General features: G+C 50.8%; 5 protein-coding genes across 8 annotated transcripts; 3 read left to right on the top strand and 2 right to left on the bottom strand.

The window, feature by feature from the left end:
* The first annotated feature begins 2,088 nt into the window (after positions 1–2,088).
* SLC25A51 (solute carrier family 25 member 51) lies at positions 2,089–6,658 on the top strand. The gene is made up of 2 exons (XM_078862914.1): positions 2,089–2,564; positions 3,989–6,658. Exon 2 carries the CDS (start codon positions 4,056–4,058, stop codon positions 4,962–4,964), a length of 909 nt encoding a protein of 302 aa, XP_078719040.1. The 5' UTR covers positions 2,089–2,564; positions 3,989–4,055; the 3' UTR covers positions 4,965–6,658.
* Positions 6,659–7,545: 887 nt separating this feature from the next.
* DDB2 (damage specific DNA binding protein 2) lies at positions 7,546–26,724 on the bottom strand. Its single transcript, XM_078862911.1, has 11 exons — positions 26,174–26,724; positions 22,005–22,119; positions 21,340–21,446; positions 20,410–20,601; positions 19,482–19,657; positions 18,710–18,809; positions 17,509–17,686; positions 16,596–16,741; positions 13,686–13,850; positions 11,894–11,939; positions 7,546–9,433 (listed from the first exon to the last, which is right to left on the bottom strand). Exons 2-11 carry the CDS (start codon positions 22,117–22,119, stop codon positions 9,150–9,152), a joined length of 1,509 nt encoding a protein of 502 aa, XP_078719037.1. The 5' UTR covers positions 26,174–26,724; the 3' UTR covers positions 7,546–9,149.
* Positions 26,725–26,881: 157 nt separating this feature from the next.
* Positions 26,882–45,010, top strand: SCLY (selenocysteine lyase). The gene is made up of 13 exons (XM_078862913.1): positions 26,882–26,986; positions 30,063–30,155; positions 30,299–30,408; positions 34,288–34,388; positions 35,330–35,516; positions 36,488–36,615; positions 37,567–37,731; positions 38,857–38,963; positions 39,314–39,350; positions 39,891–39,974; positions 40,119–40,221; positions 41,741–41,816; positions 42,694–45,010. Exons 2-13 carry the CDS (start codon positions 30,124–30,126, stop codon positions 42,974–42,976), a joined length of 1,413 nt encoding a protein of 470 aa, XP_078719039.1. The 5' UTR covers positions 26,882–26,986; positions 30,063–30,123; the 3' UTR covers positions 42,977–45,010.
* Positions 45,011–52,097: 7,087 nt separating this feature from the next.
* DNAI2 (dynein axonemal intermediate chain 2) lies at positions 52,098–71,101 on the top strand. 3 transcript variants are annotated; one of them, XM_078862910.1, is made up of 14 exons: positions 52,098–52,286; positions 53,718–53,973; positions 54,529–54,690; positions 55,196–55,314; positions 55,541–55,683; positions 57,434–57,547; positions 62,609–62,748; positions 64,070–64,192; positions 66,014–66,237; positions 66,604–66,739; positions 68,036–68,182; positions 68,614–68,850; positions 69,834–69,875; positions 70,474–71,101. In XM_078862910.1, exons 2-14 carry the CDS (start codon positions 53,791–53,793, stop codon positions 70,477–70,479), a joined length of 1,776 nt encoding a protein of 591 aa, XP_078719036.1. In that variant the 5' UTR covers positions 52,098–52,286; positions 53,718–53,790; the 3' UTR covers positions 70,480–71,101. The 3 variants fall into 3 exon arrangements, with proteins under 3 accessions (XP_078719036.1, XP_078719034.1, XP_078719035.1); XM_078862908.1 differs by having other exon boundaries at positions 66,604–66,742; XM_078862909.1 differs by having other exon boundaries at positions 52,098–52,289; positions 66,604–66,742.
* Positions 71,102–74,024: 2,923 nt separating this feature from the next.
* Positions 74,025–130,232, bottom strand: LOC144936080 (endothelin-converting enzyme 1-like). Of its 2 annotated transcripts, none has more exons than XM_078862907.1 (19): positions 129,236–130,232; positions 108,231–108,417; positions 103,102–103,196; positions 102,537–102,660; positions 100,281–100,405; positions 98,080–98,220; positions 97,170–97,238; positions 96,354–96,530; positions 95,470–95,609; positions 90,915–91,029; positions 90,229–90,342; positions 87,829–87,927; positions 86,568–86,645; positions 85,786–85,886; positions 84,180–84,299; positions 83,391–83,458; positions 82,724–82,914; positions 81,105–81,200; positions 74,025–78,356 (listed from the first exon to the last, which is right to left on the bottom strand). In XM_078862907.1, exons 1-19 carry the CDS (start codon positions 129,365–129,367, stop codon positions 78,180–78,182), a joined length of 2,349 nt encoding a protein of 782 aa, XP_078719033.1. In that variant the 5' UTR covers positions 129,368–130,232; the 3' UTR covers positions 74,025–78,179. The 2 variants fall into 2 exon arrangements, with proteins under 2 accessions (XP_078719033.1, XP_078719032.1); XM_078862906.1 differs by having other exon boundaries at positions 129,215–130,230.
* Between the last annotated feature and the right edge of the window lie 8,932 nt (positions 130,233–139,164).

Genomic DNA, 139,164 nt, shown 5'->3' with positions numbered 1-139,164 from the left:
GAGGTAGTGGTGGAGGTGGGGGGGGGTGGTGGTGGTGGAGGTGGTGGAGGAGGTGGTGGTGGAGGTGGTGGTGGTGGAGGTGGTGGTGGTGGTGGAGGTGGTGGTGGTGGAGGTGGTGGAGGTGGTGGTGGAGGTGGTGGTGGAAGTGGTTGTGGTGGTGGTTGTGACTCCGACCTCGGCTGCTCCTGCCGACCCTGCAGCTGTTGCTGTACAGTGCAGATTGTTCAGGCAACAGGAACAGCAGATTAGTTTTTTTAAGCGGCTGCTGGGCACAGGACAAAATGCCCCAAACTTCGAGCGGCGAGCAACAGGCAGCGCAATAAACGTTACAGGTTGAAGGCAACACGATCTGTTTATTTTTAATTGAGCAAGGTCATTGTAAAGGACTCGGTGGGGGGGGGGGATAAAACGATAGGAGCGAATTCCAGAGTGAAGCGGTGCAAAGAAAGGGGAGAAGGAGAGCGATGGGCGAGGCGAGCTGCAGAGTGGTGGTGGTGGTGGTAGTGGTGGTTGTGGTGGTGGTGGGGCACCGGGGAGTGATCACAGTGAGTGGAGGAATCGAGGAATGAAGTTGACGGGAACAGAGATGGCCGTGCCACGGTGACCACAGCAGAGGGATACAGAGATGCCCGACTGCGACCGAGTGACCGTCGTGAGTGAATGGATGAGGACCCGATCTCCAATTAGAGCCGGACTCATTCACTCTGAATTATATCCGATGCGAGGCAAGGGGACAGCAGCAGGAATCCAACCTCGGCAGATTGTGTAGAGCAGCAGCAGCAGCAGCGATGATTATTCGGAGATAAATTGTCTTTGGCGCGGAACAGAAAGCCAATCTTTTCCGACGACTCCTCAGCCCGATTAGTAACACAGCCGTTCCGTGACATGTGGGATGAGATTGTTGTGCCAATGAGATTAACGTGGCTACTTTAGATGACATTTCGCTACGACGTGGGTGGGTGTCACCTCACGCTGCCTGCCCGGCGTTTGGATTAAGTTACTCCCGCTACAGGTGATGGGATTCCGTGGCCGCGAGGAGACATTTGTGATGGTTTGGAAGCTTTAATCTAAAACCAGAAACCCTCACTGAGTCTGAAGACATTATCATGCTTTCGATTGTTGGCGAACCTCTTGAGAGTATTTCAGAGTTCCTGGAGGAAACCCGTGCCTAACAAGGAGATAAATGTGTACAGGTCAGAAACACACTTTCTGCTCATCGCACAGATCGACGCCAGCCCGACATGACACCCAGTGCCCTGCAACGAGGGTGTTACGGACGCTGGGTTGCATCACTGTGAGCCACTGTCTCACCAGTGGACTTCATGGCAAGGACGCAGTTTATGATGGTGGTGAAAAGTCTACACTTGACGTCCAATTACATCGCCCCCGTGACCGCTACAAATCAGCGTTTTAAATACTGCACTGACGCGGGCATGGTAAGATAACTGCAGGCTCATTCCAAGAGTGCATATTTGAGCCGACATTCAACAATAACCTGTTACAGTTGGCGAGTTTTTTTTTTAAGCACTTGGCAACTCATCGCACAGATCGACATCAGCCCTCTGTGAATGCTTGAAAAATACATAAAGACGCGCTGGTACAGCTGCGGATATCCGTGGATCCCCACAGATCCACAGCAGGGTGGAGGATAGAACGGAGGTTGGATGAGAACATCCTACCATCGCTCCTGGGAACATGGTGGAAGTTCTGGAGCGTGCGTTTTAAGCCCAATTCCTGGTATATACCGTGGGCACCACAAACTGTACAGGTACTGTAGTGATCTTCGAAAATACCAGACGTACATGATGCACTGTAAATCTTAGCTGTGTCTAAGAACTTTGCGGATGTTTACGTACGAATGGTGGCCGGTAGGTGGACCACAAATCGCATTGTAATTTCGACAGGGATAATGATTTGTATTTGATGTAACAACTTTTTTACGCCAGCGCTTTTCCGAGCACCTTTACATCAAAATCTCATCTCAACAATTTGAAAGGGCATCTCCCAACGGCGGCTGTCCCTGTGGGCACAATGAAAACTGACCTGCAAATGAGCATATGTCTGCTAGTAGGTGGAGGGGGGGGAAGGGGGTTGATTGCCGAGTGTAATCCCAATTGAGTAACCTACGGATAGTTTTTTTTTACTTGGAAAATGTGGGCCCCTGACACTGACACGCAATGGCCTTCTCGTTTAAAATGATGTCAGGGAAAATGTTTTACTACTCACTGTGCAAGCGGACACGGTATTAACCAGGGTGGCTGCCGGTGTCGAACCGTGAACTGGCGCACTAAGCGGTGAACCTCCTACCACTGGGCCATGTCCGTTGACCGCATCTGTCACTTGGTATCGCTAAGAAACAGACTGTGCGCCTTTTGCTTAGCGATGTAAACCCCAGGCCACGTCTCATTTGAGTTACGTAAACAAGCCGCAGAGGGTGGACTTGCGCAATGCTTCTCCTTTTGTGGTCTCGCGCTAAGCCGCGTGCTGTTCGCTCTCCGCAGGCCGCCGGGCTCCGGCATCGTGTAGACGCTGCTGAAGAGCCGCCAGCAGAGACTACCGGCCCCGTGAGTACGCACAGCTACTGCGTCATAGGCGAGATGCACGTACGGAGTCGTCGCTGCTGCCGTGGTTACCGTGAGCGTCGCTCATGGCTTCCTCCAGCCATGTTCAGCACCACTCGGCCTACCGGACTGACTGTTCCGTCTCATCCATACCGTTCCACCACCGCACAGCAGTTCTCCACAGCACCAACTCATTCACTCGCCAACTCATTCACTTGCCAACTCATTCACTCGCCAACTCAATCACTCACAAACTCATTCACTCACCAACTCATTAACTCACCAACTCATTCACTCGCCAGATAGCCCTGACAGTGCTGGAGGGGCAAGTGCTGTTATTAGTGAATAAGCAACAGCACCGGTGAAGGCCAGGACTGTGGCACACGAGGGGGTGGGTGACCAGCAAAACCACGCCCGGCCGCCTTTGTCTCCCCCTGTGGCACACTCGCCCACCCACTCACCCACCCACTCACCCACCCACTCACCCACCCACTCACCACACTGCAACTCACAACAATTTCTGCTTCTTTCCCCGCACTGCTCCAATTTGGAATTCCCACCACCGTCTCTCTCCGAAGCACTTATAACCTTGCTCAACTTAAGCATGTTTGAAAGTGCTGTTTGCTGCTTGATGCTTGACGTAATGGGTGTTTGTGTAAAAAGTACATGTCGGTCTTTAGCCTTAGTCACATTGTATCGTCACGTTATACCGGCACTGCTGCTGCTGCTGCTCATAGACTTCATAGCTTGTGCACCACGCAACCTCTAAACTTTGTGACAATTGCAACTGTGACATCACACAACACGTTACATTTTTTTTATACTGTGACTATAATTACGCAGTGTGGATTGTAAATTATCAACCGAACCTGAAAGTGCCCTAATCAGGGTTTTTGTTACCTGGTTAGTGCGAAGACGAGAGGCTTTACACCGGGTGCTGCAGACATTGACTGTGATGAACACAGAAGACAACCGTACAGCAATGGACATTTGAATATCTGTCTGTGCAGAGCGCCGTGTGTTTACCCAGAGTGTGTTTGATTTCTGGGTACTCGGGTGTCCTCCCTCGAGACGCATTCATGAATAGAATTGGCCAGAAACGTCAATGCAAGGACCCTTCCGAGAAAGTCTTGAGACTCCATGTGGCTATCCTGGATGTGTAAAAAACAAGTTCGATTTATATTTTATTTCTTGAACAATATCAGTTGTATACAAATGCTTGATCAGATGCTGTTTGTACAAAAAAAATCCGTTAACTTTTGGCAAGAAGGACTTCAAATCTGGGTGCCAATATTAACGTTGGCTTCGGCTAGTTGACCGACGACGTTACGGATGAGTGGAGTGTATTTGTATTTTAATAAGGAGGACGGGTTTGTGAGAATACGCTGATGACGGCTGTCCGCACGTTTCGAATTGCGCCCCTCCAGGTGGTGGGGCGGACGCGCGTTTGAGACGTGGAGATGGAGCGGGAGGCGACGTGGCTCCCCTGACAGCATGAGACACTTGGTGGAGCCCGAGGTGAGGGAAGCGGGGAAAGGCCGGGCCGTCCTTCCTCACCCCGAGTTCCCTCACCACTCGGCGCGCGCCGACTCGAGCAAGTACTACGTCGCGGGCTACGCGGCGGCCTTCCTCAACATCATCGTCACCTTCCCCGTCAACAAGCTCATGTTCCGCCAGCAGCTGCACGGCTCGCTGGCGCGCGACGCCCTGCAGCAGCTGCGCACGGAAGGCGTCCGCCGCCTCTACCGCGGCCTGCTCCCGCCGCTCGCGCAGAAGACCACGACGCTGGCGCTCATGTTCGGCCTCTACGAAGACTTCTCGGCGGCGCTCCTCGGCTCGTGCCCGAGCGGCGTGCCCGAGGCGCTGCCGCGCGCCCTGGCTGCCGTGCTGGCCGGCTCGGCCGAGGCGGCGCTGGCGCCGTTCGAGCGCGTGCAGACGCTGCTGCAGGACGCGCGCCACCAGACGACGTTCCGCAACACGGCGCACGCGTTCCGCGCGCTGCGGGCCCACGGTGTCCGCGAGTATTACCGCGGACTCGTGCCCATCCTGCTCCGCAACGGTCCCAGCAACGCCATCTTCTTCGGCCTGCGCGGCCCCGTCAAGGAGGCCCTGCCGCGGGCCCGCACGCCCGCCTCGCACGTCGCCAACGACTTTGTGTGCGGCGGGTTGCTGGGCGCGCTGCTCAGCACGCTCTTCTACCCGCTCAACGTCGTCAAGGTGCACATGCAGTCGCGCGTCGGCGGGGATTTCCTGGGCTTCACGCAGGCCCTGGCGATCGTGTGGCAGGAGCGTGATCGCAGGGTGTCGCGCCTGTTCCGCGGCGTGCACGTCAACTACCAGCGCTCGATCCTCTCCTGGGGAATCATCAACGCCACCTACGAGTTGGTGCTCAAGTTCCTGTAGTTGTTCGTCGTCCACCCCAACTTGCCCTGGCAAATGAGGTTCCCATATTGCCCTGAACCGTTCAGCGTCGGGCGATTTACCCCCTCCTCCCACGGCTGGGAGGTTGCGTGTTGGCCATGCCCCCCCCCCTCACTGGGGGTGTTTTGAAGGCACGGGGCACAACAAGCGCTCAATTAGCCGGATGGTCTGTCCTACCAACATCACATGTCGCTAAAATGTAAAGAATTGTACTTTACTGGAGTACTTGCAAGGGAAGGCTGATGTAAGTGCACAGCCGTTTTGTCGACCCGCTACCGGATGAGGGACGCCACACACCGTGCGGGTTCTGGCGGTTATTTGACCATACTTCACCTTGCTGGCAAGCGCGGGTTGGTGAAGGCGGAGGGCAAAGGTGGGTGGAGCATAGTACAATACAGAAATGGTATTTGACGTGGACCTCGTCCCCGCTGTTCCGTTGGAGCAAAACGCTTAAACATTTCACGACGTTGTGAAGACGAGAATAAATGCCTTAACACAAACAATTGAGGGATGTTCAGGGAGGCTCGCATTTCTAAAAGGATTTTGCCAACGCGATTATATTTTATACTTCCAGCATTTGCAATCCTTTGGACACAGCTGTTTAAAATGTGGTCAGCCGAGTTAACTTTTTGTAAATTCAGAACCGCCCCACCGGTTCATCCGGTGAATTTGCACCAGCAGCCGGCTGCAGCGAGGGCTGCGGCTGGTCTGGATAGCGAATGGTCTCCCCCGACGGGCAGGCCAGGGTGCCGAGTTGTCACCTTATGCCCACTGAGAAGAGCAGCCACTGGTGGGGTCCCCTTTTGAACATGTTGCGATCAGACGCCCCGTCGTGTCGGGCGCAATAACAAAAAACAATCCCTCTTGTTCTTATTGTCGAGGCCACTACGAACAATGCTTCAATGTTGTGACCGTGTTGGTGGTGCCAGTTTACATTTCTTTGCGTTGACACTTGCCCCAGTTTCGTGGCTTCTGCTGTTAGCGCAGGACTCGTTCCTGCTCACGGCAGTCGTGAACATGGCAGTGACCCTATTTTGCAAAATGTTCTAGTCGCTCAACGTGTCGGATATTTTTTCTTTAAATCATCCATCGAGATGCAGCCAGCGTCTCTTTTTGCCAAATTCTTCTGTCACACGCTGCCAAGAGTAACGACGCCGTTGTGCGGCTGTTGCGACGTGCGGGGTCGACGTGATGGAGCAGTGTCTTGTACTCACGTGCTTGTAGTACGAAATGCTCTGCAGCATCGTTCCGGTGAATTCCCGTTGAATATTTCACCTCTGTAAGAGGTTTACTTGGGAACAGACCCTGCCGTTTGTGGCGTGAACCTACTTCATGGCACGTTCTTCTGCGAACACGCGCCACCATTGTCAGTTGTTCGGAAACGTAAAACTTCTGGACTCAATGTTGTTTTTTGTCAATCATAAATATGCAATCGGTCAACACTAAGTGGCGCGTGTTTTGTGTGTTGACGCACCGACTTACGAGCGCGCTGGTCCTGCTGCCGCGGCGGTCCCCGCGCTCTTTCCGTGCGGGCTGCTTGGACGTGTGCTTGCTGGGATTGCCAGGTGGATATGAAATGTCGCTCAAAGTATCGAGTGCTTTTGTCGATGGTGATTGTTGTGCGTCGTTATTCTGTTGAATGAATCGTCAACCATAAAATTCACTCGCTGTCAAAATGACTTGTGTACGTCGGTAACACTGTGGTCGGTCACTTCGTGCTGACCTCGTTTGAAGGCTCTTGGCCAGACACACTCACTCAGACATCGTGGCTATGTTGTTACCTTCACACAGCTCTCACCAGGGCGGAAACCCAGTTCAGCGGTCACGTGTTTGCTGCTTGTTGCAGAGGTTCACGTTTCCATTCCGGCGACCGTGCTGATTAACACTCCTAGGCGCCGTCTCCTTCGCAGAGACCGTTAAAGATTCCAGACGACATTTTCAAGAGGAGGCCATCGTGTGCTGGCATCAGGGTCCAAATTTTAAAAAATATCTAATTGCGATTATGCGTAGCCATCGTCGCCACCTACTGGCAGACTAATGCCGGTTGGCATGCCACGTGCCGAGTCACCTTTTGCCCACAAGGATGGCTGCCACCCAGAGAGCCCATGGACATGTGCTGTGTTCCAAGACGCCCCGGCTCATTGGGCAGTCAGAAACAACAAATAGTTCTCATTTCAGTTTGCGGTGAACGCCCACCCTCCACCAGACTCCCCACGTGAGCCAATCCCTGCACCCTCCCGCACGTGCTCCACACCCCCTCCCCTCATTCACCTACCTTCCCTGCTCCTCCTCAACTGCTCCTCTGTGCTCTACAGCCAATCGCGATGTTGCCAATGGGTTTAGATTAACCACAGAGATTGCTTATCCACGCCAATTGATGCAGTAATCGAGCCTACTGAATCTACCGAGTTAATGATTTGTTCTCTGGCATTTCAATGAGTTTCTCTTCTCAAGTCCCCAAAAGTAATAAGAGGGCAACTCGAGTCCGTCAGCCCTCCTCAGTGGACACGGCTCTGCCGGCGCGCGACGTCATGCGGAACGGGCAGAGCAGCAGTCGCGCAAGTCACGTACAATCTGCTTTATTTAAAAAACACAAACCTTGTTGGATACCACTGTAAAAGATAACAAAGCATCTTAATTAAAAAATACAAATCTTTAATGTTGTTAGTAAACCGGCGAGTAACACATCCACGTTCCCATTAACATTTGGTCACTTGCGTGTCCAGCACTCCTGTAAATGTAAAACTCGAGCCAACAATGGAATTTACAGAATCCAACAGTTTTCATGTTGGGTGGCTCTGGTTTTAAAGAAAGGGTACAAGAGTTACGAGAACCCACACATCTCAAAAGCCTTGAAAAGGTAACGATGTAGAATGTTAGAATACCTGTATAGTTCTCAAACAACATATGCCAATTCTAATTTAGTTTAACACGTAGGATTTCGTAACCAATATCCATGAGGCGATTTTGGGTAAGGTCATGTAAATGTGTCGTTAAACCCGCCACAAATCCGCCTGTCGCCTAATGTTGTGGGTTTACTCTCCAACACCGGTGTGCTGCGCTAGTAACCAATTGGCATGCCGTGTTTACGTTAAGAGCCTTACTAGTTGGTTGTGTCAGGTGGTGGCGGGTTAAACAACACGTGTGTCTACACAATCTAACCCAAAAAAAAACTCATGCATCTAAATTAGTTGCTTAATAAAAGGACTGTCACGTGACCGTGAATCAGACTGTGGCTTAATTCCTACAGTCATGTGGTGGTGAATGCCTCCACACCCGCGCACGTGGATAAAAGACAGCTCAGGTAGCTCATGTCATCCTCCCAATGCCTTTCTACAACACAGGGTGATGCACTGCTTTCTCTGAGAGTACTGAATAAAAATGGTTTAAATTTCGATTTAAAGCTTTCGTGACTGCAGGGATTCATCTTCTTGGTTCTTTCGGTAAAGTCACGTAGAATGGAAATAATAAAATAATAAAAATAAAACACAATAAAGTAATTCTCACAACGTTTCGGCCACAACGCAAGCAGCCGTCCTCAGGTGAAGAACAGGTCTGTCGAGCGCTGGCGAGCGCTGTCGAGCGCTGTCGAGCGCTGGCGAGCGCTGGCGAGCGCTGGCGAGCGCTGGCGAGCGCTGGCGAGCGCTGGCGAGCGCTGGCGAGCGCTGGCGAGCGCTGGCGAGCGCTGGCGAGCGCTGGCGAGCGCTGGCGAGCGCTGGCGAGCGCTGGCGAGCGCTGGCGAGCGGAGAAGACAGTCAGACGCTGTCTTCCCGACAGACCTGTTCTTCACCTGAGGACGGCTGCTTGCGTTGTGGCCGAAACGTCGTGAGAATGATTTTATTATGTTTTATTATTTTATTATTTCCATTCTACGTGACTTTACCGAAAGAACCAAGAAGAAACATGGTTTAGTCTCAGTCATAAATGGCAAATTTATATTTTTAATGCCCCCTATAGCTGCGTAAAATTAAGGACGATGTCATTCCAGTCGTGGTTGCGACCCCCGCTTTGCAGCGTGACGCTCGATGGTAGCGAATGCCAAATATACGCAAGCGAGCTGCCCACCACACTCGGACACGTACGTACGTTGAACTTCTTTCGCACCGTATGTAGCCAACCGTGATAATCGGGGGTAGACGGCCCTATCTGCTCGGCTCCGGCACGGCGCTATTCATCTTTCTCGTCAGGCCGCTGCCGCCGCGTCGAGCGCTGGCGAGCGGACACTGTGGCGCCGTCTTCCCCCGTCTCCGCCTCCAGCAGCTGCTTCTTGAGCGCTGCGGCGTCGCGCTCCAAGGCCCGCGCGGCGCGCTCCGAGGCCCGCGCGGCACGGCCTCCACCGGCGCTCGCGGCGCCGCGTCCGCCGCCAGCGCGGCCCAGATGCCCTCGGAGCTCCGAGAGCAGCCGCTGCTGAACGTCGAGCTGGGCTTCACCCCACACCAAGGCGTGGTGTCCTGGCAGCACACAAAGATCACCATCCCCCACATACAACTTAAGACTGTTGGGGCAAGTGTTGTTATCCATCCACACCCGGCCACCTTTGTCTCCCCCAGTGCTGATCTTTACAATCGGCACCATGGACTCATTTAAGACCGAGTTTAACTTGGGGAATCATCTTTACTTGGATCGGAAGAATCCGATGAGCTATTAAGCTCTTTTTCACAGAAGTCCAGTGTGGGCAGGTCAGCAAGTAATAACATAATCCAACTCGGGTCACCAAGATTGTCGCAGGGCAGTGCCTTAACCACTGCACTACCGCTCCCCAATGCAACACACGCACACAGCACACTGGTCCTCCCCTAGTCGACTTCGGGGAGACCCGGGACCGGTTCAGATTAATTGTCATTGGTGTTGGCCATGAACGGGAACCGAACTTGGGTCGCCGGGTTCGTAGCACAGCGTACTAACCACTGCGCCATACACGCGCACACCTGCGTGCCCACACACGTTTGTCTAAGCGTGCCTACCCGCACACTTGTCTCCGAGGTGGCATCACCACGGCTCACACTGCAGTTGGGATGTGGTCTTTGTAAAATGTAATTAGGCCACATTAAGTGGAGGCAACCTTTGTAAATGAAGGCTCTCTACTGACAAATTATTATTCTGCTTATTTACCCAGGAAAACCACACCGAGTCTCAGGACTTATTAAGGAGGGTCCTGCCAAGCTTTCACAGTCAGGGGCGATGTGTGCATTCCCAGTTGAGTAATTAGCAGGTAACCTATTATTTAGCATGAAGGTGTGTGTCCTATACCAGTTACATGTGTGATTTTTGTTTTAAGAAATTCTCTTATAGACCCTGGCTGAAGCTGAGTGGTGGGATTGTTATACTCCTAGTTCTTTCGGCAAAAGTCACGTAGGTAAAAAATGAAATTAAAATTAATAAAAATAAAACAATAAAAATCACGACGTTTCGGAGGCAACACAAGTCTCCGTCATCAGGTGGGACCGTCGCAGCCAGATTAGCTGCATCAAGTGAAGGAGGGGTTCAGGATGTAAGCTCTTAAGTGCCAGTTAAGGGGGGAGGGAGGGGAGGGGCTTATCAGAATGTGGTAGCCAATGAATGGAACGAATCGGGAGAGGGGGGGCGGGGCTAACAGAGGGACGAGGTACTCGTGGTCGTGGTCAACGATGTGTTGTGCGCAAGTCACTGTGGATGTACATAATAGAAAAGGAAAACGAAAATGCCTATGTTTATACCAATGTTGGCTGACAATAAAGCGAGTACTGTTAAACGTTAGGGATGTAAATACTCGGTAAAGTAAAATAGTGCCTGTCACATAAGATGGTCCAAAAATGTGTAATTAAATATTTTTTGCATGGTTGATAACATATTTCCAATGATTACTAAGTTTGTACCCATCATCACTGTTGAAATTATGTCTGTGTTTGTATATCTGAATGGCTTCGTGTACAAGCCTTTGATGGTAGCCAGAGGGTTTGCAGAGCACCTTAGTCTCGGAGAAAAGCTCTAATGAGATTGTTTTCTCCGAGACTAAGGTGCTCTGCAAACCCTCTGGCTACCATCAAAGGCTTGTACACGAAGCCATTCAGATATACAAACACAGACATAATTTCAACCGTGATGATGGGTACAAACTTAGTAATCATTGGAAAGATGTTATCAACCATGCAAAAAATATTTAATTAAACATTGTTGGACCATCTTATCTGACAGGCACTATTTTACTTCACCGAGTATTTACATCCCTAACGTTTAACAGTACTCTCTTTATTGTCAGCCAACACTGGTATAAACATAGGCATTATCGTTTTCCTTTTCTATTATGTACATCCACAGTGACTTGCGCACAAACACATCGTTGACCACGACCACGAGTACCTCATCCCTCTGTTAGCCCCGCCCCCCCCTCCCGATTCGTTCCATTCATTGGCTACCACATTCTGATAAGCCCCTCCCCCCTTAACTGGTACTTAAGAGCTTACATCCTGAACCCCTCCTTCACTTGATGCAGCAAATCTGGCTGCGACGGTCCCACCTGATGACGGAGACTTGTGTTGCCTCCGAAACGTCGTGATTTTTATTGTTTTATTTTTATTAATTTTACCTATGTGACTTTACCGAAAGAACTAAGAGTATGAATCCTTGCAGTCACGAAAGCTTCAAATCTGGTGGGATTGTGCCAACCAATATTTCTCTGCCCGTAAATACGTTCGTGCGTTATTCCACAAAACGTCAGCTTACGAACGACGGTGTCTGCGATCGTGGTCAAGACTGCACTTTTTCTGAACTTTAGCAGAACTTCAAACGCCCAAAACCGAGCGAAAATTGCTGCTGGTGACAGTGGTGGGTGCCGGCATCCTCACCTGCCACCACCCGCCACTCACCCGCCACTCACCCGCCACTCACCCGCCACTCACCCGCAACTCACCCGCAACTCACCCACTACTCACCCATGCCTGAGGCGAGAAGCTCCCCACTTGGGTTGAAGTGATTCACCTGCACAGAACCAGGCATACACATTACAGCGTCACGCACAACAACCTCCATTCCCCACTAAGTGGCGGTGACGTCACCACGACACTTGTGCCAGGCTATGTGCACTTTAAGGCCACGTGAAATGTCAAATACCTGCTGGCAGGAGGTCACGGAACAGACCCAAGTGCCATGGGTTGACTGAGATGCCTGGCCGATGCACCACCTGTGCCCCCTACTGTGCCAACGTGCTATGTTTTAGCCGCCCGGCTTTCCACTCGTTCTTGTGAGCGTTGCTCTTCTGCCCTTCGTTGTGGCTGGAGGGCGACTGCCTCCAACTGCCCAGTAGCGTCCTTCACACGCCTCCTGCACAGAGGCCGATCTTGACACCGTTGGTACCAGTTATTGGCAAGTCCAATGAGCTCCATATCCTCGGACACCACATAATTCCATCTCTTCTCTCGCCTGTGCCGTGTCCACTGAGCCCTCTCTGGGCATGCGGGATACTTCACCCAGCCATTGTAGCCTTGCCTGCCTTAGGAGCTCACCGATGGGACTGTCCAGATCTTTCAAAGATTTGTGAGCTCTTCACACAATCCAGCCTGGTTAAACCCAGGATGGATCGTAGGCAGGCCAGCCTGAATGTTTCGAACCGATGAAGATGTTCCATTAGGGGGTTCACATTTTGCAAGCGTGGAGAAAGAAGGGCATGGCAGTGACCGATAAAACCCAAAGCTTCGTGTAGAGCGACGGATCAGGTCGCTTCTACACAGCGTTACGCAGCCGATGAAAAGATAATGCCGGTCGACTGATTCGAAGTGAGACCTCTGCTATCAAACCAGAGCTGGTTATAAGCACACTGCTCCGGTATGGAATCCTTTTCACTCTCTCAACAACTACCCCACCAATGGGGAGTTAAGGGGGTGGAGTGTTTGATGACACAAAATACCCAGGCAGGTGCTTCGTTTTGGAGGGGCTGAGGGAAAGGCCCCACTTCTTAGTGGCACACTCCAGGTTCAGCAGCAGCACCTCCAACTCCTTTTCCGAGTGAGCAGCAATCACCAGATCATCAGCATACATAACATGGTTGACCAATAAGGGAGCCATCCCTCGACCGCACCCGAGCATTGATCAGCCTCCCGTTAAATCTGTACTAGATGGACATTCCTCCGGTACAGCCATGGAAATCTTCTCGAACTACGTGATCGAAAATTTTGTTAAATAATGTGGGAGCCAGAGGACGCCCACGCACCGCGAGGCTGCTCCCCATCGGACGTCGCAGTCGCCCACTGTGCTCCGCCAGCCCCTCCGAGGAATTGTGCACCACGGGTGGATTCCGCGTGTGGAAGGCACGTGCCGAGTTTGCCTGCGGGAACCGGGGCCCCGACACGACGTTCGGACGGCCGATGACGGGGAACACCCATGGCATGGTAATGGTAGCGCTCGCTGTGGCAGTGGACGCCTGGCTTGCCATGATAGTGCGCTCGGGAAAGCTGTCAAAAAGCCTGCGTGTTAAACCTACGCGTAAATGGTCGTTGCGATTATTACTCTCGTTATGGTCGTACTTTGCTCTGTACGGTACCTTACTGTGTACTCACGCACACTCGCGTACTGACGCCTACTCACGCGTACACTCGCGTACTCACGCGTACACTCGCCTACTCACGCGTACACTCGCCTACTCACGCGAACACTCGCATACTCACGCACTCACGCGTACACTCGCGTACTCACGCACTCACGCGTACTCACGCACACACGCGTACTCACGCTCGCAATGCCGGGGGAGAGGGGATCCTCGAGCCGGCACAGCAGCGCCCCGCTGTCGGTGTCGAACAGGTCGATGGAGCGGCTCTGCTCGACGGACGTCCCCGGCCGAACCAGATCCGGGTATCGGCCAATCACGGCCAGGTCGTACCTCGGGTGCCACGTCGCCTGCACGCCGCGCCGCACCAAACCGTTACACCGGCGACCGCTCCGGCAGCTGTGCCATCGCTCCGGTGTCGTGTGTGCCCGTGTCACCGACTCGGAGAGGTGAGGAGGAGGAGCTACAGACGAGCACGTGGTGTTCTGGCACTATCAACAACTGCCCAAGCTCTACCGCCCTCTACATATTAAGATGTTTTCAGTCAATTTGTGTTTATATGCGAGGGAGAAAACCGGAGCAGCCGGAGAAAACCCATACATTGTGAGGGGCAACTTTATCCCATATACAGTGAGGGAAAAAAGTATTTGATCCCCTGCTGATTTTGTACGTTTGCCCACTGAAAAAGAAATGATCAGTCTATAATCTTAATGGTAGGTTTATTTGAACAGTGAGAGACAGAATAACAACAACAAAATCCAGTAAACGCATGTCAAAAATGTTATAAATTGATTTGCATTTTAATGAGGTAAATAAGTATTTGACCCCTCTGCAAAACATGACTTAGTACTTGGTGGCAAAACCCTTGTTGACAATCACAGAGGTCAGACGATTCTTGTAGTTGGCCACCAGGTTTGCACACATCTCCGGAGGGATTTTGTCCCACTCCTCTTTGCAGATCTTCTCCAAGTAATTAAGGTTTTGAGGCTGACGTTTGGCAACTCGAACCTTCAGCTCGCTCCACAGATTTTCTATGGGATTAAGGTCTGGAGACTGGCTAGGCCACTCCAGGACATTAATGTGCTTCTTCTTGAGCCACTCCTTTGTTGCCTTGGCCGTGTGTTTTGGGTCATTGTCATGCTGGAATACCCATCCACGACCCATTTCAATGCCCTGGCTGAGGGAAGGAGGTTCTCACCTAAGATTTGACGGTACATGGCCCCGTCCATCGTCCCTTTGATGCGGTGAAGTTGTCCTGTCCCCTTAGCAGAAAAACACCCCCAAAGCATAATGTTTCCACCTCCATGTTTGACAGTGGGGATGGTGTTCTTGGGGTCATAGGCAGCATTCCTCCTCCAAACACGGCGATTTGAGTTGATGCCAAATAGCTCCATTTTGGTCTCATCTGACCACAACACTTTCACCCAGTTTGTCCTCTGAATCATTCAGATGTTCATTGTCAAACTTCAGACGGGCATGTATATGTGCTTTCTTGAGCAGGGGGACCTTGCGGGCGCTGCAGGATTTCAGTCCTTCACGGCGTAGTGTGTTACCAACTGTTTTCTTGGTGACTATGGTCCCAGCTGTCTTGAAATCATTGACAAGATCCTCCCGTGTAGTTCTGGGCTGATTCCTCACCGTTCTCATGATCATTGCAACTCCACGAGGTGAGATCTTGCATGGAGCCCCAGGCCAAGGGAGATTGACAGTTATTTTGTGTTTCTTCCATTTGCAAATAATCGCACCAACTGTTGTCACCTTCGCACCAAGCTGCTTGGCGACGGTCTTGTAGCCCATTCCAGCCTTGCGTAGGTCTACAATCTTGTCCCTGACATCCTTGGAGAGCTCTTTGGTCTTGGCCATGGTGGAGAGTTTGGAATCTGATTGATTGATTGCTTCTGTGAACTGGTGTCTTTAATACAGGTAACAAGCTGAGATTAGGAGCACTCCCTTTAAGAGTGTGCTCCTAATCTCAGCTCGTTACCTGTATAAAAGACACCTGGGAGCCAGAAATCTTTATGATTGAGAGGGGGTCAAATACTTATTTCCCTCATTAAATGCAAATCAATTTATAACATTTTTTACATGCGTTTTTCTGGATTTTTTTTGCTATTCTGTCTCTCACTGTTCAAATAAACCTACCATTAAAATTATAGACTGATCATTTCTTTGTCAGTGGGCAAACGTACAAAATCAACAGGGGATCAAATACTTTTTTCCCTCACTATAGATGGAAACAGATGGGAGATTAATGCACTTGGTGTATTGCCATCTCCTGGCTAGCCAAGATAAGGCGACCCAACCGCCACGCCTGCGAGCACGGGCCACGGGCGTAGCGCGCATGTGTACTGCGCGTGTGTGCCGCGTATGTGTGCCGCGCATGTATGCCGCGTGTGTGCCGCGTGTGTGCCGCGCGTGTGCCGCGCGTGTGCCGCGCGTGTGCCGCGTGTGTGTGCTGCGTGTGTGCCGCGTGTGTGTGCCGCGCGTGTGCCGCGCGTGTGCCGCGCGTGTGCCGCGCGTGTGCCGCGCGTGTGCCGCGCGTGTGCCGCGCGTGTGCCGCGTGTGTGTGCCGCGCGTGTGTGCCGCGCGTGTGTGCCGCGCGTGTGTGCCGCGCGTGTGTGCCGCGCGTATGTGCCGCGTGTGTGCCGCGTGTGTGCCGCGTGTGTGCCGCGTGTGTGCAGCGTGTGTGCAGCGTGTGTGCCGCGTGTGTGCCGCGTGTGTGCCGCGTGTGTGCAGCGTGTGTGCCGCGTGTGCCGCGTGTGTGCCGCGTGTGTGCAGCGTGTGTGCCGCGTGTGTGCCGCGCGTGTGTGCCGCGTGTATGCCTCGCGTGTGCCGCGCGTGTGCAGCGTGTGTGTGCCGCGTGTGTGTGCCGCGTGTGTGTGCCGCGTGTATGCCGCGTGTGTGCCGCGCATGTATGCCGCGCATGTGTGCCGCGCATGTATGCCGCGCATGTGTGCCGCGTGTGTGCCGCGTGTGTGTGCCGCGTGTGTGCCGCGTGTGTGCCGCGCATGTATGTCGCGTGTATGCCGCGTGTGTGCCGCGTGTGTGCAGCGTGTGTGCCGCGTGTGTGCCGCGTGTGTGCCACGCCCGCTCACCTTGATCGGCGTCAGGTGCTGGAACTGGCGGTGAGGGTGAACGATGGTGCGCAGTGGCGTGCTCCAGTCAGAGCAGCCGTACACGCGGATCTGGTCGTACTGGTCGGTGGTGAGCAGCCTGGCGCCGTCCACAGGGCTGAAGTACGCTGCGCACGGCACAGGCCAACGGCGGCGGCGGCACCCGGCCGGCAGCGTCACGTGGCGAGATCAACGCGAGGCAGCATTACACCACCAATCACTCGAAACTAAACTAACTCAAAACTACTTTTATTGAACCAGGTAAGGCCCACTGAGCTATGTAGCTCTTTTTCAGAAGCGACCTGGCCACAAATGATAGCTCAACAAAGCGGCTTAGTGTGTGGACATTTATCGCAGCCAAATTACTCCAACACGCATGTTGATTCTAAGTGTGGAGAAAAGAACCGGAGGACCAGAGAAAAATCCACGTGACCACGAGGAGAACAAATATACAGGCATCAGGGTCGGGATCGAAACCACAAACTCCTGCATACCAGGCGAGGTAGTTAACATCTTGCTGCCGTGGTGCCACCAAGTGGCGGTGATATTATCACGGTGCTTATGCCAGGCTAGGTGCGTGCGTGAGCGTGTGCCCCAAATCCGACGAACCGAGTTTCATTCCCGCTCACGGCCAACACCAGTGAAGATTATCTGAACCGGTCCTGGGCCTTCTCCCCTAGGTCGACTCAGCCTCAAATGAGTACCTGGTGCGGCATGTAAACATCGCCACTGGGGATACAAAGGCGGTCGGGCGTGGTGTTGGCCACCCACCCCCTCGTGTGCCGTGCCAGCCTTCATAGGTGCTACTCGCTAACAGCACTTGCCCCAACAGTCTGTTAAGGCTATACGGGGAATGTTTGTCTTCACGTGTAAGTGTGCGAGTGTGTGCGCCCACCGGAGTTGACGGGCTTGTCGTGAGGCAGCGTGTACAGGCAGCTCTTGTCGTCCGTGATGGCACGGAGGTCCCATAGCTTCACGCTCTGGTCCACGGAGGCGCTGGCCAGCAGCCACTCGCAGTGCGGGTGGAACTCCACGTGGGTCACCTTCTTCTTGTGGAGTCTCAGCCTCCAAATCTTAAAGCAAATTATTATTATTAACAGTGCACCGAGTCTCAAGACTCGAAAGGTCCTGCAAAGTCTTTGCCAAAAGCCTAAAATAATATGAAAAGCCTACGTGTTAAACCCAAATGGGCTCACGTTGGTGCTGCTGTGTGTAATCCCAATTGAGTAAGTTGCAAGTACATTTTCAACATTGAGATGTTTGGCCAATACCGGTTTCAATGCTTCATTATTTTTAACTAAGGGCGGATACTGGAGATCCCAGAAGAGACCCACGCAGAACAGGGGGGGAAACGTAAACCCCCTCCACGTAGAAAAGTGCCCGAGTCGGGAATTGAAAACCCAGGCGCTTCTTGAATTGAGGCACGAGTGTTACCACTGCACCGCCACGCTGCCGCCATAAATAATAACATTGCACACGAGGACGCGACACGCGTTCATGTGGGCTGCACCCATATTAAGTCAGGCACACAAGCGACACAAGTAAAATATTGCACCCCGTTTATATCGAACCCCTGAAGTGCTGAGTAACATCGTCCTGTATTCACACACATCACACGTACACTTCTCACTTCAAACTACTTATTTTTACCGACCCCAGGAGGAAGGAAGCTTGGGTTGCTGGAGCCGTGACGTGGCTACCGGACGGGGCTATGGGGCTGCGCGGAGGCGCATGGCTAGAGAGATGGGCGGGCGGGACTGCGTGTGATGTGGGAGATGGTGGTGGCGAGCGGTGGCGCAGTGGTTAGCGTGCTGCATTATGAACCCGGCAAACAGAATTCCATTTCCACTCACGACCAACACCAGCGATGATTTTCTCAAGCGGTCCTGGGCCTCCCCTAGGTTGACATGAGTACCTGGTGTGGTGTGTAAACATCTGCACTGGGAAACAAAGACGGCCGGGCGTGGTGCTTGCCACCAACTCCCTCGTGTGCCATATCGGCCTTAGCACTTGCTCCAACAGTCTGTTAAGGCTACAGGGGGGGGCAGACTTTGTCTTTGCATTGACAGCGCCAAAAAAAACCATGTGGAGCTCACCGGAGTGCCCTCGAGGCCACACATCTCCAGGTGACCGAGGTTGTCTCCGATAGCCAGGGCCTGACGTGGCACGGACACATCCACGCTGCAGTACCAGCAGCTGCGGCAGCGAGAGGCGCAGGACGGCAGCGGCGTTAGCGCGCTGCGCACGAGCAAGAACCAACGCATGGAGGACTCGCCGCGTCGGGCAGTAGCGCGACGCCCGTCGTAGTGGGAGACCTCGCTCTACCAGAAGGTGCCCAGGCGTGTCCTGTGAGGGTTACTGTGCATCTTATATATTACAGTTATACCAGGGTGTCGAGTAATGCGTCAGCCGCAGAGCCAGGACAGGGTGCGACGATGCTGATGTGGAGTCCTGCTAAGACGAGGGTATACATAAAGAAAGAGATCACCAAGGTGATCATTCTCCAACCGTAGTGATTTCATTTCCGGACGTTACGACAACCAATCCTCGGGTTCACCGCTCGAGATTCAGAGTTACGGCAGTTCCAACTGCAACAATGAACGATTTCAAGACGCAGGCGTGGACTGCGAGCCCAGCGCGGGTGCGCGCGAGACGCTGCGCCCTGCCGAGGCACGGCGCGTCACCGCGAGGTGTGTGCGCAGAGCCGTGCGGTGGCGCCGAGTTGATGCCCCGGGTTGAGTGACTGTGCCAGGACACGCCGCCGCGTAGACAGCGAACACCGAGGCACGGGCTGGCGTCTCGCCACACCCCGACCGCGCCGCGTCGCGCCGGGCACCCCACCCCCGACCGTCGCGTTGGGCGTCGTACCTGTAGTCGTGGTGCCGGTGCACGCACTGCGGCGCGTTGACGACGACGTGGCCCCGTGGCCCTGCGCGCCCCTCCACGTCGCGCAGCAGCAGCGAGCCGTCCCCAGACACCACGAACACGCGGGCCGCATCGCGCGGGTCGAACAGCATACCGCCCACCGCGTCTTCTGGTCCGTTCTGCGGTGTGACACATGCACAAAGATCCCCCGTGTAGCCATAACAGACCTTTGGGGCAAGTACTGTTATCGTGTAGCGCCTATGAAGACAAGGAGATGGGTAGCCAGCACCATGCCCGACCGCCTTTGTCTCCCCAGTGGTAATGTTTACACACCGCACCAGGTACTTATTTGAAGCTGAGTTGACCTCGGGGAGGCCCAGGACCGGTTCAGATAATTGCCACTGGTATTGGCCGTGAGTGGGAATCGAACTCGGGTCGCTGGGTTCGGAGCGTATCACAGACACTTGGCACCTTGGTCACACAGCACCGTAGCAAGGCACCCATCTCCTCCACGTGGGCTGAATAATTACTTTATTAGTATTGCACTTGTTATCCCAGCAAAGCCTCTCTGGGGGGTCCTTCCACATTTTCTCAGGAGTGGGCGATGTTGCTGCTGCTGCTGCTACACTGTGTTATCCCAATTGAGTAATTTGCAGATCCTTTTTCAGCATTGGGATGTTTGGCTCATAGCATTTGGATCGAGTGGGAGGAAACCGGTGAACCCAGAGGAAGCCCATGCACAGCAGGGGAGAACATACAAACTCCACACAGAAAGGCGCCCCGAGTCGGGAAATGAACCCAGGCTCTCTCTCCTTGCCGTGAGGCACGCCGAGCGTCACCGCTTCGTAGCCACCCGGCCATGACAAACACGCCTGTGAAGTGCATCGGCGAACCGCGCTCCGCTGGCGGATCGCGGGCGTGCGGAACGCACCCCGAGGAGGAGCGAGAGGGGCTCCAGAGCACGGTGGTCCCACAGAAGGACATCGCCGCCCTTGGAGGCCACAGCGAGCGTGCCGGGCCGCGACGGGTGCCACGCCAGGCAGGTGACGCGCCGGTCAAACGGGCTGACCTTCCGCATCACGCCATAGCGCGCCACCGAGCACGCGGACTGTCGCTTCAGGATCTGGTCGCACGACGACACGGGTGGCACGGAGAGAGGGGAGAGAGGGGAGTCGGGAAAGAGCGAGGAGAGTGGGGGCGGTCGCCCGTGCTGGGGGTGGCGCACGAGCGAGCATGCAATTGCAGGGCTGCACCTTTATCTCTTACCCTCGGTTATGTGTCATTATCGTCATGGCTACGAGGTGTTATTTTAAGGTGTAATGGGATAAGAACACCTCCGATCCATTGCTGCCACTGTGGTGGTGGAGCACGTCCATACGTAGGGATATCAAACCGGAAATCAACTTCAATATTTATGAACCGATGATGAAGAAAATAACAGGGTTACCCTTTCCGGCAAGAATACAGGTGTAATGATGTTCAAACACCACACGTGATTGTGGTAAAACATGCAAACTTGCATGTATAGCCTTAAACGTTTGTTTGCATGTTTTACCACAAAGCATGTGTGGTTAATGCAGACTTGATGCCTTGTGATGGGTGCCTATTTGTTGTTTGAAAATCTTAACACCTCCTGTTTTCTTGCCAGAAAGGGTAAAGCCTATTCTTTTTTCATCATCTTGATACTGGCTACAAAAGTGTCCCATAGATTATTTATGAACCGGCCTCACCACCCCCAATCATGCCGTGCTCACGCACCACGGAACTCCCTCGTAGAATATCCGTGCCACCGGTCAAACACGATCGTCGTCAGCGCAACAAATCAAATGAGCTCAAGAATGGAACCCCGTGCATGTCGCACCTGCTGCAGTCGGCTCGGGCCCCACAGGCCGAGCGGCCCTTGGCTCGCCAGCTGCACGACGCCGCGGCACGCCCAGGCCGCGGCGGCCTTGTGCCCTCCGAGCGGCACTGAGCCGGCCGGAAAAACACACAAACACGCATCAACAACAACAAGCGCCATTCCCAACTCAGTGCCGGTGACGTCACCACACACACACAAAAGACAAAGATCCCCCAGTATAGCCTTAACAGACTGTTGAGGTAAGTGCTGTTAGCGAGCACCTATGAAGGCCGGAACGGCAAATGAGGGGGTGGGTGGTCAGCACCACGCCCGCCCACCTCCGTCTCACTCGTGGTAATGTTTTCCCATATCACACTCGGTACTCAATTGAGGCCCAAGACCAGGTTCAGATAATCGTCACTGTGTTGGCCGCGAGCGGGAAGCGAACTTGTGTCGCTGGATTCCTCGTGCTAACCGTTCCACTACCGCTCCTCAAACACACAGTCCTGGACTACAGGCCACGAGCGCAGCCACCACCGCACGGCTGGTCACTGACATTGCCCGACTGCGATGCGAACGATCGCTCTGCGTTGAGTAACATGTGGGGGACGATTACATCACAAACGCGACACCCACGAGATTTGTGGCGGGGCGATGGAATGCAGCGGGGGAGAGGGGACGCTCACCACAGGCGCCCTCCCCGGCTCCACCCTGCGGCGCCGTCCGCTTTCCCTTCCTCCTGCCTCCACTCCGTGTGCGTCGAGACTCCCGCTCCCGATCCACTCTGGGCCCCGGCGCCATCTGCAGGGCAGCAAAACGGCAGCGCCGACACACGTTGACCACAAAACTTAATTCCTAAAGAACAGCAATCCCTTGCCAACCACGGACTTGACAACCGCGGAATTCATGTACACACGGTTTATCTATGAACCAATTTACCAAACGCAGCCTGGAAATTCTGAGTATCCACGGGAAAGCACGGATCCTCAACACGCAGTTACGAATTTGGCGGGGCCGCGGTTCTCCTCCGCGCCACTGCGTAGCTCATAATGTAGACCATCCTCACTTTTTCAAAAGAACCAGCACCACCGATCCAGCCAGCAGCGCCATTGTTCCTGCCTCCTCACCTGCCCACTCACCTGCCCACTCGCCTGCCATTGATGACCCGGAGGAAGAGTGGAGTGTGGGCTGAGCCCGTCCTCCTTCTCACCACCCCTTCCCCCATCATCTCATCGTCAACATCGTCCTAATCATGGACTTCGACCATACTGTATATATTAAAAGGTAAGTAATGTTAATTTAATCCATAATATAGGTTTTTTTTGGGTTGGTTCGCGTAAATATAAATGTGTCGTTAAATCCGCCACCACCCCACACAGCCAATTAGTAAGGTTTGTCACGTAAACACAACATGCCAATTCGTTACTAGTGCAGCACACCGGTGTGTTGGAGAGAAAATCCACAACATGTACAACCGTGGATTTGCCTACCACAGCCTTTCCCATTACTTTACTGCATTGCTACTATGACGCTTGCTTACCCAGGAAAGCCTCGCTGAGATGTGGCGAGATGTTAACTACCTCGCCTGGTATACAGGAGATCGTGGGTTTGATCCAGACCCTGACGCCTGCTGTATATTTGGAGTTTGCGTGTCTAACTCCCCGTAGTGGTGTTGATTTTTCTCTGGGTCGTCCGGTTTTCCCCTCCACATGTAGAATCAAAATGCATGTAGAGTATTTGGCTGCTATAGATTTTCACGTAAGCCAATTTGTTGAGCTATCACTTGTGGCCAGGTCGCTTCTGAAAAAGAGCAGTATAGCTCAGTGGGCCTTAACTGTTAAAATTAACAATAGTTTAGTTTTACTCTTTTATTCAGAGGGCCATGCCCAAGTTTTCTCTGGCCCAGGACACGCTGCTGGCAGGGCCATGTCGCTCAGCTGGCCTGGGAATGCCTGGGAATTCCCCAGGAAGAGCTAGAGTCTGTGTATAGTAGTGTATAGTGTAGTGTATAGTAGTGTATAATGTAGTGTAGTGTATAGTGTAGTGTATAGTGTAGTGTATAGTAATGTATAGTAATGTATAGTAGTGTATAGTGTAGTGTATAGTAGTGTATAGTAATGTATAGTAGTGTATAGTGTTGTATAGTAGTGTATAGTGTAGTGTATAGTAGTGTATAGTAATGTATAGTGTAGTGTATAGTAGTGTATAGTTATGTATAGTAGTATAGTGTATACACCATTGGAACCTCATTTGCCAGTAAAAATATGATCATTGGTTTTTTACCCTTCTATCTGGCAACAAAACTGACACCTTTTTTTTACAAGGAGTCATGCCAAAAGGCCTTTTTGCGTCATCTGGTCCAACCCATGTGAGACTAGGCTCTAAGGAAAGCTGTCTCGGGTGTGGACCAATCAACTTCAAGGAAGTGCACATTATCAGAGTTATGTTTTTTGTTTGCATTATGACTGCAGGTATTGTGGTCTTTGTAAACATGACTCCTTGTAAAAAAAAGGTGTCAGTTTTGTTGCCAGATAGAAGGTTAAAAAACCAATTATCATAGTATAGTGTAGTGTATAGTGTAGTAGTGTAAATTGTAGTGTATAGTAGTGTATAGTGTAGTAGTGTAATAGTGTATAGTATAGTAGTGTATAGTGTAGTAGTGTATAGTGTAGTAGTGTATAGTGTAGTAGTGTATAGTGTAGTAGTGTATAGTGCAGTGTATAGTGTAGTAGTGTATAGTGCAGTGTATAGTGTAGTGTATAGTAGTGTATAGTAGTGTATAGCAGAGGTGGGACAAAGTCATTGTTATGCAAGTCCAAGTCGAGTCGCAAGTCATCAAATTCATGACTCGAGTCTGACTCGAGTCCAAGTCACATGACTCGAGTCCACATCTCATAGGTGGGACAAAGTCATTGTTATGCAAGTCCAAGTCGAGTCGCAAGTCATCAAATTCATGACTCGAGTCTGACTCGAGTCCAAGTCACATGACTCGAGTCCACACCTCTGGTGTATAGTGTAGTAGTGTATAGTAGTGTAGTGTGTAGTGTAGTGTATAGTGTAGTGTATAGTAGTGTTTAGTAGTGTATAGTAGTGTAGTGTATAGTAGTGTAGTGTATAGTGTAGTGTATAGTAGTGATTAGTAGTGTAGTGTATAGTAATGTAGTGTATAGTGTAGTGTATAGTGTATAGTGGTGTATAGTGGTGTATAGTAGTGATTAGTAGTGTAGTGTATAGTAGTGTATAGTGTAGTGTATAGTGTAGTGTATAGTAGTGTATAGTGTAGTGTATAGTATAGTGTAGTGTATAGTGTAGTGTATAGTGTAGTAGTGTATAGTGTAGTAGTGTATAGTGTAGTGTATAGTAGTGTAGTGTAGTAGTGTAGTGTATAGTAGTGTAGTGTATAGTGGTGTATAGGAGTGTCATGTATAGTAGTGTAGTGTATAGTAGTGTAGTGTATAGTAGTGTAGTGTATAGTAGTGTAGTGTATAGTGGTGTAGTGTATAGTAGTGTAGTGTATAGTAGTGTAGTGTATAGTGTAGTAGTGTATAGTGTAGTGTATAGTGTAGTGTATAGTGTAGTAGTGTATAGTAGTGTATAGTGTAGTGTATAGTAGTGTATAGTATAGTAGTGTATAGTAGTGTATAGTGTAGTGCAGGGGTCGGCAACCAAAATAACAAGAAGAGCCATTTCTTTCCAATTCGGTACAAAATTCAGTATTTCAAGAGCCGCAATGCATCTGAGTACATACTGTACATACGTACATATCGTCAAGAAGCAGCCCGTAAAGAGCCGCATGCGGCTCCGGAGCCGTAGGTTGCCGACCCCTGGTGTAGTGTATAGTGGTGTATAGTGGTGTATAGTAGTGTATAGTAGTGTATAGTAGTGTAGTGTATAGTAGTGTAGTGTATAGTAGTGTAGTGTATAGTGTAGTGTATAGTGTAGTGTATAGTGGTGTATAGTAGTGTATAGTAGTGTAGTGTATAGTAGTGTAGTGTATAGTGTAGTAGTGTATAATGAAGTGTTGCTGGAGTGTGTGGCCAGGGAGAGGGAGGTGTGGACCGCCACTACTCAACACGCCGCCGCCGCCGCGACCCTCACCGGGACAAGCGGACTGAGAGACGAACTAACGAACGACCCCCCAATCGTTGCACGTTAAAACTTCCTTCGCACCGTACATTGCCAACCGTGCTTGATAGACACCAAAGCCGTGAGGAAAAGTGAGAGTGGGTCTTGGGCAGGCCGCGTTATACGGGGACACCGAGGGTCGAGACTAACAACGGAGTGGCGTTGCAAGTGCCCGATTATCGTAGTAGCAAAAGTAGCTGCTACACGTGTAGTAGCTACACGTGTAACTACTACACGTGTAGTGGCTACACAAGTAACTACTGTACACGTGTAGTGTGGCTACACAAGTAGCCACTGTACACGTGTAGTGGCTACACAAGTAGCCACTGTACACGTGTAGTGTGGCTACACAAGTAGCCACTGTACACGTGTAGTGGCTACACAAGTAGCCACTGTACACGTGTAGTGGCTACACAAGTAGCCACTACACGTGTGTAGTGGCTACAAATGCTACGGGCCCCGCCCTAAATGCTTTCAAGCTATCAATTGCGGTTCAGTGATTCTGCACTTGCTCTATTACTATAGTACTATACCGCCTTCAACTTTTATGAACGACTGGGTGTTTAAGGTTAGCGATTTGTCGTATTATCCGGCTGTATAGCAAAATAAATGATACACTTACTTTACTGTACAAGTTTAAAACATTGTTTTAATATTTACGTGTTTTTTTATTATTAATTTAGGGCCCCTTTATAACATGGCAAGGCAGCGGGGAGGCCCCGTCGTGTACCTGTTTGCCGAACTTCTTTCGCACCGCACGTCGCCCAGCGTGCACGTCGGAGGTGTGGGGGGTGATGACAAACTAAACAAACAGCGGCGTCTTCATCCAGCGGCGGAGTGATCAAGGCGGGTGGCGGTGACGGCAGGCGGAGAGAGTCGCGTGAGAGAGAGGCAGCAGACTTCACCTCCTCCTCCTGCTCCTCGCTGGCGGTGCCCCGCGTGGCGGCAGCGAAGGCTGTGGGCTGGCAGCCCGTAGCGCTCCCCACTCGCACAGAGCCCCCCACTCGCACAGAGCCCCCCACTCGCACAGAGCCCCCCACTCGAGGCAGCGCGGCTCCTCCTCGCGTTACACACAAGCACCGTGGACTTACACGACAACAACAACCACCACACACGGTGAGCACGTGGCCGTCCACCACCACAACAACAATCACGCACGTGGCCGTCCACCACAGCGGGCTGTGGGAGTGAACTTGATGACGTCGACGATGTTAATGACGATGACGTTGACGATGTTCATGACGATGATGTTGACGACGATGATGACATTGTCGATGTTAATGACGATGACGTGGACGATGTTGATGACATTGACGATATTAATGACGTTGGCGATGTTAATGACGATGAGGTAGCGATGTTAATGATGATGACAATGACAGTGTTAATGACGATGACGCACGATGTTGATGACGATGCATCCGGCGAGTGACGTCATCACCGAGACACACTGCCCGGATTCGCACGCGGGGACTGCCACCGGGTCTCGGAGCCGAGCTGGCGATCCACTGCGGGATGGACTTTGTGGGCCCCTCGCCACGCGGTGAGTGGAAGGCGCCGCTCCCCCCCCTCCTGGCCCCGTGCCCTGCCCCTGCACGTGAAACAGTCGCGGGTTTGTTTCACACTTCACGTCAGACACGCGGCCTTCGTTGAGTGCAGAGCTTCAGCCAAGGCCGTAATTATAATTCATATTGGGGGACACACATCACCCCCAATATTCAAATATACTCAAAATGTCCCCCCCCCCCAAATATATTGCTATAAAATAATTGCTATGCTATGTAAATTAAAACAATTTGCTAAAAAATTGCCCACAATATCTGGACTTGTCTTCATATAAATCAATGCATAGATTTGTGCTCATATGATTGTAGTTATGGTTGTACTTTATTAATCTCTAATCTCTGCCATTACATACAATGAAACAAGAAAAGGTTAAAAAAAAGTAAAAACAGAGCAATGTAATACAATACACTATTAGACATTATTGTAAAAAAATTAATAAAAAGCCCATCCTCTGTGTTAGTGATTTTTTTAATATTTTAGGCAGGAAATTCGTTTCCAAATTTTGATATTTTTCTGGGTTGGGACCCCCAGACCCCCTGAAAGATTTGGTACCCCCCAATGTTGACCCCATGGCTACGGCCTTGGCTTCAGCGTTACTGTAATACAAATCAATGCCGGGTGAGCTGACCCAGCCTGTCTGTTCTCTATGCGTCCTGAGCTAGTTCCTGTCTGCAATCTTAACGCTGCCCCCTGAGTGAGTGGCTGGGTTAAGTTCGGAAGGCCAAGTTCAGCCAAAAGCCATTGTGCATCCATCTCTCCAGCAAGAGAGGGCCCTCCCGTGCTCAGCCCGGTGCCCCACGGGGCAGCGGTAGCAGACAGCAAACGCCGCCTTGGCCGAGGCCGAAAGAGGGCTCGCTGCTGCTGCTGTTGTTTAACTTCCCTCTGGTGGGATGGCCACGTTTTCTCAGCTGTTTGAGTCGATTGTTTAAGCCAGTGGCATCTCAAGCTTTGTTTGGCGACGGTACCCACTTTGTTGAATTTTAGTTTTCAACTGAGTTACCTTACCTGCCACCCACTGCCACCCTCCATTTGCTTGACCCAAAATAGTTCTGAGAAATAAATGTGATGGATAATGAACATCAGTATTGTAACCAATGGTCCATTTTGAAGTATCCTAACTAGCGAGTAGCTCTTGCAAGCGAATAAAATTAAATCCACGTGTTCGCGCTCGCTGGGTTACTCTTGAAAACAGTATTGTTCACGATCAATGAGTTTAGGAAGGTGTTTTATATCGTCGTAGGTTACCATGTAGATTTAAATTCTATTGTTATTTTATATTGGCAGATTCATACGTGATTATTCACCCACGACTCTAATGTATGATGTAATTTCACTCGTTTATAAATCACCTCGCGTACCCCCCAGAGCTCCGTGTACCGCCGGTTGAGAACCACCGGTCTAATGGACAGAATGACCACACGTTAGTTCTTTTGGAGATGGTGGTCTGGATAATGCTGAGAGCCATTGTGCATGCAATCTGTGTGCGTTGTTAAAAGCCACTTGGTAGGCTCAGAAGCATCTCGGAAGTGGCTGGGCATGACATCGGTGACTTGTGTGTGTTGAAGACTGATCGTCTGACAGCCGCGTAGTTGATTGGAGAGCACATTGTGCATGTTTACCGGGGAAACCCTCGCTGAGGCTCAAGACTCTTTCTCAGGAGGGTCCTGGCAAGTTTGTCGCAGTAGGAGGTTGATGTTGCTGCTGTGTGTAATCCAAATTCAGTCATTTGCATGTAATTGTTCAGCATTGGGATGTGGTTTGATCAATACTGGTTACACTGTGTGTGTTTAGCTATAGCAGGAAATCAGAAAACCCAGAGAACATACAAACTCCACACACTCGCATACTCGGACCATGCAGAAAATGGGGAGTAAATACAAACTCCGAGTATGGAATCGAACCCAGGGACGTCTTGCTATGAGGCACAAGTGTAACCACTGCGCCACCCTGTTAAGTTGGACACGTCTTCAGTTGGCACCGCTGCAACTTGTCTGGGCCGTGTCTGGGCCCACACCACTGTGAACCTGGCGAGGAACAGATTGAGCAGCCGGCTTGCTGCCCTTACGATCGGATCCTCGGACCCCGGTACAGGGTACCGCGGAAAGGATTGCGACAAGGAACAACAGTGGCGTGGAAAGCCCAGCCATTCGCAGCACTCGCCTGCTTAATTGGTGCCAATGCACTGACAATCTCCGAACAGCTCTTGTAAGAGTGAACACGTTATGTTGTCATTGTGTATTAGCAACATATTTATCAGATAATGCAATATTATACACCCTCTGAATACATACATATTTAAAAGATTGCATACATAATGTTCTAACAACTTACAGAATTCACTCTTTAGTTCTTTCGGTAAAGTCACATAAAAAGAAAATAAATTAAATAATAGAATACGACGTTTCGATTGCAACACAAGCAACCGTCATTAGGTAGAACTAAATTTGAGAAAGAGACAAAACACAGACACGGAGACACACAGACACATACTCTAGAAGAGAGAGACAACACAGAGACACACAGAGAGAGACACACAACATAGACACACAACATAGACACACAGAGACCCAATGCCTCTGTGTCTAGGCCTTAAATAGAGAGGGAGGGGGGTGGTGGGGCAGAGAGAGAGGTGGGTCTGCTGTAGCAGAGACATTAGCATGTCACTGAAATACCCAACAGGACTGGTACATTTTAGAGAGAGTTGTGTGGAAATCCACCCCGAAGCAACCAAGGGAGAGAGAGTGAATGGACCTATGAGAGCCTGGTACATTTTAGAGAGAGAAATAGGCAGTTTGAGAAAAAAAAGTGGCAATTTTTTTGGAAATGTAATGTAATGCAACACAGAGAGTCGGCTAACACACAGCGCATAGCCTGGTTGATCGTGTATTGCTGGTAGGCTAGTGTTTTTATTTTGGTTTGAATAAAGTTTGTTTTCGCTCTTTCCTTTAACGTCCAGGCAAGTTTGTTTTGTATTAATATTTGATCGAATTCAACACCAGTTTTAAATGTGTCCGCGTTTTGATGGTCAATGAACATCGGCGTTCTCATTGCAGAGGCCGGTGCGAGGTGAACCGTGAAGAACCGTCACGAGCTGTGAATTCCTACTGCTGAGATATGGCCACAACGGAAACGAACTCCACAGAGAGGTTTGTGTAACAATTCACGACATACCCAGTGTGTGCAGGGAACCACGACCGTCAGTGACTCTGTTCTGCGATGAGTGTGCACGGAGTTGATGAGCGAGCGAGAGGTGGACGTGGATTACAGCGTGAGCGAGCGGTGTGCTCAGGGTCTACATGGACTACAACGCCACCACACCATTGGCCCCGGAGGTGGTGGAGGACATCAGCCGGGCCCTCACGGAGGCCTGGGGCAACCCGAGTAGCTCCTACGGGCCAGGTGAGTACCAACTCGCCCGCAGCAGCGCTTTGAGGGGCTCACACTGGCTTCTTGGAAAATACGAAAATCACGCTCTCACCACCCCACCCATCACTCTCTCACCACCCTCTCCACCACCCCTCCAACCACCCCTCTCACCACCCCTCTCACCACCCCTCCCATCACTCTCTCACCACCTCTCCAACCACCCCTCTCACCACCCCACCCATCACTCTCTCACCACCCTCTCATCACCCCTCCGACCACCCCTCTCACCACCTCTCCCGTAACTCTCTCACCACCCTCTGACCATCCTTCCAATGACCCTCTCACCACCCCTCTCACCACCCCTCCCATAACTCTCTCACCACCCTCTCACCACCCCTCCAACCACCCCTCTCACCACCTCTCCCATAACTCTCTCACCACCCTCTCACCACCCCTACCATCACCCTCTTACCACCCTCTCACCACCTTCTCACCATCCCTCTCACCATCCTTCCAATGACCCTCTCACCACCCCTCCAACCACCCCTTTCACCACCCCTCTCACCACCCCTCCCATAACTCTCTCACCACCCTCTCCACCACCCCTCCAACCACCCCTCTCACCACCCCTCCTATAACACTCTCACCACCCCTCCCATCACTCTCTCACCACCCCTCCTATGACCTCTCGCAACCCCTCCCAATCACCCTCTCACCAAGCAAATTCATATGACTAGCTCTGACAGGACACCACTCGCGTGATCTCACCAGGTCACTGCACAACGTAAGCACGCTGTCTGTTGCACACCATCACCTGGGACCCCGTAGCAGTCGTACGCAGCGGTGTGCACGCGTCCCCCATGAATGACGCACACGGCAGGTGAATTCAACCGTGAAGGCCGATCGTGCGTTACATCCAAACGCTCTTTGTCTCGTTTCCTACCATTTTGAGGTGTTATGCCTTATGCAGTGAGACGGAAACTCCTCACTGTGGGTTGGCAATATCAGAAGCCCCACTTACAAGCGGCCGAGGAGCAAGCTGGGTTTATGCATTAATAGCGCAGCGTGCCATGAACATAACTACACAAAGTGACAAGAAGTTCAGGTACAGCGTATAAAATGCATAACGATTGGTCTCGTTTGGGCTGCAGGTCCGTTGGCTGGGACGGTTAATCGTAAGGCTCTATCAATAAATTCTGTCTCTCGCTCAATCAGTCTTCTTGAAATTTCTTCCGCCTTTGACACTTGTTCACCCCACTCTTCTTTCCACTGTCTCTGACGTTCGCATCTCTGGCACTCCCCTCTCCTGGCTCCCCAGTCTCCTCCGACCACTCCGTGTCCTCCCCTTCCCCTCTCAGTGTTGGCCTTCTCCAGGGTTCGGATCTGGGTTCCTCGCTATTCTCTCTCGATATTTCACCTCTTGAATCTATTACTTCCTCTTTCTGCTTTCCTCATCATTTATTTGCTGACAACGACAACCCAAGTATTTCTTCTCCGTTCCCTCTCTCACCTCTGATCTGTCCTCTTGTATCTCCTCCTGTATGCCATACAGTCCTGGATGGCACTTCACTCTCAATATTTCCAAAACATCGATCATTTTCTTTCCAGCCTCTCGCTCTCTTCCACCCGTACCCACCATCTCCTCCCCTCCTCTCTCTCTGTCCTGCTTCCGCTGCCCTCAACCTTGGTGTCACCTTTCACTCTTGCCTCACTTTATCCACCAAAGTCTCCACTACTACTCACGTCTCACGCCTTCATCTGTTCAACATCAGGGAAATCTTCCCTCTCATTTCACATTCTGCCCCCAAACTCCTGGTTCATTCTCTGATCTTGACCTGTCTGGAGTAATGTAATTCTTTTCTTCTTGGCCTCCCTGCTTCTGCCCTCACTCCCCTGCAATAAATTAAAAATATCTCTGCATGGGTTATTTTCAATCTCCCCTTTAACTCTCACACTCTGCCTCTCCTCCTTCAACTCCACTGGCTTCCCATTCACTCCACCACCGTCTTTTCAGATACCTGACGCTCATCTTTAAATCTCTTCATGGCCTTGCCCCACCTTATCTTGCATCTAATCTTCTTCCAAGCCCCCTCTCATCCTCTTCGTTCCCAATCTTCTCCATCTCTCTCTGTCGCTCCTTCTCCCAGTGCCCAATCAAGTCTTCGGCCCTCCCTCCTTGCACCCCTACACTGGAATCAACTCCACTGTACATGAAGCAGTCCCCCTCCTTAACCTACTTCCATTCCTCAATCAAAGCCTCGCCTCTTCTCTGTTACCCATTCTCGTCCCTCCCCTTGCCCCTCCACTTCCTCCCTTTTGTGATCACTAAGTACCCCTCTATCACCGTCACTTTGTCTTCAATCCTTGCACACCCCTGTCACCTTGTTTAACTATGTCAAGCACCTAGAGTGAAGAAGGTGCTCTGTACATGTAAATTAGATTAGATTTATAGAAGCAGAAGTAACTTTAATCCAGAATACAAAACTAGAGAAAGCCCCTTGGGAATGATGGCCAAATGGTGCGTGGTATTTTTATGATTATTATACCTGCAGTATTAATCAGGGCGGCCGCTGACATAGAACCGCGGACGTCCGAAACAAGCAGCCAACGCGCTGCCGCTGTGCCGCATCACTGAAGCGCTTTCTACCGAGGATTTCCCTCGCGTAGAGACGCTTTTAGAGCGAGGATTTCCCTCGCATGGAGACGCTTTAGAGCAACGAGGATTTCCCTCACGTGGAGACGCTTTAGAGCAGCGAGGATTTCCCTCACGTGGAGACGCTTTAGAGCAGCGAGGATTTCCCTCGCGTGGAGACGCTTTAGAGCAGCGAGGATTTCCCTCGCGTGGAGACGCTTTAGAGCAGCGAGGATTTCCCTCGCGTGGAGACGCTTTTAGAGCGAGGATTTCCCTCGCGTGGAGACGCTTTAGAGCAGCGAGGATTTCCCTCGCGTAGAGACGCTTTTAGAGCGAGGATTTCCCTCGCATGGAGACGCTTTAGAGCAACGAGGATTTCCCTCACGTGGAGACGCTTTAGAGCAGCGAGGATTTCCCTCACGTGGAGACGCTTTAGAGCAGCGAGGATTTCCCTCGCGTGGAGACGCTTTAGAGCAGCGAGGATTTCCCTCGCGTGGAGACGCTTTAGAGCAGCGAGGATTTCCCTCGCGTGGAGACGCTTTAGAGCAGCGAGGATTTCCCTCGCGTGGAGACGCTTTAGAGCAGCGAGGATTTCCCTCGCGTGGAGACGCTTTAGAGCAGCGAGGATTTCCCTCGCGTGGAGACGCTTTAGAGCAGCGAGGATTTCCCTCGCGTGGGGACGCTTAAGAGCAGCAAGGATTTCCCTCGCGTGGAGACGCTTTAGAGCAGCGAGGATTTCCCTCGCGTGGAGACGCTTTAGAGCAGCGAGGATTTCCCTCGCGTGGAGACGCTTTAGAGCAGCGAGGATTTCCCTCGCGTGGAGACGCTTTAGAGCAGCGAGGATTTCCCTCGCGTGGAGACGCTTTAGAGCAGCGAGGATTTCCCTCGCGTGGAGACGCTTTAGAGCAGCGAGGATTTCCCTCGCGTGGAGACGCTTTAGAGCAGCGAGGATTTCCCTCGCGTGGAGACGCTTTAGAGCAGCGAGGATTTCCCTCGCGTGGAGACGCTTTAGAGCAGCGAGGATTTCCCTCGCGTGGAGACGCTTGCGGGGCGGGCATCGGAGAGCACGCCGGACCCCTGCAGTTCTGTCTCCCACGTGTGCTGCGTCGTTGGCATTGTAACCTCAATCGCCTCGTCACCAAGCCAATTAGCATCCTCTGGGTTGTTTTTCATGGAAATAAGTATGGACGTTCCTGTCAGGCCTCGCTCTAGCTGATTGAGTTGCGTGGCTGGGTCTGCGGTGTTCTGCGTGGCTTGGCTCTCTGTCGGTTACCTTGCAGGTCAGAAGGCAAAGGCACTTATTGGCCGGGCGAGAGAGAGCATTGCCTCCATGGTGGGAGGGTGCCCAGAAGACATCATCTTCACGTCCGGAGGAACCGAGGTATCACTGGCCCACTGAGGCCGCCGATGGCTGCCCAGGTCCTCGGGTAGTACGCTAGCGGTCATCACCCCCCACCCCCACCCTGCTTGCCCACGTGCAGCAGCCGCGTGTCTTGAACAGAACAGGGTGGCGGCCTCATGACAATAAGGGGGCCTGGGTTAGATTCCCGACCCGAGCAGCTTGCTGTGTGGAGTGTGTGTGATGTTCTCCCCCTGCTCTGCATGGGTTTCCTGCAAGTTCTCCGGTTTCCTCCCATAGCTAAAAAACCCCCAATACACAGGAGCCAGTATTGGCCAAAACCTCCCATGCTGAAGAATGATCTGCAAATGACTCAGATGGGATCGCACAAGCGTAGCAGTAGTAATGAATGTGCCAACATGTATTGCAGCATGCACGTATCCTGTAAAGCGCAAAACCTGGCAAGGAGCGTTTGCTCGCTCTGTGGATTCTTGAGGGAGGCCTTAGACCCCTTGGCCTGCTTTAGGCTGCAGGTGCCACCCTTTTTACGCATCTTAAGTTGTAGAACAAAGGGAAATAAACTAAATTAGCCTTAATGTTTACATGCCGCTTGAAATATACAAGTCACACTGTGTTTAAAATATTATGAACATTGCTACGCAATTAAACCCAAATAGAACATCCGGCCCCAATCTTCCACGCGGTGTGAGTCTACACGGCAGCCTCTTTAATGCCTCGACTTAGGAGCACGCAGATGGTGGACATGGATGTCTACATGATTTCAGGTGGTTAATCTCAGGTGGTTAAGGGACTGGATCGAAATGAACAATGGAATCATTGTTGCAGAAGTAAAAAAGCAGCATAAAAAATATATTTCACCTGGAAAATCGCGTAAGACGAAACACGTGCCGTTTGCAATGTGTTCATAGCCGCCGATGGACGGGTTACCGGGGTTAACTCGCTCCCGTGTTCTGCTGTGCCAGGCAAACAACTTGGTGCTGCACACGGCTGTGAAGCACTTCTGGAAGACGCGGAGCGCCGGCGGGCGAGAGGACGGGGTGCCAGCCGCGGGGAGCCGAGGGGCGGCGCTGCCGCACATCGTCGTGTCCTGCCTGGAGCATGACTCGGTGCGCCTGGCGGTGGACAGCCTGGTGGCGGAGGGCCGGGCAGGTACAGGCAGAGCCCCGTGTCACCACGGGCCTCCGCGCTTTGACACCGGCACCACCTCGACGACCAGACGCGTGGCGCGGTGCTGCAGGTGGCGGCCAAGCGGCAGAGCGAGCGGCTCGCGATCGGAAGGTGGCGAGGGTTCACATTTTGGCTGGGGGTTGACTCGGTACATCATCGCTCGGGTTGATAAAATAGGTACCACTGGCAAGTAAGTCAGCAGTGATTGTCGCTGTAGGAATGTGGATTTTTCTCTCACTGGCTCAGGGTTGTAAATGGGAGATCAGCGCCGCCTCAAGCTCATTTGAGCCGGAACCACCTGGACTCGATCTCCCGGTCACCACATTCTGGGATTGCTCTCTCTCCATCGCGATGCTCCTCATACATGGGGCAGGGCAGCATCGCTTGTGCGTTTTCCAAGCAATAATTTATTCAACGTAAAAATGTACAGCGCACTGCAAGGACACAACAGGAGAAATATAACTAAACTTTTTTTATTTTACCAGGTAAGGCCTACTGGACTATTTAGTTCGTTTTCAGAAGTGGCCTTGCCACAAATGATAGTTCAATGAAGTGGCTTACGTGGATTTATAGCAGCCAAAAACCGGAAGACCCGGAGAAAAATCCATGCGACCACAGGGAGAACATGCAAACTCGAAATATACAGTTTTCACTGCCGACGTCAGTGATATCATTTGTTCATCTGGAAAAACCTCATCGAGGCTAAATAAATGGGAAGTATCCTAAAAAACTGCAAATGTGAGGAGGTGTAACTCGCAGATGCTCAGCCGAGGCTGCGGAAACCTCAAATCTAAGTTGATGCCCACTTTCCATCCATCCCATCGCCTGGCCATGTTTCCACAGCTGGCGTCTTGCGTGCCTCATCGACCCTCCGTATGAAACTGTCATCGTATTCTCGGTCACAACGTAGACACGCAAACTAACAAAACGCCGCTCCCCCTCATCTGGTGCAGACTTTACGGCAGTGCCAGCCTCGTGGGTGACGGGGCGCGTGGAGGTGGACCAGGTCCTGGCTGCCATCCGCCCGACCACCTGCATCGTGTCCATCATGCTGGCCAACAATGAGACCGGCATCATCATGGTGAGGCGCACGGGACTTGCGCAAGGCTAGAACTGGGGTGGAGCCAAGTCTAGCAGTAGGGATAAGCCTGAGCTGGAGCTAAGCCCTGGGTTAGGGAAGGAGACTTAACAGCACACGAAGGTGTGCTGCTCACGCACACACCAGGAAGGCACACTCCCACCGTGCTATGCATGTGTAAACGCACGTGGTAACTCTTATCTATTACAATTTTAGTCGTCGTGCGTTTTGGTGTTTTGGGCCTGTGGTCAGCAACTGTTAATAGTAAAACATGTTTGTGATGCATGTCATAGTGCACATTGCCTGCCCAGTGCTCCCAGTTGAAGGCGACGCGCTGCCAATGGGGATGGCCGCATCTTCAACTGTCTTTGAGCCGATGGGCTAGCCCAGGGGTCGGCAACCAAAATAACAAGAAGAGCTATTTTTTTTCGAATTCGGTAAAACGTTACATTTTTCAAGAGCCGCAATGCATGTGAACACGAGACGGTGTTCCTAGAAAAATAACGTCACGAAGCGGCGGTCCTTAAAGAGCCGCTCGTGGCTCTGGAGACGCAGGTCGCAGGTTGCCGATCCCTGACCTAAACGAGAACACGGTCACACGTCCAGCTCTACCGAGCTGGTGGCTTAGGCAAGGCTGAGAGCACCTTTTTTTGCTCACGTGTTGTGCGATGTACTCACTGCTTTGTGCGGTGACATTTTGGTATCCGGCTCTCAGAACTTTTTTGCAATACTTTGACTTTCCCGTGCACACGTGGATTGTCACCAGAGTGAGTAAACTGAAGGTTGACGGGACCGATGCTGTAGCGCGGGCTCCCATAGGAGACCACGGCGCTGGCTCCGCCGTCTTGCCGTAGACGAGTCGATCGCACGGCACCCTTCTCGGACGCGTTGCCGAGGAGCGGCGGCGGAGCAAGAGGGCGAATGTGCCGCTAACGAGCACGTGTTTTGGGGCAGCCGATCGCGGAGATCTGCCGGCGCGTGCGCGCAATGCGAGGAGGGGGCGCGATGCCGCGTCTCGGCCGCGTGCTGCTGCACACGGACGCCGCCCAGGCCCTCGGCAAAATCAGGGTCAACGTCGAAGAGCTCGGGGTGGACTACCTCACCGTCGTGGGGCACAAGGTACCACAAACACGAAGACAAAGGTCCCCCCGTGTAGACTTTTAAGAGGCCGCTGGGGCAAGTGCTGTTAGCGAGTAGCACCTATGAAGGCCGTGCGACACATGAGGGGGTGAGTGGCCAGCGTCACACCCGACCGCCTGTTAATGCTCTGTGGCATCAGGCCGAGTCAACTTAGGGGAGGTCCATGACTGGTTTATAAATATTTGTGACTGATTTTGGCCGTGAGCGGGAATCAAACGTGGATCGCCGGTTCGTAGCGCACTAAACCACCACTCCCTTTACACAAAGACACAAAACAAAGTTCCCTTACTTAACCTCAACAGACTCCATGGACAAGCACTCTTAGCCTATCTACCTATTCTTATTTTACCAGGTAATGTCCACTGAGTTATACAGTTCATTTTCAGAAGCGACCTGGCCACAAATGATAGTTCAACGAAGTGGCTTATCACGTGGAAATTTATATCAGCAAAATACTCCGGAGGATCCGGAGAAAAATCCACACAACCACAGGGAGTCGGGATCGAACCAATGACCTCCTGCATCCCAGCCGAGGGAGTTAACATCTTGCCACCGCGGCACCCCACCGTACACACACCCCACCGTACACACACACACCCCACCGTACACACACCCCACCGTACACACACACACCCCACCGTACACACACACACCCCACCGTACACACACACCACACCGTACACACACACACCCCACCGTACACACACACACCCCACCGTACACACACACCCCACCTTACACACACACCCCACCGTACACATACCCCACTGTACACACACCCCACCATACACACACACACCCCACCGTACACACACACACCCCACCGTACACACACACACCCCACCGTACACACACACACCCCACCGTACACACACACCCCACCGTACACACACCCCACCGTACACACACCCCACCGTACACACACCCCACCGTACACACACCCACACAAACACAGCGATGAACAGATACAACAAGTGGTGCATCTGTCAGTCATCTCAGTCGAGCCAAAGTGAGCCTAGCCTGGCACAAGCGCTGCGGTGACGTCATCACCACTTGGCGGCGAGCGTCGGCGGCTGCTGCCGCTGTTGTCATGCGCGTGTGCAGTTCTACGGGCCGCGCGTGGGAGCGCTGTGCGTGCGGGGCCTGGGCGCCGGCACCCCGCTCGTCCCCATGCTCTTTGGGGGCGGCCAGGAGCGCAACTTTCGTCCGGGGTGAGGACCGACTCTCCGGCGACGTTTCTCTCGTTCAAATCGGTAAACGGCAGAAACACGAGCGCGGGGTCCCGAAAGCGCAAAGATTCGCGTACCGAAGCTCTCAGCCTTATCCAGACCGCCGGCTCAAGGGAACTGAATGCGTGGCCATTTTGTCGCTTAGAGCGACAATTCATAGAGTTGGGAAATGTGGTTGGCTGGCGACATTCTGTGTGGTCCCGCGTGTTGCCTGTCCCCAGCCCTGTCCCCCACCCCCCACCCCCCATCGTGATCAAAGCAACCCACGGAATGTCTGGCTGCTTGACGGGAAGGCACGAAGGGAATGACGCAGGCCGTTTGTCTGTTGCCAGGACTGAAAATACCCCCATGATTGCTGGCCTGGGCAAGGTGAGTGCTGCGGTGCTGCGGTCGTGGCCATGAGATGTTCAACCAAACATAGATCCATGCAGGTTTCACCGTCTAGAGACGTTTTAATTATCTCTCACACCCCACAGCCATCCCTCGAATCAAACACCTTATCTCATCTGCAGGTGTTTGCAATGTACTAATAGCGTTCAGGTATCCTCACAGAGTTTAAAATCCTTACAATGTAACTGGTATTCGTCAACATTTGAACACTGAAAAATGACCTGCTTAATTGATCGGTTGGAATTACACGTGGCAACATCGCCCCCTACTTCAAACACTTGGCAGGACCCTCCTGAAAAGAGTCTTGAGACTCTTGAGTGAAGCTTTCATGGGTAAATAGATCTAATAATATTCGGGCATCATCCGGTAACGTTGAGCGCACGATGATGATGACAATAATGTGAATGGTTTATTGGCCCAAGCCACGTGGGGTGTTGGAGGGAAGCGGTGTTGCTTGTCGACGCGGCTGAGTGTGTGGGGGCTCGTGTTTCCTCCGCCGCACCGCTGTGGGGCGGGCAGGCCGCGGAGTTGGTGTGTCAGCACCTGGACGAGTACGAGAGGCACATGCGGCAGACGCGAGACTACCTGGAGGAACTGCTGCTGGTGAGATGTGCCACGTGATGCACAGCAGGATGGAGACCGGACCCTCGAGGAGCAGAGGGTCAGCTGGAGTCGGCTGGGATTTTCTCGGGGCTCACAGCTGCGTTCTGCTCGGCATGTGTGTCCCTGTGTCCGTGTCTGCCGCAGGCGGCATTTGGGACCGAGCGCCTACACTTTAACGGCCACTTCTCGGGCTCGGACCGATTGCCCAACACCTGCAACGTGTCCATCCTGGGGCCCTGCCTGCAGGGTGCGCCCGCACTCCTCACTCGCCAGAGTCGTCTGCGCCATCACTGCGCGGTCGTTAAACTTGTTTACCCATAAAATGCGAGAATTAAACTCTAGCCGACGAAGCATGAATTCGCGCAGCGGGTCAGGGACTGCATCGGCATCATCCCTCATCCCTCTTGTGTTGGAACTCCGCGGTCTGCGAGTTAAGAACCAAAAGCAGAGCCCTGCTCAACGAGTAAAGCATTGGACCGGGCATCCGAGGGGGCACTAGACCCGTGATGGTTCTTATTTTATTGTCACTGAAGACTCTAAAGACACTTTTTCATGGAGGGTCTTGCCAAGTTTCTTTTTGGGTCGGGGACGATCTTGCTGCGTGTGTAATTCCGATTCAGGAATGTTTTGGGTTGTTGTTCAATATCGGGACATTAGGCCAATTGCAGCTCCATTGTTTGTATCGTTCACCCGGCAAACTCGCCAAGATCTTTCTCTGCTCTCAAAATAAATCCTCAATTCGCCTCCTTCCCATGTTTTCCTCTCCACACAAGTAAATTCAATGATTGGTTACACCCCATCGGCCACACGTCCTTCTTGGAGTTCGCTCTTCCAGCAGCATTGGTTGATCACAAGGAAACGCTCAACAGGTTTCGACATTCAGTGTCACGCCAACAGTCGGGCTCGCTTGAGCCAATGCTGGCGAACTGACAGACGTTTACAGACAAAGACCTGGCTCTGTTAGATATGGGTCCTGGTTCGAGTAAAAACCATATAATATACAACACGAAATAATCATTCGCTTATGGAGAGTAACGAAATGACGATAAAATATATTGATTTTACGAGTTCACTGAAGCACAAACTTTATCACTTCCACAAAATAGATGGCAAGTGTAACGCAAGAGTGTTGCGAAACCGTGCGCGTGCATGCCTTTGCACTTTGTACATTGGTGATGTGGGTGAACACCAGTACGAGCCAGATCCATGCATCGATGGAAGGCTGCATTGGAAATGAAAATATCTGGTTACAGCAATAAATACACAAGTCAGATTTTAATCATTGGAGCTTCCCAGAATTGCGTGTTTGTAGCACAGTCGTCAAACGGCTTGGGGGGAGGGTGAGGATGTGATTTGGCCTACATTGCAATACTAAACTAAACTATTTGAAATGTTTTACCAGATAAGGCCCACTGAGTGATATCGCTCTTTTTTTAGAAGTGACCCAGCCACAAATGATAGCGCGAGACTACCTGGCTTATCAGGTGGAAACTTGAATCGGCCAATAACTCTAAAAGCACGTTTCCAAATGTGGAGGGAAAAACCTGAGGATCAATACATGGTTGATGAGGCCGCCAACTAAATGCTTCTACACGTATTGTTTCCATCCCGTTCACTCGCATTGACTTTACCTCCTTGGCTTTCATCGCAGTCGTCACGGTCGTCACAGTCGTAAGGCTTGTGAAGCCACGGGGTGGCGCACTGCACTGCAGCCCAGCGCGTGGCTCGGGCCGTAAGCTGACAGCAGCCCGTGTCCTACCCCCCAGGCCACAGGGTGTTGGCGGAGGCTGGCGGCCTGCTGGCGAGCGTCGGGGCCGCCTGCCACTCTGGCAACACCCACCGGTGAGCAACAGTGGCGTGACTACTCTTATTATTATGTTTATGCTTGTTTACACAGGAGAGTTTCACCGAGTCAACTCTTTTTCAGGAGGCTCCTGACAAGTTTTCACAGTAGCTGGTCATGTTGATACGTGAAGAGGAGTCGGAGACTGGTGAAGCGCTTCTTTAGTCTTTAAACCACAGCCACACCCGTTCCTAAAACCAACCCCGAACACGCGTTTAACAGCCCCTTTTAAACCCTCCATCTCCGCCCTCGTTCCCAATCCACATCTCCGTCTTGCATGCCGAGTCCGTGTGACGTCAGTGCCCTTTAACCCTTGACCCCCGTCTAGTGTATTCCCGTGCGTGTGATTGGTGTGTGCTATGCCAAGTGCGGAGATTTCACGTCTGCGTGGTGCGAGTGTGTGAGGATGGCTCGCAGATCTCCTACGTGTGTAATCCCAATTGAGAAATTTGCAGGAAATTTTTCAGCTTTTTGATTATTTGGCCGATGTCAGTTGCATTGTGTTTTTTTTCTGTCAGTGCTTGTCGGTCGTAATTTTTTGCCAATTGGAAGACAGCAGCAGTGTTGCTGATCCATAACTCAAGCAGTGCGAGTAGTAACCCGGCTCCCTAGGAGGTCCACAGTAGCACGTGGAAAAAGCTTCATTAAACAAATCATCGACACAGACCAACCTGGAGAAACTGCACTGCACCTGGAACTCAAGAGACTATCTTAGATTCTTGAGATCTCACCTGGTGAAACAAATCAACCTTAACAAATTATCTCGGCTGACGAAATCTCGTGTGCTGAGCTGGAGATGAACCTAGGCCCTCGGTCGTCGGGCACGTGAACGTCTTCGGACGGCCGTGGAGTGGACGGAGCCGCGTGTCCCCACAGGCCGTCGCACGTGCTGCTGCAATGCGGCCTACCGGAGGAGGTGGCCCTCAACGCCGTGCGCCTGAGCGTGGGCCGCGAGACGAGCCGTCGCGACGTGGAGCGCGCCGTCTCCAGCCTGCGCGCTGCCGTCGCCACGCTCACGGCACGGGGCCCCGCCGGGACTGCTCCTCGCGTCGCCACTCCTCCGGCGGAAGACTCCGTGCCCACAGAGCAAGCGTCCGTGTCAGACAATGATGTGAACTCCACTCCAATACATATCATTTCTAATTCCGGAGACGCTTAGAGATAAAATCGAACGAGATGGCTGGGCGGCTGACGTGCGTATTTTCGCGCCCATTTCACGTCGCTGAGATGTTCGGTTCAAATCCAGGGAGCAAGCAGCCAGGCCCAATTAAATCAGGTTCTCGTGTATCGTGAGTTGATTCAACCTGTTAAGCAATAACTACACAAAATACGTCTTATTTTTATTGCACTTGTTTACCCATGGAAGCCCTAGTCTCGACTCTTTCAGATTTATCAGTAGGGGACGATGTTGCCACGGGAATTGTAGTAAAGTAATTTGCCAGTTATTTTTCAATACCATAATCTTTTTTTTTTAGCTGTGGGAGGAAACTGCAGAACCCGGAGAAACCCCATGTAGAACAGTGGGAGAACATACAGACTCCACACACAAATGGAACCCAGGCCTTTCTTGCAATGGCCCACAAACGTTACCACTGTGCCGCCGCCATCCTTCCGTCCTCTAAACATGAGCTTTCACTTAATTGGCCGGGCCCAGCTCTGATGGCTGATTTAACTTAAATGTCTCGGGCGACTGCCGTCTGGTGACTCATTGCTGATGAGGTTTGTGGTGCTTGGCGAGAGAGGCCTCTGCAGGAATTACTCTGGGCATGCTATGGTTTAGATGGACGTTTCTAGTTGCCCGGCGTGATCCGCACGGGAGTGGGGAGTTGGTGTTTCTGACAGATTGAAATATTGCCCGAGTGAATTTTTGTGTCCAAACTTGAGAAGGTGAACCTGACAGTACAATATTCTCCGGTTTAACAATGCAGTGGAGAGTAAGACACTCCCCCAACTCTTGGATTTTTTTTAAAAAGACGACTTTTATACGGGTTAAGTGTGCAGTCGTGACGTTACACAGAACGTGAGCACCGCGGTATTCGGCGCGACGTGCAGTGGCAGCGTCTCGGCACTGTCTTACAGATTGTGGCGGCGGTCTGTGCACCATGGCCCCTGAATGCGCACAGACACGCAGAACCATGTTCCGGCTCCACGTGCTAATAAAACGCATCTGTAATGAGTTTCTGTACAGCACCAGTGAAACGTCTTCATTCCAGTCACTCGATGAAATCCCTTCGACGAGTTGCACGCAGGCCGAGTGGTACGGAGACGGAGTGGCACGCAGACGGAGTGGCACGCAGGCTGAGTGGCACGCAGATGGAGTGGGACATAGATGGAGTGGCACGTAGACTGAGTGACATGCAGGCTGAGTGGCACGCAGTCTGAGTGGGACATAGATGGAGTGGCACGCAGACGGAGTGGCAGACGGAGTGGCACGCAGTCTGAGTGGGACATAGATGGAGTGGCTCGTAGACTGAGTGACATGCAGGCTGAGTGACACGCAGTCTGGCATATCGACGTAGTGGCACGCAGTCTGAGTAGCACAGATGGAGTGGCACGTAGGCTCAGTGGCACGCAGACAGAGTGGGGCATAGACGGAGTGGCACGCAGACGGAGTGGCACGCATTAGGCACTGAGCACAGTTGTAACATGGTGCCAAGTTTCGGGACCATTGCTAAACGTTAACTTTGCTTTCAAATATGTACAACAAGGCGCTTCCAGATAAATATGATTTCAACAAGACAACACTTGTGTCGGATACTAAAGCTGTGGGCAAGCAGCGGCCCAGAAAACCCATTGCTGCCAGGCCCAGGGTAGGGTGGTAACGATACCGCCCCCAGGTTGATGAATTTCCATGGTCAGGGTTAATGAGTCAATTCAGCAATTGATTCCTGCCCACATTGCTTGTCGAATGTATAGCGGCGCCATCAACTAACGATATACTCTGCGTATGAATTGAGAATAGAAGATGGCTACTCGCGCAAATAGGTACATTTGGTATGGGCAGTGGTCATATTTAACGAACTGCCGTTGCTCCTTGAGGCGAAATTGATGGGAACATTGATCCTGCTGCAATTTCTGTAGTAAGGGGAACGGAAATGTGTATGGTGGTATCTCTACCGATGTACGTGAGTTTTGGGTTATAAAATAGGTTTTACCTTTTCTGTCAATAAAACAGGTGTTGGGATGTTAACACACCAAACTGAAACCTTTTGCAAGGAATTATGTCTGCATTAACCACAGATACTTGTGGTGAACATGCAAAAAAAACCATGCCCTGATATTATATGCATTGTATTGAAACTGATTGATCCACACCAGAGACAGCTTTCTTTAGCGCCTAGTCTCACACAGTGTTAGACCAGAGGACGCCAAAAGGCGACCAGCACAAAGACAATGCCACTTTCAGGACATTGAGAGCTCGGGGTGAGCAACTACATCATGGGACCTCCATTGCCAGTATCAAAATACAAGAATACATTTTACCCTTTCTGGCAATAAACCAGCTGTGTTAAGATGGTAACACACCAAACTTAAACCTTTTGCAAGGAATTATGTCTGCATTAACCACAGATACTTGTGGCGAACAGGCTAACAACAAAACACACACGCTTGGATATTATATGTGTAGTTAGTAAGCAGGGAGAGCGAGACTTGCTACTGGAGGCAACACGTTTATTATAACTAAGGGTACGCAACACTAAGGGGTAACGGCCCCTTACACCCTATGGCCTATACCCTAGGGAGGTCGCCCCTCCGGACTAATGTGCCCTCACTCTGATTATAGCTCTACCCTAGACTGACTGGTAAGCTCTGAACCCGACCCTGGCCAGGGGTAAGGATTCTGCCCTTTGGACTCTTCGCTTCAGGTCTTCAGAGTGGTTCTTCAGATCCCCAGGTCTTCAGGTGGACGATGACTGCCGGATCCGTTCAGAGGTCCGGCTTTTGTACCCGTTTATGAGTCTCTCCGCCCCTAGCCACTCCTCCCTTCTAGAACGCTCTAGGGGGCCCTGGAATATCGGCATCCCCCCAGCCCCCCTCTTGGGGTCTGGGGTCCCTGGTGGCCCAACTCATCCCACCTATCCTGTCCACCACCCTCTGTTGGCACGTGTCCGCTACGGCAGCTAAGAATCAATGGCGATAACCATAGCGCCCAACAATGGCACTACGGTAAAGTCACGTATGTAGAAGTAAAATCAAAATAGATCACGAAGTGCTCGTCCTCAGGTGAAAATGTCGTAAACCACAGCGAGGGAACACACAGAGGGACATCACACACAGAGGGACATCACACACAGACATCACACACAGAGGGACATCACACACAGAGGAACATCACACACAGAGCACACAGAGGGACATCACACACAGAGGGACATCACACACAGACATCACACACAGAGGGACATCACACACAGACATCACACACAGACGTCACACACAGAGGGACATCACACACAGACATCACACACAGAGTGACATCACACACAGAGGGGCATCACACAGAGGGACATCACACACAGACATCACACACAGAGGGACATCACACACAGACATCACACACAGAGGGACATCACACACAGACATCATGCACAGACATCACACACAGAGGGACATCACACACAGACATCACACACAGACATCACGCACAGACATCACACACAGAGGGACATCACACAGACATCACACACAGAGGAACATCACACACAGACATCACACACAGAGGGACATCACACACAGACATCACACACAGACAGAGGTGGGACAAAGTCATTGTTATGCAAGTCCAAGTCGAGTCGCAAGTCATCAAATTCATGACTCGAGTCTGACTCGAGTCCAAGTCACATGACTCGAGTCCACACCTCTGCACACAGACATCACGCACAGAGGGACATCACACAGAGGAACATCACACACAGAGCACACAGAGGGACATCACGCACAGACATCAAACACAGAGCACACACAGAACGACAAACTGCACGGAGGCAAATACAGCAAGCACATGGGAGACGCGAACTCGGCAAACCTTATAAACGTAATGCGATGCAACCCAGTCGGCCAACAACACAGTTGGACACTAAACCTGGTTGAGCACGTATTTCAAAAGACTGCTAAATCTTGCCTTCGTCTTCTAGGGTGAACACACCAACGTAAACAGAGGGCAAGGCCTCGTGGACAGACACGAGGTGCAAGGCAGCAGAGAAGACGCACAGAGAAGACGCACAGGGAGAGAGGTGTTCTGGGCAGTACAGAGTTGGCGTCTCCCATCTTCTTGCTGCATTTGCCTCCGTGCAGTTTGCCGTTCTCTGTGTGCTCTGTGTGCCATGTCCCTCTGTGTGTGATGTCTATGTGATGTCTGTGTGCTCTGTGTGTGATGTCTCTCTGTGTGTGATGTCTGTGTGTGTGATGTCTCTCTGTGTGCTCTGTGTGTGATGTCTGTGTGCTCTGTATGTGATGTCTGTGTGCGATGTGTGCTCTGTGTGTGATGTCTGTGATGTCTGTGTTTGATGTCCCTCTGTGTGTGATGTCTGTGTGCTCTGTGTGTGATGTCTGTGTGCTCTGTGTGTGATGTATGTGATGTCTGTGTTTGATGTCCCTCTGTGTGTGATGTCTGTGTGCTCTGTGTGTGATGTCTGTGTGCGCTTGTGTGTGATGTATGTGATGTCTGTGTTTGATGTCCCTCTGTGTGTGATGTCTGTGTGCTCTGTGTGTGATGTCTGTGTGCTCTGTGTGTGATGTATGTGATGTCTGTGTTTGATGTCCCTCTGTGTGTGATGTCTGTGTGCTCTGTGTGTGATGTCTGTGTGCTCTGTGTGTGATGTATGTGATGTCTGTGTTTGATGTCCCTCTGTGTGTGATGTCTGTGTGCTCTGTGTGTGATGTCTGTGTGCTCTGTGTGTGATGTATGTGATGTCTGTGTTTGATGTCCCTCTGTGTGTGATGTCTGTGTGCTCTGTGTGTGATGTCTGTGTGCTCTGTGTGTGATGTATGTGATGTCTGTGTTTGATGTCCCTCTGTGTGTGATGTCTGTGTGCTCTGTGTGTGATGTCTGTGATGTCTGTGTTTGATGTCCCTCTGTGTGTGATGTCTGTGTGCTCTGTGTGTGATGTCTGTGTGCTCTGTGTGTGATGTATGTGATGTCTGTGTTTGATGTCCCTCTGTGTGTGATGTCTGTGTGCTCTGTGTGTGATGTCTGTGTGCTCTGTGTGTGATGTCTGTGTGCTCTGTGTGTGATGTCTGTGTGCTCTTGTGTGTGATGTCTGTGTGCTCTGTGTGTGATGTCTGTGTGCGATGTGTGCTCTGTGTGTGATGTCTGTGTGCTCTGTGTGTGATGTCTGTGTGCTCTGTGTGTGATGTCTGTGTGCTCTGTGTGTGATGTCTGTGTGCTCTGTGTGTGATGTCTGTGTGCTCTGTATGTGATGTCTGTGTGCTCTGTGTGTGATGTCTGTGTTTGATGTCCCTCTGTGTGCTCTGTGTGTGATGTCTGTGTACTCTGTGTGTGATGTCTGTGTGCTCTGTGTGTGATGTCTGTGTGCTCTGTGTGTGATGTCTGTGTGCTCTGTGTGTGATGTCTGTGTGCGATGTGTGCTCTGTGTGTGATGTCTGTGTGCTCTTGTGTGTGATGTCTGTGTGCTCTGTATGTGATGTCTGTGTGCGATGTGTGCTCTGTGTGTGATGTCTGTGTGCGATGTGTGCTCTGTGTGTGATGTCTGTGTGCTCTGTGTGTGATGTCTGTGTGCTCTGTGTGTGATGTCTGTGTGCTCTGTATGTGATGTCTGTGTGCTCTGTGTGTGATGTCTGTGTGCTCTGTGTGTGATGTCTGTGTGCTCTGTGTGTGATGTCTGTGTGCTCTGTATGTGATGTCTGTGTGCTCTGTGTGTGATGTCTGTGTGCTCTGTGTGTGATGTCTGTGTGCTCTGTGTGTGATGTCTCTCTGTGTGCTCTGTATGTGATGTCTGTGTGCTCTGTGTGTGATGTCTGTGTGCTCTGTGTGTGATGTCTGTGTGCTCTGTGTGTGATGTCTGTGTGCTCTGTGTGTGATGTCTGTGTGCTCTGTGTGTGATGTATGTGATGTCTGTGTTTGATGTCCCTCTGTGTGTGATGTCTGTGTGCTCTGTGTGTGATGTCTGTGTGCTCTGTGTGTGATGTATGTGATGTCTGTGTTTGATGTCCCTCTGTGTGTGATGTCTGTGTGCTCTGTGTGTGATGTCTGTGATGTCTGTGTTTGATGTCCCTCTGTGTGTGATGTCTGTGTGCTCTGTGTGTGATGTCTGTGTGCTCTGTGTGTGATGTATGTGATGTCTGTGTTTGATGTCCCTCTGTGTGTGATGTCTGTGTGCTCTGTGTGTGATGTCTGTGTGCTCTGTGTGTGATGTCTGTGTGCTCTGTGTGTGATGTCTGTGTGCTCTTGTGTGTGATGTCTGTGTGCTCTGTGTGTGATGTCTGTGTGCGATGTGTGCTCTGTGTGTGATGTCTGTGTGCTCTGTGTGTGATGTCTGTGTGCTCTGTGTGTGATGTCTGTGTGCTCTGTGTGTGATGTCTGTGTGCTCTGTGTGTGATGTCTGTGTGCTCTGTATGTGATGTCTGTGTGCTCTGTGTGTGATGTCTGTGTTTGATGTCCCTCTGTGTGCTCTGTGTGTGATGTCTGTGTACTCTGTGTGTGATGTCTGTGTGCTCTGTGTGTGATGTCTGTGTGCTCTGTGTGTGATGTCTGTGTGCTCTGTGTGTGATGTCTGTGTGCGATGTGTGCTCTGTGTGTGATGTCTGTGTGCTCTTGTGTGTGATGTCTGTGTGCTCTGTATGTGATGTCTGTGTGCTCTGTGTGTGATGTCTGTGTGCTCTGTGTGTGATGTCTGTGTGCTCTGTATGTGATGTCTGTGTGCTCTGTGTGTGATGTCTGTGTGCTCTGTGTGTGATGTCTGTGTGCTCTGTGTGTGATGTCTGTGTGCTCTGTATGTGATGTCTGTGTGCTCTGTGTGTGATGTCTGTGTGCTCTGTATGTGATGTCTGTGTGCTCTGTATGTGATGTCTGTGTGCTCTGTGTGTGATGTCTGTGTGCTCTTGTGTGTGATGTCTGTGTGCTCTGTATGTGATGTCTGTGTGCTCTGTGTGTGATGTCTGTGTGCTCTGTGTGTGATGTCTGTGTGCTCTGTATGTGATGTCTGTGTGCTCTGTGTGTGATGTCTGTGTGCTCTGTGTGTGATGTCTGTGTGCTCTGTGTGTGATGTCTGTGTGCTCTTGTGTGTGATGTCTGTGTGCTCTGTATGTGATGTCTGTGTGCTCTGTATGTGATGTCTGTGTGCTCTGTGTGTGATGTCTGTGTGCTCTTGTGTGTGATGTCTGTGTGCTCTGTATGTGATGTCTGTGTGCTCTGTGTGTGATGTCTGTGTGCTCTGTGTGTGATGTCTGTGTGCTCTTGTGTGTGATGTCTGTGTGCTCTGTATGTGATGTCTGTGTGCTCTGTGTGTGATGTCTGTGTGCTCTGTGTGTGATGTCTGTGTGCTCTGTATGTGATGTCTGTGTGCTCTGTGTGTGATGTCTGTGTGCTCTGTGTGTGATGTCTGTGTGCTCTGTGTGTGATGTCTGTGTGCTCTGTATGTGATGTCTGTGTGCTCTGTGTGTGATGTCTGTGTGCTCTGTATGTGATGTCTGTGTGCTCTGTATGTGATGTCTGTGTGCTCTGTGTGTGATGTCTGTGTGCTCTTGTGTGTGATGTCTGTGTGCTCTGTATGTGATGTCTGTGTGCTCTGTGTGTGATGTCTGTGTGCTCTGTGTGTGATGTCTGTGTGCTCTGTATGTGATGTCTGTGTGCTCTGTGTGTGATGTCTGTGTGCTCTGTGTGTGATGTCTGTGTGCTCTGTGTGTGATGTCTGTGTGCTCTTGTGTGTGATGTCTGTGTGCTCTGTATGTGATGTCTGTGTGCTCTGTGTGTGATGTCTGTGTGCTCTGTGTGTGATGTCTGTGTGCTCTGTGTGTGATGTCTGTGTGCTCTGTGTGTGATGTCTGTGTGCTCTGTGTGTGATGTCTGTGTGCTCTGTGTGTGATGTCTGTGTGCTCTGTGTGTGATGTCTCTCTGTGTGCTCTGTATGTGATGTCTGTGTGCTCTGTGTGTGATGTCTGTGTGCTCTGTATGTGATGTCTGTGTGCTCTGTGTGTGATGTCTGTGTGCTCTGTATGTGATGTCTGTGTGCTCTGTGTGTGATGTCTGTGTGCTCTGTATGTGATGTCTGTGTGCTCTGTGTGTGATGTCTGTGTGCTCTGTATGTGATGTCTGTGTGCTCTGTATGTGATGTCTGTGTGCTCTGTATGTGATGTCTGTGTGCTCTTGTGTGTGATGTCTGTGTTTGATGTCCCTCTGTGTGTTCCCTCGCTGTGTGGTTTACGACACTTTCACCTGAGGACGAGCGCTTGTGTTGCATTCGAAACGTCGTGATCTATTTTAATTTGATTTAATTTCTACCTACGTGACTTTACCGAAAGAACCAATGAGTATAGTAATTCATGCAGTCACGGAAGCATCAATCCTAGATTAATGTCACTCCATATACATTGTTTTTCAAACTGATTGGTCCACACCAGAGACAGCTTTCTTTAGTCTCTCACAGGGTTAGACCAGAGGACGCTAAAAGACGAACAGCACAAAGACAATGGCTTGTTTAGTCAACTGCATCGCTACACATCGGGAGGCAAACAGAACACCGCGAGAAAACCCACGGCAACATTGGGGGAGGAAGGGGAGAGGGGTGGTTAACCCTCAACCTCCCAACGATTTCCCGAGCTCTGCGTTCCTACATGGGGATGTGTGTCGAACTCCCGCATTGTGGGCGAGCGACCAGGCAGCTTTGTGGCGTTGCACGCGCGGGGAGGCATGCGGGCAGTGCCGGATTATCGTAGTAGCAATCGTAGCTACATATGTAGTAGTAGCTACACGTATAGTAGCTACACATGTAGCTACACGTGTAGTAGCTACATATGTAGTATGTAGTAGCTACATATGTAGTAGCTACTACAAACGCTACGGGCCCCGCACTTTCAAGGGCCCCGCGCTAAATGCTTTCAAGCTATCAATTCCGGTTCAATGACTCTGCACTTGCTCTATCACTATAGTACTATACCGCCTTCGACTGTTACGAACGACTGGGTGTTTAAGGTTAGCGATTTGTCGCATTATCCGGCTGTTTAGCCAATGAAAAAATACAATGACTTTACTGTGCAAGTTAAAAATGTCCGTGTTTTAATATTCACGTGTTTTTATTTATTAATTTATGACAACAGACGCGACAGGCCCCGCCCCCGCTTCACGCGTCACTGCCGCGTGGGGGCGGGGCGCCGGGACGGAGGGAAAACCTCGCGCCTGGCAACGGGGGACGGCCCCGCCCCCGCCTCGTCGCCATGGAGACGCCCAAGGACGCGGACGAGACGACTTGGTGAGGCGACTCGGCCCGGGAGGACGACCGCCGGTCAACCAGGTTGTGGTGTCCACCCCCTGTGTGTGTCCACCCCCTGTGTGTGTCCACCCCCTGTGAGTGTCCACCCCCTGTGAGTGTCCACCTGTGTGTGTCCACCCCCTGTGTGTGTCCACCTTCTGTGTGTCCACCTCCTGTGTGTGTCCACCCCCTGTGAGTGTCCACCTGTGTGTGTCCACCCCCTGTGAGTGTCCACCTCCTGTGAGTGTCCACCTGTGTGTGTCCACCTGTGAGTGTCCACCCCCTGTGTGTGTCCACCCCCTGTGAGTGTCCACCCCCTGTGAGTGTGTCTGTGTGCACCGCACGCGATTTGTGCATCTGCAAGTCATCTCAGTCTAGTCAACAACCCATGGTATACCACCAGGGCCTGTTCCGTGACCTCCTGGCAGCGAGCCTTCGACACTTCACGTGGCCTCAATGTGCACTTGGCCTGGCACAGGCGCCGCGGTGACGTCACCGTCACTTAGCGGTGTATGGCCGGTATCCTCCACGTGTGTGTGTCCACCACCAACCACAACCACTAACACTGTGTACGTGTTTTACCCACCCTTCTATCGTCAACCACGTGTTTGTTTGAATGATCCGCTCACATATGTGTGAGTCACAGATCTCATACAAGCTAAGCATGTGAGGGTCTGGTTAGTGTGTGGTTACTAACAGGACTTCCCGGGTGTTGTAGATGCGGGGCAGTGAGGGTGGTCAGGAGATGGTGATGATGGTTGTTTGTGGACAGTGTCCCGCATGCCTCCCGTACATTAACCACGCTTGTTCCCCGAGATTGAGATTCGTTTCCAGCCACTGGTTCGTGTCGCGCACCAGCCCAGACCGGATGTTCTCACTTGTCGGTACCACCTGAGGTCACATGACGAGAGTGGTCTCAATGTCTTTATGTGAACAGCAGTAGTGAGTGAATGGTGCGAGAACCATGTGGAATTAGTGAGCGGTCAAGTCATTCACTCGTACTTGCCATATAAATACATCGGTATGACTAAAGTTTTGCGACTTTAGGTGCTTGCAATTCCAGCTCTGTCCCTTAGACGAATAGCAATACTTGTGCGTTGAATGTACATGTTAATGGGCGCTGCGGTGGCGAGGTGTTAACTACCTCGCCTGGTATGGAGGAAAGCGTGGCTTCAATCCCGACGCTGAATGTTGCTGTATATTTGGAGTTTCCATGTTCTCCCCGTGGGCGCGTGGTTTTTTCTCCGGGTTCTCCACTCTTTCCCTCCACGCTGAGGAACATGCATTTAGAGTATTTTGCTGATATAAATGTCCACGTGATGATAAGCCACTTTGTTGAGCTATCATTTGTGGCCAGGCCACTTTAAAATAACTATACAGCTCAGTGGGCCTTACCTGGTAAAATAAAAAAGAGTTTCCTTGAGTAATACAAAAAGTTTAATGTTTCATTGTACCCTTTGTGTTTCTCTGCAGGTTAGAAACAGAAGCGGAAACGTGGTAGTGTCTGTGTGCCGCCTATCAGGCCGGCCTGACACAACGAGTGGAGATGGAGATTGTGTACGTGTACACCAAGAAGCGCAATGAGTTTGGACGCCAATGCAACTTCTCTGACCGCCCGGCCGAGCTGCACGTTGACATATTGCCCGATCCGAGCCTGGCCGCTGACTACATTCCTCGCAACCCGTGTGACATCGGAGTGCAGTGCGTACAGGAGATGTCCGAGCACGAGGTAGGCGCAGCCATTCGCGTCTCACAAGTGCCGCCCTGCTGCGTTGCCCTGCTGTAGTCCTTCCCAGCCGCTGTGCAGCCGCGGCAAGGCCCCAGGTGTGCCACGCCATTTTCTGAATTAGAGGACAGGCAAGCGAGGACAGACGAACGCTCAGTGCCGTTCAATGGCCGATCCAGCCCCCACCTCGCGCCCTCCCCTCGCCATTGGTCACGTATGCACCTCCGATAGCACGATTGGCTATGTACGGTGCGAAAGAAGTTCAACATACGTACGTATGCGCAGTGTGTGGCACACGACCGTCAGCTCCCACCCCCGGCTCTCTCAACCGCCTCTTAGCTACAACGCATTCCTACCCACCCAGGCCCACATGGTGTGCCGTACAGGACGAGCAAGCTCGAAAGTGAGTGATGTAGAATGATATAATTTGAGAAGCACGGGCCTACTATATGGGGCATAATGAAAAGTATTTAAACTTCGATTATAGATAGAGTCGTGGTTTTCTTGCGATTGTCATTGTAAAATTGTTGTTACTTTCCGTCTCATTTCATCTCACAGGTGAACACGGAGCGTTTTGACACAGAAAGTAAAGGTGTAAACCACGTGGAAGGTGGCTGGCCAAAAGATGTCAATCCGCAGGAAGCAGAGCAGACCATTCGCTACCGCAAGAAAGTGGAAAAGGATGAAAATTACGTGAACATCATCACACACTTGGGCACTGTAAGCGTCGCATGCCAACGAAAGATGCTGCACTCACTTGGCACGATGGTTGTGGAACGTTGCAAATGCTTGTCCGACTTTCGAAAAAATTGTCACGAGTGTGTAAAATTATGGTGCATTTAACACAATAAATAAACCGAATCAGATGATTTGTTTAAAGGTTTAGATGACCTACTTTGTTGTGTTACTTTGTATATTTTGGGTTTCATTGTTATTTATTATCACATATGCAGACAATCGGAAATGGATCGTTATGTACAGTATCAGGCCCACAAAGGAAAAGGGATATTGCTGATTTGTATTGTTCATTTACATGACCATGACATTGTTAAGTCAGTCTTTGAATCACTTGACAATCTGTAACCTTCCCTAGGATTATGCAAATAATGAGTTAATAAAAACAAATAGCTGGCATGCTTCCAGAACACAATTTACTTTGCCAAGGGCTGCGTGCACACATAGGGTAATTAGTGCAACCTTGTCTTTTTGCGTTGTTCACCCGTAGATGATGGAGCACTGTGTGAAGCAGAATAATGCCATCAATATCTACCAGGAGTACTTTGAGGCTGAGTCTGTGGAGGTGGAGGAGGAGCAGCCTTCTGCTAAAACAATCAACGTTTTTCAGTAGGTATCCAGATTTTTCTGATCTCTTGCTATCTTCACATTGACCTTCTGCTTTTGGGCAGTACTTCTCATGCATAATTATCTAATTGAAGGAAAATTCTCCGATTAGCGCGGTTGGCTGCGTACGACGCGAAATAAGTTCAACATACATACATCCTGTCTCTGTTGACATTGCCGAAGATTGTTGCCACAGATGTAAATGTTGTGCTTTCTTTTTTTCTGGAAGAGATCCAAATGAGCTGAAACGAACAGCCACACACCTGTCATGGCACCCCGATGCAGGACGTAAGCTGGCAGTGGCTTACTCCTGTCTGGAATTCCAAGGGGCCACGTCGGGCACAAGCTCCGACTCCTACATTTGGGACATAGGCGAGTGGCAAGCTGCAGAAAACCGCTACCACCACATACATCACATACATACTTGGCTTTTTACATGTTATTACAGTAGTCACCATATACAATACTTTTGTAACTTAATTGGAATTGTGCTATAATTGGTCTGCAACGAATCTGCCTGAGCCAACTCACATTGCAGGAAATACTTCACGTTGATTTATATTGGTGCAATATTTTCAATTTCCCCTGCGACAACACAGTTGTTTTGGTTCTAATTTCTATTTGCTTCAATGCTGAAACTTTATTTCATTTTTTTCCCATTTTGGTGACTCGGATCACTCTTGCAATCGAGACTCATCATCGTCCCTTGAGTTCTCACCTGGTTATACAAAATAACTTTAAACTTAACTAGGATTGCACAATCCGTAAAGCTGTCACCCCAACCGTTGGGAGAGAACCACCTCAGGACCCAATCAAAACCATCACCTTGCCATACATAGCAGGGATCACTAAAAATATTTCCAAAATCATGAGCAAATACAAGATCCAGGTCCGATTTAACACAGTACATAAAATTCGTGATCTGATCCCATCTGTGAAGGATGTGATCCCTGACATGCAATACCCCGGTGTCTACAAACTAAACTGTGCCTGCGGCAGTAGTTACATTGGGGAAACTAAGCGACATGTCTCAGACCGTATTCGCGAACACAAGGCGGATCTGAAATACGGTAGGACCAACACCTCTGCTTGGGCTGATCATTGTTTTAACACTGTGGGCACACATGAAATAGATTTCTCCAAGACGAAGGTACTATTTAAACCCACTGGCTATCAACAAATATTTGTTCATGAAGCCATCCAGATATATAAATACAGACAATTTCAACTGAGAAGATGGGTACAAACTGAGCAATCATTGGAATGACGTTATTAACCAGGTAAAGTCATCACTGGCTGTGATGCTTCCATCCTACCTGCCTATGTTAGCAGGTTTTTCCGACTCTCTGAGTTACATTACCTTGTTAAATGTCTTCACATTAACAGGCTAAATGTCTCACTAACATAGCTGCTGCTCCCTTTTCCTCGATGTGGTGGTGGCGTTCGTTGTTTAATAGGCTGAATGTCTCTCATTAACACAGCCGCTGCTGCGGGAGCCGTCTCACATCGACATGCTAATCTCTCATCTCGAGCAATACAATGGCTTCTTCAGCACTGTAGCCACCGTGGGGTTACATTAACATATTGACATGCTAATCTCAAGTAGCATAATAGCCGAGGTATATCTAGCTCTGCGATCTTACATTTACTTGCAAATTCCATCTCTAGCCCCGCCCACTTACCCTTGGGTTTTACCCATCCCAAACCGATATAACCTCTGGCTGCAGTAGCTCTGTCGCTACATTTCTTCTTGCCTCAGCAGTCCGCCTGCTGTATTTTTTCACCTGAAGACGATTGCATGCTTTGCGATCGAAACGTCGTGATTTATTATTATTTTATTATTTTTCTATCTACGGGACTTTACCGAAAGACCCAAAGAGTATGAATTCCTGCAGTCCCGAAAGCTTTCAGTCAAGATTTAACGAGGGAAATTGGGGCTGCCGGCTAATCATGTGGTGGCTGCCTTCCTGCGTGTCTGTGGTAGCTCTTTGCATCTCTGAGTGTTCTCTCTCTACGAGAGTGAACTAATTCTCTGCGCGTCACAAGTTTAAGTTATTATTGAAATATGTTGTTCCAATCATGTCCCATGTTAGGTAACGATGCTTGTTTTCTCTGCGCTCAGAAACCCCCAATAAGCCGGAACTCGCTCTGAAGCCGGCATCTCCCCTCGTGTGCCTGGAGTACAACCCGAAGGACTCACACATCCTCGTGGCTGGCTCATACAATGGCCAGATTGGTTCGTACATAGCAACCGCACGTGTATGATTACGTGGGCCCTTTAACGTGTATTTGCCATCAGTTCATACAGCACAGTTTGGCGTGTCTTTGTGTTGTGTGTCTCTTTCTACATGTGGTTCTGCCTATGCTGTTTCTGTGTGTCTTTGTGTTGTGTGTCTCTTTCTACATGTGGGTCTGCCTATGCTGTTTCTGTGTGTCTTTGTGTTGTGTGTCTCTTTCTACATGTGGTTCTGCCTGTGCTGTTTCCGTGTGTCTTTGTGTTGTGTGTCTCTTTCTACATGTGGGTCTGCCTATGCTGTTTCTGTGTGTCTTTGTGTTGTGTGTCTCTTTCTACATGTGGTTCTGCCTATGCTGTTTCTGTGTGTCTTTGTGTTGTGTGTCTCTTTCTACATGTGGTTCTGCCTATGCTGTTTCTGTGTGTCTTTGTGTTGTGTGTCTCTTTCTACATGTGGTTCTGCCTATGCTGTTTCCGTGTGTCTTTTTGTTCTGTGTCTCTTTCTACATGTGGGTCTGCCTATGCTGTTTCTGTGTGTCTTTGTGTTGTGTGTCTCTTTCTACATGTGGGTCTGCCTATGCTGTTTCCGTGTGTCTTTGTGTTGTGTGTCTCTTTCTACATGTGGGTCTGCCTATGCTGTTTCTGTGTGTCTTTGTGTTGTGTGTCTCTTTCTACATGTGGGTCTGCCTATGCTGTTTCTGTGTGTCTTTGTGTTGTGTGTCTCTTTCTACATGTGGTTCTGCCTATGCTGTTTCTGTGTGTCTTTGTGTTCTGTGTCTCTTTCTACATGTGGTTCTGCCTATGCTGTTTCTGTGTGTCTTTGTGTTGTGTGTCTCTTTCTACATGTGGGTCTGCCTATGCTGTTTCTGTGTGTCTTTGTGTTCTGTGTCTCTTTCTACATGTGGTTCTGCCTATGCTGTTTCTGTGTGTCTTTGTGTTGTGTGTCTCTTTCTACATGTGGTTCTGCCTATGCTGTTTCCGTGTGTCTTTGTGTTGTGTGTCTCTTTCTACATGTGGTTCTGCCTATGCTGTTTCTGTGTGTCTTTGTGTTGTGTGTCTCTTTCTACATGTGGTTCTGCCTATGCTGTTTCTGTGTGTCTTTGTGTTGTGTGTCTCTTTCTACATGTGGTTCTGCCTATGCTGTTTCTGTGTGTCTTTGTGTTGTGTGTCTCTTTCTACATGTGGGTCTGCCTATGCTGTTTCTGTGTGTCTTTGTGTTGTGTGTCTCTTTCTACATGTGGTTCTGCCTATGCTGTTTCCGTGTGTCTTTTTGTTCTGTGTCTCTTTCTACATGTGGGTCTGCCTATGCTGTTTCTGTGTGTCTTTGTGTTGTGTGTCTCTTTCTACATGTGGGTCTGCCTATGCTGTTTCTGTGTGTCTTTGTGTTGTGTGTCTCTTTCTACATGTGGGTCTGCCTATGCTGTTTCCGTGTGTCTTTTTGTTCTGTGTCTCTTTCTACATGTGGTTCTGCCTATGCTGTTTCTGTGTGTCTTTGTGTTGTGTGTCTCTTTCTACATGTGGGTCTGCCTATGCTGTTTCTGTGTGTCTTTGTGTTGTGTGTCTCTTTCTACATGTGGTTCTGCCTGTGCTGTTTCCGTGTGTCTTTGTGTTGTGTGTCTCTTTCTACATGTGGGTCTGCCTATGCTGTTTCTGTGTGTCTTTGTGTTGTGTGTCTCTTTCTACATGTGGTTCTGCCTATGCTGTTTCTGTGTGTCTTTGTGTTGTGTGTCTCTTTCTACATGTGGTTCTGCCTATGCTGTTTCTGTGTGTCTTTGTGTTGTGTGTCTCTTTCTACATGTGGTTCTGCCTATGCTGTTTCCGTGTGTCTTTTTGTTCTGTGTCTCTTTCTACATGTGGGTCTGCCTATGCTGTTTCTGTGTGTCTTTGTGTTGTGTGTCTCTTTCTACATGTGGGTCTGCCTATGCTGTTTCTGTGTGTCTTTGTGTTGTGTGTCTCTTTCTACATGTGGGTCTGCCTATGCTGTTTCCGTGTGTCTTTTTGTTCTGTGTCTCTTTCTACATGTGGTTCTGCCTATGCTGTTTCTGTGTGTCTTTGTGTTGTGTGTCTCTTTCTACATGTGGGTCTGCCTATGCTGTTTCTGTGTGTCTTTGTGTTGTGTGTCTCTTTCTACATGTGGTTCTGCCTGTGCTGTTTCCGTGTGTCTTTGTGTTGTGTGTCTCTTTCTACATGTGGGTCTGCCTATGCTGTTTCTGTGTGTCTTTGTGTTGTGTGTCTCTTTCTACATGTGGTTCTGCCTATGCTGTTTCTGTGTGTCTTTGTGTTGTGTGTCTCTTTCTACATGTGGTTCTGCCTATGCTGTTTCTGTGTGTCTTTGTGTTGTGTGTCTCTTTCTACATGTGGGTCTGCCTATGCTGTTTCTGTGTGTCTTTGTGTTGTGTGTCTCTTTCTACATGTGGGTCTGCCTATGCTGTTTCCGTGTGTCTTTTTGTTCTGTGTCTCTTTCTACATGTGGTTCTGCCTATGCTGTTTCTGTGTGTCTTTGTGTTGTGTGTCTCTTTCTACATGTGGGTCTGCCTATGCTGTTTCTGTGTGTCTTTGTGTTGTGTGTCTCTTTCTACATGTGGGTCTGCCTATGCTGTTTCTGTGTGTCTTTGTGTTGTGTGTCTCTTTCTACATGTGGTTCTGCCTATGCTGTTTCTGTGTGTCTTTGTGTTCTGTGTCTCTTTCTACATGTGGGTCTGCCTATGCTGTTTCCGTGTGTCTTTGTGTTGTGTCTCTTTCTACATGTGGGTCTGCCTATGCTGTTTCTGTGTGTCTTTGTGTTGTGTCTCTTTCTACATGTGGGTCTGCCTATGCTGTTTCTGTGTGTCTTTGTGTTGTGTGTCTCTTTCTACATGTGGGTCTGCCTATGCTGTTTCTGTGTGTCTTTGTGTTGTGTCTCTTTCTACATGTGGGTCTGCCTATGCTGTTTCTGTGTGTCTTTGTGTTGTGCGTCTCTTTCTACATGTGGTTCTGCCTATGCTGTTTCTGTGTGTCTTTGTGTTGTGTGTCTCTTTCTACATGTGGGTCTGCCTATGCTGTTTCCGTGTGTCTTTGTGTTGTGTGTCTCTTTCTACATGTGGGTCTGCCTATGCTGTTTCTGTGTGTCTTTGTGTTGTGTGTCTCTTTCTACATGTGGTTCTGCCTATGCTGTTTCTGTGTGTCTTTGTGTTGTGTGTCTCTTTCTACATGTGGGTCTGCCTATGCTGTTTCCGTGTGTCTTTGTGTTGTGTGTCTCTTTCTACATGTGGTTCTGCCTATGCTGTTTCCGTGTGTCTTTGTGTTGTGTGTCTCTTTCTACATGTGGTTCTGCCTATGCTGTTTCCGTGTGTCTTTGTGTTGTGTGTCTCTTTCTACATGTGGGTCTGCCTATTCTGTTTCCGTGTGTCTTTGTGTTGTGTGTCTCTTTCTACATGTGGTTCTGCCTATGCTGTTTCCGTGTGTCTTTGTGTTGTGTGTCTCTTTCTACATGTGGGTCTGCCTATGCTGTTTCCGTGTGTCTTTGTGTTGTGTGTCTCTTTCTACATGTGGGTCTGCCTATGATGTTTCTGTGCCTGTGTTTTATCACACTTTACTTCTAATTCAGCAATCTTTGGAAGAACGTTAATCAACCAGGCTATGTGTTAACTGTGTGTTAACCGACCCTCTGTGGTGCATTGCGTTACACTTCTTAATTTTACTAAATTTGCTTTCTCAAACTTTCGATTTTCTTGCTCTAAACCATCGTCTCTCCTCCGGCCACTGTGGTCCGGAATTCCACACTGCCCCCTCCTTGTCCCCTCGTGCGTCAGCTGGTCCCGCCTCCCCAGTCCTCTCTGCCCCCCCCTCTCTATTTAAGGCCTCGGCACAGATTCTTTGTCCTTCTGTTGGTCTTGGTGTGTGTCATGCCCGGTGTGTCTTTGTGTGTGTCTCTCTCTGCATGTGTGTCTGCCTGTGTTGTTCCCGTGTCTGTGTTTTATCATTCATTCTTACCTGATGGTTGTTTGTGTTACAACCGAAACGTCGTATTTTATTATTATTTAAATATATTTTCTACGTGACTTTACCGAAAGAACCAAAGAGTAATTCCTGAAGTCACGAAAGCTTTGAATCTAGTTTAAATCTCTTTGTGTTCCGGCATGCGTACATTTTCTGTTGTGATGGGATTTCTCATCACAGATTTGATGCAGATAGAATGTTAGGCGATTATACAGAGACAAAGATCCCCAGTACAGCCTTAACGGATTGTAGGGGCAAGTGCTGTTAGCGAGCACCTATTAAGGACGGCACAGCACACAAGGGGTGCGCAGCACCACATCCGGCTGCCTTTGTCTCCCTAGTGGTGATGTTTACACATTATACCAGATACTCATTTGAGGCTGAATCGACCTAGGGGAGGCACAGGATTGGTTCAGAAGATAATCGTCACTGGTGTTGGTCATGAGCAGCAATAGCATTCGGGTCTCCGGGTTCGTAGCACAGTACGGTAACCACTTCACTACCGTTCCCCAATCCCACTGATTCCACAGGGCACCATGACATCATAACTGCAGGTTATGTCGTCTAAGTGTCTGCTATTATTGGAGGCTGCCCATGTGTATAAAATGTTTACTATTAGCCAGACAATTGTGCGGAATGCCATAGATGCTACGAAAGTAGAGTCAGACGTGACTTTAAATTAATGTATTAAAGGCTGACGATGAGCACAATTTTAGTCGAAGCTCCTCACCGTGGAGGTAGAGGATTTGCCGGCACGCTTGACTCCTGCTGTGCTGTGGTTATCACCGCATGTGCAGTCTCCTGCTGGGGTTATGCTGTCCCTGTCCATTGCACTGATTTCATATGAAAAGTGTTGGCAGCCAATCACAGACAGTCGCAGGTATTGTGTGGCTGGACACACGTGCCTTCTGACCTGGAGGCCAATCACATAAAGCCACTGATATCACATGGTAGTCAAAGTTTAACATCAGTCATCATCGAAGAGCCACTATTCCCTCGGAAATATAAGCCTACATTAATATTACTTTCAACAGTCACAGAATGTCTTAATAAAAATAAAAACCACGTTCCTTGTCACGTCTATAGCCTATTGGGACACACGCAAGGGCTGTCAGCCCGTGGAGACCACGGCCATCGAGCACAGCCACCGGGACCCCGTCTACAAGGTCATCTGGCAGCAGTCCAAGACCGGCACCGAGTTCTTCTCGTGCTCCACCGACGGGCAGGTGTGTTGCATGGTTCGCTCCTCGCCGGTGGTCAGTGAAGGCTAACGGTGGACAGTAATACTGCACTTGGAAGTGTTCCTGGTTATTCCTCATACTGATGAATTGCATAGAGCAGAAACTGGAACCACATGAGATGCAAACACTTTGGTGGTACCAGCTTCTTTGTACAGCCAGGGGAAGTGAATCGTGATCACATGTGCTTGTAGACCTTGCAGGAAACACAATCCAGTGGTGGACGATCATGTCATAATCACAAATTCAACGTACCATCTAGAACAGTGGGTCCTAAGCTCCGGTCCGCTGGCCACTGGTGGTAAATCCGCGGAACTGTTGCACATCTGGTTTTTGTGTCACAAAACACCACGTTTTTACTGCACGGTGACTCGCAGAAGTTTTTGGAGGGTTTACAGTTGGGCCCCGCGGGTGCACAATGGTTGGGAACCACTGCTCTAGACCCATTGAGTGAGGATAAATACTCAACCCCCATCCCCAGCATTCCCCTGGTTAGTGTAGTTATTTATTATTAAGTAATATGATCCTTGTTTACACAGGAAAGTCTCAACTCTTTTTCAGGAGGGTCCTTCCAAGTTTACACAGGAGGGGCGATGTTGCTGCTACATGTTATCCCAATTGAGTAATTTGCAGATAATTTCTCATCCTTGGGATGTGTTCGCCAAAACCAGTAGCACTGCGCGTGTGGGTGTGTTTAGCTATGGGAGTAAACTAAGAACCCAGAGGAAACCCCATGCAGAACAGGGAGAGAGTTGGGAATCAAACCCAGGATGAGGCACAAGTGTTACCACTTTGCCACCCTGCCCCTGAGCTAAGAGTCCCCTGTGTTAATAAGATATAGGCATATTTTAGCCGGGCACATGCCTGTAATCCAGCAGCACTGTGGAGGCGAGGGTTGGTGGATCGCACGCATTTTGTGAAACTCCCTTCCCACGGACGTCGAGGAGAAGCCGTATCCTGACTTGCCAGGAGAATACAATACAGCAAAAATATGGACTCTTACTGTTTGAGATAGAGTGTTTCTCCCTCGCACACGTGGATTTTCTCACGTGTAAACACGAATTAATTGGCCGACAACACCTTAATATATAGAGGACCGCAGAGCTTGCGGCGGCTAAACGCGTGGCTGATTTCCCACTTATCTGCAGTTCTTCGGACCTCTGAGTCGAATACTGTGTGCGTTACAAGTGAAACTGATTATATTATTCTAATTAATAAGTAGTCGACTTGAGTTGCACAGGCTTGGCGTGCGGGCGGGTGGGCGGTTGTCCAGGGTGGAGGGTGAGATCTCTGGGCGTCCGTGTGGCAGGTGCTGTGGTGGGACGTGCGCAGGATGACGGAGCCCATGGAACGCCTCGCGCTCGACCCTGCCAAGAAAGGGGATTTAGACAACGCAATGGGAGCCACCTGTCTGGAGTTTGAGCCCACCATGGTACATCAGACCGACTGAATATAATAACCATTACTATTATAATTGTAAGTGTTTTTTCTAAATATTAAATCATGTCTTCACACTCGCAGGTGCGTATTTAATGAATGGTTGAATTATTGTTGCCTTGAGACTAGTTAATGGATCTCCTGATTGTGAAGGTAACAAGCCTTCCCACATATTTGGCTCCCAGAGACTTATGGCAGCAGCGAACACGAACGACTGCACTGATGAGTCCTCAAAAAACACAAAATAGCCATGCGTTCAGTTCTTTTTGAGCTGGTGGTCTAGACAAGGCTGAGAGGTGTATACATGCAGTGCACATATTTTACGTGTTTTAACATCTATGGATTGAATAGTTTGATATTGCAGTACTAATAGGATGTAAATCTCTCTAAACTTTAAGCAGTGCGACCGGTGCTTACGTGCACCAATGCTGTGTCGGGTTCATTAGGGCGTAATCAGTCGGCAAGCAGAGTTTCATTTGCTGGAGTTAGCTGGTGCAGCGTCATCGCAGCGTCGTCCATGTCTGTCGTTCCGTGTCTCGGCTTTTTATGAGGCAGTAAATAGTTTACAGGGTAAATATTTAGGGCTTCAAACACTTTTGGTTTATGAGTGAAACTAGTGACTTGTGTAGTGTTGTCGACAGTGTGCAGTGTATAGTATAGGGACAAATGTATATCGTATAGCGTAACATCATTATCACCATCAGCCATGGTTGATCCATAGCTGGATGAAAGCATGTCCATGCTGTCACCATACCTCATGGTTCTGTGATGCCGCAATCCATCTCGCTCCTGCCAATGAGTTGATTTCATTGGCCCATCTCTTTGCTTGTTGTCATCTCGGGCCCGTTCTCTCCATTTGCAGCTATTCCTTCATGAGTCGCATCCACCGGCCATTGTCCCATCTCGCGCTGTGTCCCACAGAGACCCACTTACAGTCAATACCATCGACGTCTTACAACTGCATTTGTTCTCTCATCCACATGCTCATACCTCTGACTTCCAATGTAATTCCGACTATGCACCTCTCCCTGCTTTTCTGAGCACTTGTCAGATTCTTCTGATCTATCTGCCATCACAGGTAATATGCACTGATTTAAAACTTTCATCTTTGCCAAACCAGTATGTTACTTTTCACGATCAAATTCAGTTTTCTAAAACTAGACCCAATTTTACAAACGATGTATTCAACTCCAAATGGAAAGTAGAACACAGCACAACACCGTAATGGTTGTCGAGTGCAAAAGTCTGTGACCACCTGCAGACAGGAGGACAGCAGTTAGATCGGTGAGTTTGATGTTGGAGTGAGGATTGAGAGGGGTGAGCGTCCATCAGAGTTCTCGGCCAGCACAGCCATGAAAGCAATGGACGCGTTTGTTCAAAGGTAAGCGCAGCATGAGATGGACGTGGAGAAGCCCACATGAGGGACATTAGGCAGGAGAAGTTGCCATAGTTGGCTCTCCCTGAAAATTCCCTTTGGAAAGAACTGGAAAATATGACGTGTTAAAATTCAAAAAAAGGTCCTCGTCTTAAAGAACAGTAAACATCTTGACTTAAAGCTTTCATGACTGCAGGAATTCATATTCTTTGGGTCTTTCGGTAAAGTCACATAGATACTACGCGACTTTACCGAAAGATCCAAAGAATAACAGTAAATATCTTACAATTTCACAGTGACATGCGCGTTTGATGTAATTGTCATTTTCCTACAATTTCTGGATGTTGCCAGCTGACAGCATCTTGATGCAGTTGACAGCGATCACTGGCGTCTGAGGAGGGAATCCTCCCGTATTAACCTGACACGCCGTGTCCCGCGCAGCCCACCAAGTTCATGGTGGGGACAGAGCAAGGGATGGTGGTGTCCTGCAACCGCAAAGCCAAGACCCCGGCGGAGAAAATCGTGGGCACCTACAGCGGCCATCACGGTCCTGTCTACGCCCTGCAGCGCCATCCGTTTTTTCCCAAAAACTTCCTGACCATCGGAGACTGGACCGCTCGCATCTGGTCAGAAGAAATCCGTGACTCGTCCATCATGTGGACAAAGTGAGCGCAAGGAACCCGTCTCGTATTTACTGTTATACTCCGTTCCCTGCCATCTGGCGCTGTGGCTGGAGCACTTGGCTCATGATCGGTCTCAAAGTTCAGACTAGGGCTGCCACCTTTTCTACAGATGGCACCGAGACATATCCGCCAGTCAGCCTAGGTCTATCATAACTATGCAGGTTATTGTAAAAATGAAATTCACCAAAATACCGGTAACCAGATCTCACTACAAATCAATTCCTGCTACCCGAACGCAGATCTCAATTTCCTGAACAGGTGGCAACTCGAGTTAAAATTCGGGTAAAGGTCATTTCAGCGAGCCCCTGCGATGCTGTGCGTTAATAGCCAAGCGGTGGTTCCCTGCAGGTACCACATGTCCTACCTGACCGACGGCTCCTGGAGTCCGGTGCGCCCGGCCGTCTTCTTTACCACCAAGATGGATGGCTCGCTCGACGTGTGGGACCTGCTGTTCAAGCAGAACAATGCGACTCTCACTCTGCAGGTAGTAGTAACAATACGCGTTTTTATAACAGCAGAACTCATGCAAACTGCAAACACGTTAGATGCATATTCTATTGTTCTTTCGGTAAAGTCACGTAGATATAAAAAATAACAATAAAATAATAAAAATAAAGTGAATAAAAATATCACGACGTTTCGATCGCAATTCAAGTGGTCATCATCAGGAACAGGGAGGTTAGCCTCTGAGGGCAAGCTGTTTATAAAGGTTTAGAGATGGGTGGGGCAGCTAATGTTAATGTCGGAGAAAGCTCTGACACCGGCAGTAGGTCTACACCAATCAAAGCATTGCACCTCGCTCCACACACCCACACTGCTGACGGTGGAGGATACCAAGAAAACACAAATCAAGTCATGACCCAAAGTGGTTGATGACATCTTTCCAATGATTGCTGAGTCTATAACGTTCCTCTCAGTTGAAATTGTGTCTGTGTCTGTATATATGGATGGCTTCATGAACCAATCTTTGTTGATATCCAGTAGGCTTGCAAAGTTCCATCGTCTTAGAGAAATCAATTTCGTGTGAGCCAGCCGCATTAAAATAATGATCATCCATGGCAGAAGTATTGGTCCTGCCGTGTTTCAAATCTGCCTTATGCTCACGGACACGGTCTGAGACATGTCCCTTAGTTTCCCCAATGTAACTGCTGCCGTTAGATGCATATAGATGAATATGTTTCCAGCCGATTAATGAGTGTTCATATGAATGGGAGGAAATCAGATAATTCAAAGAAAACCCACAGTGTGCAAGGGGGCAATACTCTATCCCTTATAGGTTGAATAGTGATATTAGTCCGCACTTTGCTGTGCCGCTTCTCCTGGTGAGCCAGGGTACAGCTCCTTCTCAACGGCCACCGGTAAGAAGGGGGTTTGACAACATCTGTGTGTGATCCACCAATCCCCACTGCTGCTGCTGCTGCTGCCTCCGGAGTGCTGCCGGACTCCATGCGCGCTGCCCCTGCTCCTTCAGCAGCTGGCGCCACCCGCACGCAGCGCCTCATGGTGCTTCACTCGCAGTGGGGTGTGATACGCTCGTCCACGGTCACTGTGCCACATCACCGCCTGTCTGTGTTCACAGACATGCTCCAGTGACTGGGTTAACATTGGATAACGTACCCGCGTGCCCAAAGAAGAACGTATTTAACCAGTCCATGTTAATGGCATTTAACACGTACCAAACACTTGGACATTGTCAAATAAAATGACAGAAATGGAAAGTGTGCAAAGACGCATGGAAAGGTACATCCTTGGAATGACATTGCCTGCGTTATGTGTCTAGGTGAGCGATGAGCCCCTGCACAGCCTGCGGATTCAGGACAATGGGCGGTTTTTGGCGTGTGGGTCCCAGAACGGCACAGCGACGCTCCTGGAGCTCTCCTCCGGTCTCTCGTCACTGCAGCGCAATGAGAAGGCTCTCATCACTGCAGTAAGTGAGGCCACATCCTCCGTTACAGTTTGGGGATACCCTTGACCTCCTTTCATTCGGAGCCGTCTCCACAGAAAAGTCACTTTAGTATTTGCGTGCGATTTACCTGAACTAATGGCATGTTACAAGGTCCGTCAAGATAAATAGATTGTCGCGGCCAATGCTGCTCAAGCTACAAGGCCTCATTGCGTCAGATTCTGCAAAAGTTGCACAGCTGGCACCTCAGACATCTGCTCTTACAGTCTCCCACCCTCTGGGTTTAGGCGGGGTCCTACAATGGATCGACCCTTACTGAATACAGATTTGTAGGGTACCACTGAAAAAAAAAAGCAGCCATTATTCTGTCGACAAAGTGTCATTTTTGAAAGGGGAAGTTTGAAGCAGAGCATGGTGTTTAACGCCACCTTTTCTGCCTGCCTTCCAACGCCGAGATGTTCGAGCGGGAGACAAAGCGAGAGAAGATCCTGGAGGCGCGACACCGGGAGATGCGTTTGAAGGAGAGGGGCCGCTCGGAGCAGGGACGTGACGAGGAAGGGCGCGAGAGCCAGGCCGAGGAGTCTCGCCACGACCTGGTGGCGCGGGCCGAGCGCGATTTCTACCAGGCGATCGAGGAGGAGCGCAGCCGCCACGCGGCTAAGGAGAGCCGCCGGCACGGCGACGACGAGCAGGTACCGGCACAGCCTCCGGCCTCCCCACCAGCCATGCTGCCGTGTTTGGCATGAAGGGCTCTTTTACTGACGGCAGGGTTCCACGGTGAACGCTCGTGCCTGGCAGCAAGAAGCGCTCAGATTGGGTTACTGCTTCCAGTGCCTTTGTGTGTTCTGAAACCCGACAACGCACAGGAAACTCATGCAGAACAGGGGGAGAATGGTAAATCTCCACACAGAACGACGTCCGTGTCGGGAATTGAACCCAGGGACGTCTTACTGCGAGGGACGAGTGTTACCACAGCGCCGCCGCTCTGCCGCCCATGTTTCTGTGTTAACGTTAGGATTCAAGTTATTATTTGGTAGGAGCCATTAACTTTTTGGCGAAAGAGTCTGTTGAATAACCCATGTGGAAATGCATATCAGCCTTCAAAAGTAGCTGCTTTGCACATGTGGATATGCAAATGTTGATATATAATTGTTAACCAGTAAAATATTAAATGTTAATGCTCTTGCTGGTATGTTGTGAACACAGTTACAACAGCAATAACGTTTCAGCTTTTACTCTAATTGTGACTGAACATTGATTGTGGCTTTTGTCAGTTTGATAACCTGGTCAAGTGGCCTAGCACTAGAAGCAGGCAGCTCGCAATGGGAGCGTGTAACTGGTCCAGCTCAGCCCATCAACACTTTTCGGGTCAATAAAATTAGTACCATAGCACTCTTTGGAAAAGTCAACAGTGGTGGTAGTATGGATAGATGCACCCCCACCAAAGGAAAGAAGTTCCACTACTGGGTCAGGGCTGAAACGAGCACCGCCGTGATCATCATTTGAGGAGGAAATCACGTTGACTGTTATTTTTAAACTTACAAGTGTTCAAAAATCATAACCCCAGTAATGCCATCCACTGCAGCGCAATTCATGGAAAACTTACAGATTGTTACTTGCCAGGGGCTTTTATTGATTTATTGTTTACGAACATCCCAATGTTGTTTTTGTGCAGGAAAAGGGAGCTCTGGAGGAGGAGGAGTACGAAGGAAAAAAGGTAATGCTCGTCTTTTTTATTTTGATAATATTGATGGTGCCTGCAGTAGTTCGTGGCAAAAGCTTCAAAGAGAAACAGCACAATAGGATTACGAGTGGCTGCGAAAGCTTTCGTGTGATGCCAGCTGCTGGGCTGGCACCAGGAGGGGCAGGTTCCAGGCGGCCCTGCTGAGCAATCTAACGCCTGGCCTAATGATAGACACCACAAGAGAAAGAGCATCCAATATTCGCCGGGTGGTGGTGGTGGTGGCTATGCATGCCTGTAAACCATAACTTTGGAAGTGAGCTTTGGTGGATCGCATGAGCCTAAAAGATGGAATATCATTTCATTTCCATGAATTTGTAATAATAAAAAATTCTCTCATACACGGTTTTATACGCGTATCATGAACATAGAATGGAATTTCATTAGAATGTTTCATTATGCACCTAGTGTTGTGTAATATGTATTATACTGGCGTTTTGGATAATAATAGGAACTAAATTAATCGGAGATGGACACATTATCGTTTTTTTACTTGTTCAATGCGTGTCTTGCGGACGCGTGTGATTTTGCCGCTGGACGCAGTGTGAGTGAAGCCGCCGCCGTCTGTCTGCAGGATTAGCCAGGAACTGGCTGCACCGAGGGTGGAGGCAGGATCGGCAGCGCGAGACGCGGGCTCTGCACCACCGGTCTCATCGACGGGGATAGCCTCGTGCACTCCATCCTGGAGTTTATAGCGGCTGTTCGAGTTTCAACTTGGTAATACGCAAGACATACTATGGGAATGAAGCCTGTACTATGTCTTCTAAGGCAAGTGTGTCTATGTTCGAGTTGTACTATGTAAGCCAAGTGTGTCTATGTTCAGGCTGCTTTCATTCAACTCGGCTTCTTTTGCACTCTACTGTCTTTATCCATTCATGTCGATTCACCTTGTGCCTCTTTTGGCTGTGTTTTTTCATTAAAGTGATTGCCTGCTTAAAATAGGCACTGCTCATCTCCTGTTACAACCCTAAGCCAGTGGTGGAAATTCCACGTTCCCATGGCAGAGGTGACTCCCTCCATTTTATAACCACTGTTGACATCACCACAAAGGGGTCATTCATTTTGAGTGACCCTGAAGGGATGATGGGCCGAGTTATCCCCCAGCCAGACTTAAATTGAAAGCAGCTCAACCGACCACTGACCCCACTGCTGGGTCACCTGGCATGGATATTTCCCTTCGGGTTCATTATATTCCAGTTCACTCTTTTGTCTCCTGTATTATCTGCTGTCCATTTGATGATTCCTGTCTGATGTATTATAGCAGTTCTGCAAATAAACACAGAATAAAAATTGCACGTGCCTTACAGAATGAATTTAATTTGTTTATTTTTAATTTTACAACGACTGTTGTTATTAATATTTGAGTTTTTTTGAGTTAGAGCGCGTAAATATATAAATGTGTTGTTAAAACCCGCCACCACCCGACACAGCCAACTAGTAAGGGTTGTCATGTAAACAGAACACTAGTACAGCACACCGGTGTGTTGGAGAGCCAAGCCACAGCATTTACAATCTGAGTACGTTTCGCCAGTAATTACAACCAGCTTCATCAGGCGACAGCCAGATTTGTGAAGTCTAACTGTTTCGTTCCTTATATAGAGGTGTAGATGTGGTGACCACACTGCGCTCTTGCGCAAAGTTGGGGGGGGGAGATTAATGAGTCAACGTACATTATGCATGTGCATTATACGAGCCCTTTGATCTTGTCCTTCCTGTCCATTGTGTATTAAAATAGCGTACCAATGGTAATCCCTATTGAAGTATGGTGCCCTTTATAGGCACGCATTTAAACAATGTGTAGTGAGTCCAACTGAAAAGTCAACAGTGGACAACACTATTTATTTCACTAACTCAACATAACATAACACAACCTACACTTGGGTGTTGAATGCTCATCTAGCCACACTACGGCAGAACTAGACACGGTTCGCTGGGTCCCGGCTAGGACCACAAGCTGGGTCCCGGACCGCGTGGCTAGAGGCTTCTTTTACCCGACGTGGATCTTCTTCACCAGCAACCCGAAGAACCCCGAGCCCCTCACGGGGCCCCCATTATATCGGCCTGGGCTGGGGCTGGCTCCGGCCCTCGCCCCACCCACCTTCTAGATCTCTCGAGCTCTTTCCCAAAGGCTCCCGAGAGCTCCTTTAGACCACGTGACCACCCAACGGCCCCCGTCCACCGGTCGCCCCCCTCCAATATCATCTGGTCACGTGTCGGCAGGTCAACCAGCGTACCATGCCCCAACGTAACCCTGGTTGGCTGACAATCCCTCTTGCTCCCTCACCGAAGGCCCGCACCGCACACTGTACGTGGTGCCTCCGCGCTGATCAGCGCTCACCCAAGCCCCGCTAGGGCTGGTACTATGCCCAGTAAGCGGGCTACACGTAATGCCAACACATTATCCGCCGTGGCTTCGTAAGCCCGGCACCACACAGTGACATCACTACAAATGTATTCTTTTTGGTTCTTTTGGTAAAGTCACGTAGAAGGGAAATAATAAAATAATACAAATAAAACAATACGACGTTTCGGCCACAACGCAAGCAGCCGTCCTCAGGTGAAGAACAGGGCTGTCGGAAAGACAGCGTCCAAAACGTCGTGAGAATTATTTTATTATGTTTCTCTGATGTTATTTTAGTCTCGTGCTGATTATTCGTCCTTAATAGGTTTTTAAAAACTGATAATTCGTCCTGTTTCCCCAACATAACATTTGCCACACGTACAGTTAATCCTGTACACACCTTCTCTTGATAGCTTCGGTAATACATCTTTTGTACCAGATATTAATTTCTGTATTTTATGTACCGTGACAAATCTAACTGATATTTTGTTTTTCCAAACATCTGACTAGCTTATCAGTTACTTCCATAATGTACGGTATTTTGATCTTTTTAAATACTTGGGCAGTTTCAATGCTCGTGTAATTTTATTTGGTTTTGGCATTCAATGCCCTGTTGATTTGTGCATCATTGTAACCGTTAATTTGCAGCGCTTCTTTAACATGTTGAATTTCACTTCTCAGACTGTCACCATCTGACACTTTCTTAGCTCGATGAATGAGCGTCTTGATAAGAGCAGATTTCTGTGCGGTCTCCCCCAAAAAAACCTCTATTATGGATATTGGTCGTGAAAGCCTACGTGTTAAACTGTGTTCTTATTGCAGAAGTTCATCGCCTAAACTCGTGAACTGGCTTCGGTCTCCTGCACTTCGTTCCACTTCCGATGCAGAGCGGCTCCGTGCGTGGAGCGGCCCGGCGCTCCACTTGGAATGAGCAACACGTGGAGGTGTACAGCGTTGCACGCACAACAACCCCGAGCAGCAGAATCCAGACCACTCGCTCAAAAAGTTTAGCAAACATGGCCCACCAGTTATTCAGAAACGGTGGTTTGGATAAGGAAAACGGCACATGTGGCTGTGTTAATAAAACTCTCTTTCACAGCCTTGCACTCGCTCTTCTGCTCCGATGGGATTTATCGACAGAGATTATAATCGCTCCACTTGAGCAGAGAGGACACTCCGACTCTTGTCACCATTTGGATATTTAACAAGGGGGTGGGGGGGGCTGTTTTTTGAAGGTTTGGGGTGCCCCCCCCCCGCCGACTTCAGGGGCATGCCAAGACAGTTAACGCATTATGAAAATGGCAGTCAACACGGTGGTCCATTCACATGCATTCGTGCTCTTGCAAGAACACATTGTGGCAATGGCATTTATCCAGGAGAGCTTTAGTCGTCCCATTCTGTCATGTTAGGGCAGTTAGGCCCATTGAACGTTAAGGATTATTTACCTCGAAAAGCCTCACTTGAGCAGGAGGCTCCTGCCAAGTTTTCGCAGTATGGGGGCGATGTTGCTGTGTACTCTCATTGAGTAATTTGTAGTAAATTTCTTTGAGCATGTGGAGGACGTAAAAAAACACATACAACATAACTGGTATTGGCTAAATGCCAGTTAGCTATCGGAGACAACTGCAGAACCCTGAGGAAGCCCATGCAGAACAGAGGGAGAACATACAAACTCCACGCAGAAAAGCACCCGAGGTGGGAATCGAACTCAGGACTTCTTGGTATGGGCGCTACCGCTGCTCCGCTCCGCTGCCTTCATTGATCAAGCATGAATAAGGCTCAGGTATTTGCAGATCATTTTATTGCAGAAAAAAATTACTCCTAGTTAACAAGGATTATATTGCGAATCTCTCACCAGTATCCAGACACCCCCATAAAACCAAACTGAATATAAAATGTTCGTCTTATCTACGTAGTATCACCCCAACAAATGTTTACTTAACATCTGGAACGTTTGTCACGCCAGTTATTCTCAAACAGAATCTCACACAACAGTGGCAAGTACAATGCAACTCTGCATTTCCAGCAGCATTGAATGTGATGACAGCGACATTAATCGTTTCTTATGTTGAAAGTTGCGTGATTTTATATTTGGGTAACAATTTTATTGTACACACATTTCAGGGTCAACGTTGGGATACGAAACAATTAGTCTCACAAAACTATGAAATCAACGATCCATCAATCAACTCTTCAAGAAAATCGACTGTCCATTTGTGCAAAACGTGAAAGCAGCAAATACCGCTCGATTCTAAAACCCCGCTGCCAACAGCTGAGGAAGCCTCCAGTCACCCTGAACGTGAACACGGGTGACTGCGGGGTTTGTGGGTAGGATGAGGCAATTAGCTTGAATCAAATGAACACGGCACATGGCAGCGATAGCTACACGCAGCGTGTCGAGCCAGGCGGTGCTACAGCGGAGGCCTCAACTTGACTCACCGAAGGACACGGGGTTTGGTTCATGGGTGTTGGGATCCAGCATCCTAATCCCAACAAAACTCATGTTTACGGGCCACCCAATGTCTCAACTTGCCTTTTTAATATCACCATGGAGTTATAATTACCAACCCTCACGAGTTATTTATGTTAAATTCCATGCAGTATAGTTGCGTGTCAAAACGAGGATCCGTATCTAACATAAGGGTCCTTGCCTATGGGAATCTGGTTGTTCCCCAGCATGGATTCATCCAGGCCTGATGAGACAACTGAATGTTGAAGCCAGTACAGACTTTTGCTCGTGCTAAACCAATGCCGCTATGTGCTCCCAGAAGGCTTTGTGGCTGATTGGATGTGTAAACATTTTTTTTTTATGTGGAGGCGTCTGGTCTGCGTATTTACTCATTTCACCGTGCGACTGACCATCGTTTTGTTCTGTATAAGTGTCTTGTATATTATCTGGCTGAGTGGGTCAGTGGTTAGAGTATTTGGCAAGGAAAGGGATGAACGCAAGTTAAAATCTTGGTTGGGGGTTAACTGAGCCCATCACTCCTTCATTAAAAATAAAACAGTACCCCACCTGGTGTGATGTCAACAGTGAAAACTCGCGCCCACCACGGAAACGTGGATTTACCAGCGTTGCCCCAACTTGGGCAGGGGCAACGAGCCGTGCTGAAGCCGAACAACGCGGCGTGCATTCCCATTGCGAGGGTCAGGGCGTCTCCAAGTCTCTCAGGATCACGCCGTAGAACGTCGAGAGACATTTGTGCGAGACACTTTAGTGGTCGTCACTACTTTATGACGAATGAACGGACGAGCATTCGCATCTCTCTCGTGTAACGACGCGTCTCCCCGTGGGCAGCTGTCCCTGTGCGGCACGGCGTGACTCGGCGCGTAGCATTCGTTTCCCAGGAGGCGGCGGTGATTGCCGAGCACATGTCCATTTGTATTATTTCCTACAATTGAAATGAGACTGATATTGTGCATTGATTTGATCAAAATAATTTTGTTGTCTTTCTCCCACATCTCCGATTAGCACAGTTGGCTACGTACGGCGCAAAAGAACTGCAACATACAGTACATGATCAGCAGGTGACAGGCTACCGTGAGCAGAGGTAGAGCCGACTATGGTTTCGACATAGTGCAAGAAGCTCTGTCATCGAGAATTGCAGTGTGAGACTTGTCAAAGTTCAGTTCAATGTCTGCACACTGTCCAGTAGTGGCATGATTGTTTGCATGTTGACTACAGGGAGCGCAAAAACACGATACAGAAGTGGCATTAAAAGGTACACAACGTTGCAGTTGAGCAAGTCTAACATCTGAAAACATATTCAAAGTGCAAATTTTCAACCAAAATGGGACATTTCACAAAACATGCTTTACTCTGAATAGAATCTTTAACTTTACCGCTGCATTGTCCAGCAACTCTACATTTAATGTAACCCCAAAGGGCCACATATCACCATCCAAAATCCACTCTCTTGTCAGGAATCAGATACCGTGTGCAGTAAGTGTGCTTCTCTAAATGGCAGACCACAAGGAAACCCTCAGAGGGACCGACAAACAAACATCGCTCGGCAGCAGCAACACTGCCCGGAATGCATTCCCCACCCAGCCCGTCCACTATGCATCATCCTTGGCCGATGGTGCTAAGGCCAAGCTCAGTCACAAGTCGTGAGCAGTGGACATGTGAACAGGCCCCAGGGAATGTTCACATTCGTACAATTCGCGGGTAAACTTGTTTCCCCCGTCAACCAGCAGCACTGGGGGTCTGTCGATAGTGGGGTCGTCCCTTCATTTCCTCCGAACCCCCTCCAGCTCGCTCTCCCCTACCCAGCCTTCCCCGTGCTCGCGCTCTCAAAGTCGTTTCCATCCTTTAAGATGGAAGTGAGAGCGATCGCACTCCAGCTTTGTTGTTTAATGAGCAGCGCGCCGTACTGATCGCGTGACGGCGAGCTCCCGGCTCGGCCAGCGGTCACGACAAGGGCTTGCGGCCTTACGCAGGTTACTTGACAATTCAGAACTCATTCGATAAACCCTACAGCATTTTAATTGCGATGACTCCAATGGTGACGGTGCGGATAACCAGTATGTGGTTAGCGTTGGGGTTGCTGTCCATGGCGAGGATGTTGTTGGGCGTAAACGGGCGTGGGGCTGCTCACTAAGGTGCAGGTTTTGAAACATTTCTTAACACAACAACAAACCAAAGCAAACGAGTGAAACACAGGCGGCTAAACGATTATCCAGCAATTACAACGATAACAAATAAAAACGAAATAAAACAATTGATAATACGTACCGTTCACATGCAGCGATAACTACGACTACACCACCACCAAGTAAGGCCACGTGCGCGCACTGCCTCCAACCATTGGTCTCTTCGGTTTTCGGGCAATCCGTGGGGCAGCGTCAACCCACGACCGAATATCTGGGGTCCAATGACCGACCGTGGGAAGCCTACGCAACGCTCCACTTCCCTCCTGTTTGCCAAGAACCCTCCTCCTGTCCCAAGCAAAATCGATGCCCTATGACTCGTGGGGGTGATGTGTGTACCAGCCAATCGAATCTGTGACAGCATCAACGTTTAAAGCACAGTTTGAGAACACACAGTTGCGTGTAATCAACTCACTAATTATTTAGCAAATTATCTTAAATGTTACGCCTTATACTAAAGAGCATTAAAACTTGACTACAGCTACGTTAACGGAACAAACACGTTGATGTGCATCTACATGTTAACTTACAAAAATGTGGATAAAATGCTCTCGGGGAAAACGACAGCGAAGCCTCTGCCACGCATGTTCAAAATCTGTAGCTGCGAGAGAGTGCTGCCGCGGAAGGCACGATGCTGTGGTCGGGGAGCGGGGAAGCCGTGCCAGTTCAACGGGGTTCGGGGTCGATGGCGCTCGAAGACGTCATCCAACCGAGGGAACAATCACTGCCCCTATTGCATTTCTTTAAAAAGTTATCGAATGTGTTTTGTTTTAAACACAAGAATCAGTATAAAAATGACTGCTCGTATGAAAGAGCATTTCCTAATTAGGTTCAAAGTAACACGTTTAAGCCAATTGTATTGGCGAGGCCTAACAAGGATTAAAACCTCTTGATTTGGTGGCACGATTGGCCGTCTGTGTTTAATCTCTTGAGATGTGCAATACCTCACAAATACGGTTAATTATAACCAATCGAAATGGGTTGAGTGTTAATCCATGGACCAGAGCAAAAATTTGTACCACCCAAGGTAACATGCCAACGTTTTTATACTGCCAATACGAGTGGATTATTTGATAACCCACTCATTACGAATGGTTATCACTTCAGTCATTGGGCACACAAATTGTAACCCACGGAAGCGCTGCTGCTTCAGGTGGTACCGACAAGTAATATATCTGGTCTGGGCTCATTGGACCGAGTGGCAACAGCAAACCGACTCGAAGCAGACGTGCTGTGGCGGGACGGCACGCTGCTCCCGCAGCCGCCGCTGTCCATTCCCACGGGCACCTTCACCACACGCGGCACTTCTTCTCCGTGTTCATGGCGGAGCCCTGGGGGCAGGCGAAGGCCTTGGAGAACTCGGCGGAGTTGGAGAGGACCCCCAGCACACGGAAGCGAGACGGGCTGGTGGGGGCTGTCGCCAGCGTCTCCCGCAGGTGCTCCGGCGTCTCCGCGGAGCACAGGGACTGGATGGAGACACAAGGAGGGTGGCCAGATGGACATGAGAACAGAGAAACCAATGCTACCCGCTGGGGAAGCCACCCGTCACGGAATTCGCATCTGTATTCAGGTGGTAGGAACAGAGATTTACCAAGATCTCCTATTGGTCTCGTTTTGAGCATTTACAGGATTTCCCTGCGATTAGTTCGCTTATATACATTGCTGATGGATTAGGGAACATATTTCCTCATAAGTTTAATGTTTCGCATATGCGTTCTATAAAAAAATGCACAACATATTGAGCAATTTTTAAGCGAGGAACGCACGCTGTGAAAACGGACTATTTTGCAATGTAATACTGGACAGTAGACGCAAGCTGGACTCCACTATGTCGGACAACATGGTGGAGCTGCTGGAGTCCCATGGCAAGGATGCAGCTGTAACAACGAGCTGAGGTAGAGCCAATAAATCAATACCTCCACCACCACCACCACCACGAATGTTCACTGGCATTCACTGCTACAAGAAGCTGTACCAGCAGAAGATGAAAAATGCTGTCCAGCTGCCTTGGGACAGATTTCTTTAAGTTCTGCAATCAGGCCAGAATGTCTGAAGAAGAGCCCAGAAGGGAGGCAGCTTTCTCGAGTGAATATTCCTGCGGCTCCAGCGTCATTGTAGAGGCAGGAGAGACCCTGCCCCTTCGTCTGCGTAACTCCACCACTGCTCACCCCTAGAGCACTCGATCAGCAAGCTCTTAATCCATCTCTGATAAGTTTTACCTAATTATTTGTATTTATCATGAGTTAAAATATATGTTAATCATATGCATTTTTGTGCACTTCATGACATTTAGTCACACATATTTTATTCCAGAAATGTTGGCCAGGAACGCAACCTCTGATTTTAACATTATGTCTATGGGAAATTAGAATTCACTTGAAGTAATTTCGAGTTAAGTAGCAGGAACACATCCTTAACATATAGCAGAGAATTCCTGTATTTAGGATACCGCAGAGGAATGGTAGGCCTAGGTTGATTGACGAGCATGTCTGGGTTTGGTTGACAATCCTAGAAGATGGTTCCCCAACCACCAACTCTCGTCACATGTGGAGTGCCATAGATGGGCCACACTTACCAGCAGGTAGCTTGGACCCCCAGGGGAGGGGCCACTGTGCCAGCCCAAGAGGGGAGGGGCTGCTGGGGGCTCTAGGATCCTAGGCAGATAAGCCCTCGGCGCCAGGCCCTACGATCCCAGGCAACCCAGACAGCTAAGCCCCTTGGCGCCACCAACGGGGGGGGGGGGGGGGGCTGTGTGCGCTCTGTGGGCTATCTGGGGGCACACACAACCCCACCCCTCGTTGGGCAAGAGGCATAAAAGGGCCACTCCCTGGCCGATCGGGGCCAGTCGCAGCTCAAGCCCCAAGACCAGCCAGCTTAGGACCCTGGACCCCCTCGTCCCGCTTGTCCTTGTAAGGGCCGGGACGTTGTGCGGGCCAGTGGTGGGACTCTGGGACTCCCGGCTCTACGTCCTTGTAAGGGCGAGTTCCGAGGAAGCCAGAGTCTAGAGCCGCACCTTGGCTGGGTCGGGTCAGGTAGCCTCCCCTAGGGTAGTTATAGCCGGAGGACCCCAGAGCGTAGCTAGAGTCAGGTACGCTAAGAGTAGGCTGTGTCGCTAGGCTGCGTCGCTAGGCTGTGTACCTAGGCTGTCTACCTAGGCTCTGTACCTAGGCTGTGTACCTAGGCTGTGTACCTAGGCTGTGTACCTATGCTGTGTACCTAGGCTGTCTACCTAGGCTCTGTACCTAGGCTGTGTACCTAGGCTGTCTACCTAGGCTGTGTACCTAGGCTGTGTACCTAGGCTGTGTACCTAGGCTGTGTACCTAGGCTGTGTACCTAGGCTGTGTACCTAGGCTGTGTACCTAGGCTGTGTACCTAGGCTGTGTACCTAGGCTCTGTACCTAGGCTGTCTACCTAGGCTGTCTACCTAGGCTGTGTACCTAGGCTGTGTACCTAGGCTCTGTACCTAGGCTGTGTACCTAGGCTGTGTACCTAGGCTGTGTACCTAGGCTGTGTACCTAGGCTGTGTACCTAGGCTCTGTACCTAGGCTGTGTACCTAGGCTCTGTACCTAGGCTGTGTACCTAGGCTGTGTACCTAGGCTGTGTACCTAGGCTGTGTACCTAGGCTGTGTACCTAGGCTCTGTATCTAGGCTGTGTACCTAGGCTGTGTACCTAGGCTGTGTACCTAGGCTGTGTACCTAGGCTGTAACAGAGTATCAGGACTGTTGAGGTTTTGCATTGTAATAAATAAGTTACCTCTACAAGTGTCTCCGGAACCCATTACACATGTTACACTTTGGGAGCCCGCGTAGCTCACTCACAGCCGTGTTGCTACCGGTTTCCTAGAGCAGGTTTCATAAAAAGTTATGTATTTTTTCAATTTAACAACATATAAGCAATGATTTATCTAAAATTGCATGAAAAGGCTACTTTTTGCTGTAAGCAAAACAAACCCAGTGGCAACACGAACGATTAATTTAGCTGTTCAGAAGAAAGTAACATGCGCAGGTTTTACATTTGTTGTGTGACAGTGCTGAGAGCCACAGGGAACACGAGTGCGCCGTACGTAGCGTGCCTACGTGCGAGTCGACGTGCGCACGCCCGTGCTTCTCGTACGCGCACGGTTGTTTATCCTTAAGTGGCAGGTGCGAGGGGCTGTGCCGAGCGGCGGTGACGCGGCACGGAGCGGAGCGCTGGGTGCAGGGAGTGGGGCACCTGAGCGAAGCTGACGAAAAACGTCTGTCGAGCATTCAGGCCGAGGAAGGGCAGCTGTGGCTCCTCTCCGTTCTTGGCGATCCAGTCCTCATAGGCCTGACACAGCACCGCACACACAACTCATTAGACACTTGTGAACAGTTTGAAAATGTTCCGATACATTATTTCTCATTATTATTCCTCTCGTTTACCGAAGAAAGCCTCACTGAGTCTCACGACACTTTTTATCATCACTCCCGGCACCACAACTGCGTCGGCCCTTGAGAAGCAGGATGCTGGGAATGACCGCGAGTCTCAATGTGACCTTGGGAATTGCCGTCATGCGACTACCTCGCTTCGACAGCTGTAACACTGCAGTCATCGGCAGCGGCCTCCACATTTAACTTATTTTGAGCTTATTGACCATTTATAAGCCCAAACAATTCTAAGAGACCTATTTTACAACCCTTGTAATGACGTGTTGCAGCTCGTGCCGCTGTTGCATGGCGCGTGGTATTGTATCGAGGCGTTCTCGTGACCTCGCTGCCACCATTTTCAGTTTGTAACCCGCGATGGTTTTTGGTTTTCGGCCAAAACTTTCTCCAGAACAATAACTGGCACAGAGGTGCCTCCTTACAAATGTTAACAGCTACTTTTCAAGAGCAGTTTGATATTTTATTGCTGTGGTCGTGGGCATCAAGGGATGTTTAAAATATTTAATAATAACAGTGAGTGGGGCTTGGGCGGAACGTGTCACGGCAAGGAGGGATTGGTGGCCGGTGGTCGAGACTAACGGCGGAGTGGAAGCCCAAGGAGGGAACGCGCCCAAGAGGACGGCCACCACAGTTTTTCTTTCAAAATAAAAAAAAAACTAAACAATGTTTTTATTTGACCAGGTAAGGCCCACTGAACTATACAGCTCTTTTTCCAGAAGTGACCTGGCCAGAAATAATAGCTTAACGAAATGGCTATAATCACATGAACATAGAGGAAAATACTTAAAATACACGTTGGTTCTAAATGTGGAGAGAAAAACCAGAGGACCCGGAGAAAAATCCATGCCACCACTGGGAGAACATACAAACTTCAAATACACAGGCGTCGGGGTTGGGTTTGAACCCACGACCTCCTGTATACTAGGTGAGGTAGTCAACAGCTCGCCACCGTGGCGATGTGTTGGAGCAACTTGCGCACCAGAAGGAGCAAGTGCCATTAGCGGGGTTGGTCGGGGGTGCGATGTTGATTGGGGTTCGTGGGCATCTTCGTCTTTGTGTCACTGTATGTCTGTGTGTGTGTCAATGCAATGTGGGAAGTGGTAGCGTAGCGGTCAGTTAGTGCGCTGCGCTACGAACCCGGTGAACAGAGTTCGATTTCTGCTCACAGCCAACACCAGTGACGATTATTTTAACAGGTTCTGGGCCTACCCAAAGGTTGACTCAGCCTAAAAAATTAGTACCTGGTCCGGTGTGTAAACATCGCCACTCGGGAAACAAAGGCGGCCGGGCATGGTGCTCGCCACCCACCCCCTCTTGTGCCACGTCGGCCTTCATAGACGCTCTCTGCTAACAGCACTCAGCCCCACCGGCCCGCTCCAGGCGCCCTGTGTTTGTGAACGCGTTGGCACGGGGCGGCGCTCTCACATGCAGGGCGGTGTCGAGGCCTCCGTTGTCGGCGACGTTCTCCGCCAGCGTGCGCGTGCCGTTCACGGCGAGCCCGCCGCTCGAGTAGTTCCCGTACTGATGCTCCAGGCAGCGCGCCCGCTCCTCAAACTTCTCGCGCGTCGCGTTCCTCCACCACGGCTTGTGGACGCCGCTCGCATCATACTGGCTCCCTGGGGGGCACACCGGCACTAACGTCACGACTCTACTGGCACAACCCCTTCCTGGGCCAAAGCGGGAAATGACCGTAATCTGATTTTGATTTCACCTGTGTACCCAGGAGGGTCCTGCCAAGATTTTGCAGTAGGGAACAATGTTGCTGCTACTGCTGTGTGATCCCAATTGAGCATATTTCAGGTCATGTTTCAGCATTGGGCTGTTTTGACCAACACCAGTTACGCTGTGCGTGATTCTAGCGATGCGAGGTAACCGGAAAACCCCGAAGAAACCCGTGCAGAATGGGAGGACTGATAACGGATACACTTCACACAAAGGCCACTGGACCTAGGATCTTTGCTCTAAACGTCAACTGTGAGCCATCAAACCACCTGCATTGCTATGACTGATCGGAGCTGATACACAATTTCCAAAACGGGAGACGGCATGTCGGTGTAACTATGATTGACGTACGATGGTGTGTCATCATTACCTTCACCATAGAACCCATGCAGAAACTGTCTGGCGATGACGGACCCAATGGCTCCATACCGCAGATATCTGGAGAGAAGATACACGTACGACAATACGCGTAATGAATAATCCCCGAGTAGACTTCCACTGACACTCAAGAATGCTTAACGCATGCTGCCTCAGAGAGGCAGACTTAGAGAGGTGGGACAAGGAGGGGGGGGGAACAAGGAGGGGGGGGGACAAGGGGAGGGGGGGCGACGAGGAGAGAGGGGGGGGGGACGAGGAGAGGGGGGGGACAAGGAGAGGGGGGGGGAAAGGAGAGAGGGGGGGGACAAGGAGAGGGGGGGGGGGGACAAGGGGGGGGGGACGAGGAGAGAGGGGGGGCGACGAGGAGAGGGGGGGGACAAGGAGAGGGGGGGGGGGACAAGGGGGGGGGGACAAGGGGAGGGGGGGGACGAGGAGAGAGGGGGGGGACGAGGAGAGGGGGGGGACAAGGAGAGGGGGGGGGGAAAGGAGAGGGGGGGGAAAGGAGAGAGGGGGGGAACAAGGAGAGGGAGGGGGGGATAAGGGGGGGGGGACAAGGGGAGGGGGGGGACGAGGAGAGAGGGGGGAAAGGAGAGAGGGGGGGGGACAAGGAGAGGGGGGGAACAAGGGGAGGGGGGGGACGAGGAGCGAGGGGGGGGACAAGGAGGGGGGGGGCAAAGAGAGGGGGAGGACAAGGGGAGGGGGGGGGACGAGGAGAGGGGGGGGGGGACAAAGAGATGGGGGGGGACAAGGAGGGGGGGGGGACAAGGAGAGGGGGACACACCTCTTCTGCTGGAGGTCGTAGAAGGGTGGCTGTAGAATCCCCATGGGCACGAACAGCTTATTGCGGTTATCTGTGTAGAGGTAACGACTCTCCACCTCCTGCGGTGGAAAGAGGTTGCCGCTGCAGAGACGCAAAAACACCGCGTCGAGATGAGAAAGCGGCCACGGAGTGCAGAACGATGTCACATTGAGGACCGTGCTGCCCAGCGATGACAATACACGCTACCGCTTTCATTCACGAGCCCGGGAGAAGTTGACTCAAGCCAACTTCCCGTGCAAATGAGCAATGGGTCGATGCTCATCTTACCGACTTTTGGGTGAAACACACACACACACTAGTGTGTTTACTCTATTACAACTAAAATATCGCAAATAATAATAATAATTGCGTGAGTGAGTTGTCCTGCACTGAATGGATGCTGCACTTGTCGGCATCACCAGGTGACCCAGCGGCATTTGCTGTCCAGCCCGCACCCTGCCGAGGACACTCCAGATGCCCCGCTACCCCTCCTCGCGCCCCCCTCCTTCTCTGCCCCCCACCCAACGCCCCCCCCCCCCACGCACCCCCAACTTCAATTCCTGCTCACAGACAACATCGGTGACCGATAACTGAACCGGTCCTGGGCCTCCCCGAGGTTGACTCAGCCTTAAATGGGTGCCTGGTGCGGCGTGTAAACATCAGCATTGGGGAGACAAAGGTGGTTAGATGCGGTGCATGCCACCCACCCTCTTGTGCGCCGTCACGGGCTCTACATAGCTACTACTCGCTCGCAACACTCACCCCCAAGAGTCTGCTAAGGCTCCACGGGGGACCTTTGTCTTTAAGGGAGACCTCAACTGTAACGCCGTCAACTGGCCGCACTGAAACAGAATTTTCTAATTTATTATTTTATTATTCAGAAGTGACCTGGTCACAAATGAAGTGGCTTATCATCACGTGGAAATTTATAGCAAATACTCCACACGACCACGGGGAGAGAGACATTCAAACTGCAATATACAGCAGGCGTCAGGGTTGCGATCGAACCGACAACCTCCTGCACACCAGGCGAGGTAGTCAACATCTCGCCACCGTGACACCCCTGTACTGTGACGGTTTTGGAATCGCTGGGCGTATGGAATCACTCGATCCCTTCCGTGATGTCACGAGCGCTCTTGATGAATGGACCGGACTTGCAGCATGTGCGCGTCGTGAGACGATTGTTCACAAATTCACGAGGAACAAAAACAAAGAGAGCTCATATTCTTTGGGTCTTTCGGTAAAGTCACGTAGGTAGGTTGAAAGAAAAATAAAAAACTACGACGTTTCGATCACAACACAAGCAATCGTCATATTTTTTTCCTCCTGATGACGACCGCTGGTGTTGTGATCGAAACGCCGTAGTTTTTTTGTTATTTTCTTTCAACCTATCTACGTGACTTTACCGAAAAACCCAAAGAATATGAATTCCCGCAGTCACGAAAGCTTTCAGTCAAGATTTAGAGATAGCTCAATTGGCGTGGGAAGCAGAATTATTGTCTGCGTATTTATTTTATCGATTACCCAGGAAGACAAAGTTACACCGTTTACACTGATTTTCAAACAGACGAAATGTACATATACTCACTTGGTGTTCCAGCCTAAAGACAGCTGCTCCAGTGATTTCTTGGCCAGGTACTTGTAGTAGTTCACCATCGTGTGAAAGAAAGAGTTCTCATCCGGTGTGATCTACAAACCACACACACACACAGCAAGTCACCTGTCATTTCCCAGAAGACCCAGATACCAATGGTACTACTTGCTGCAATGCGACTAATTGGAAATGTATGCAGTGTTTCACAAATGCACTCAGTCACGAACGTAGTGTATGGTATATTTTAAACCTCTTGGGGCGACAGTAGATATTGTATATTATTGTTATTTACTCCACGTGTTTACCCAAGAAAGCCTCGCCGAGTCTCATGACTCGTTTTCAGGAGGGTCCTGCCAAGTTTTTGCAGGAGCGGTCGATGTTGCTACTGTGTGTGTGATCCCAACAGAGTCGTTTGCAGTGTCACTTTTCAAAATTGGGATGCTTGGCCAATGCCAGTTACATCGTATTTTTGTTTTCTTTAACGATGAGAGGAGACCAGAAAACCCAGACGTTTTTCACGCAGAACAGGGCAAGATCGTAGAAACTGCACACATTAAGGCGCCCGAGTCGGGAATTGAACCCAGGCTCTACTTGCTGTGAGGCACGAGTTGTTCCCACTGCGTTGCCACCCTGGCCTCCTAAACGAGTAATTTCACCTCGGTCTAACAATCCTTAAAATCTACACATTGCAACAACGTAAGGGATTACATCAGAAAGAAAGTTGTTGCTTCACCGATGGTGATTGCAATGTGTTTGTAGCGAACGATGAGGCTTACCTGAGCGTAAAAGCTGTTGATCCAGCCTGGGTCACTAAATTTATTCTCAGCTCCAACCAAGGGCTTCATCTCGCTCGCCTAAGCAAAGGCAAATAACGCATGCTGTCACGTCGCTCAGCACACTCGCGCTCTAATCACGCGACCCCGCTACTCGCCAACGCCTATTCAACTCGCACGCCTCAACCCCCCAGAGCTCCAGGTTACGCGAATGTGGGAGAAGAGGTGAATGTTCCGGTGGGACATTGATTGATACTCAGGGTGCGATTTACATCTCACCAGTAGCGCAGCGGCATTTATTGCCATTAATATTTGGTGTTTTTTGCTCTAATTTATATTTCCTTCATTGCTGTGCTCGTTTTTTTAATGTATATATACAATATTTGAATTGCACATCCTCTCTCACATCGCACATCGACGGGTGTAGATCAACAACGATGCGACGTTCCGAGCGGTAGTTCCAGGAGCATCGATGGTAACAGGCATCAGTCCCACACCGGACTCATCAGAGGGGGGGGGGGGTCGAGGGATTTTCTTCAGGGGAAGGGGGCGAGAAGGAGGAGGCGCTGGGAGGAGGAGGAGTGGAGGGGGGCGGGGAGGAGAGGGGAGGGGGGTTGGCCCGTCATTGCCGCTCTGGGTCCAGGTGACGGGTGGAAGGTTGAGGAATTGTCGTCCTCGTCTCGAAGTTATCGCTTCCTTCATTTTGGTGACCCAGGTCCCTCTGGAGACTCATCCTGGTCTCCCGAGTTCTCACCGGGCTAAATAAAGTGAACTTGGGCTTGTCCTCCGTGTTCGCTGAGAGTTCCCACGAACAGCAGGGGAAGTCGTCCACACGCCGAGGGTGACCACGGCGTTCTCCATGTTTGTATCCCTGTTACCTACAGCGTCTACAGTGTCTACAGTATCCCTAGGCGGGGCCCGACTCTCGACAACCGCCAACCCCACCGAGATCCGACCCGTGCACTCGGCGGCTGACGCTACAGCGCGCCCCTTCCGCTCGAAGCGCCGACCGATCCACGCCCACGGCTGCAGCAGCCGCCACATGGCTACAACGTCGTCGTTACCGTACCGGACCGCTACTTCCGTAACACAAGCAACTCGACCGCCGCGGAGACGGAGCGACGGTAACATGGCGCATGACGGTGAACGACGACGTGGAGGGCGACGATGGTGCCCCTACGGCGGTGGGGGTGGGGGCGAGGGGGGGGCGAGGGGGGGGCGAGGGGGGGGGCGGGGGGGGGGCCGTGCCCTTGCCGCCACTGACCTTGTCCCGGGCATCGTCTCGCGTCTTGTTGTCCATCCAGGTCAGTGTCGTCAGAGTGGTTTGGAACGAGAAGCGGACATTGTTGATGACTTCTTTCACCTAAGGAGTCGCAGTGCAAATGTAAATAAATATATCATTAAATGGATTTGCATCCGCGTGAAACGTAAACCATTACAGTCATTTGAAGGTGGAAATGACACGTAGCCTCACTGCGGACTGCCATCTCAATGACTTTTTGCGAGGTGGCCATGATTATACCATTTACAAAGGTACTGCAGGCCAAATCCAGAGGGCGACAGGGTAACACAATAAACACTTGCAACTCATAGCACAAGGACCTGGCTTCGATTTTCAACGCGGGGACTTTCTGTGTGGAGTTTGAATGCTCTTCGTCTGTTCTGCATTGGTTTTCTCCGGGTTCTCCGGTTTCCTCCCACAACGAACAAGAAATACAATGCCATTGGTGTTGGACAAACATCGCAAAGCAGGACATTTGTGAAAATTAGTGTTTGGATCAGTATGGTTTTCCTGGGTAAATAAATAATGACGATTCTTAGACCTTACAAATGGGGTTTGAATCCATGATCAATTTCAAGTCCGGAATTTTGCTTTAGCATCACCCATGCAAGCATTTTAGAATGAACACCTTTCAATGAATTTGTCTGTCATTGTGTGTACAGGAAAAGCTCTGTTATCCACCACCATCCGGAATGCTCTATTAACCGGCACCTGTCATACTAATCTCCCTTCATTTATCCAGAAAAATCCCGAAAGCCATCCGGCATCTTGCCGTGCGCTGATCATCGATCTGCTGCTCATGGGAGCTTCAGATACGGTGCTGCACGACAAAGATGTTCTACAATTGACCGGTGAGTACCTCTCTGTAAAAGGGTATTTAATTTATTATATCATAGTTAAAACGTAGGTTAAGCATCTTTTGTAAACATTGTATGTCCTTGGAAAATGTGGTGAACCTTAAGTATGACTCGCAGGTCACCGGCATGTTTAGTAAACTGGCACCCTCCAATCCCCATATATGCCGGAGAACAGAGCTTTTCCTGGACTTGCATTCGCGAAGTCATTCATGACCAATACGACTATAAACATCTATATACTATATAAATATATGTTTATATCACTGCATAGACTGTAATCACTGTCCTGTTCGGTCAGCGGGCAATGAAGCAAGCAAGGGGGTGGTGATATTGAGTGATCCATCCTGGGTTTAACCAGGAGGGAAAGTGTGAGGAGCTCACAAATCCTTGAAAGGTCTGGACACATTCCCATCGGTGAGCTCCTACGGCAGGCAAGGCTGCGTTGGCTGGGTCATGTAGCCCGCATGCCCAGCCACCGCATGCCCAAGCAGCTTCTGTTTTTTCCGCATAGAGGAGGCTACGACATGGGCTGAAGAAGACTGATACGGTACGGGAGGACGTGGAGCTGAGTAGACTTGTCGACAGTTGTTGGAGGCAGTCACCCTCCAACAACAACGAGGGCAGAGTAGCGACGCTCACAACAACGAGTGAAGCGCCGGGCGGCAGAAATGCAGCAAGTTGGCACAGCAGGGGGCACAGCTGGCGTGCATCTACCAGTCATCTCAGTCAGCCAAGCCATGGCACCTGGGTCTGTCCCGAGACCTCCTGTCAACGAGCCTTCGACACTTCACATGGCCTGAAACTGCACCTGGCCTGGCGCAGGCGCCGTGGTGATGTTACCGTCACTTATTGGGGAATGGCGGTTATTGGCATTGGTTATTGAGCATCACAGGGAAGTGGTCGCTTTCTTTCAAACAAAATCGCTGAGCACACGCCCCAACGCTCAAACTGTCAAGTGGAGAGCAACAACAGCAGGGTCAACGTTGCAAAATAGATAAGAGTCAACACGTTTCTTGAATTGATGAAGGTTTTTTTACGAGAACCAGGAAAAAGAGACGGAGGGGATTCTCCAGAGCGGAGCAGCGCGAGGGACGAAGCAGAAATGTAAGTGTTGGTGACCTGCAGTGTGCCGAGTGGTTGGGTGAGTGGGGTGAGTGGGTGGGTAAGTGTGTTGACCTGGATTGTGGTGAAGGTTTAACAGTGTCCACAAGATGAAACGGTCAGTGTCTGGCAGACCGAGTCTTCGACACAGGAAAAGGAATCGACGGGTGAAGTTCACAGGAACAGGAACCACTGTGGCAGCAGCAGCAGCAGTCGCAGCGGTAGAAGAGCGAAAAGGAGGCGATCGACCAGCAGTGAGCGAGTTATGGGAATTGTGCTGAAGGCAACTGGACAAGAGGCAAAGCAGCGTGGGGCTGTAGCCATCGTGAGTTCACAGTCTGACAGTGGGATAACAGTTTGCGTAGTGCTCCGTGCTAGGGGTGTTTTGTCCGCGCATCTGTTCCTGTGCTTTGCGTCCACGTACATCATCGGTCGTCTGCTCCTTGCGTGTCGCGAAGAAGAAGATGTCGCCCAGGGCGTAGGGCATGGCCCAGTTCGTCTTCTCCATGCAGAACTCCCAGCGTGCCGCACTGTAATTCTGCACACGGGAGGAGCACGGTGCTGTCATTGCGTCGCAACAGCCCAGCCAGAGCGCGAAATCCGGCACCTGCCCCGGTCATTACTGGCGGGTGCATTAACCGCAACATAGTACGCGCCGGCCGCTAAAGATCCCGTGAGAGTAGGGGCATCGCGTGCTACCGGCGTCAGAGTCCAAATTTGCCAAATTAAAAAATTTACACCGCACATGACTCAATCGGGATATCCATAGCAGAATAATACAATTTAATCGGAATATTTATGTATACTGGAGGAATTAAGCTCTTTTTCACAGATGTCCAGTAGGAGTGGGTAGGCATGTTAGAACAAACAATACAAAAACACGATGTAAGTGCAAAGTTAAAGAAAGGTAAACAAATCACCCCTCCTGTAAAAACGTTGTCCAAAAGATCTTTGCGCTAAACCAATGCTGCTGTAACAACTGCTCGACCAGATATCGTAACTTTCATCGACCCGAGTCAGCCAACACCTCCCCTCTCCCCAAGCCAGGATGTGCAACTCGCAAGCCGCTCCGCTTCTCCGGGCGGTTATTCAGCCGCGAGCGAAGCTCACCGTCTGCGCGTTGGCCACGGCGTCCTGCAGCTGTCGGTGAGGGGCGCTGAAGCTGTCGTCCATCGCGGGGGACATCGCTTGCACCAGCCGCCAGAGGACGTAGCCGCTCACGACGCTGCGGGTAGCGCACCGCACGCATGCACGCACGCACACGCGACCACGGCACTCGCTGGCACGCTAACAACGGCAAGGGGTAAGGCAGGAGGGCACGTTTCGTCGCGGGCTTTGGCATTAAGGTGCCTGGTGGGCAGCTCATTTCTATTGGGCCATACAGAAGGCTGTCTATGGTGCAGGCCAATCAGCGGCAAGGTCAATGCATGTAAAATGACGCTGCTCTACAATGTTTTAGACGTCGTCTGCTTCAGAGATGAAATGTGCTGTCTATTATGGATTTTGATGTGCTGAAAACAAACATGACAATTAAAACAACTGATTGGCTACTATTCCCAAGATATTTAAGTTTTTACATTTTACGTCTGTGTATATTGTGTAGATAGTAGAGTTTACTCGTAAATTGTAAACCTGGGTCTTTTCGCCTGTCCTGTTCATGTAACACTTGAAAAATCTGCAAAAAGGTTATATAAATAAAATGTATTATGAAACAAAAGGCAAAACACTATTATGTATCTATAAGTACATAGTTTAGTCCTTCTTCAGTGTCTACTCGGCGCTTCTTGGCGTGTCTCTTGTATTCATTAAATGGAGCATCTCTTGTGACTGTCCAGCAATAGTCTGCAAGCATTGATGGGCTCCATTTGCCCTGATAGAGTGTCTCCATTGTCGCAATGTCCTGGTGACAACGCTCGCCATGCTCGTCGCTCGCTGCTCCGCAGTTCGGTGGGAAAAAAAATCTAGATGAGAGTGCAAAAAAATATCTTTAGTGGCATGTTGCAACCAAGTTTTTGTAAGCCTTGAGGAGGTTTTCCACCAACTCCCTGTAGTTGTCTGCCTTGTTGTTTCCGAAAAAATGTGTTGCCACTAACTGTAAGGCTTTCCATGCTGTGGTAACAAAATCTTCCTTGATTCAACAAGTGGTGGATTCTGAACACTTCTCATCCCAGGCTCCAAGGACTGTCGGAGTGGCCAATCTATCTTGATGTAGTGAGACTCTCTCGTACCTTGTGTATCCAGCCTGCAGACCAAGCAAGAGGGCAACAACCTTCAAATCACCACAAAGCTGCCACTTATGTTGATCATAGTTCATGCACCTCAAAAATTGTTTCATGTTGTCATAGGTTTCCTTCATACGGACTGCATAACCAATTGGAATTGATGGCAAAACATTGCCATTATGCAACAAAACAGCTTTAAGACTAATTTTAGATGAATCAATGAACATTATCCACTAATCTAGATCATGAACGATGTTGAGGGCTGACATCACACCATCGATGTTGGTGCAGGCTACAAGATCAACTTCCATGAAGAATGGGACAAGATCATTTTGACGGTCACGGAACATGGAAACCCAAACATCACCTGCCAGGAGATTCCACTGCTCCAGCCTGGAGCCCAACAGCTCTGCCTTACTCTTGGGTAGTTCCAACTCCCTGACAAGGTCTTTCAGTTCACCTTGTGTTATAAGGTGTGGTTCAGAGGAGGATGGGAGAAAATCTGGGTCATGTGACCTTGATGGTTCAGGACCAGAAGTTTCATCCTCTTCCTCGTCTGACTCAAGTGAGAATGATTCTGGTGCATCAGGAACCGGCAGTCCTTCTCCGTGGGCTACTGGGCATATAGCTGATGGAATGTTTGGATAATGCACAGTCCACTTTTTCTTCTTTGACACACCTTTCCCAACTGGAGGCGCCATGCAGAAGTAACAATTGCTGATATGATCTGTTGGCTCTCTCCAAATCATTGGCACTGCAAAAGGCATAGATTTCCTTTTCCTGCCAACCACTGGCAAAGATCTGTTGCACAAGTGTTGCAGAAAATGTGTGGGGCCCACGTCTTATCCTGATCTCCAATTTTGCAGCCAAAATAAAGGTGATAGGCTTTCTTAACCGTAGTGCTTATACTGCGCTTTTGTGATGCAAAAGTCACTTCACCACAAACACAGCAGACGTTATCTGCTTTGTTCACACAAGTACAAGGCATCTCTGCTCACTTTGGCTAAACAGAAATGTGTCCCTTTGCAAAATCAAACACTGACATATAAGAGAGCACGACACTGCATGATTTCTCGAGCTGATATAGGGAAATTTGTTCAGCAGAGGGATGTAAGCCAAGTTATGATTGTATCATCCATAACTTCTAGGAATAACAGGATGCAACTCATATAATGTATGATGCAATACCAGGTTCAGATTGCATCATTCATTGTTTTTCTCATGAAGCAAGCACTGTCCATACCCCGTCATAGATTTATTCATAGATCCAGTCAGATATGTATTTTAGTCATTTCTGGTTTAAATTGAAATCCCTTCCCTTTATAACTCACATATATCCTCCGCCATTCCCAAGTCAAGGGTCATATATACTGACCCGTTAACATATCTTGAAAACTAGAGCCAATCAACAATTGTAAGTATCATTTTCATTCTCAGTGACCCAGAATTAGTCAAGTTGGACTACATTTATTTGGGAAGCATTCTGGCTGTAGACCACTGTTATCAGAGTATGTTTGTTTCGCCACAAGTGTGTGGTTAATGCAGACTTAGTTCCTTGCAAAAAATATGAACATCTCAACTCCTCCTGTTTTATTGCCAGTAAGGGTAAAACCTGTTCTTATTCTTCATCAGTTTTGATACTGGCAAAAAGGTCCCATAGATATAATTTATATTAGTTCGTTACAAATATTTCACCCAAAAAAATCCTCGAGATGTGAACATCTGCTTTGCAAGGGTGTCCAGGGTGTGAATTGACACAGCACATCGCAAAAGATTATTGATTTTGCACAACGCCCATTGGCTATCGGTCCCAAACCTCGATGTTATCTCGTTTGGTACTGACAAGACCCTGCCACGTGTGCCACGGTAGGCTGCGACGTTGCTGCGTGTAATCCCAGTTGAGTCATTTTGAGGATGTTTGGCCAATACCAGTTAGACCGTATATATTTTGTTGCTATTGGAGGAAACACACACACAGAGCAGGGGGAGATCACACAAACTCTACACTGAAAGGTGCCCCAGTGGGGAATCGAACCTGGGACATTCTTGTTGTGAGGCACGAGCGTTACCACTGCGTCACCCTTCCTCCTGAAGACACAGTCTCTGTTATTTTCAGATAACATTGTAAACTAAATCCACTCCATGCCTCCATATCTCTGCAGGCGCGAGTGAGCAACGGTGATACGGTGATCACACAATGCCCCACAATGCCCCACAATGCCTACGCCGACCCCACGTCGCGCTCCTGTGCCATGTGACTAGGCACCCGTTGATATAACTCAAACAATCTCATCACGCTCACAAGGAGATGTGCCCTGCTTTGCTTACAGGCACACACATTTACAGAGTTCTCTCCCTACCCATGGGCATAGTGCTTTGTCATCTCCTGGCTTGCAGGGTACAATGGCAGTGCAGCAAGTGGATTCGTTTCCATCTTTACGGGGATCGAGTGTTACCCCCGTGGCACACGTGGGTTTACTCCGAGGGATCCGCTTTCCTCCCACACGTATAAAACACTCATTCATGGAGTCGGTCATACATTCTCATATAGGACCACAGAACTCGGGCGATTGAGAGGTGACATGGCCTAGCGGTACCTCCACCTCCGCTTGTTGTAGTGGTTCACGGTGGAAATGCAGTGGCTGCCCTGATTCTGACTGCGGCGGCAATAACAACAATAACACTACACGCCCGATTCATTGTTGATTTCGGGGTGAGATTCACCTCAGTAAAATGTGCGTTATAAACCATCCTCCACCTGACATGGCCCACGGATAAAGTTGTCACGTGACGAACAAACGTGGCCAATGTATATCTGCTCCGGCAGCACCACCTCCGCGCTGGTGAGTAATCTCACAACATTTCACAAATGAGCCCAACATTTTGCTCCGTAGTTACACAACCAGCATCATCAGGCAGCCGCCAGAAAAAAATGCGCGCCCTCTTGTTTCACAGCAGACTTAATGATGCCCCGGCATCATTCGCAAGAGCAGACCATTGTGCACCACCGGCATCAGGGCCCAAATTTGCCAAATTATAAATTGACCAGCAAATTACTCTCCTGGGATTACACACGCGGCAACAAGCATTGCCCCCTACTGGCTGGCAGATCGATGCCCCGCGTCAACTCTTGCAAATTAGACTCATCCCGGTGTCTCCCGTGTTCTCCCCTGCTGAAACAAAATGAATGAAGTCATTGTTGGTGGTAGTGCACGGTTCTGTCTTCGCGAGCGCTTGTCTGTGGCTTCCCATGGCCTTTGCGCGTCACAAAGTTCACGGTGTTTTTGAGACGCAATTTTTCTTCCACAAAAGATGCAACGCGCAAAATAAAACATTACTACACGACGTGTTCACTGCATCGCGAGTCGATGTGCCGGTTTTGCTTGAGCGCGGCGTCCGTGAGCCAATAAAAAGGTGTGCGAGCGGTGCACGCGTGGGCGTACGAAGCGTCCGTGTGGTTGAGGAGCGAGGTGAGGTTTTCGAAGTAAGCTGTGGAGGACACGAGGAGCCCCGCCTCCTGAGGAAAGCCGCCTGGAATTCCCTTGTGCAGATACGCTTGCCAGTTGATGAATGGAGCAATGGCCTGCAGAGGGAAAACGAGGAAAAACTAAAAGCTCGTTTTGTCTTTTTGCAGAGGCATTTTTCATTTACACTGACATTTTTTTAAATGCAGGTGCAATTTGTATGTATGTTGGGCTTCTTTCGCACCGCACGTAGCCAACCGTACTACGGCATTACAGTGTCTTTATCGCAAGAGGTGGACATGTGTCCATACCCGATCCCATCTGTGTAAGCGTCCGTGTGCCTGTTCATGGCATCGTGCAAGCGTCTCTCAGCTTGTCTATCCATATTTCCACCTGTCCACGTGTCAACTCTGCCGTAAGTTGGTCACCATATATGATCAGCCAGTCCTGTTGATCGAGGTGCGATTGTATTTAAAATCACCACGTAGCCACATTCAAAATGATCGCTGCTTCATTACAGAGACGCATATAAGAGGCTGACATTATCGGGTATTGGAGGATGGTGCAAGACTGACGGGCAGGCAGACTGAGCGGGGAGTTGCTCTTTATACCGCGGCAGATGCGTCATTGGTCTTCTGAGACATGCCGGCGTGGTGCACCATCGCGCACAGCCACATTAACGCCACAGGCACATTTGCAAAATGCTCTTGGCAACGAAACCCGCCGGAGCAGAGAGAGAGAGGAGTGAGCTCCTCACGCCAGAGCGAGGGTTCGCAAGGTTCCCAGAATCCCGTTGTGCACAAGCCTGGTCGTCACAAAGGGCGGCAAACAGAGCAGCACGCGGCACAGACCCATTTCCTCACTTGCAAGCGATCCAACGTCACTTCGCTGGGCTCGGCAGGGTCCCGAGTCCGGGCCACGATCGTGGCCAGCGTCGACTCGAAGCTCAGCACCTCCTGCATGTGCTGCCGCGCGTCCCCCAGGCTCTGGCCCAGCAGCACGGCCGAGCGCACCATGTAGTGCAGATAAGTGGCCCGCACCTGTGCAGACCACCCCGTGACAACAGGCTCGCGTGGTCACACGGCACGGCGGTAGCGCATTTGCAGAGGTGTGTGGTACCAATCCGAGAGCCCTGCCTGGTTACTGCCGCGCTGTTTATTGAGCGGAAAACACTCCGCGCCGTTTGCATTGCAGCAGACGTTAAAGATCCCCTGACGTCATTTGAAATGAGGACGCCACTGTGTGCCGGCGGCATGGTCCTCATTTGCCCAATTAAAAAATTACTCTCGTTGGGAATAGACACACAGTAGCAACATCGCCCTCGACTGTCAAACTACTGCAGACTGTGCCTGTGCAACACAGCGCCTTCGTGATGGCCTTCCGCTATAAGAATGGCACAAATATTAAACGTACTCAATTATTATCACTGTGTTGCATGCTCCTGTATTTTAAAACACAATTCACGTGATTCGTGGGTGCAGAGATCTCGAAATCTGCGGAAAAACGGCGCATTTCCAGATCTCTTCCCGGGAGCGGCTGGAATGCCTCCTCCCTTAATCCGGCGCACATCGCCGCGGGTACCGGCAGCGCGGCACGCCGCGGTGCGCGCATTGGTGCAGTGGGAGTGGCACGAGCGGCGAGCGCGCTCCGTGCGGGGACGGCAGCGCCGCGGCGATCACCTTGAGGGCTTGCGGGGTCGCGTTGCTCGTCAGGTACTCCGAGGGAAGCCCGAGCTCCGGGTGAGAAAGCTGCGTTGGGTTTGTGCGTGCGCATTTGTGTATGCATGTCATGTGTGTTTTTACACATTGACGCGTGTGTGTGTGCGTGTGTATGTGTGCGTGCGTGAATGCGTGATAAAATCAGACACAGCAGCATTAATGTTGTCAGAGAAATGATAAATTCTCTGTTAAATTAAGGATTTAGTACACACTAGATGACCATCACAATTAGCTAACTTCAGATACATTTCTATTACTTTACTGTTAAACACCACTGATGTGAAACAAGTCTGGATTGGGGTGAAAAAAAATACCAGGTCACGTTCAACTAAAAAACCATGACAAACTAATGTGTAAGGCTGGCAATTCCACAGTTTTTACCATCAATGTATAACGGTAATTACTTTATCCAGAGTACAACCATGAATCGTGCTTGAGCACAACAATCTCATCTGGGCTGTCATGGAATGGCTGTGTCACTCATCTGGCTATCAAGGCAGTGAAAAATAAACTTCATTTCCTTTTCCATGCTAAAGCCTCGTTAACTCTGAGCCATGATCACTGCTGCTGCTTTACACAAATCAGCATTCAGTTGAAGCTGAAATACTGCTGCTCTCATATCTGGGGTGCAGCACTCAGTCGCAACAACACTGCTGCACTGGACATACAATCAATGCAACGCAGTCAGCGTGATTGATGATCCAGCACTCATCGGTTCACTCCAGCCACTCGCTCACCGGCGGTCAGTCGCCTCCCTCTCACCCTTCTATTGCTACTACCACGGTTACGGCTCCTCGTCAACTTCACTCGTCAATTCCACATCTCGGCAACGACCGTGTCTCGGCAACGAGCGCATCCTGTGTGTGCTTACCTCGAGAAAGAGCTTATTCTTGGAGCCTCTCTGCACCACGTGGGCATTGAAGAGCACTGGCAACAGGAAGTTTAGGGTGGTGTTGGTCAGCAACTCGGTGAGATTCGTGGTCTTGTTGGGTGTGGGCATCCAGCCGCCGAGCTGTCACAGAGCACAGGGTGAAGCCGGCGTGAGTCAGCGGCAGTCGCTTGATCCCCGCTTCCTTCAGTGGGGTGCCACGGTGGCGAGATGTCAACAACCTCGCCCGATATACAGGAGGTCGTGGCTCGGATCCCAACCCTGACGCCCGTGATATTTGGGCTTTGCGTGTTTCTCTCTCCCCGTGGTTGTGTGAATTTTTCTCCGGGTCCTCAAGATTTTTCCCTCCACATTTAGAGTATTTGGCTGCTATAAATTTCTACGTGATGATAAGCACCCTTAGTTGAGCTATAATTTGTGATAGCCAGGTCGCTTCTGAAAAAAAGATACACAGCTTTACCTGGTGAAATAAAAATAATTTAGGTGAATAAAGCGGCACAAATTCCTGTTCACATCGTTGTTATTAGCCGCTGTGCTGCTGCTGCTGCTGTAGAGTCATTCCAGCACGTGGAGGACTCGGTCTAGCAGAATCAATGCCTCCTCTCATCCTCACTGTGTTCAGCCATCACACCGCAGCTTACAACAGCACTCTCACTAGCTCACCCACCCAGTTACTCACCAATACTGCAGGTCACAACAACTGACTCATCCACCCACTCACCCACCACACTACAGGTCACACAACACTTCTCTTTATGCTTCTTCCCTCACACTGCCCCACTTTGGAATTCCCTCCCACCAGCGTCACTTGTCCCCTGGCTGGTATAATAACAGCTACGCGTTACACTCCAATCTATTGCAACTATGATAGTGGTGGCCGTTGCTGTCCGCTTAATGTTTTGGGACTTAGGGCCTGTGCTCAAATACTGTGGGTGTACGATCAGAGAAATCTTGACAAACGAAGCTGTGGGGGTGGCCATTGTATTGTGAGAGATTAGCATGTCAATGTAAGACATTTGCTTGTTAATGTAAGCGAGAGAGAGCTCGGAAAGAGCCATCGCCACATGGAGGTGGAAAAGGATGGCAAGCCGCCATTTACTAATGTAGCCCAAGGGTCAGTGGGCGGGGCTAGAGATTACATTTGCATGTAAATGTAAGATCGGAGAAATTTTACATTTACATGCAAATTTCCAGAGGTGTGGACTCGAGTCATGTGACTTGGACTCGAGTCAGACTCGAGTCATGAATTTGATGACTTGCGACTCGACTTGGACTTGCATAACAATGACTTTGTCCCACCTATGAGATGTGGACTCGAGTCATGTGACTTGGACTCGAGTCAGACTCGAGTCATGAATTTGATGACTTGCGACTCGACTTGGACTTGCATAACAATGACTTTGTCCCACCTCTGCAAATTTCATCTCTAGCCCCGCCCACTGACCCTTGGGCTACACCCATCTCAAACCTTTACAACTCCCTGCCTTAACAGCGCTCCCACCATATATTCTCAGAAGCTCTCCCACAATATTTTTGACCTGATGACGATTGCTTGTGTTGCGATCGAAACGTCGTGATATTGTTATTATTTTTATTATTTTATTATTTGTTCTATCTACGTGGCTTTACCGAAAGACCCATAGAATATGAATTCCTGCAGTCACGAAAGCTTTAAGTCAATGCCAAATATTGATCCCATTAGACACCCCGACACCTCTTACAGACTCTGGCCTAATTTGAAACAAAGATTGTATTTATATCCATGCCACTGTAACTATTTTATCAAGAATTATTATTAATAATGAGAGTTGAGTACTGGTTTATGGTTATGATTGGCAGGGTTGGTTAGTGTAATAAGGTATGTAATAAGGTAATAAGGTGAATCTATTTATCTCCAGTAGTAATCTATCTATCTACAGTATTAGTTTGTGAAAATAGGCCATCCTTAAGGAATTGTGTGTTAGTAATGAATCGGGAATTGGAATGCTATTGTGATTCCATTTATGCGTTAATTGCTTACTAGAGTGAGTTAATATTAAGGAGATTAGCACTGTAATTAGGGATTCCTGTTGATGGAAGCAGTTGTTGCTGCTAGGCTACCATGTTTGTGTGCACGCTTAGCGGAAGGCGTACTCCGTCCGCTACGTCGCGATGTTTGTGTGCACGCTTAGCGGAAGGCGTACTCCGTCCATGAGGTCACGCAGGGGCTGGGCGCCCTGCTCGGCGATGCGCCCCTGGTTCATGCACGCGCGGTAGAACGTCTGTGCGTCGGCGTTTGACGACTGATCAGCGGAGAAGGTGACATTTTCTGCAACACAAATTCATTCGCAGTCATTCATATTCACGACGTCAAAAATCAACGCATACTTGAATGAATATGGTCGCGAGTCCGCAAGCGATGTACATTCCGACGGTGCTCTCGAAAGGGAACACAACATTTACATTTGGCACAGTGATAGTCAAGTCCTACAAATTATCTAGGGCAGGTAGATAGTTTGTAGGTAGATAGACCTACGAAGTATCTAGGGCAGGGGTCGGCAACCTTTCAAAGAAGAAGAGACATTTGTTTAGTTTTTGTCTTTGACCAAAACAGGTTTAGAGCCGCATCACACGCACTGCCACTTGTACACAAACACAGCAGGTATACAGCAGATGACAACACACAGTCTGACTTAAATACACAAAAATAGATGATGGAATAACTTGGGCCCTTTTTTTTTCTCCCTTAATTATTCTTTAACAATACAATTTGACTGTTGTACATTTTGTTGCCACCAAGACATTCCATCGCAACCCATTGCCTGCCATGTTTAATTAATTATCTTTCCGTGAAATTACGTTAAAGATTTAAGTTTGTTTTAAACGGCTGCCCACAAGGGGGCAGCCAAATAGCCAGAAGGTGGAAGCAGAAGAGCCACCGCACGCGGCTCCAGAGCCGCAAGTTGACGACCCCTAACCTAGACCCACAAACGTTTGTATTGGAAGGTGTTCAAGGATGCGGAATTGAAATATATTGGATTTTAAAATCCCGAACGCCTCTTTTTATGTACTGTGAGCCCCCCTTTACGTGGCGGGAGAATACGCTTGAACGTTGTACTTTATTTAGCCAGGGCACGGAATCCGAATTTGAGATGAGAGGTTGAAGATGATGGAAAGCACGGGGGTGGTGATTGGGGGGGGGTGTTAAAAACGTCTCCCTTTCACTGCCACTAACCGCGTTGTAAAAATGAGAACAAACCCGGTTGCTGGTTAACTGCAAGTAAAACCATGCATAACGATGAACACACACACACAGCCCTGTGTGTGTGTGTATGTCTTTGAGTGTCGAGGAAGTGGTTCGATTCCATCGTGTGGCGCGGCAGTTGAAACCATGGGGCAAGTCTATTGTAATCTCACCACCTCTGTCCACCGAGCGGTATGAATGGGCACTCCAGTTCGTCAATGGGCAGGTTGTGTGTCGTGGAGTAAAGTGTGGGTACAACGCGTCTCGTAGAGCGTGGAAGAGGAGAACAAATCCCTTCCAGAACTCCCCCCAGTGGAAACGTTTAAACGAGCAGTGGTGTGATAAAGCAATTGGGGGGCTGGGCCTTTACCGTTTTATCTTGCCGAGGCGCGACCGCACCACGTGTGGACTGGGTTCGGCCTAGGCACTGGAATACGCTTGCCGCTGGCCAACCAGGAGCTGCGCCGTGCTGCCGTTTGTACATCCACGCGTGCCAATCGGTGCGATCATTGCTTGAACTCCACAGGAAACGGTTGTCAGTTACTGGCTTTTGGAATCGCTAACCGATGACACAAACGGTCACCGGTTTAGCGGTGGTTGTTGTTTAACAACCCCAGTTATAAAACTGCGTGTCACCCGAGCACGACATCATGAACCAAATAAGACCTGAGTGGAGTGGTGGAATAGTGGTTTGCACACGGCGCTATGAAATTAGCGACCTGAAGTTAATCCCCGCCATGGCTAACATCAGTGGCGAGTGATATTAGAATGATGATTGTGTCAATGATTATGTTGAGGAAGATAAATGAAGATGGAAATGATGTTGCCGATCAAGTTAATGATGGAAATGTGGATGAAGTTTGCAATGGTTGATGAATTACGTAGAGATTCATGAAATTCCCAATCCTGCTCTTCTGCAAGATGACCAGAAGGCTATTTCATGTTATACATTGGAGTTTTGCGTTAAACTAGGACCCATTTATTACAGTGAGTTACAGTGAGGGTCCTTGCCTTTAAACATCCGGCAACTCACAGCATTGGTTCAAGTAGGCCTAATCCTGCTGATGTGACACCAAGTTTAGAAAGTGGCCCAGAGTTTACTTTTATTGGCCCAATGCTCCTGCTAAGACGCACTGCCAGAAGGTCGTGCAGCTGATGGGTTCTGTAAAAATATATACTTTCATCTTTATTCGGAAAGGAGGCGGGCAGCACCCACCCAAGATGTCGCGCAGGAACTTGAGATTGCCGTTCCACGTGACGTTGCGTTGATTCCAGCTGGCGGTACCCCCGGGCAACCGCTCATTGGGTTGCCACGCGCCGCACGCGTACGCGTAGAAGTCCTGCGACAAAAACAGTGGTGGCGGCGCTGAGATCGCCTCACGCGATGCAAACGTCGAGACCAGCGGTCACAATTGGGGAGTGCTACTCGTCCTCGTGGGTTGACACGAAGCATCGCAGCCGATCCCACGACTCACTGCAAAGCGAGCCCAGCCCATCCAGCCTCACACTCTGCCAATGAGACCCTGTATGTGTCAAAACCGCAGCAGAGTTTGCTCGAACTGATTCAATGCTGCAGAATGACAAATTGTGGTTGTTGTTCTGCAACTACATCGCTGAAACGACGCACTCCCAGATGGCCGTGCGGCCGATGGCTTGAGCAAATGTTTTATGCGGAGATATGGATATGGGACGGAGGCGCATCGTCCGCTTAACCATCTCGTTAATGATCTTCTCCACAACGACCGTGGTGACGCCACTGTGGTGGGCGCGCGTCTCCATACCTGGCACGGTTCCACGGTGGGATCCATAGAGTTGAGCATGAGCCTCGCGTCGCTGACGCACACATCAGTCTGGCACACGGGCGGCGGCACCTTGCCTACAGACGCGACAGGGGGCCGGGGCTCGTAAACCCCCAAGGGGGACATCACTGCAACGCGCGCACCTTGATCATCAATATATGAATGACAATGGTATTTCATGCATGTGGTTGGCACACGAAAACTGTTGACTCCATCACGTTCCTAAAAGTCTCATCAGCAGAGTCAGTCTCGCTTAAGTAAGGACCATCTCTGTTAGTTATAGGTGCTGGATTCGAAAAAAAACTATAAAATACACAACACAAACTAATTTTGTTCCGTAGTGCTCGTGATTGTTCCGCGTTGCACATTATATATTTTTTGCGACGAACTCGGACCCGTATCTAACAGAGAGGGTCCTTGTTAATAAAACAAGTTCTGGCAGTTCACCAGCAATGGTTTAAGCAAACCTGATTCTGCAGATGAAACACTGAATTTCGAAACCGAGTCAGAGGTTGCTCTTGTTGAATCAACACTGTTGTTGAACCAAGGCAATGTGGCTGATGGGATGGGAAAAAGTCATTTTATTATTTTATGTGGTGGGGCAGCAATAGCTGGCTCGCTCGCACCTGGTGACATGAGGTGTTAACGCGCTGCGTGTAGGAGACTTCTAACGAGGTCACTGCATGTAGGAGACCTCTAACGGGGTCACTGCATGTAGGAGACCTCTAACGAGGTCACTGTGTGCAGGAGACCTCTAACGAGGTCACTGTGTGCAGGAGACCTCTAACGGGGTCACTGTGTGCAGGAGACCTCTAACGGGGTCACTGCGTGTAGGAGACCTCTAACGGGGTCACTGTGTGCAGGAGACCTCTAACGGGGTCACTGCGTGTAGGAGACCTCTAACGGGGTCACTGTGTGCAGGAGACCTCTAACGAGGTCACAGCGTGTAGGAGACCTCTAACGAGGTCACTGTGTGCAGGAGACCTCTAACGGGGTCACTGCGTGTAGGAGACCTCTAACGGGGTCACTGCGTGTAGGAGACCTCTAACGAGGTCACTGAGTGCAGGAGACCTCTAACGAGGTCACTGCATGTAGGAGACCTCTAACGGGGTGACTGCGTGTAGGAGACCTCTAACGGGGTCACTGCGTGTAGGAGACCTCTAACGGGGTCACTGCGTGTAGGAGACCTCTAACGAGGTCACTGCCTGTAGGAGACCTCTAACGAGGTCACTGCGTGCAGGAGACCTCTAACGGGGTCACTGAGTGCAGGAGACCTCTAACGGGGTCACTGCGTGTAGGAGACCTCTAACGAGGTCACTGCGTGCAGGAGACCTCTAACGGGGTCACAGCGTGTAGGAGACCTCTAACGAGGTCACTGCGTGCAGGAGACCTCTAACGGGGTCACTGCGTGCAGGAGACCTCTAACGGGGTCACTGCGTGTAGGAGACCTCTAACGAGGTCACTGCGTGCAGGAGACCTCCAACGAGGTCACTGCGTGTAGGAGATCTCTAACGGGGTCACAGCGTGTAGGAGACCTCTAACGAGGTCACTGCGTGTAGGAGACCTCTAACGGGGTCACTGTGTGTAGGAGACCTCTAACGAGGTCACTGCGTGTAGGAGACCTCTAACGAGGTCACTGCGTGCAGGAGACCTCCAACGAGGTCACTGCGTGTAGGAGACCTCTAACGGGGTCACTGCATGTAGGAGACCTCTAACGAGGTCACTGCGTGTAGGAGACCTCTAACGAGGTCACTGCGTGTAGGAGACCTCTAACGGGGTCACTGTGTGTAGGAGACCTCTAACGAGGTCACTGCGTGTAGGAGACCTCTAACGGGGTCACTGCGTGTAGGAGACCTCTAACGGGGTCACAGCGTGTAGGAGACCTCTAACGGGGTCACAGCGTGTAGGAGACCTCTAACGAGGTCACTGCGTGTAGGAGACCTCTAACGAGGTCACTGCGTGTAGGAGACCTCTAACGGGGTCACTGCGTGTAGGAGACCTCTAACGGGGTCACTGCGTGTAGGAGACCTCTAACGGGGTCACTGCGTGTAGGAGACCTCTAACGAGGTCACTGCCTGTAGGAGACCTCTAACGGGGTCACTGAGTGCAGGAGACCTCTAACGGGGTCACTGCGTGTAGGAGACCTCTAACGAGGTCACTGCGTGCAGGAGACCTCTAACGGGGTCACTGCGTGTAGGAGACCTCTAACGAGGTCACTGCGTGCAGGAGACCTCTAACGGGGTCACTGAGTGCAGGAGGCCTCTAACGGGGTCACTGCGTGTAGGAGACCTCTAACGAGGTCACTGCGTGCAGGAGACCTCTAACGGGGTCACTGGGTGCAGGAGACCTCTAACGGGGTCACAGCGTGTAGGAGACCTCTAACGGGGTCACTGCGTGTAGGAGACCTCTAACGGGGTCACTGCGTGTAGGAGACCTCTAACGGGGTCACTGCGTGTAGGAGACCTCTAACGGGGTCACTGCGTGTAGGAGACCTCTAACGAGGTCACTGCGTGCAGGAGACCTCTAACGGGGTCACTGAGTGCAGGAGACCTCTAACGGGGTCACTGCGTGTAGGAGACCTCTAACGAGGTCACTGCGTGCAGGAGACCTCTAACGGGGTCACTGGGTGCAGGAGACCTCTAACGAGGTCACTGCGTGCAGGAGACCTCTAACGGGGTCACTGCGTGTAGGAGACCTCTAACGAGGTCACTGCGTGCAGGAGACCTCCAACGAGGTCACTGCGTGTAGGAGACCTCTAACGGGGTCACAGCGTGTAGGAGACCTCTAACGAGGTCACTGCGTGTAGGAGACCTCTAACGGGGTCACTGTGTGTAGGAGACCTCTAACGAGGTCACTGCGTGTAGGAGACCTCTAACGAGGTCACTGCGTGCAGGAGACCTCCAACGAGGTCACTGCGTGTAGGAGACCTCTAACGAGGTCACTGCGTGCAGGAGACCTCTAACGGGGTCACTGCATGTAGGAGACCTCTAACGAGGTCACTGCGTGTAGGAGACCTCTAACGAGGTCACTGCGTGTAGGAGACCTCTAACGGGGTCACTGTGTGTAGGAGACCTCTAACGAGGTCACTGCGTGTAGGAGACCTCTAACGGGGTCACTGCGTGTAGGAGACCTCTAACGGGGTCACAGCGTGTAGGAGACCTCTAACGGGGTCACAGCGTGTAGGAGACCTCTAACGAGGTCACTGCGTGTAGGAGACCTCTAACGAGGTCACTGCGTGTAGGAGACCTCTAACGGGGTCACTGCGTGTAGGAGACCTCTAACGGGGTCACAGCGTGTAGGAAACCTCTAACGGGGTCACAGCGTGTAGGAGACCTCTAACGAGGTCACAGCGTGTAGGAGACCTCTAACGGGGTCACAGCGTGTAGGAGACCTCTAACGGGGTCACAGCGTGTAGGAGACCTCTAACGAGGTCACTGCGTGTAGGAGACCTCTAACGAGGTCACTGCGTGTAGGAGACCTCTAACGGGGTCACTGCGTGCAGGAGACCTCTAACGGGGTCACTGAGTGCAGGAGACCTCTAACGGGGTCACTGCGTGTAGGAGACCTCTAACGAGGTCACTGCGTGCAGGAGACCTCTAACGGGGTCACTGCGTGCAGGAGACCTCTAACGGGGTCACTGCGTGTAGGAGACCTCTAACGAGGTCACTGAGTGTAGGAGACCTCTAACGAGGTCACTGCGTGTAGGAGACCTCTAACGAGGTCACTGCGTGCAGGAGACCTCTAACGGGGTCACTGCGTGCAGGAGACCTCTAACGAGGTCACTGCGTGCAGGAGACCACCAACGAGGTCACTGCGTGTAGGAGACCTCTAACGGGGTCACTACGTGTAGGAGACCTCTAACGAGGTCACTGTGTGTAGGAGACCTCTAACGAGGTCACTGCGTGTAGGAGACCTCTAACGGGGTCACTGCGTGTAGGAGACCTCTAACGGGGTCACTGTGTGTAGGAGACCTCTAACGAGGTCACTGAGTGTAGGAGACCTCTAACGAGGTCACTGCGTGTAGGAGACCTCTAACGAGGTCACTGCGTGTAGGAGACCTCTAACGGGGTCACTGTGTGTAGGAGACCTCTAACGAGGTCACTGCGTGTAGGAGACCTCTAACGGGGTCACTGCGTGTAGGAGACCTCTAACGAGGTCACTGCGTGTAGGAGACCTCTAACGGGGTCACTGTGTGTAGGAGACCTCTAACGGGATCACTGCGTGTAGGAGACCTCTAACGAGGTCACTGTGTGTAGGAGACCTCTAACGAGGTCGCTGTGTGTAGGAGACCTCTAACGGGGTCACTGTGTGTAGGAGACCTCTAACGAGGTCACAGCGTGTAGGAGACCTCTAACGAAGTCACAGCGTGTAGGAGACCTCTAACGAGGTCACAGCGTGTAGGAGACCTCTAACGAGGTCACAGCGTGTAGGAGACCTCTAACGAGGTCACTGCGTGTAGGAGACCTCTAACGAGGTCACTGCGTGTAGGAGACCTCTAACGGGGTCACAGCGTGTAGGAGACCTCTAACGAGGTCACAGCGTGTAGGAGACCTCTAACGAGGTCACTGCGTGTAGGAGACCTCTAACGAGGTCACTGCGTGTAGGAGACCTCTAACGAGGTCACTGCGTGTAGGAGACCTCTAACGGGGTCACAGCGTGTAGGAGACCTCTAACGAGGTCACAGCGTGTAGGAGACCTCTAACGAGGTCACTGCGTGTAGGAGACCTCTAACGAGGTCACTGCGTGTAGGAGACCTCTAACGGGGTCACAGCGTGTAGGAGACCTCTAACGAGGTCACAGCGTGTAGGAGACCTCTAACGAGGTCACAGCGTGTAGGAGACCTCTAACGAGGTCACAGCGTGTAGGAGACCTCTAACGAGGTCACAGCGTGTAGGAGACCTCTAACGAGGTCACTGCGTGTAGGAGACCTCTAACGGGGTCACAGCGTGTAAGAGACCTCTAACGAGGTCACTGCGTGTAGGAGACCTCTAACGAGGTCGTAGCGTGTAGGAGACCTCTAACGAGGTCGTAGCGTGTAGGAGACCTCTAACGAGCACTCTGCGTATAGGAGACCTGTATCGAGCGTGCGAGAGGCCGCATGCGTGGCGTACCCTTGATGTTGACGATGAGAGCGGCGAGCACACCGGCAAACGCGATGGCGAGAACGGCCACCAGGCCCAGCAGGGCGCGCACGGCCTTGAGGCTCAGCACGCTCCGTGTGCCGTCCACCACTCTCGCGGCGTCGTCCCCCTCTTCTGGCCTGTCTTGCGGACGAGAGAGGCTCAGCTGTGGCTCGACCTGCGAGGAACAGGTCAGGCGCAAGCGGGAGAGAGAGGAGTCTCACAGGAGCGCCAACATCTGACAGTTATCTTGCTCATGGTAGAAAGTAGAGAGCACCAAGCAAAGCGGAGGGACCCCGGGATCCGCAAGTTTCTATGTGAAGTAGACGGCGTGTAGTACTGTGAACACAGCCGCAGTACTAATCAGGGCGACTGATGGATTCGAACCGTCAACTTCTACAGCAAAGCGACGCTGAGCCGAGTCAATATTGATAGCCTCTCGGCAACGGCCTGGCTGTCTCTAGCCTCTAGCTCACGTCACTCACCGCTGAACGTGTCAGCTGTTGTGAGCCTGTTTCCGCTGAAGCTCAGTGTCTACCCCAGACGCTCCCACACAGGTGGCAGAGTCGATACTCCAGCCCAGGTGAGCACTCTCCACCCTTGTTTTTGTTATCGTGGGCACTGCCCCATAGCAATAACGGACTGAAGTTCATAAACGCAATTAATGAACATACGAGTCCTCTATCCGCACTCACCTCTCTCTGCTCACGAATATCTGTGTCTCTCCGTGTCTGTATTTCCACAAATCAGTCTCTGGCTCTGTGTCTCTCTGTAGTGGGGAGCGGTAGTGCAGCAGTTAGCACGTTGCGTTACGAACGCGACTACCTCATTTCGATTCACGCTCACGGCCAACACCAATGACGATTATCTGACTCGCCTTCAAATGAGTACCTGGTGCGGCATGTAAACATGGACAAGAGGGAGACAAAGGTGGCTGGGTGTGGTGATGACCACCCACCCCCTCGTGTGCCGTGCTGGCCTTCATAGGTGCTCCCCGAGGAGCACTTTCCCCAACAGTCTGTGAAGGCTACACGGGGGATCTTTGTCTCTCAGTAGGGCGCTTTCTCTTTCCTTATCAAGCTGTTGTTAAAATCTCAAGAACACAAAGTTGGAGAATAAGCCTATAAATACTCCTCGTCGTTTGTTCATTGCCCAAGGTTTTGTGTCAGAGAAAACTCTCCCTCGGAAGAACACAAAGTGTTGATGTCAGGGCATTTTAAAGCCAATCCCCCTGAAATGAGTTTATGGTCCTGTAAAGAGAATAATTTGACAATGTCGCCATTTAAGGGTGTTAGATAGTGAAACGTCTATCACCGTTTACAGTTTTCTTTCTGTGTGAGCCAGCAGCTAAGAATGCTGCATTGCAGGTTTTGCCGTGAAGAACAATGCGGGTAAGTCACGTGAGCGCACACAAAGTCACGTGTGCGCACACACAGACACGCGCTGCTGCCATCACGTGGGCCGCGTCGGTCACGGGACTCGGGCCCCGGGGGTAGTGGAGGGTGGAGCCGTCGCCAGACCGCCACGGTCACGTAGGCCGAGCGGGCCGGCGGGCACGGCCGGGCCGGGCCGGGCCACGGGGCCAACGAGCCGGGTCAACGGGCCGAGCATTTCCGCATCTCTCCACCCGCGAGGCTCCCACGCCTCACCAAAGAGTAGCCTGTAACAGACTGTAGGCGCAAGTGCTGTTAGCGAGCAGCACCTATGAAGACCCACACGGCACACGAAGGGGGTGGGTGGCCAGCACCACGCCCGGCCGCCTTTGTCTCCCCAGTGGCGATGTTTACACATCGCACCAGGTACTCATTTGAGGCTGAGTCGACCTAGGTGAGGCCCACGACCGATTCAGATAATCGTCACGACTGGTGTTGATCGCGGCGGGAATCGAACCCGGGTCGTCAGGTTCGTAGCGCTGAGGGCTCCCCTACCCCCCACCGCACTCCCCATCACCGCCGTGTCCGAGGGCCACTTCAGCTGCAAAGGACCCGAAATGCCGCCCAGTGCGCGCGCTCAATACAGATTTAGTTTTGTTTAATGGAAAAGGCAACAGACATGTGGTTTTGACGTTTTGTTTTACCGTCACCCAATTGTTGCGCCCTTCATCCTCGGGTTTGCCGTAAACTCGCGAGGTGCTTTGAGACGGTGACTGCCATAGTACGGCAGGATATTAAATAAGGGTTCGATGCAATGATGCGATTGAACGACGTGATGTTGCTATGTTAATTCAGGCACACGACAGCAATGATGTGTCACGGAGTTCATGGAAGGTGTTGGATTGCTGTTCCTATTGAGATAACACTTGTGTTACAAACTGCGCAGCACAGCTCAGGAAGGTCTCCCTCTCTCCCCGCCTATGTTGCTTGTATTGTACACGGCACCTCCGATAAGCACGGTTGGCTACGTACGGTGCGAAAGAAGTTCAACATACACACGTACATAGCGCAATCGCGACACAAAACGTGTGTGCGGAACGAAGCACAACATATCAAAGCTATTGCATAATCTCATCGTTAAAACCAGCATGTGAGATACAGTAATTGTTAGAGTGTTGCATAAGTTGGAGAAACGAGTTTTTATTTCAACCCCCGAGATTTCTGTCGAGGAGATCCGAGACACTGCGCACATTCCATCCACATCTAAATCAGTGGATCCAGACCAACTGGTCCGGAACCAGGTTTTAATTATTGGACAATAATTATTATTTTTACACCAGAAGCGACCTGGCCACAAACGACACCTCAACGAAGTGGCTTTATGTGGAAATGTATCGCAGCCAAATTCTCTAAAACGCGTGATGTTGATTCTAAATGTGGGGGGGGGGGGGGGGAACCGGAGAAAAATCAACACGACCACGGGGAGAACATGCAAACGCCTTCTGCATACCGGGCGAGGGAGTTAACGTCTCGCCACCGTGGCATTGCTTATGGAACACTGTGATACCTCAATGACAACAGAAATGCACGTGTGTCTATGTGTGTCACTGTCTGTGGCGATGGGGAGCAGTAGTGTAGTGGTTTGAGCTCTGCGATATGAACCCGGCGACCCGAGTTCAATTCCAGCTCACGGCCACCAGCACCATCAGTGACGATTATTTGAACCGGTCATGGGCCTCGCTAACAGCACTTGTCCCAATAGTCTGTTAAGACTATAGGGTCTTCTTTGTCTTTGGTTCTATGCGATGGGGACTAAGAAGGCGAACTAAATATCCACGCGGATGTCGAGATCGGACTTTCTGGAGTCGTTTGTGATAACACTGTGACGGCAAAACACGGTCGCTCAGTCAAGCAAAAGCATTACGTGGAACAACAACTCCACTTGGATTATGTGGATGCATTCAACGGTCACTCAATAAACCTCCACAAGCAGTGTCTAGCCGTCGCTTTGCCCTCCCCTATCGCTTGACTCAACTCGCGGTCATCTCCGTCATATAGAATCTTCTTCGTTCTCTTTTTCCATCTGTCAGCGCGTTCTAGCCACCTTGTAGTCTAAGCGCCCCTTCTCACGCCTCAAACACCCCCACCGCCCGCCATCTGTGAACTCCGATGCCCCTGAGTGCAACATTCGCTGTGCCCCACCTGTCCACAGCTCTGAACCCAGGTGCCCTACCCTCGAACCCACTTCGTTGAACCCCCCCACTGCCCCCACCTTGACACAACACGGGAATCTGCACCATTAATCATTCTCCTCCCCTCGTGACCATGGCGAGCTCACACCCTCACATAGTTGTTCGACCTGTGCCTGACCAACCCTTTATCTTAAAAGTCCTTTTGCTATTTCACTGACAATGCATCGCACGTCCCGGCTTTCACGTTTTTTGACGTACCATCGACCACGTGGGAACATCCACGAGCTTACGTGCAAATCTCCTTAATGAATGTAAAACAATCAAAGACAGGTCACGGGAGAGCGAGTGTGGCCATGTAAGCCAAGCCACTGACCATGCAGTAAACCACCGTAGTCTGAGCTCCTACAACGGAAGAGGAGCAGCCAAACGACACGAACTCTCCATCTTGAAGCCCTCACCTCGTGGCCAGGAGACCCCGACATTGGCGTCGAGCTCGCGAACATATTACTGCGTATAATGGGAATATTCTTTACCAGGTAACGCCCACTGAGCTACACAGCTCTTTTTCACTTTTTCAGAAGCGACCTGGCCACAAATGACAGCTCAACGAAGTGGCTTATCACGTGGACATTTATATCAGACACATACTCTAAATGCGTGTTTTTAAATGTGGAGGGAAAAACCGGAGGACCTGGAGAAAAATCTACACGACCATGGGAAGAACATACAAACTCCATATATGAAGGAGTCAGGCTGGGGATCAAACCCACTACCTCATGTATATGAGGCGAGGTAGTTAACATCTCGCCGCCATGACGCTTCCACAATGAAATTGATGCACTATTAGATTCACAGATCCTTTCTCTTTGTACTGCTATTGAGGCGCATAGAGACTCAGTGGTGTGGATCTATAGAATCAGTAGTGGAGTGAATCTATAGATTGACTAGCAGGAAGTACCCGGCGTTGCCCGGGGTAAAAAAATATTTCAAAACTACTCTTAATAATGTAACTGCAGTGCGTACTGACTGTGGTGGTACCTGCTTTCACTGCAGCAGTGCATAGTGTGGTGGTACCTGCTATGATTACAGCAGTACATGCTGACTCTATAGCAGTATTTATGGACTGTATAGCACAAAGTACTCACCTGTCAGAGTGGCGTGGTGAGGCCTAGTCCCGTGCAGAGCCTCCGGCCTCACCTAGATTACCCAGCCGGCCAAGGTGTCACCTTGGCAGGCTGGGGTTGGGCTGCTACCCCTGCCCACCCCCCCAGCCACGATCTCCTCGGCCGCTCTGCAGTAATAAATAATAAGTATAACCCGTAAAAAGAAAGTTTTTCACTATAAATTCTTTATATGCGTGGCAGCGAACTTAATATAAAGGATTTAAAAATATATTCGCCTGTGAAGGACGCGGGGATCGATCCCGCGACCTTTGGCATGGGAAGCGAGGGCGCTACTAACTGCGCTACTCCGCCACGGCCTCGATGAACGGGCCAATCGCAGCGCTAGGAAAACCAAACAGACCAATCGTGTCTCGCAAATCCCTCACATTTCGTCCAATGAAACTGCGTATGGTCCGGCGACACACAGACAGACAGACACACACACAGACAGACAGACAGATTTGCGATTTTATATAGATAGTGACGTCAACATATAGTGGTGAGAATCTATACAATCTGTACTTGGACTTGCGAGTTGAAATAAGGTGCTCAATTCCCACGCGTGAAACACTAAAATCTGATTGGCGGAGAGGTTAATTTGTAAAAGCCCGGGCAAAGTTAAATATAAAGGAGGGGTCGGTTGGAGGAAAGATTTTTGGACCCAAAAATTGTTAATGTGACATACATAATGTATAAATGTACATTATGTATGTCGATTAACTGTGAATAACCCAACTAATAATAATATATCCATTGTAATTCATATGACTACATTAACCCAACCTCCATTCTGGTCTTCGCACCCGATTAGCTCATAGTGACGATGAGGATTTCTCCACAAATTCTGGCTGTCGCCTGATGAAGCTGGTTGCAATTACCGGCGAAACGTCACGGCACTCGAATTGTCAATGTTGTAGTGAGGTTTACTCTCCAACACACACAACCGGCGTGTGCTGAAGTCGTAACGATTTGGCAGGTTTTGTTCACGTGACAAACCTTACCGATTAATGTGTCGGGTGGTGGCAGGTTTAACAACAACACATTTATATTTATGCAATCTAACCGGAAAAAAAACTCTTTTAAGGTTAAAAGAAGCTGGTGAGGGGAGTTCCGGGGCCCTGATCGGAGCAATTGCCGGAAGTCTGCAACGTGCTGCGGGTTGCACGTGCTGAAGAGAACGAGAGAACGATTCCGAGACTTACCCGCCTGGAACTCCTGCACACACACGGGAGCGTGAATCTAGAGCAACTGCAGCAGAAGCTACGGGGCGTGCAAATTTAGCTTACATTTGCGTGAACAGATGTGAATGCAAAATGATCGCAATTCAAATCCACCGAGGTTGTGGGCCTTTCATGCGGGGATGACATCAAACACTTACAACTTTAGTCGATGAATCTGACCTTTTCTTTTCACAAAGGCAGGTTGTGAGTATTACTGTTCAATGTTATTACCAACTGGACGCACCTGTGTCACCACCCGGGATGGCGCCGAGAAACTGAACACCAGGTCGGGGGCACGCAGTGCGAGTCGGCGAGTCTACCCCGTCGGTCACGCCTCGAGGAGGCGCCGCCGCACCACAGCACCATGACTCGGCAAAACAACTCCATGGGTCCCGTCTCACCTCGGCCGTCTCGCCTGCGGCAACCGCTCACCTGTACCGACCCGCTCGCGTCACCAACCCCACCCCACATCTGAACCTCAAATTACCGCGGTTGGCTACGTACGGCGTGAAATAAGTTCTACACCAATACATACACGGCTACCGTGTCTCTGTTTACACGGACGGCTGCGAGTTGCTGTCCGCCAGGCTCGACGTCGTGGGCCGCACGCACGTTGAGCACAATGATCGACCTTCACCGTTGAACCGGAGACATGACACATATGCTCAGGGCCCATGTATCGCGCTGTGCTTTGAGGATTGGATGTCTTCGTGTTTGTGTGCGTGCGAGAGAACTTCACTCAGTGAAAACATCAACAAGCTGATGGGCACATCTCCTTCATGAAAGGAAAATTAAAGACAAGCCACAGTAGTGCAATTGTAGGCATGCAACCCAAACTATGGACCATACAGTGAACCGCTGTAGTCTGCACTTCCTCAATGGAGGAAAATAAAAACTACACAAACTTTCTCCTAAAGCCCTCTCGTGGCTAGCAGACCTCTACGTTGGCATTTGAATCCAGAACATATTGCCGGAGGTAAGAATTGAATAGAACTGGAAACCAGCAACTGCAGTAGATTCCACAGGCTCTACAATTGTCAAAACACAAGCCATCAAAATGAGTTGTGACCACAGACAGTAACAATTCATTAAATTGTTGAGTCGAATCGTGCTGATGAGATCATAACTCTGTCCATGGTTTCTTGTATGTATTTTTAACTTCTTTCGCACCGTACGTAGCCAACCGTGCTAATCGGAAGGTGTGGTAAATATGCTCGAAGTGATTATTCGATGCAATTTCAATGTTCGTGCAAGGCAGTGCTTTTCAACCTTGTTCATTCCACAGCACTCACTATCGAGCTGACTCAAACGTCGCACAAGACTGCCCAACTCTGCAATCGCGACCGAGAGTCTAGAGGCCTGGGGGTGAGGGTTGACGGCCGTCCGCCATACTCCGCACGTGCGACCGACGGACAGAGAGGAGAGAGCGGCGAGTGGGGGGGATGAGGGTGGAGGCTGCATCGGCCACTCAACGGCACGGACATGGAGAGTTCGTCTCTCCTGCCCTGGGAATAGTCAGGTTCTTTCCTTTACTGTCATTCTCAAAATACCGCAGCTCACTGGAATTTGCTGCGGTGGTGCTCCGCCGTGCTCGGTGGCGGCACAGCGGTGGCGGCGCACCGGCGTGCCCATTGGCGGCGCACCGGCGGCGCACCGGCGTGCCCATTGGCAGCACACCGGCGGCGCACCGGCGTGCCCATTGGCAGCACACCGGCGGCACACCGGCGTGCCCATTGGCGACACACCGGCGGCACACCGGCGTGCCCATTGGCAGCACACCGGCGGCGCACCGGCGTGCCCATTGGCAGCACACCGGCGGCGCACCGGCGTGCCCATTGGCAGCACACCGGCGGCGCACCGGCGTGCCCATTGGCGGCACACCGGCGGCACACCGGCGTGCCCATTGGCGGCACACTGGCTGCGCACCGGCGTGCCCATTGGCGGCGCACCGCCATGCTCGGTGGCGGCGCACCGGCGTGCCCATTGGCGGCACACCGCCGTGCCCATTGGCGGCGCACCGGCGTGCCCATTGGCGGCGCAGCGGCGTGCCCAATTGGCGGCGCACCGGTTGTGAAGCCCTGGGCTAGGGTGCTCACCCCCTACACCGCAACTGTACGTTGGAGCTGCCCCGGGCGTCCCGTGCTGGCGTTCGAGTGGAGGTGCTCCTCCCCGGCCTCGATCCTGGGGGCGAATTCCGTTTACAGCGGCGATGGCCATTGGGGGCAATAATCAACGCACCGAAGGTTTCATAGCGGGGACTAAAACTTTCATTGCACCTGAGAAATTATGAACGTTTAGTGCACCAACCCTTAGGGTCCTTATAACGGTAACAAAAACACTATGGTTTAAAAATCAACAAAAATTTAAGTTAGCTATGAGATGAAGGGACAGCATCTGATCTGAACAGATTATGAACTTATACTGTACTCTGAGTGAATATATCACATTCACACAACAGGATTTCGAAGCGACAGTACTTACTGAATAATGAAATGTAAACAACTCCCTGTCATGGCATTAGTTGAGTCCGACCATCACGAGTCTGCCTGTGCTCAGACCCCTGGGCTCTTCAGTTTCAAACAACACAAACATGCCGACAAAAGCACTCCACCCCTGTGCCTTATGTAAGAATCATCGGCAGTTCCCAAAGTACTGCAGAATGCTCCTCTTGCCTTAATACATTTCACAAATGTGACCAACTGACAGTCTGCAGCAGTGAGCATGTGTGACGATACTGTGCTGATGAGTCCGACTAAGAACAAAACAGGTCCATCGTTGTCTATCTCTGTGTCTCAGTGCTGTTGCAGTTCTTCAGGACCTGTTGATTTTTCGATTTAAAGCTTTCGTGACTGCAGGGATTCATCTTCTTGGTTATTTCGGTAAAGGCACGTGTGGCCGAAACGTCTCACGACGTTTCGGCCACAACGCATGGACGGCTGCTTGCGTTGTGGCCGAAACGTCGTGAGAATTATTTTATTATGTTTAATTTTTATTATTTTATTATTTCCCTTCTACGTGACTTTACCGAAGATGACCTGTTGATTGTTGTAGAATGCATATAGGCCTTGAAACTTCCTATGTTCTGGCATGCACTATTTGAATGTTGCGATGGATTTTCTCGTTATATATATAGATTTATGTTTATCTCTGGGCCCTCTTGCACAGCTGTCCACAGGAAAGTGCGTGCCCCATTTGCTGGCCGACTACTGATGTTGTCAGCTAACCCCTCTCGTCTATTCTCTGCCCGTCACGTGCTTCCCTTCGCCCGTCTCTCCTTCCTCTTTGCGCTTGCTCTTCCTCGCTGACCTTTGCTGCCTATTGCCACAACTTGGCTCTCCTTCAGATCCGCTTTTCTCTGCGTGAGACGCTGCAATCCCACGCAGCCTGCTTCCGTTGTGTGCAAAATATATGGGTGGACACGCTACGGAGTAGGCGGCTGCACCCCCGAACACGGCCCCCACCGTCACCACCGGCATCAAGAAAGGCCGACTGGATGATGCTTTCAATTTTTTCACTGACATAGCCGCACCGTCGTCTGCGGGGTTTTCAGCAGAGCGTACCTTCTCAATCAACACGGCACCTTTGGGCATGATGAGCAGACTTCTCCAAACCGTGTTTTGTTTTGTAACCGCGGCGTAAGCAGGCATCCACTGTGCACAGTCTCTGTACGCCGCACGATATTTCTGTACGGAAATGAGGAATGGCAATGCAGCGTTGGGAAAAAAATCGGGTTCGTTGTATAAAATATTTTTTTTGGAGTGGGTGTACAACTACAGTACTGTAGCTAACGCAGTGGCCTTGTTTTCCATTGTTACAAAATAATTCCGTGCGGGCGTTACAACTTGGAGCCTCGGCAACACGTGGCGAATCAGGTTTCCATAAATGTCAAGTAACAGAATCTGCAAACACGACTCACGCTGACAGTCTGTCCTGGTCAAATGTTTTTCATTGTATTATTATTATTACTACTACTACTACAGTATTCTGCTTCTTTACCCGGAAGAGCCTGAGTCTCATTACCCTTTACCACGAGTGTTCTGCCAAGGGGCGACGATTGGTGTGTACATGTCCCAATTGAGTAATTTGAGGGTGATTATCAAATTTGGCCAAATGCCAGCACACAATGGCCTACTCTTACGAAATTACATCACGGGTTTATTTAACGTCGGCTGTGAAGCGGACGGTGTAAAGTATCGCGGTCAATACACAACCACAGTAATAACCAGGGTGGCCACTGGATTCGAACCGCAAACCTCAACAACAAGCGGTGAGCACGCTCCCGCTGGGCCGCGTCACCGCCCATTGAACTCGACTCATCGAATCTCGATGGGAGGCAATGTTCTGCAGGCTTAATAAACGCGCTTGTCGCTCCACGTGGAACCCGGGTCTCCTGCGGGGAGACGCTTCTCTTGTTTCTGGATGCACGGAAGCACGCAGTGTCCACGAGGTGCCGCTGGGCTAACGCGTGGCCCCGTTCGGGCGCGGGTGGGGCCCTCGGACATGGAGGCACGTGCCACGCAGGCAAAGACAAACCGCGTTTCCACCACCACCGCCACCACCGCGGCAAGCTATGCCGCCGCAGTGATGTCGCTGTGTAATTCCCATCGAGTCATTTGCAGGTGACTTTTTTCGGCACTGGGATGTTTTGGCCAATACCAGTAAGTTACGATGTATGTTTGTTTAGCTCTGGGAGGAAACTGCAGAACCTGGAGGAATCCCACGCAGAACAGGGAGATAGAAAACATACAAACTGCAGAGAGGTACCCGAGTCGGGCATCTAGCCAGGCCCTTCTTCTTCTAATAATAATGTTGACAGCTGCTAAAGCGCCGTAACGTGGCACAGCATTACAAGGGCGCTGACGAGCGTTACCCCTAGGCCACTCTGCTGGAATCTACAGTAAGTAAAACCACTTTCACGGTGGCCAAATCTCGAGCTGACAATGGAGGCTGAAAGAGTGAAGATGCTGGAGATATTTTCCGCAGTCAGAAAGTGATGACAACGATGATGATGATATCATGATGCCTTTCCACTGCCACGGGTTCCGTGTGTGACATCTCATCGGGTCACGCATCGTGCGGCCTAGATCACAAGCCAAGCTTGGGATTTGCTTGTACTGAATCAACTGTGGCGCCGATGGTTTGTGTAAAAATACTTTAACGTTTTAGAGATAAATATAAAGAGTCATTGTCTGCTGATCTATTTATTTTCAACGCCACAACAACCACAACGCGAAAAATGATTTTGTGTCGTGTTTTGAAAGCGTCTTCCTCTTTGGTCACGAGTTGAGGAAAATAAATATATAAGTCTAGAAGGGAAATTACCAAAAAAAAAACCCCACGCCAGTTTGAACAAAGCAAGCATACGATTAAGAAACCCAAGGTTTCTTACGACAGCAGCAGTCGGCATCATCAATTGCAGTTTATTCCACAAATTGATAACCAAGCCACTTACTTTAAAGAAAGTGGAGTAAATGTATGCGGTGTTCTTTCAACACATTCCAGGAACACGTGCTTTGTGCAAACGCGCTTGCTCAGCACACCCCGAGAGCTGCATGTGGCCTTCTGCTGCTGCTGCCGCCGCGACTGCTGACGGAGCAGCACTCACGACTCGGTGCGGGCCACTCACCGTCACGCGCCACAGCAACACTGCTGTTTTACAGTTCTCATCGAATTACCCCCACGGCACCCTTTCCATCCAGGTTTGTTTGTATGTTGCACGTTCTTGAGCAGAAGCCACGGAGTAGAGAATGGCGGCAGGTGCCCCAATCCGGCCTCTGACGGGACTGGAACCCGCAAAGGTGGAGGCACAGATCCCACCGAGCCGCCCGTCGCGTTGCGAACGCTGAAACGAGCCCTACGCAGAACCTCACGCAGAGACTCACACAGAGTCTCTCTGTGTGCAGAGACTCACTCAGAGACTCACACAGAGACTCACTCAGTCTCACACAGAGACTCACTCAGAGACTCACTCAGAGTCTCACACAGAGTCTCACACAGAGACTCACTCAGAGTCTCACACAGAGACTCACTCAGAGACTCACTCAGAGTCTCACACAGAGACTCACACAAGAGTCTCACTCAGAGACTCACTCACTCAGAGACTCACGCAGAGTCTCACACCAAGCCGGCAGGCTCAGCTACGACCAAGCTCATGGAGATGGAACTCGGCATGTACATTCAAATTTCTGGAGGAAAACAAATCCAAGGGTGTTTATCTTTGGGAATTACAAAACCGGGTGGGGGTTTTTGCCAGTAAATGTTTTCTCACCCTCAAACTGCATAAACCTGCGTAAGTCGTACAATTGAAATGGTATAATACAATATCCCATTCAAAAAGAGTGGATTGCCCTCGGGGGGGGTAGCTGGAGCTGCTGCCGGAAGCTCACGGCACCAGTTGAGCACAAAAACAACAACCCACTTACTTGCCCCATCACGAAGCTTAGCAACTGCTGCAGCCGCACACCCTGTGACACCCCCTCCCACACCACCACTCATGTGACTGCTGACTTCACCAGGCTGGCAGCAGGCACCTGCTCCGCCTCCACGGCAGGCACGTGCTTGTTGCTTTGTTTTCTAAATGTCAAAAGGTCCGAAAGAGGCGTTGGTGCTCATCTTCTGTCCACAGCCCGAATCCGGTGGTGGGAATTCCACCATCGATTCTTAGAATCCTGGGGTCCAGGCTAGTTTGCTTTAATTGCTCTATTTCCAAGCGAGCGGTAAAATTATAATGAAACATTTTGACAGCGAAAGAATAATAAAATGAAGTTACAACCCTCCGGCAAATCCACCGTGGGATGAAGGTCGTCTCAGCGCATGCAGAACCGCAGACACGTGACAACCTTCTGCGGTTTAGACAGAGGCCTTGGGGAATCATGCGCCACGCCTGTTAGCCACACAAGTTGTAGACACTGGGATTGGTGGAATTAACCCAGGTAATGGGAAGACCCGACCTGCGCATGTTAAGACGATTCACAGAAGAATCTGTTCCCGCAAATTACAGGGATCGTGGCGAGAGGACCAAGCACACGGGGAGAGATCCACTGTGCACTTAAACACTAAGGCCTTTGCACCACTGAATAATAGCCAACCATGATAATTACCATGATAATAATCATGGTTGGCTACGTACGGTGCGAAAGAAGTTCAACAAAGTTTAGCACGTAGGCTTTCGCGACGAATATTATCCATAATAGCGGTTTTTGAGTTAGATGGAATAAATATGAATGTGTCCAACACACCGGTTAGTGCTGCACTAGTAACGAATTGTCACGTTTTGTTTACGTGACGAACCTTACTATTGGCCGTGTCGGGAGGTGGCGGGTTTAATGACACATTCATACTCACGTGATCTAACCCAAAAACCTCGATTGTGGAAGTTCAGCAAACATACATACACCACCACCCACGTTGGTGGCAGTGGGGTAAACACGTGCCCCCCCCCTCCCTCCCATTGGGTTCCACCCGACCGGGCGCGACTCCACTCATCCCAACGTTCGTAATAATAAACGATGCTTTTGTCTTGCGTAGATTATCGAGTCGTTCCTGCAGAATGCACCTCATCACGGCGCTGAGCAAGTGGTAAGCGTGGAGGAGCGAGGAGCCACAGGCGAGTGGGAAGGCAGGAGCCAGGCACAAGCTCTGCGGTCTTCAGTGCATTCAAACATTTTCCGCAAAATTAATGAGCGTTTATAACATGTGGGAGAAACCCCACGAGTGTGAGGGGGAAACACGCTATCCCATACAGGCGGAGATTAGTCCACACATTTGGAGCAGAAGATGGCAGCTTTCACGCGGCGCACACTGTTAGGTGAGAAATCACGACTAATGCCGTCAACACGGTGACCGAACATCGATCACACGGTGTAACAGTTATTTATTTATTTTTTGTTCCCGGGTAGTGTTAATTCCTAATTGCTTATGCCTCAAAAGTACAGAAAATAGCTATTATTCCCCACAAACTTTGCTTTTGTGACCAGAACAGTGATATTTTGAAATTTACCTATTTTCCAGAACATTCCAGATAGATTCAGTGCTGAGTAAACTTGGAGTAACTTCTAGAACATTCTAGAACTTTCCAGTAATATAAATAGTAGTATAAATACAGGGGCCTTAAGCCCACCAGTTCACTTTAGTTCCAGCTGCCTAAGTGGCTACATATCTGTATTTTTCTGAGATGGCATCAAGAGGCTGCAAGCATCCGGTGGACGCATTTTGCTATGTCTGCGGGCAATTTATCAAAACAAAAGCGAAAAAAGTACTCTGTTTAAGCATCTGCGAATATGTGTGAGGCCTACAAGACATATTTCGGCATGCCTGTCGGAGATCAAAAGGTACATTTCAAAACATCACTGTCCTGGTCACAAAAGCAAAGTTTGTGGGGAATAATAGCCATTTTCTATACTTTTGAGGCATAAGCAATTAGGAAATAACACTTACTACCCAGGAACAAAAATGTGTTACAAAGTGTCATCAATCTCCCGGTCTCCAGAGCAACAACACAAGCCACGCAGTGCACGACTGTGGTCACCCAGAACAGACCGATCAACGTAGAACGAAGCAATGCGATACAACTCCACCGCTCCTGACGCAGTTATCTGGGCTTGACCACTTGACTGTGACATTGCAGTCGTTGATCTGCATCTAAATCAGCAGCCGTGTGGAAAAACAAGAAGTCTGCACGAAGCTGTACTGCCCTTCCCAAGCGGCCCTCTCCTTTTCCCTCCATCCTCCCGGCTCTCTCCACGCAGACGGCTGCCCCCACCCCCCGCCTGCCTCCTCCCACGCTCACCCTTCACTCTTCCGACGACGGGCACGTTATCCTCCACCCACTCGCTGGGCCTCCGGCCCCGCCAGGTCACTGTTTTCTGTCTGCGAGACAGCCCCTGTCCCTTCCCCGCAGAAGTCAAAAGAGTTCCTCAGCAAGTTCAGGCACGCGTCTCACCGTCCCGAGCACGAGGTCGTTACATCATTTGCTAAAAAAACAGGGTAGTGCCCCAAATAAAACTTCGTGTTATTTGTACAAGCGCCTGTTCGGGTTCCAGGTCTGAGCACACCTGAGCGCACAACGTTCAGCTGACACCAGTTTCCCTCGCTTTGTGCACACAAAGCGAAATCGTGCAGCATGGACCATCAGTCACACAATCCACAACGCACCAGATATAGCTGCCTGCCGAGCAGCGCACACAGTACACACAGTACACACGCAATCTTGCCCACGTTCGACCGCGTAGCCGCATGCGAGTTAACTCAAATCGCATAATGTAGTGAATTTGGGGTAGAAATAGGTTAGCCGCATACACGCAAAACTGCACAAACCGAACCCGCAAAAAGCGAGGAAATATCCCGTCTCTCTCCTGGCCCTGGTGTCTGAGACCTGGCAGGTGACTCCTCTCCCACCCACGAACCCAAACCTCAACCACCCCAACAACAACCGCCATTCGCCACCAAGTGGCAGTGACATCACCACGGAGCTTGGGACAGACGATCTGCACCACGAGGGACGAAGAGGTGTGGAAGGCCCGCTGCAGGCCAGTCACCTCAGTCAGAATGACTGAGGTGACTGGCAGATGCACCACCAACTTGCTGCGTTTTATCAGCCCGGAGCTCCGCTCGTTGTTGTGAGCGTCGCTCCTCTGCCCTCAGTTGTTGTTGGAGGGCGACTGCCTCCAACTGCCCAGCAGCAGCGTCCTTCACGAGCCTCCGCTCACTCATCCACCCACCCCTCACCTATCAACTCATGCATATCCCTTGTCGAGGTTCTGTCACAAGCTATTATGAATACAACAGGTTTACTGATCGTAAAAAAAAGTTTAATTGCACTTCCTCTATTTGACAATACTGTACCTTTCTCCTCCAAATGCATCGTGTGTAGTCTTAACATGTGATGCCGAAAACTCTTGGATGATAACAAAGGCATTGTTCAACAAACCAACTTTGCTCCTATTTGCTTTGAGCCCCACTTTGCCGTTTTCTTTCAATTATTTGATTATGTTCTGTCGTTCATTTCCATTGGATGTCATCGTAACCACATCAGCAAATATGAAATTGTTAATGTGTTACCCATTTTGTGGAAGGCTAAACAGTGCAACCAGTGCACTGAACGATTGGAGTTGTCTTTCAGAGGGGCACGGCTGAAATGAAGAGGAGAGTGAGTGTACCGAGAACAACCACTGCCAACAGACCGGAACCACAGAGATGGAATGCAGAGGTGGATGAGAGCAGGGGTGTGGTGCTGATGTCACCTGAGTGCACAAACAACGTGTGGGGAGCGGTGGTGTAGCGGTTAGCGCGCTGCGCTATGAACCCAGCGACCCGTGTTCGATTCTCGCTCACGGCCAACCCCGGTGACGTTGATCTGAACCGGTCCTGGGCCTCGCCTAGGTCGACTCAGCCTCAAATGAGTAGATGGTGCAGTGTGTAAACATCGCCACTGGGGAGACAAAGGCGGTCGGGCGTGGTGCTGGCCACCCACCTCCTCGTATACCGTTCTGGCCTTCATAGGTGTTCACTAACAGCACTTGCCCCTACAGCCTGTTAAGGCTATACGGGGGAACTTCGTCTTTGGTGCCGATGTCAACCTCAACCCGGCCACGAGAAGTGACGCAGCAATGCGCCTGATAGAAGAACGCGATCGATCGGTGCAAACTACGACTCACGCGGATCAGAATGTGGACATGAACATAGACCATGGACCACAATCTGAAAAGCGTGTGAAGAAGCACGGGCAATGCGGCGGGAATGGTGGGACGAAATCATGTCGTGTGCAGGAGCTCTATGAGTTATCAACTTATCACGAAATTATGGCGAAGGCTTGGGGAGGATTTCTTCCAGTTTGGGTTTCTCCTACTTCTCTGAAGACACGTTTGGAGAGGTAGGATTGAAAAATGGACACAAGGTAGGGGAAGATAAGAGGGAGGAGGCAAGGTAGAAGGAACGCAGGAATGGGGTCAGGGGGGAAGTAGGGCGAGTTTTGTAAATTACCATGAAGAGCTTAGATGAAGATGTGAGGGTCACAACAACAACACACCCACTCACCACACTGCAGGTCACAACAACAACAACACACCCACTCACCACACTGCAGATCACAACAACAACACACCCACTCAGATCACAACAACAACACACCCACTCACCACACAGCAGGTCGCAACAACACACCTACTCACCACACTGCAGGTCACAACAACACACTCACCCACTCACCACACTGCAGATCACAACAACAACACACCCACTCACCACACTGCAGTTCACAACAACACACTCACCCACTCACCACACTGCAGGTCACAACAACACACTCACCCACTCACCACACTGCAGGTCACAACAACACACTCACCCCTACACTCACCACACTGCAGGTCACAACAACACACTCACCCACTCACCACACTGCAGGTCACAACACTCTCACCCACTCACCACACTGCAGGTCACAACAACTCACTCACCCACTCACCACACTGCAGGTCACAACAACTCACTCACCCACTCACCACACTGCAAGTCACAACAACACACTCACCCACTCACCACACCGCAGGTCACAACAACACACTCACCCCTACACTCACCACACTGCAGGTCACAACAACACACTCACCCACTCACCACACTGCAGGTCACAACAACACACTCACCCACTCACCACACCGCAGGTCACAACAACACACTCACCCCTACACTCACCACACTGCAGGTCACAACAACACACTCACCCCTACACACACCACACTGCAGGTCACAACAACACACTCACCCCTACACTCACCACACTGCAGGTCACAGCAACTCACTCACCCACTCACCACACTGCAGGTCACAACAACACACTCACCCCTACACTCACCACACTGCAGGTCACAGCAACTCACTCACTGCAGGTCACCTCGCTTGTCTGCCTCTTCCCCTGCACTGCTCAACTTTAGAATTCCCCCGCAGTGTCTCTTTTCCCAAGTTCCTAAGACCTCGCTCAATGCAAGACACGTGTCAGCTCTTATCTATTACAGCTTTAATTGTGCTGTTTGTTGCTGGACACTTGACGTGTTGGGCCACTGTACCTGCGTTCCGCACCCGTGGTTTAAGAGATTGTCGATGTGATGTGAGGAGGGTCCCCGTGCGTTTGGGGTCCGTGGGAGCGGTGGTGCAACGGTTAGCGCGCCGCTCTCTACGAACCCGGCGACCCGAGTTCGATTCCCACTCACGGCCAGCGCCAGTGATGAGTATCTGAACCGGTCATGGGCCTCCCCTATGTCGACCCGGCCTCAAATGAGTACCTGGCGCGGTGTGTAAACATCGCCACTGGGGAGACAAAGGCCGCCGGGCGTGGTGCTGGCCACCCACCCCCCTCGTGTGCCACAGTGCCGGCCTTCATAGGTGCTGCTCGCTGACAGCACTTGCCCCAAGTCTGTTACAGGCTACACGGGGCAGCTTTGTCTGTGGGGTGCGTGGTTTGCTGCTGGGACCCCCACTTGAGCCCGATCAGGGACCCCCCCCCCCCAACAAGTTCACTTCCCAAGTAGCCCCCCATGCTGAACACGACCCGGGCACACGACCCACACACAGCTCCCTCTCTGGGTGACGAGGGGGTACGTGCCGGGTCCCTCTCCTACTGTACGGGTCCCTCTGCTACTGTACAGGTCCCTCTGCTACTGTACGGGTCCCTCTGCTACTGTACGGGCCCCTCTGCTACTGTACGGGTCCCTCTGCTACTGTACGGGCCCCTCTGCTACTGTACGGGTCCCTCTGCTATTGTACGGGTCCCTCTGCTACTGTACGGGTCCCTCTGCTACTGTACGGGTCCCTCTGCTACTGTACGGGTCCCTCTGCTACTGTACGGGTCCCTCTGCTACTGTACGGGTCCACACTGCCCCCCACACCCCCACAGTGTCCACGCCGCCTCCTGCAGCAGCGGCAGCGCCAATTAACTCGGGCAGGACCCTCCCCTCCTGAGACACGAGAGTCGCGAGACTCAGTGAGGCCCTCCGTGGGTGCACACAAGGCACGATTAAAACACACACACAGACACACAGGCACTGTCTTGTTGTTGTTGTTGATCTGTGTGTCTGTGTTGTTGATCTGTGTGTGTCTGTGTTGTTGTTGATCTGTGTGTCTGTGTTGTTGTTGATCTGTGTGTGTCTGTGTTGTTGTTGTTGATCTGTGTGTGTCTGTGTTGTTGATCTGTGTGTGTCTGTGTTGTTGTTGTTGATCTGTGTATGTCTGTGTTGTTGTTGATCTGTGTGTGTCTGTGTTGTTGTTGATCTGTGTGTGTCTGTGTTGTTGTTGTTGATCTGTGTGTGTCTGTGTTGTTGTTGTTGATCTGTGTGTGTCTGTGTTGTTGTTGTTGATCTGTGTGTGTCTGTGTTGTTGTTGTTGATCTGTGTGTGTCTGTGTTGTTGTTGATCTGTGTGTGTCTGTGTTGTTGTTGATCTGTGTGTGTCTGTGTTGTTGTTGATCTGTGTGTGTCTGTGTTGTTGTTGTTGATCTGTGTGTGTCTGTGTTGTTGATCTGTGTGTGTCTGTGTTGTTGTTGATCTGTGTGTGTATCTGTGTTGTTGTTGATCTGTGTGTGTGTCTATGTTGTTGTTGATATGTGTGTGTCTGTGTTGTTGATCTGTGTGTGTGTCGTCTCTGTGTCTGTGTTGTTGATGTTGATCTGTGTGTCTGTCGTCTCTGTGTCTGTGTTGTTGTTGTTGATCTGTGTGTCTGTCGTCTCTGTGTCTGTGTTGTTGTTGATCTGTGTGTGTATCTGTGTTGTTGTTGATCTGTGTGTGTGTCTGTGTTGTTGATCTGTGTGTCTGTCATCTCTGTGTCTGTGTTGTTGTTGTTGTTGATCTGTGTGTGTGTCGTCTCTCTGTGTTGTTGATCTGTGTGTGTGTCGTCTCTGTGTCTGTGTTGTTGTTGTTGATCTGTGTCGTGAACAGTCCCCGTCTCAACAGTCGGACGGATTCTTGTCTTTGTGTGCTGTGTGTTGTTTTTGTGTTGATGTGTGTGGTGTTATTGTGTTAGTGTGTCTTGTTATTGTGTTGATGTGTGTTGATGTGTGGTGTTATTGTGTTGGTGTGTGTGTTGGTATTGTGTTATTGTGTTGATGTGTGTGTTGTGTTGGTGTGGCACAAGCGTCGTGGTGACGTCACCGCCACTTAGTGGCGAATGGCGGTTGTTGTTGTTGTGTGTTGTTATGTTGTTATTGTGTTGATGTGTGTTGTGTTGGTGTGTGTTGTTATTGTGTTGGTGTGTGTGTTGTTATTGTCTTGATGTGTGTTGTTAATGCGTTGGTGTGTGTGTTGTTATGTGTGTTGATATTGTGTTATTGTGTTGGTGTGTGTGTTGATGTGTGTGTTATTGTGTTGGTGTGTGTTGTTATTGTGTTGGTGTGTTCATGTGTGTTGTTATTGTGTTGGTGTGTTCATGTGTGTTGTTATTGTGTTGGTGTGTGTTGTTATTGTTGTGTTGATGTGTGTTGGTGTGTGTTGATGTGCGTGTTATTTTGTTGGTGTGTGTTGGTGTGTGTTGTTTATTGTGTTGGTGCCGGCCAACCACCCACCCCTCGTGCGCCGTGCCGGCCTCTACCTCTATCGGTGCTACTCACTCACAGCGCTCGCCCCAACAGTCTGGTGAGAATATTTATATCGGGGATGTCTTTGTTGTTCTGCATGGATTGCTGTGTGTGTAGATCTGTGTTGCTGTGTGTGTGTTGCTGTGTATTGCTCTGTATGTGTTGCTGTGTGTGTAGATCTGTGTTGCTGTGTGTGTTGTGTGTGTGTGTAGATCTGTTGCTGTGTGTGTTGCTGTGTGTTGTGTGTGTGTAGATCTGTGTTGCTGTGTCTATTGCTGTGTGTGTTGCTGTGTGTTGTGTGTGTGTGTAGATCTGTGTTGATGTGTGTTGCTGTGTGTGTGTAGATCTGTGTTGCTGTGTCTGTTACTGTGTGTGGTGTTGCTGTGTGTGTTGCTGTGTGTGTTGTGTGTGTATGTGTTGCTGTATGTGTGTGTTGATCTGTGTTGTTGTTGCGGATGCTCGTACCCGAGAATACGGGCCTCTCACCGCAGGCCCCGCCAGGTCGCTTCGCCTCTCCTCCTCCTCCTCGTCCCCCTCCTCCCCCTCCTCGTCGTCGTCGTCCATCGTGAGGGGCCTCTCATCCAACTCCTCGTGGGCTGCCCTGCGGAACGGATCCATGGCGCGCTGCCTCTTTGTGTCTGCGTGCGCCTTGTCTCTGTCTTGTCTCTCTCTGTCTCTCTGTGTGTGTCTGTGTGTGCGTCTTGTTTGTCTCTCTGTCTTGTCTCTCTCTGTGATTTGTCTGTCTCTCTGTGTGTCTCTGTGTGTCTTGTCTGTCTGTGTCTCTCTGCGTCTGTCTCTCTCTGTCTGTCTCTGTGCGTGTGTGTCTTGTGTCTCTGTGTCTTGTCTCTCTCTCTGTGTGTCTCTCTGTCTTGTCTCTCTGTGCCTTGTCTGTCTGTTTTTGTGTGTCTCTGTCTTGTCTCTCTGTGTCTTGTCTGTCTGTTTTTGTGTGTGTCTCTGTCTTGTATCTGTGCGTGCGGCTGCCCCGTATCCCCCGACTCGTGTCTCTGGGTGCTGCGCTCTGTGCTGCTTCTGCGCCTCCAGGAATCGCGAGGCGACTGCTGCTGCTGCTGTCACAGAGAGCTGCTGCTACAGCTGACTGCTGCTGCTGTCAGAGAGCTGCTGCTACAGCTGACTGCTGCTGTCACAGAGAGCTGCTGCTACAGCTGACTGCTGCTGCTGTCACAGAGAGCTGCTACAGCTGACTGCTGCTGCTGTCACAGAGAGCTGCTACAGCTGACTGCTGCTGCTGTCACAGAGAGCTGCTGCTACAGCTGACTGCTGCTGTCACAGAGAGCTGCTGCTACAGCTGACTGCTGCTGCTGTCAGAGAGCTGCTGCTACAGCTGACTGCTGCTGTCACAGAGAGCTGCTGCTACAGCTGACTGCTGCTGCTGTCACAGAGAGCTGCTACAGCTGACTGCTGCTGCTGTCACAGAGAGCGGCAGAAGCAGCAGCGGCGGTGCAGTTTTGTGACCCCGCGTTGGGGGCGCGGGCCGGGGGCCAGAGGAGGGGGAACCCGGAGTGGACTCACGCCAAGAGGGGGGGGGGGGACCCGGAGTGGAATCACGCCTAGAGGGGGGGGGGACCGGGAGTGGACTCACGCCTAGAGGGGGGACCCGGAGTGGACTCACACCTGGGGGGGGGGGGGACATGGAGTGGACTGACGCCTAGAGGGGGGGGGGACGTGGAGTGGACTCACGCCACGGGGACTGGGCACGGTGTTTGTTTGCTGCGTTCGATCCTTTCAGGCAGTTGTGGTTCGTAACCTGGGGTGCGTGCATCCCCTGGGGTGTGCGGGGCATGGCCAGATTGTTTACGAAGGAAAAAATTATCGAAACACAAATTAAGCACGGGCACGTAAGTACAACTACTTTGTTTCATCATACCCTACGTATTTATTAACATTGTACTTTGAGAACCAAAGTGGTGCAAGGCTGCAGTAAAGGTTAAGAAACTACTGCTCTAATCTTGACTGAAAGCTTTCGTGACTGGGGGAATTCATATTCTTGGGTCTTTCGGTAAAGTCACGTAGATAGGTTGAAAGAAAATAACAAAAAACTACGACGTTTCTATCGCAACACAAGCGGTCGTCTTCAGGAAAAGAGGGGTTCGCTTCCAAGGCAAACTGTTTATAAAGGTTTGAAATGGGCGTAGCCTAAATGTCAGCAGCCAATGATAATGTCAGTGGTGGGTAACCAACCCGACGGTGGTTGGTTTTCCACCAATCAGAGGGCTGCCAGGTGAAAATTATCATGTTAAAGAGACATGAGCATGTTAATGGCAGAACGCAGAGCCGCAGCCAAGGGGTCGGCACGCGAAGTGACTGTGGAAGTGCAAGGTTTGAAATGGGCGTAAAGCACAACTAACATCGGAAGGTAGTAGGATGGGAACATCATAGCCAATTATGACTTAAACTGGTTAATAACGTCCTTCCAATGATTGCTCAATTTGTACCCATCCTCTCGGTTGAAATTGTGTCTTTTTATGTATATGGATGGCTTCATGAAGGAATCTTTGTTGATAGCCAGTGGGCTTGCAAAGTACCTGCGTCTTAGGGAAATCAATTTCGTGTGAGCCCACCACGTTAAAACAATGATCAGCTACGGCCGAGGTATTAGTCCTACCATGTTTCAGATCTGCCTTATGTTCACGAACACGGTCCGAGACATGTCGCTTTGTTTCCCCAATGTAACTACTGCCGCAGACACAGCTTAGTTTGTAGATGCCGGGGTATTTCATGTCAGGGATCACATCCTTCACAGATGGGATCACATCACGAATGTTATGTACTGTGTTAAATCGAACCTAAGTCTTGTTTGCTCATGATTTTGGAAATATTTTTTATGACCCCTGCTATGTATGGCAAGGTGATGGTATTGATTGAGGCCTCAGATGGTTATTTCCCAACGGTTGGGGCGATAGCTTTACGGATCGTGTAGTCTGAATATCCATTCTTCTTGAGGGCTTGGTGTACGTGCTCCAGTTCACTGGCTAGGTGATGACGGTCGGAAATACATCGCCTTTACACTGACATCTGCTGCTGTCACTTCTCCCAATGCTAAACGGATCATGTTCAGGGCTCGCCTAGCCCTGATCTCAGAGAGAATAATATCGGTACAAACTGAGCAATCATTGGAAGGACGTTATCAACCAGTTTAAGTCATAATTGGCTATGATGTTCCCATCCTACCACCTTCCGATGTTAGTTGTGCTTCATGCCCATTTCAAACCTTGCACTTCCACAGTCACTTCGCGTGCCGACCCCTTGGCTGCGGCTCTGCGTTCTGCCATTAACATGATAATCTCTGTTTAATATGATAATTTTCACCCTGGCAGCCCTCTGTCGAGTTGGCTGCCCACCACTCACATTGTCATTGGCTGCTGACATTTGGGCTACGCGCATTTCAACCCCTTAAACAGTTTGCCTTGGAAGCGAACCCCCCTTTTCCTGAAGACGACCGCTTGTGTTGCGATCGAAACGTCGTAGTTTTTTGTAATTTTTTGTTATTTTATTTGAACCTATCTACGTGACTTTACCGAAAGACCCAAGAATATTTACTGCTCTAATGTTTGTTTCATTTTAAACCAATACGTGACACCTGCGTTTAACATGCATGTTTAATTTCGAGCAACATATTGCACAATCGTTCAATTGCGTAACGATTTTGTAATACATTGCCAATAATGAAACATGCTACATGTACTGTATATATGTGAGTATATTGGTGCAAATTAAACTAACTTTTGGGATCAAACTATACTATCGATCATGCCATAGAGAGGGGGAGGGGTGGGTGGCCAACACCACACCCGGCCGCTTTTGTCTCCCCAGTGCTGATGTATCACACATCGTACCCGCTTGAGGCTGAGTCCACCTAAGTCAAGGGTCGTGAGCAGGAATCAAAAACTCGGTCCGTCGAGTTTGTATCGTGGTGCCGCGCTAACCACTGGGCCACCACACAGATCATCCGTGCGCCTCTGGCAGTGTCGAATGGGGTTTGCGTAGCACCCAGGTCCTTTTGCCTATAAACGTCTGGGATCGTTTCAAGCAAGTTATGGCTGCTGATGAGAGATACTGAATGTAGAAACCGGTCTAGAGTTTGCTTGCGGTGAACTAATGGTGCTTACGTTATGTACAGTATGTGTAAAATATGCTTTTTACTTGGAGGGACAGTAGACGCATATTGTCTGCTTCGTTATTGAACGTGTAGAGGTGTAATTGTGTATGGGCGCGGATGGCTAACAAACACAAGGGGCGTGGTTAGGGCCGTACACAGAGGAGGTGCTCACACCGACGTCCGCACCTGCATCCCCCACGGGCCCCTCCCGGGGGCCGAGTACTATAAAAGGTGGTGAGCCGGAGTGCTCGAGGTCGGAGTATCAGCTTTAACCAGCGAAGACTGAAGACCAGCTAGCATAGGCCCCGGAGCTCCCCTGGCTCGCTGTCCTTGTCAGGGCCGACCAGGGCAAGCCGGTGGCGTGGCCCCGAGAGCCCAGACTCAGGGTGCCGGGATCCCAGCTTGACCAGGGCTGGGATAGGTAGCCTCCCTTAGCTCCGTAGTGGAGGACTTGGGCTTAGGTTAGCGGGGTTAGATGTTGTGTCTCCCTGTTAGCTGAGTAAAGGGGACGTTAACCCCTTAAGTACTGTGTGTACCCGCTACTGTACACAAGTTGGTGTTAATAAATAAGTGTGCCTCCGATCCCGTCGTCAAGCCTCCTGAATACTTACTACATCTGGTGTCAGAAGTAAAACGTTCAACGATGGACACACGAGGGACAACACGTACCAGGGAGTCGGAGATGGAGGACACCGCGGCCGAATCGCCACCAGAGATGGCCGAGGTCGGATCGGAGCAGCCGGGGCCGAGTACACCCGCGCTGCTACGACAGGAAAGGGGGGATGCGTCGGCCGAGGGACTTCGGCTGGCTCACTCCCGCCTGGCGGAGCTGCTCTACGCTGTGGCCGCCGCGTTGGAAGAGATCACGCGGCTGGGGGCTGGAGGGGCTGCGCGGGACGACGACAGCAGCCGACGCGCGGCGACAGTTCCCGCCACCCCAACGCGGCTCGCGGTTAAATTTCCCGCCGTCACTACAGTGCGAGCAGAGGGCGGGGCCGGCCCGCGTCAGGTGACTGCTGAGGGCCAAGCACGAGCCGTGACATCATCAACACCGGCCAGCGCGTCAACAACAGAGCGACCGGCGATGCCATGCTCGCAGCCCGCCCACACTGTAACGTCTGCTGGGAACGACGGAGCGCGATCCGCAGCCACGGACGTCGCGTTACAGCAGCGACTACCGCCTCTCAAAGAATTCGTGGGCGCGGACGGAGACTGGGGCGGCTTCAAAAGGCGGTTCATCGCTCATCAAGAGATGGCGAACTGGATGGACGCCGAAGCACTACGCGCGCTGCCGGCGATGCTGGACAACGACGCCCTGGCTACTCTCACCTCGGCGCCTAAGGAAAAGCGCGCCACGCTGCACTTGGCGCTGCAGCTGCTGTCAGCTGTCTATGGCCCGCCTTCGGACTGCAGGCAGCTATTCCACGATTGGCATCGGGGCGCCAACGAATCGCCCCTGGCCTTCCGGACGGCTCTCCTGGCCCTGGCGAAGGCAGCTTTCCCGCGGATGGACGAGGAGGGAGTGGACGCTATGGTGGCTGAAAAGTTGCTGCTACTCGCGGATGAGCTGGACGTCGCCGTCTTGGCTCAAGACGACGCAGAGATGTTGTCCTTGCTGGTCGCGCGCCACATCCACGGGGGCTTGCGGTCCCTGCGTCGCAAGGCCGCCAAGGGGGTGGCCGGCCATGCCATGGCGGCCACCACCCTCCCATCGGAGGAGGTCTGCGGGGTGGAGTGGCGGGGGGAATGGAGATCGGCGGCACCACAGGCTCGGAATGGACCGAGCCGCCAGGAGCAGCCCAGGCCATCTCGGGCGCTCTAACGCTGCTACAACTGTGGCCTTCAAGGCCACGTTGCTTCAGGGTGCCGGGCTCCCCGCCAGCGCGGGGCGACACCTCGTCAGGACGCCGCGCCGTCTCCACCCAAGCTCCAGCAGAGAAATACAGCGAGTCGTGGCACCTCACACGTTTGGCCCATGCACACATCCGACACACACTCACGCGCTCAACCGAACAGGGCTCGCAAATCGACGGCCGTTGCGCCCGATTGTTCTGAAATGCGGCGAGCACTCCAACCGGGTCAGTGGTCGGAGCTCGCCCATCGTGTCGTTGCAGCGTCGGCGGGATCGTCGGTTGTGGTCGGTCATATTGATGGGGTAGAGGTGCGGATTTTAATTGACACAGGAGCGTCGGCGACCATTATATCTGATTTGATCTATAACATTCTTCCCGTTGAAAGTCGTCCCTTGCTCCCCGTTGACGTGCCATGCTATGCTGCTAACGGGGGCTCGCTAGGCATCATTGGCCAAATCCGCGCCAAAATTTGCATTGGAGACATTAAATTATCCGGCCCTGTTTTGGTTTCCTCCTCACTGGCGGTTCCGTGCCTGTTGGGGACGGATTTCTTGGCCAAAATGCCCATTCGTATCTTGATTGACCAGGGGTGCATCGAGCTCCCGTCGGGTCGGCGCGTAACGTTTTTGTCTTCCCCCGCCACGGGGCGTCGGGCGTTTGCAACCGTGCAGGCGCTCGTGGCAAAAACTGTGCGCGTACCCCCGGGGGCTCAGATGCTCGTCCCTCTTAGGTTGCGTCGGCCGTTTGCTGAGGGGGTTGCGGATCGGGGGGTCTTGTTGGGACCATCTCGGGCCGGGGTCAATGGCCCCGATTTGCTAGCGGCTCAGACCATGGTGAAAGGGGATGGGGACCCCTTCATTGCAGTCCTTAATGTAGGATCGCGAACGGCCGTGGTTCCTCAAGGGACCGTGCTTGCACACGCAACGCCGGCACCCTATGAGGAACCACTCGTGGGTCAGGTAACCACCGATCCTCCGTCGCGACCGCATTCGGACTGTGATGACGGATGGCTGGATGCACTTTGCGCGGGATCAGTGGACCTGTCCGACTCGCAGCGTGCGCAGCTGCGAGTTCTCCTGAAAGAATTTGCCGACGTTTTTAGTCAACACAAATTTGATATTGGTTGTACTAAATTGCTGCGACACCATATTGACACGGGTGACAGCGCGCCAATCCGCCAAAATACCTTTCGGCTGAGTCCCGCCGAAAAGGATCATGTCAAATCGGCCGTTGATGACATGCTAGCCGCCGATATCATTTCCCCTTCCAACAGCCCGTGGGGCGCGCCGATAGTTTTGGTGAAAAAACACGACGGCTCACTGCGGTTTTGTGTCGACTTTCGGCGATTGAACAAAATTTCTGTGGCAGATGCGTACCCGCTTCCTCGAATGGATGAGTCGCTCGATGCCTTGGCGGGGGCGCGATTCTTTTCCACCCTCGATTTACTTTCTGGATTCTGGCAGCTTCCTCTGGATGACGAATCAAAACCTAAGACTGCTTTTCGTACACCGCAAGGTCTCTTCCAATTTAACCGCTTGCCGATGGGCTTACATTCTGCGCCGGCAACTTTTCAGCGGTTAATGGAACTGGTCTTGGCAGGCTTGCAATGGGATTCGTGTTTAATTTACTTGGACGATGTCATCGTCTTTAGCAAATCCTTCGAGGAACACCTCCAGAGGTTGCGTGCTGTTTTTCTCAAAATGCGGGCTGCCAATTTGAAATTTAAACCGCAGAAGTGCCATTTGCTCCGCGAATCGGTGCGGTATTTGGGTCACATTGTTGGGCGCTCGGGGATATCCACTGATCCCGCCAAAACGGAATGCGTCAGCTCCTGGCCGACTCCCACCTCGGTGGGAGAGGTCAGGAGTTTCATTGGATTCGCGTCGTACTACCGACGGTTTGTGGCTGACTTCGCTACGATCGCGAAACCATTGCATGCCTTGACGTCCAAGGGAGTCAGGTTTCATTGGGGGCCGGAGGAGGAGGCTGCTTTTCGCGCCCTCCGGAATGCCCTGGTGGGGGCTCCGCCATTGAATTACCCCGATTTCTCACAACCCTTCTTGCTCGATACAGACGCAAGTAACACGGGCATTGGGGGCGTGCTGTCCCAGCTCATTGGGGGCGTAGAGCATGTGGTGGCTTACAGTAGTCGGGTACTGTCTCCAGTGGAACAACGGTACTGCGTTACCCGTCGGGAATTATTGGCAATTGTTTATTTCATTCAGCAGTACCGCCCGTATTTGTACGGTCGGCGTTTCACTGTCCGTACAGATCATGCGGCTCTACAGTACGCCCTACGGGTTCAACAACCATCGGGCCAGTTGTCTCGATGGTTGGAGATTCTCCAAGACTACGACTTTGTCACCACATATCGTAAGGGCGTCCGCCACACGAACGCTGACGCCCTGTCGCGGTTGCCACCCACTTCGGAGTGCGCTTGCCTCTTGGGTTCGGGGCGTTGTAAGCCCCCGAACGTCACCACCGATTCGGTCCTCGTGGCCGCCGCCGATGCGCCTTCGGCTTCGGGTCCTATCGAGCAAGAAGGGAGGGATTCGTTGCTGGGGTTGTCGGTCGCGGAGTGGGGACGCCTCCAAATGGAGGACACCTCCCTCCTCGCTCTGCGCCGTCGCACCGGGGGGGTTGGTCAGGGGGTGGCGAACGTTGACTCGTGGGGGTTGTTCCAGGGTCTTTTAATGCACTGGGACGGAAAATCCCGTCGCCAACGGCTCGTGGTGCCTGCAGCATTAAGGGGTAAGGTGGTATGGGCTGCTCATGAGCGGCTCCTGCACTTGGGGGTTCACAAGACCTTTGCCACGCTCCAGCTCGATTTCTTCTGGCCGGGCATGGCAAAGGACGTGGGGGATCTCCTGGGGTCGTGCACGCAATGCGCGCAGCGGAAGCCACCAGCAAGGGGGTCCAACCCTCCGCTGCAGTCCATAAAGGTTTCCCGGGTTAACGAGCTCGTTGCTCTAGATATTCTCGGGCCATTTCCCGCTACACCCAGGGGAAATAGGTATTTATTGACAGGGGTCGAATACTTCACGAGATGGCCTATGGCCTGGCCCCTGGCCAACCAGTCAGCAGCAGCCGTCGCGGAGGCCTTTGTCCAGGGCTATGTCCTCGACAAGGGTGCTCCGGAACGGCTGCTGACTGATCAGGGTAAGAATTTTTCGGGGAAACTCCTCCGCGAGGTGTGCGACCTCTTGGGTACGGAGAAAATTCGGACCTCCCCGTATCACCCACAAACTAACGGGATGGTGGAACGGCTGCATCGGACCATCACGTCTATGCTGTCCCAGCAGGTATCGGAATCCCAGACAGATTGGGACCTTCGCATTGCCGGTGTGTTGCAAGCCTACAGGATTGGCTCCCCATGCGGCCACCGGATTTTCCCCTTTCTTTTTAATGTATGGCCACGAGGCTAACCCCCCTGTGACGACCCAGCTGAAGCTCTCGGCGCCTCGGGCGAAGTCTACATTGTCCGAACACGTTAAATTTAACATCGGCAAATTATCTGAGGCGCGGGAAGCGGCCGTGCAAAATTATGAACTCCGCCAGAAGGCGAACGAGAGGCTTCGGCTGGGGCGGGCACATGTGTTCAAATGGAAACCAGGGGACAGGGCATGGTTGCACTGCCCCCAGGTGCCGCTGGCGACCTCGTCAAAGTTGGTACGGCCGTGGCGGGGGCCCGTGGAGGTCGTACAGGTCTTGCGGCCGCAATGTGTACGCGTCAAATGGGGGAGGCGTCGGTGGTACGTGCACCCCTCAAGGTTGAAACCGTTCATTGCGCCGCCCCGTGGTTCGCACACACACACGCATGGCCAAACATGTGAGGGGTCCGCCGACTCCCCGACGTCGCTGCTCTCGCCTGACCTGACATCAACTGTTCCATCTCCAGGTGCAACTGGAGTGACGGGTCCACGACCGCCAACCCCCCCCGGGGGGGTCGGGGGTCACTCGGCAGCGAAACCAGACTCTCTCGCACCCGGACCGTCAACAACCGCCACTGAGCATGCCGGGACGGGCCCTTGTGACGGGCCCGCCGCGAGAACGCGCGCCAAAACGCGCAGACTATTGTGAGGTCGGCCGTTGGGGGGCCTTTGCGGACGAGGGGGGGAGGCGTCCGGAGAGCGTGTATATATATGTTGGGTTTGCGGAATGGGGTATTTATTCGGGGGGGTGCGCCGGGTTATTTTTTTTTCCTTCTCTTTCTTCTTCTACCTGTTTCCTGTTGTTGTTGTTGTTGTTATGGTTGTCATTGTTCTTGTTAAAATTACACGAGGCACACACGGTTTTGGGGAGGGATGCACCTTTATTCTGATTTTGTTGCAGCCGGGGACGGCTGCGAGCTGTACAGGGGGGGGTGATGTAGAGGTGTAATTGTGTATGGGCGCGGATGGCTAACAAACACAAGGGGCGTGGTTAGGGCCGTACACAGAGGAGGT

Source organism: Lampetra fluviatilis, chromosome 15 (assembly GCF_964198595.1).
Source record: "Lampetra fluviatilis chromosome 15, kcLamFluv1.1, whole genome shotgun sequence".
NCBI classification, from domain to species: domain Eukaryota; kingdom Metazoa; phylum Chordata; class Hyperoartia; order Petromyzontiformes; family Petromyzontidae; genus Lampetra; species Lampetra fluviatilis.
The sequence above is the reverse complement of the archived record's forward strand: the minus strand, read 5'-3'. Positions and strand labels throughout refer to the sequence as shown.

What these genes read in the sequence shown, in the direction of transcription:
- SLC25A51 (XM_078862914.1), top strand. Translation starts at nt 4,056, where the DNA reads ATGAGACACTTGGTGGAGCCCGAGGTGAGGGAAGCGGGGAAAGGCCGG.
- DNAI2 (XM_078862908.1), top strand. Translation starts at nt 53,791, where the DNA reads ATGGAGATTGTGTACGTGTACACCAAGAAGCGCAATGAGTTTGGACGC. An exon ending in AAAACAATCAACGTTTTTCA is followed by an intron (nt 55,315 to 55,540) that starts GTAGGTATCCAG and finishes TTTTTCTGGAAG; the next exon opens with AGATCCAAATGAGCTGAAAC. An exon ending in TCGTCCATCATGTGGACAAA is followed by an intron (nt 66,238 to 66,603) that starts GTGAGCGCAAGG and finishes GGTTCCCTGCAG; the next exon opens with GTACCACATGTCCTACCTGA.
- DDB2 (XM_078862911.1), bottom strand. Translation starts at nt 22,119, where the DNA reads ATGGCGCCGGGGCCCAGAGTGGATCGGGAGCGGGAGTCTCGACGCACA. An exon ending in AGCACCTGACGCCGATCAAG is followed by an intron (nt 13,851 to 16,595) that starts GTGAGCGGGCGT and finishes CGCGGCGTGCAG; the next exon opens with GCGACGTGGCACCCGAGGTA. An exon ending in GCTTCTCGCCTCAGGCATGG is followed by an intron (nt 9,434 to 11,893) that starts GTGAGTAGTGGG and finishes GTGTGCTGCCAG; the next exon opens with GACACCACGCCTTGGTGTGG.
- SCLY (XM_078862913.1), top strand. Translation starts at nt 30,124, where the DNA reads ATGGCCACAACGGAAACGAACTCCACAGAGAG. An exon ending in TCACGTCCGGAGGAACCGAG is followed by an intron (nt 34,389 to 35,329) that starts GTATCACTGGCC and finishes CTGCTGTGCCAG; the next exon opens with GCAAACAACTTGGTGCTGCA. An exon ending in CCTGGGGCCCTGCCTGCAGG is followed by an intron (nt 40,222 to 41,740) that starts GTGCGCCCGCAC and finishes CCTACCCCCCAG; the next exon opens with GCCACAGGGTGTTGGCGGAG.
- LOC144936080 (XM_078862906.1), bottom strand. Translation starts at nt 129,367, where the DNA reads ATGGATCCGTTCCGCAGGGCAGCCCACGAGGAGTTGGATGAGAGGCCC. An exon ending in CGACCCCGCAAGCCCTCAAG is followed by an intron (nt 96,531 to 97,169) that starts GTGATCGCCGCG and finishes TGGTCTGCACAG; the next exon opens with GTGCGGGCCACTTATCTGCA. An exon ending in TACGACCTCCAGCAGAAGAG is followed by an intron (nt 83,459 to 84,179) that starts GTGTGTCCCCCT and finishes TCTTCTCTCCAG; the next exon opens with ATATCTGCGGTATGGAGCCA.